The sequence below is a fragment of the Drosophila santomea genome, chromosome X (genome assembly GCF_016746245.2).
Source record: "Drosophila santomea strain STO CAGO 1482 chromosome X, Prin_Dsan_1.1, whole genome shotgun sequence".
Lineage (NCBI taxonomy): Eukaryota > Metazoa > Arthropoda > Insecta > Diptera > Drosophilidae > Drosophila > Drosophila santomea.
Window position 1 is genome coordinate 11,848,955 of NC_053021.2, and position 110,524 is coordinate 11,959,478.

A 110,524-nucleotide genomic window follows, 5' to 3' on the forward strand; every position below is an offset into this window, starting at 1 on the left:
CCAGCCAGCAGCAGCTACAACAACTACAACAACAACAAGAGCAACAGCAACAAGAGCAGGAACAACAACAACAGGATAACAAAGGAGCAGAGAATAGAATACCGAATACAAAACACACAAAAATAAGCAAGAAGGACGAAGGACGAAGTTGAAAGCAAGTGGAGACGGAATTTGTTATCATCTTGAACTCGCGCACACGCACACACACACACGAGCACACACACACACCCATACACACACACACGCATAGCCAGGAATAGAAGGAGTGCTCCTCCGCTGCTGCTCCTTCTGCTTGTGCTTCTTCTTGCGCCGTGCTCCTTGCTCCTGGGGACCAAAAGGACGAAAGCACCGCAGTTGAAAAACAAACAGCCATAGTTGCTGCAGCGGCTCCCGGCACAGCGGTACACCAACAATTGTCCAGCGGACGGAATACGCACGCCAATACGCCAATACGCTAGTACGCTAGTACGCCAATACGCCATCCCGATGATTCGCGGTACCGGTACCGCATCCTGATCTCTACCCAGATCCGATATATATATACATATATCCGATAGATATATAGATAAATACTATAGCGACTGTTGTCGGATTTTTTTGAATGTGTCGTGTTGAAGTGCTCATCCCTTTGCCGTCGGCGGGCAGTGCTCCCAAGTGCCAAACCAAGTGCTAAATTGAACAGCAGATTGAACAGCAGTTCGCAGTTTGCAGTTTGCAGTTTGCAGTTTGCAGTTTGCAGTTTTCGGATACAAAGCCACATCCTGTGCGTTATCCTCGAGGCCCCTCCGCTCGCCGAAGGCCCCGCCGCACCGCCACAAAATTCGATCAATCAAAACGGGAGCGCGTTCGCCGCGAGACAGCTTCCAGTTGGATTACTCAATCGACTTCTTCAAGACGTATATCGATACGCAGCGTTTCTACGCCGGCCACAAGTTGGATTTCAAACATCAGAGTTGCGCCGGCGGCCCTGGTTCCGGTGGTGCTGGTGGTCCTGGTCCTGGTGGTGGTGGTGGTGGTGGCGCCTCCGGAGGAGTCGTCGTCGGCGGCGGCACCAGCAACAGCAACAATCCAGCAGCAGCGCAACAGCAGCAACAGCAGCAGCAGCAACAACAGCAGCAGCAGCAACAACAGCAGCAGCAGCAGTCCGGCGGTAATAATCCCAGCAACGGCAACAACACCGCCGCCGCCCTGTCCCTCGCCCATCCGCACGCCCACGCCAGCCACGCCCACAGCAGTCACGCCCACAGCAGCCACGCCCACGCCCTAGCGATAGCCCACGGTCATCACGGCCTGCTGCCGTCGGTGGTCCCGCAGCAGCAGCAGCAACAACAGCAGCAACAGCAGCAGGCGCAACAGTTGCCGCCGGGCGTTGGAGTTGCCAGCCCGCTGCAGCAACAGCAGCAGCAGCAACAACAGCAGCAGCAGCAGCAACAGCAACAGCAGCAGCAGCAGCAGCTGATCAACAACGGAGGCGTCTCCGCCGGCACACCCACGCTGCTCATCGGCAACGGACCCAGCTCGTCCGGAGCGGGAACAGGATCGGTTTCGGCCGCAGCAGCAGCAGCAGCAGCGGCAGCCGCAGCAGCCTCCTCCTCCTCCTCGTCACTACCGCACGTGGCGCCACACAGCCTGGGGCTGAGTCCGCAGTCGAGCGCCGATTCGCAGCAGTTCAACATCTTTCCGGCGATCTTCAGCCGCCAGCTGAACTTCTCGGCCGGCGGGCAGGGCGGCAAGCTGAGCATGGACGAGCTGCGTCCGAATCTGGTCGGCGGACTGCTGGGGCTGCAGCAGGGCCTGCTGGAGGATCACGCGAGCATGCAGCACGGCGGCGTGGGGCAGGACACCAAGTTTATGTCGTTCCAGGACCAGCGGCTGATGGGCATCGGCGGCTCGCACGAGAACCGGCTGCTCAGTTTGGCCAGCTCCGTGCAGGATACGCGCTCGCCCATCACCACGCTGGAGAAGTCGTCCTCCTCCTCGCTGAACCACCAGCGCAAGTGCAGCAGCACGCCGGAGGACTTCAGCGCCCTCTACTCCGGCCTGCCCACTCCCGGCATGGACTCGTCCTCGCACCACCACACGCCGGCCCACACGCCGCCGTCGCGCCTCTCCGATCACACCATCTCGGGTGAGTGTCCCCCGATCGCATCTGGGCTCCTAATCTGGCCACAATGGCCATCAGCCACTAGCAATTTGCCATTAGCCATTAGCAGGAAATTATCCTTTGGCACCAGCAGCACCCCTTTCCCTTCACACTTGGCCATTGAGTCCTTTGTCCTTTGACCCGTGTCCTTTGTCCTCCGCTTGTTTGTTGATGCTCGTTTGCAGCTTCCTATTACCGGCTTGTCCTCGCTTCTTTGTTCATAGCTTATCGCCAGCCACAACCGACTCCTGTGTCCTGTGTCCTGCGTCCTGTTTCTGTGTCCTGTGTCCTGTATACTGTCTCTCCACCACGCGTGGCCACTCCGCCGCAAGGATTAGTCTGCGGCACAGCTGGTCAGCCTCTAATCCCAGCGATTTGCCATTGAACAGAGCGCACTTAAGTCACAATTAAGCCACTGAGCTGTCAGGATATCCGCATGTATGCATTCGAAAGTAGGAAGGCGAGTATCTCCGCTCAGGAATCAATCCACATTGGCTCCCCATTGCTTCATCGGGTGATGTTGATGGGTTAAGGATTGCTAAGGAGATACTCAATTAACCATTTGCTAAAAAGTCGCGTAGGCATATACGGCGATTTACGTAGTGACGAAGCGCATCTGGTTCATTCTTTTCTTTCTCCTGAAAATTGGCTTTCAAACTGTCAAATCGTTTTAGCGCCTTATTTAATTCGCTTTCTTTAGCATATTAGTGATTTCATATTCCAATAAGTTAAAAAATCTCATTTCGGTAATTACTCATGCAAATAGGGTTTCTTTTTTTAATTCGCATAATATTAATAACATTTCTTACAAATTCCGTTTTAAATTGGACTTTACACGTGCGTATCACTTTGATTACTACCAAAACTCAACACTTTATTTTGGAAGTCGGTCATATTGAGTCAGTTTCCCGATTTAAGCATTGCCAATTTAAAATGGTAATATAGCTATTTAAAATTCCTATAGGAAAGTTGAAAATATTTGAGGTTCAAGTGCCCTCACTTGGAATACAGTTTTCTCTTAACTAGTTAAATCTTTAGAAGAATCCACTTTAAGATAAAATAAACAAACATATATAACCATCTTACAAATATTAATTGATTACTCACATTAGATTTCATATATTTTAAATACATTTTGGAATTTTTAAAAACTACTTGTGCAGCTGCAAGTTAAATTTATAACTATGTAAACATCTAAGCAACTTTAATTTACACTTGCTTTCATAGAGTTCTATCTCAATTCACATATAGTTGGTTATGATGTCGCATTTTTCGAATTTCAACTGATTAGCTGGGAAGATTCGGGCTCTATTCAGGGTGCTATAGAAATCTCTTCTCACCGAATTCCAACCAAATTTACATAGACTTTCGGCTAGAAGAGATTTATGTAACACCCCTGTACAATCTCATCCAACCTCATCCATCTTTGTATTTGTTATTCCGCGAGAGAAATTACGATAAATTTGATTCGGATATCATTAGGTCGTGTTTTGCATTATTCGTAGTCAACTGGATATAAATTCAACAAGCTGTTTAAGAAGTTCGATCACTAATAGTTATAAAAACTTGTATGGAATTCAACAAGATCCTCAGATTAGATGCTCCATTCACTTTTATCTTAACTAACCTACGACTAAAAGTTACGCAATATTTTATTGGGAATTTGAAAAGTGGGTATTTAACAGAGCTAAGCCGTATAGTCCAAATATAAATATATGCTTAAGTATTACAATTTTAAATCATTTCAATCATTTACAATGAAGTTAGATTTCTTTGTTATATTGGGAAGTTAAATACATTTCACTGATTCAACTTCTGGATAAGAATATTATGCATGGAGAACAGATATAACAAATATCCTTGTATTCTTTACGGCCATTTTAAAGTGGCGAAACAATGTATAAATTTTTAAGTTCAAACATATTTGTTTGAAGACATAATACTTGGACTTTGTTTTCAATCATAAATATACCCAAGCAATTTTGTTCAGGAGAAAAAACGTTGGAAAGTTTAAACATAAATGTAGATATTTTGTGCTGTTGATTGTGATCGCTTTCTAAAACTTTCTCATTTGACACGCTGCAATAAAAAATGTTTTGCAGAAGCGGACCGAATAAGAACGTTTTAAAAAGTGCATTATGTTCGAATATGTTTGCACTTTGTGTTTTATTTCATTTTGGCATAGCATTTTGCTTAAGGAGACCACTAAATTACTTGATATTCATAATATACATTACCACTTTCTCTGCCTGAATTGAAACACCATGGCTTAGATAGATGAACTTGAAAATAATGCTCTTGGAGAGTTAATGTGTTTGTGTAACAAAGTGAAACATAAGGACTTCCCATGCAAAATGTGACACTGTGGAATGTTGATTTGGAGCACTCCCTTTTCAAGGATCTTTATGACTCTTAAAATGCACCGATCCCATCAAAAAGTTGAACCCAAAAATTGGTATATTAATTAGTGCTGCATTCGAACCACTTTTGTTTGACCCTCTTTGCTGGTGCAACATCGAACATTCAACATTCAACATTCAACATTCAACATTCGCCGTTCGCCGTTCACCACGAAAGAGGCAACAGCCAACGAAGCCACACCCACAACAAGGTCAATTGCATTAGACGGCGGTCGGTTTTGGAGGTTTCGAAGGACGAGAGCCCTTGCTTAGCATAAATAACGCTATTCGCATCGTTTTATTTGCGCCTGTGATTCAATTAGGACAGCCGTATCCGTCATTTTCTACATAGTTTACATTTCGTTAACGAGCTAAGCGCGTCAATTAAGCGCCCAGAGAGCCGAAAATGCCCTACTTTGACCTTTGGCCCTTGCTTATTAGGTCGACCTCAGCCGCCAGCAGCCGCCAGTTGCCTTTTTCGTCCTGGCACGCGTCCTCCGCGAGTGGTGACTGCCTGGTAGGTCCTGGCGCGTCCTGTCGCGTCCTCACGCGTCCTGGAGAGCAGCCAGCCAGCGGATAACCAGGACTACCTCGATTAATGTGCCAGAAATTTGCATAAATTATCCCATATTGCATATTCATGCGACCGACGAACGGCGACGTGCCGCTGGAGTGCTCCGTCTGTGGCAGCCAAGTCGAAACTTTTCACCTTTTCACCTTGTCACCTTGTCACCTTTTTGCGACAATGCCAGCGTCTTGTGGCCGCAGTGCGGTGCTGTCCTGGCTATCCTGGCCATCCCCTCTGTCCAGGCTGTCCATGCTATCCAGGGTGTCCATGCTGTCCTTTCTGTCCTTACTGTCCTTACTGTCCTGGCAATTATGCAGCATTTTGCGGGGGCTTGGCCACTCGGCTTAAACGCCCCACGCATATTAAGCAGGGGGATAATGTGCGCAGCCATATTTTTCGAATGGCAACGTGTGTGTGTGTGTAGCCACCAATACTCATGCATGCACACTTACGTGTTCGTATTCCAACAGCGGAAGGCGCCTTCAAGAAGCTCAAGCCGGAACCCAACAGCGGCCTGTCGACGGTTTCCGCCGGCATCACCTCGCCCGGAAGCGGATTATCATCGCTCAGCCAGCACGCCGGCCACACCCCAACCACAGCGTCCTGCCCCACGCCCGCCCGCCGGAGACACCGCACCACATTCACACAGGTCAGTACTTGAACACAGGCTCCTACTACTGAACTCCACCAACTCTTACGGCTCCTCCGACTCCTCTGGTTCCTTGAGGGTGCAAAGCCTGCATCGCTATTGCCCCATCACCTTCATCACCGCCATCATGGCCATCATGGCCACCCACCCACTCATTCCATGGGCGAAATCTTAATTGGATTCTGTGAAGGTTACTCGTAATTAAAAACTTTGAGGCCACAAGAGCACCGAGGAGCCAACAACAAAGGGGAACGAAAGCCGGCCAGGTGCTTAATCACCAGACAGGCGGATACTAAAGTTGCAGGATAGGGATTAGGATTATGGCCTGAAAGCAGATAAATTACTTAAACAGATGCAGCATAGCAGAGATACAACGATTTCAGTTTATATCTTGTCAGTTTCTAACGAGGGTTTGGCTCAAGATTTAATTTCATTTACAGATCTTTGAATCGCTGATGCAGAGAAAAACAAGCTAATTAGTTAAATAAAACACGAGATCAACGTGTGTAAAGTATCTTGAGTTATCAATAACTAATAACTTAAATAAATTATTATTTCAAGCATAATTCAGATTCGTAGAGAACTTGAATTTCGTAGAATTAGCTTGAAAGTCACAAACACACTAGCACCAATATATGTATCTATGTGATGTTGCAATCTGATGTGACGCATGATGGAATCTATATAGCTGGGTGAGCAGCACAGTATCTGAACCTATGAAGTTGAAATAGATTTACGTTACAGCTTAGCTACAATTCAAACAAAATCAAAGGGTAATGGAGTTGCCAAAAAGCTATGACTTAATGGGTGGGATATACATACATACATACATACATACTGGAAAAAAGATGAAAATAAGCGACTCCACAACGCATTCGCCTAATTAAAATCTGCTTAATTTCAGGAACAATTAGCGGAACTGGAAGCGGCGTTCGCCAAATCGCATTATCCGGATATTTACTGCCGCGAGGAGCTGGCGCGAACCACCAAGCTGAACGAGGCGCGGATTCAAGTGAGTAGAGCCACCGAGCGAGCTATCGGTTCTAGCCCCTCGCCGGATACCCCAGTGACCCCCAACCCCAATCACTCCCAGAGTGGCAGAGCCACTTGCTCTTCACGAGCGGAGCCAATTACTGCAATTTCGATTGCAATTTCAACAGTTGTTCACGCCACAGTCACAATAATCCGAGCAGAATCCTGCCGATGGACCGCTGATGATGGTGGTGATGGTGGTGATCTTGGTCACCGATTAGCGTCCGATTATTCCGGGCGACTGGCTCGCAGTGGTGTTACTCAAGTCGGAAAATGCCCAAATGCGCCGGAAAAGACCCTAGTCCGTCTGCCTGGTTCTTTCAAGTGCGCCGCGGTAATAATTAATTTATAGTTTTATCATGACTGCGCGACAAGTGAGTGCGGCGGGGGGTACGCGATTGCAGGGCTGGGATTCTGGGTGGGAGTGGCATTTCGGCAGGGTGGATATACATCACAGGTCTCTCCGAATCCTCAAAGAAGTGCTGAGCCTGCGGTATCGAGTTACAAGGCATCCGTCGACCTTGCCAAAGTGATTTTCCAGCAAGTGCTGGCTTATCGCCTCTTTTTTTACCGGTGGCAATTGAAAAAGCAGATCAACTCCTAAGATTGCCATTAAAAGCAATGAGTATCTTTCAGCTGCAACACTTTAAAGCACTACCTTTTCATCATATCATGAAGAATACATAGGTATTCAGGAAAATGTAATACAGACTGCAGTACGAGTCAACTTCAGTCAAAAGCAGCAGCATTCTTATTTGCACTGAACAGATTTGGACTAATCATATTCTGAAGAGTCTTATATAGTGTCGATCGAAACGGAATCACTCGAGATTATTGCAATCATTGCGAGGGCACTGAGGCATGCCCCCTCCAGATTTGTGGAACAACTGTTCCCGCGCAAATTGGACACTGTAAACCGGAGTAAACAGGGAGTCTATTATCGCCGCATAAACCATATTTTTCGGCAAATGTTCAAATATTTAGCCGCTAACAACCCCCTTCCGGAAAGCCCACCCCGCCCAGTATGCACCATATACCCAGATAGATGGATAGATGGATGGATGGATGGATGGATGGATGGATGGATGGATATATACCCCCTGGTAATCCGACGATTGCTGGCAACTTGACTCTGGCACTCAGCGCCTGCCAGCGAAAACATCGTGTTGCTGTTGACAAATTTGTCGTGTATACATTTGGCTGAAAAGCGGCAAATTGATGATGATGATGATGATTACGATGATGATGATGATGATGAGGTGGGCGGGTGGAAAGGGGCGTGACTGAGCACATCTGCCTGGAAAAACCATCAGCCCATCGGAATATGTCTCATGCGCAAATTTTCGACTGCGGCAGAGGGCACATTAGCACTCATTCACTTGCCAGTCTGCGTACATATGTATGTACATATAGGTTTTTAATGAGCTGGGATCTATTTTTATATAGATACAATTTAAAGTAGAAATAAAACGGGTTTTCATTTAAAGTATAAATAAAACGGGTTTTAGCTAAGCGCTGCTAACTTTCCTGCCGAAGTTCAAAAGTATCAGTTATGGCCTTCGCATTTTTGATTTAGCTAAAAGTTTATTTTCAATTTGCTATCCAATTCAATTACTTACCACTTGTAGTTCGAAATCATGTATCATATATGTAAATATGTAAATTGCATAAACATGGATCATTCCGCTCTAGATGTTTTTAGAAACTTAAAGCAAACTTCAAGCACTTTCTCTGCCAAACTTAATTATAATTAAGTTGCATGTGTAATCAGTTTTAAAGTTTAAAAGTCTGTTTATTCTGATATGAGAAAAGAACCGGATTTAGTTAAAGAAATATTTGAGGATCTTGAAGTGAGAGGAGCCACAGATAGACAATATGTTTAAAAGCAATTTCAGGAAACAAACTTTAAACGTAGCTATTCACATAATGCCCATTTAAGATTAAGGTTAGTGGGATTTAATATGATTAAGCCTGGGATTATATGTAAAATCTGAGAATTAAATGCACTTTTTGTCATGGAGTCGTAATTAGATTCGAATGAAACCTAATTCCATTAGTTTCGCTAATTTCAAGGGGAGGCAATCCGATGGATTGAAAGAGGAGCAACAGGCGAATGGATTTGCTGAAGTCTGAAATTCCGGATATATAAACAAAAGGGGTGCACTTTTTCAAGCTTTTATTTATTTGCAGTAACAAGGCGCCAGGGTTTCTTCTTTTGTTTATGAATGATAATGATAATGAGAAGGGGAGTTTGTTATGAGAAATTCAGCACTTGTCGCCGCTGTGCCGGTAAACAAAGTTAAGTTTCAAACGCAGAATTGATATATATCCAAATCCAGATGGATATGGCTTTTATGGGCAGCAATTAGCCAGCCTTCGGATTTGTAGGTCACCGGTGGCATGGGCACCAAAATGGCATGTGCCACCTGCTGGCGGACAGGAGGTCGTCCAACCCATCCGGCAGATGGAACAAAGGCGGCCAGAATGGGCAGGTTGAAAAAATGAGAATCAAAGGGAAACACGGCTCTAAACGCGGCGAAGTGAAAAAGCCAAAATGCGAGCGCAAAATGCAAAAAAAAAAAAAAACAAACGATGGCAGCGGCTAAATTTGATTAAATGCTGAAAGTAAATTCAATTTGAATACGTTTAATTTTCATATTTCCGGCGTGGCCAGTGTGTGTGAAGTGTGTGGAGTGTGTGTGTGCATGGCTATTTGTGTTCATAATTTGCCTTCACATAATTAAAGTTTAGGCTGCTCTCCCAGCGCCACATGGCCAACTTAAAGATTGGAGCACCACTATGCCACCACACTGCCATATCACAATACCACCCTAGCACCCAACCAACCATTCGACTAGAGGAGCCCATCATTGCCTCTTTGGAGGCGAGCGAAAATGTTGGCTAAAATCGAATTTCCCTTCGATTTTGTTTGTTCTTGTTTGGCCCACGGATGTATGTGCATGTACATACATATGTATGTACGGATGAGAGTGTGCCATCAAATGTATCCTTAATTGAGTTTCTCCACCCATCCAAAGCACACCCACAGCACACCCACAGCACACACACAGCACACACACACAGCTGGTGCTGGAATTGAACGACAGATAGACAGAGCTCCATCGAATCATTCAGACAACGCATTTTCCACCCTCGAACTGGAGCCATCCCATCATAGTGTGCCGTGCTATGGCATAGTATACCATCATCCTTACATGGCCGCCGCTGGTTGAGAGCATTATGTTGCAGGGTGTCCTTGCTGGCATTTTTATGCTGGCAGAGTCAGTGGCAGCCAACCAAACGAAACCGAACGACCCATCAAGTGGGCGCTGAAAACAACCCCCGAAAGGCAGTGCTTTTCGTTTAAAGGCTCCAACTTCTGGGGAAAACCCCACCCCATGCCACCCAATGCCACCCACTCGGCGCCACTCGAAAACCCAACAGATATGTACGTGTACATAGTCATGGACAAAGATAATAATAATGATAAAATAAATAAGAAAATGAAAGGAGAAAAAATCGAAGGACCGTCCTGAAGTCTGGGCGCCGCCATTACAGCTCTTCGTCCTCTGCCACCCCCAGGACACCATCGCCATCCTCCATCCTCCATCCTCCATCCTCCATCCTCCATCCTCCATCCTCCATCCTCCATCCTCCATCCTCCATCCTCCATTCTCCATCCTCCGTTCTCCGTTCTCCATCCACCATTCACCATCCACCATCCTGCCCCCGCACTCCGCTAAGTAACTCAAAGCAAGCTGAGCTGCTTCCAAAATGTCGGAAATTTCTACACACCATCCCATGCCATCCCATGCCATCCCATGCCATCCGTCCCGGCTGTCTTGTTGCCTAGTGGAGAGCCCTGCTTTCATCTTGGCAATTTCTTTTCGCCATCATGGAAAAAAAGGGAGGCAGGATGTTGGGACGGGGCAATGGGGCTCCTTCATCATCGTGGGGACGCCGACGACTGTCTTTAATAATATCTAAACAGAGCAGGCGGCCTGTCCCACACCCCATGCTCGCCCACTCACTTAGAGCAGCATCCCACATCCCAGCATCCGAGCATCCCAGCATCCAAGAAACAGGACCAAGGACCAAAGAGCCAGAACCCAGAACCCAGAACCCAAGACCAGAGACTCAGGACCAGAGACCCTCGCAGCAAACAGCGTCGTCAACTTATTTTCAATTTCAATTTAGTAGATTTTTTCACTCATAAGACGTTGGCATCATCAACGTCCTGAGCCAGAGGCAAAGAAAGCAGGAGTGGGAGGAGTAGGAGAAGCTGGCTGGGTTCTGGGCCAAAAGAGGAGCAGGGTTTTCCATTTAGCCTCGCCTTCTTATGCCATCATTACGGCTCTGCCCGCCCGAGTGTTTTTCAAAGCGAATCGAGCTTAAAGGGTCCTTTGGCTAGAGATTCACTCACACACACACACACACATGCACACCATTTTCTGGGCATTAAGTAACATCCATATCCTTTCTGGCGACTTGCAGGTCTGGTTTCAGAACCGGCGGGCCAAGTACCGCAAGCAGGAGAAGCAGCTGCAGAAGGCGCTGGCACCGTCTGTGATCCCATCCTGCAACGGGATGATGCGGAACATCCAGGGCTACAGCGTCTCGCGCGGCTATCAGCCGTATCCGCACCACAACACCATGAATCGCTATCCCCAGGTGAGTAACATGCTCCATGGTCACCTACCTACCTTATAGCCCAACTGACGACTCATGTGCATGTCTTGCAGGACCTGTTCCAAATGGGCGCCTCCTCGTATCCGGGCATGACGCAGCCGTTCTCCATGGCGCACAGCACGAACATGGGCTCCGTTGGGGTGCGTCAGGACTCGATGGGTGAGTTCCACGGTACGAATTCTTCCCTTTTCCCTATCCAAGGACACCTTGCCACTTCGAGCTGCACACTTTCACTTGCACTTGCACTTGCTTTTCCAATCGGAATTGGATTTTCACTGTGATGGTCCAACCGCTTCTGGCTGCGGTCTGAGTTGGAATGATCAGGGTGCTCTGGAGATCGGCAGATCGCACCTTGGACGATCGATACTCGCGATTCCCAATACCCAATTGCCGAAGCTTGGAGCCGGGTTCGGCCTGCTCGTGGACACGAGCTTCTTCTGTCGCGACAGAATCTCATGTTGCGTAAGAGGGAGTGCTCCCCTTGCTCCCCTCGCTGCCAGCTCCCCCAAGATTGCCCCTTCCAAATCCCTGGTGCGTAAGCAAATTTCCGCTGAAGTCCGACGTTGTTTATCGGTGTCCAGGCCAGTGGCGCCTTTGCAGATTGGGTTACTCAGCTGATTTCACGTAATCAGGCACAAGAGGCGCCTTGAAGGTGACCTGCCGGATGTGAAGAAGCAGCGCAGTGAAATGAGTTTCCGGCCAAGGAAAAGCCCGTGTCTTCGTCTCCGGGTCATGTGAAGTAGTGTAGCTCGGAGTTTCCGCACCACGGAAATGCAAGGTGTCTGCAAGATTCTGTTTCTGATTCTGTTTCTGATTCAGATTTAGATTCAGATTCTGATACTCGTACACACAAGGTAATTGAATAAATGGAATTCTCGTTTCCCCATCTTCCACGCAGGCATGTCGCCGGAGGACGAGTGGTACAACAAGAGCCTGTCCGCCCTGCGGATGAACTCGTCGCATCATCCCAACCTGTCAGCCCCCATGCTGCAGTACCAGACATAATCAAAGACCTTTGACGACTTCTTTTAAAAGATCGCGCCTTAATGGCCCTTTGGGGCGCGGTGTTTTAGGGTGGAGTGCGTCAATCGATGTCCTGCAGCAGCCACAAATCTCTCTGTCTATATCTATGCATATATATATATCGCTGTATATACATATGTACATAGTATATATACCAGTCATTAGTCTACGCCCCATCCTGGAATCGGATCAGGATCAGGATCAGATTGGAATCGGTTCGGATCGGATCGGATCGGATCGGATCGGGATAAGGATCGAAAGGAAGGGCGCCATCGTTCAGCTCTGGGCGGGATTTACTCATAAGACTTGTTGATATTATTCTGTTTAATCTTTTTGTTTTTTTTTTTTTTTTTTTGATTTGGTTTTGACAACCAGATCCAAATCGAATAATGGGGTAGAGGTAGAGGTAAAGGTAGAGATAAAGATAGAGATAGAGCTACGTACATAGAGCCAGAGTCGGAGGTAAACAAATGCGAGCGAAAGTGGATATTGTAATAGGCAACTAGTCATAGTATCTAAGCAAATTGTGTATTGAGATTTTATCGTGGCATTATAAAAAGTAACGTAACGCGCGCATCAGGCGCATATATAAATTTAAATAAATATACTAAAATATGTACTAGCGATAGCATAAGTCAGGTTGCTTAGCCCCTCCCCGTGGAAAACGTGGCAAGCGTGGAAAGTGGAGCCCAGTCTGATCTGATCCGGTCTGGTTGGATCTGCTCCTAGCTCCCAGCTCCTAGCTCCTAGCTCCGGGCTCCTAGCTCCGGGCTCCATGCATGCAACTCTTTGGTTGCTTCTACCGACTTTTCATTGCCTGCTCACTATTCATTAATATAGCTTACTCAACATACGACGTACATATAGCAGCTCCCACTCCCACTCCTAATCCCACTGCATCCCGGACCCACCACTATCACCACCACATCCACCAGCATCCAACCACACATAGACCCGAAATGCACAGGAATCCAAAGCAGGCATCCGCAAGCCAAAACCCAAACGAATTAAACTACAAACTTTCTAACTAATTCAAGGTGTGTCGAACTAATTATAAGATGATTTTTTTTAGCTAAGCAATGCATTAACGAGTTATATTTAATAATAATTATAAACAAAACCAAAACCAAAAGCGAAAGCGAAAAAAAAACACACGGAAACCAATAAAATACATCACCTATATATATTTAAATACGAGAAAAACAAGCCAAACGAAAACTACAAGACGCATGTTTAACAAATTATGCCAGACACAGCAAGAATGGAAATAATAAAAATATTTAAAAATCACACTGCAGCAGTGCATTATTAATAGTATGGTAGTATAGTGTAATAGTTGCTATTATAAACTTTTATCTTGAATGGCAAGTTTCTGGTTTCCCAGGAGGCGATGGCTGAGAACTCGAACTCAAACTGAAACTTCACATGTTTAAATTCCAAGTTGCAAGTGCCAACTGCCAAGGTGTCAAGTGAGGAGTGCCGATATCCAATTTCCGTGAGATGTTCCAAGGCCTGCGGAGGATGACCTGCCTGGGCGGCGACAGGGAGAGCAGTCACGAGGACATGCTGCACAGGGAGCCGGTGGTGCTGAACGTGTACGACCTGGTCACCACCAACGACTACACGATTGCGCTGGGCGTGGGCTTCTTCCACTCGGGCGTCCAGCTGTACGGGCGGGAGTACGGATTTGGTGGGCACGAGTTCCCCATTTCGGGCATCTTCGAGATCGAGCCCTGCAATGCCCAGGAGGAGCTGGGCGAGCACTTCCGCTACCGGGAGAGCATTCTGCTGGGCTACACGCACTTCAGCTGCGCGGACGTGAGCCGCATCGTCGACCAGCTGGGCCAGAAGTTCCCCGGGAACAGCTACCACCTGACCAGCAAGAACTGCAACCACTTCTCCAACTGCCTGGCGCACCTCGTCTGTGGCCACAAGATTCCCGGCTGGGTCAACCGACTGGCCTACCTCATCACCTGCGTGCCGTTCCTCGAGCGCTGTGTGGTCACCAGACCGCCGCATTACCCTCACTACCGTCGATTCCACGAGTCCCAGCAGCGCTAGCAACAACACGAATGTGAATTATATTTATATTATATTTATTGTTAACAACTCATTGGACAGCGACTCGTGCGAGAGGCGTCCGAGGTGTGCAAACTTCTTATTCAGACCACTTTTACTAAGAACAGGGAAATCGAGTTTCGTAGGCCAGTAGATACGATACTTAGGATACTAGTAGAGTAGATACTAGGGTTTAGTACGATTGAGTTTCGTCTGCCACAACATTCATCGCATTACATTATAGATTGTTTTCCTAAATGGATAGCGCTGCTTGTATACATACAATGGTGTGGTTGCATACCAGGGCATACACCATAATTAGCCTAACAGAAACTCGTTGCTGAAGTGGTGAGGCCGGATGGGTGATATTCCAGATTGTATTACGTGGAATTACTCGTTATATGCTAAGTAATGTCACGGAAAAAAAAAATTGGATGACGGTTAAGGTTAAGAATTTACACGTGTACAACTCATAATCATAGTTTTTTCATACATAATCTCGCATTCTTAGTTTTGTGTGGTCTACGTATCTGCGATCCGCCGTTGGAAAGTATCTGTATCTTATCCGCCCATTCAAGTGCATTCAAAATATCTCTGACCTATACAAATTCTGTGAAAGATACATCGTTACTCCTTCAGCGGTTCAGCTCCGTCAAAAAAGTCAAAGATTACGCAAGTGAGTTGAAGTGCCTATGTATATGTACGATCCCCGATTGAGAGGTGTGTAATATGCCGAATCGTCTCAATGTTACCCCAAATACAAACGAACTAACTTCTACAAGCCTAGATGCAAAGCCGTGATGCTTTTTACGATAAATGCGTCCCAAGTTTACAAGACAATTAGGAAAAAAAAAAAAAGAACTAATCCAACGATCAACCGCATGGCCGGCTGCACAGTTCTTGGACGTTGCCACCAACATCAAGCTATGTTATGTATCGGTATATATCTATGCGTGCATATATATCGCGAGTGAACACGTCCCCGGCGCCGCAGGAACCTCCTCACTTGGCCAGGAACTCTGCGCCGCCTCCGACTCCGCCGCCTCCGCCGCTGCTGCTGAGCGCGATTTTCTTGACCGGTGGCTGCTCAGCGACGGGCTGTGGAGAGAAGAGAGAAAAGAGGAATGTAAGTATAATGGAGCAACTAGAGCAGCAGTAAGATGAACCCACCAATGCGGAGCCGTCCCGCTTGCTGGCTGAATTGGCAGTGGGGCTTCCGCCCGTTGCAGCTCCTGTGGTTACGATCCCGCTCGCGGGATTGGACTTCTGAGCGGCCAACTCCTCGCCGCTGGCTTGCGACTTGGGTGCGGGCGCAGGACTTGCGATGGACAGTGAGGACGAGCCGGTGGCTGCGGCAGGTCCAGTGGTGACAACGTCGCTGCTCGAGTTCGTGGCCGTGTCAGACTCATCTGTAATGGTGATTGTAGCACTGCTGCTGGGCTTGCTGGCGGTGGTGGCGGCAACGGCGCCGCCAGTAGCTGTGCTGGAGCTACCGCTGGTTGCCACAGTGGGCGCGTTATCCGCTGCCTCGGCCACTACAGTCTTGAGCGCAGCCACGCCCAGCTCCGGCTTCTTTGGGTCCTCCTTTTTGGGCAATGATTCCGGGATGGCCTCGACCCCGTTGTTGCTGGTTTCGGTGGACTGTTTTCTGTCTGCCGTCGCACTCGTGGCGGATGCGGCATCAGCCGCACTGGGCGCAGATGCGGTTGCTGTGGCAGCTGCAGCTGCAGCTGCGTCGACAGCAGGCTCGCTCTGTTCCTCCGCGCCCGACTCCTCGGACTTGCCAGCCTCGTACTCCTTGACGATCTGGTCGAGATTGTAGCGGCGCCGATTGTTCAAGTAGAAGGTGCGCACATGCGCCTCCGTTTTGGTGGTCACCAGCTTGGCAATCATCTGCAATCATCAAAAGAGCAGATTAGTCGCCATTCGGCGGGTAAACACAAGGTAGTAATCACTTACAGGAAAGTTCTTTCCGTACTCGCGGATCGCGAGCAGAGCCACTTGGATCTCGTCTGGCAACCATCGGGCGGAGATGCGCGGTTGGGCAGGTTCGGTGTTGGCTGCCGCCGTCTTGGAAACCACATCGTCCACATTGATGGAGTCGCACTCCTTGTCCAGCTGCTCCATCATTTGCCTATTCTTCTGTATCTGAAATGGGTCAGGGTGCAGGGGGGCATTCAGTTGAAAGTTGTCAGTGGGGCAATTTGCGTTGAGTGGTTGAGTGGTTGAGATTAGGGGATGTGTGTGTGTGTGAGTGTGTGTGAATATGAAATGCAGTGTATGGGGATGTGTGTAATGCATTCTGTGGTGGCACTGCTCGCAAGGAATGCAGTTTAATACTTTACTGTGCAATATAAACTGAACAGCTTCTCCATAAGTCGATTATCTTATGTACTTTGGTTTGACAGTCTTTTCATGACCTAGTGCTCATGACATTTCTTTTGAGTTCTTAATTCTTAGGGAATATATGACTAACATAACCCTATAAAACTAATTTGATTGCATCTGTTAGATTTCAACAATACATATCAAGTATAGACCTCCAACTATTTGATTTTAAGGATATCGTCGCTGCAACCAAAGACCAACATAATCATACAATTACTTCGTCTTTGGTACAACATAGCTTGCAAACTCCAAGCTCTGATCCAGACTGGAGCACAGGATATATATTCTAATGATTGCTTGTAAGCCTTAGATATAAAGCGAATCGATCTGGATAAGAAGACATAACTCAAATAACCGATAGGGATTTCAATAAAGATGTCAGGGAGGGAGTTTGTGATTTTCATGGCAGATGGCTTGATTGCTGAGATCTCTTAGCTTATTCTACAACATCCTGTCTACATCCCCAAGTCACTCCAAGTCACTCCTATAGCTAACTTATGATATGGAACCCCAGTGCCATCGCGCTTCGGTGCTTACTTCGGCCATGAGGGCGGTGATCTTCCGATCGCGTTCCGCCAAGTAGACACTGGGAGTCTTGCAGCTGGCGAGAGCCGTGAGGTCGTCGTGGTTGATGTACATGCCCTTGGGCGGTTTGCGCTTGGATCGATCGGCAGTGGCGGCGCAGTTGTGTGTGGACCTTCGGGGAGCATTGCTCTCCGGCCCGGAAATGGGTCGCCGATTGCCCGTGCGCCTGCCGATCCCCGGATTCGCGTCGGTTTCAAGTGTGTGGTACGTGTGTGTGTGTGTGCGTGTGGGTGGGTTAATGGTCGCGACAAAGTTCAAAGTGAATGCAGCGTTTGGTTTGAATTTGATCGGGATCGTTGCGAAAGTGAGGGTGGTGGGTGGTTGGGAAGAGAGATAGAAAACTTGGCATTAGCTTGATGTCTCGGATAACTTTCGGCGTTGGCGTCATATATCTACCTCCAGTGGGTGTGACAACTCTTGCACATGCGCCCCAGCGGCGACTCGTGCAGCACATGGCAGACCACGTTGCAAATCTTGCAAAATCCGCCCACAACCAAGCGTCGCAGCAGGCCGGGATCGCCCCCCATCTCGCCGTTGTTGTTGCTGCCATTGGTGCCGATGGCAGCATCGCCGGTTAGGCCAAGTCCAAGCAACTCGTCGCCCTGCGCGTTTCCGGCGAAGAGGGACAACTGCTCGGCGTCCATATCGTTGTTGCTCGTGTTGCTGCTGTTGCTTCCGCCGCCCTGGTTGTTCTCCTCCCCGTTGTTGTTGCTGTTGCTGGTGTTGTTGCTGGTTGTGTTGATGTTGCCACCGCTGACGCTTCCGCCGCCGCTGCTGTTGTTGCTGTTGCTGTGGTTGCTGCTGATCGTGTTGGCAGTGGTGTTTGCGGGGGATGTGTTGGTGGAGTTGTTGGTGGTGGTGGTGGTGGTGGTGTTGTTGTTATTCGTTGAGGTCGTGGTGGCGTCGGTGACATTTGTGGTGCTATTGGTGCCGTGCCCCTTCTGCCCAGCCAGGATTTCATCCGCAAATGGATTCCAAATGGCGGTTGCAGATGCGGTTGCAGTTGCAGCAACGATCGCGAATGGACACCGACCAACACGCGTTTTTTTTTTTATTCGATTCGATTGGGGTTTAGGCATTTAAATTGGGTTTAACATTGGTTATTGGCAGTTCGTTTCGTTTCGTTTTGGTACGTTCGGTTTCGGACATTTTCAGATGGGGTTATTGTTTAATGGTGTGTTTTGATTGTTGGATTTGGTTTGTTCGTACCGTGAATGCAAAGAGAAGAGAAAAAACGTATGTGGTTGTTGCTTTAGTTCAGTTGGTAACACACTTAACAAGTACAAGATTGTTTTTGGGTTGTTTGTTGCTGCTCTCCGGGCTATCTCTTAATCTCGCCAACTGCACTTCAATCGATCCTTTGCCACACTCTCTCATCCCAACATCCCCACAACCCCACATAGCCGCAATACCCATTATCCCCATATACCAGTCATAGTTCCCTGACCATCCCATCCCGATCCTTCCCGGAATGAATGCCAATACAAATCGAATAGTTATAACTGTCCTAGCCCTTGAAACCCACTGCTGCCCAAAAAAATCTAAATGGGAAGTAGTGGCGTGTGGTGGGAGTGTCAGTATGTGCATATGTAACCAGACTCCAGGTTCCTCTACAAGGATGCCTGTGGAGCGAGCAGATCAAGCACTTAGCTCTTGGGTCGCTCTCTATCAAGTGTCTTATGTTTAGGTGAGATGGGAGGGTTCTTAAAAGTATATTACGAATTTGATTGGATTTAGCCGGAAATCATCGCTAACGAGAGATCAGATGCCGCAGATCAGTGGACGTGGCTGGACAAGCTTAGTTGGAGCACGGATAGAGGGATCAAGTTTTAAAGTGGTGCAGTGATAGAGGTGCAAGCAAGGAGGGCTGACAAAATAAAGGAAACTTATGGAATACATGTGTACATAGCGATAGATATAGATTTTGTGGGTTTTTTGGGGCATTGTGTGGGTTTATGTGGGTTCATGTCGTTGGATGAGTGGTGCTTGTGGATGGATGGATTGGATGGCGATTGGGAAATGGTGGAACAAAAACTCAGATGGAAATGGAAACGGAAATGGAGCAAATGCGAAACGAAACGAATCTCTATGAATAAGAAACACATATAAATTGTTGGTTTTTTGGGTTTTTGTTTAATCATTTCGCAAACAAGATATGCACTTATTAGGATTAGCATTAGGTGTGGTGATCCATCATGATTATCGTCTGTGGCAGGATGAGTTGAGAATAGAAACGAGTGCCGTTCTCCTTTCTTTCCACTCACTGTATTCAAGTATGTATGAATGTACATAATTTCGGTTTTGCTTGGTTTACTTTAATATTTAAATGCTTTAAATTAATCAATCTCGTTATATAAATTACTATTTTACGTATAATAATTTACCATTCTATTTATAATTATTTAAAAAAAATATATTTAATTTTATATACTATTTATATAGGTGTACGTGTATGAACAAAGAACAATTCTTGTTGTTGCTTTGCCTTAGTCTAGTGCCAGTCAACCTGATTTCCTGATTTGCCGATTCAACGCGATGCAAAAATGCAAAGATGCTAACTTCTGCAGCAAACCAATCAAATCAGGCCAACCTTCGCGGAATACATAATAATTCTCAAGTGTGTGTGGCGCAATCTCTGCTGTGTGCGAACGAAATCGTATCATTACTGCTTTTAAGTCTTATGGATGCTGGTCAATTATTGTTTTTGGTATTCGTTTGTGTGTGGATAATGATTGAAAATGTTATGAGATGTATGCAGGCACGGCGATTATCTGAAAAATAACGAACCAGACTTTCAAAACGACATACATCGCTGGCTGAAAATGGAGAGGATCGATCCCTGGGGGTACAGTCCACACTACCAACCGTTGGCAAGTCGGAGTTTATACCCGATACTCTGCCAACCGCGGATATCTTCAGGAATTTTTGGTTCATTAAGCGGACGGCTACTGATCACAGCTATTAGCTATTAGCAAAGTGTTCAAATGGAGGGGCAGCCTTTGAAAAACAAGGCTGATTGAAAGGATTTCAGATGCATTGTTGCGGGTCCCCACTTTCCTCGCGCCTGGATACACTCAAGAGTTTGCACTTAAGGGGTTACATGGGTTACCCAAGAATTCATTGCATTTCTATAGAATACAAGGCCAAATCGATACTTGCGTAGATAACGAAACTAAATCGAAAAGTTATAACCAGATGTTATACTCATTTTACACATACTCTAGATATGCTGATTGAACTTAGTGGCGTTAATTTGTTTAATTTTATTCGGCTAGATTATGCAAGTATTTCTTGTTTCCATAGGTGTTCAACTGCAGTGAATGTTTTTAAAGTCTTGAAAATATCCTTTAAATATTGAAGTCATTTTAAAAACGCCTGATTTCGGCTTGTGCAACACACTTAACCCCTTCGCGAAGTTAATAATACATTTTAAAATACACTTACATAGCCTATTCACAATCCTTTGTCGTGGACTATCTTACACAATTATGTTGGGGCACAATGATAACAAATTTCAGTCGCCTTAGCCTAGATTTACATACGATATCCTAGCCCTAATGCGGTAGTCTACAATCTCTTTGTGATGCGATTCTTTGTGATAAAAGCTGCCTACTTGGGCGGTTCCAGGAGGCGTCAGGGAACAGGGAGCCTACAGGGAGAGGCGAAGGAGCCGTCTCTATTTGGATGTGGTTTGTGTTTTCGAAGTTCAAAGTTCGAAGCAATTGTGTGTGGGTGAGCGAAGTGTATGCATGTGTGTGCGTGTTTATGGGCGGGATTGGGGAAGGATCTCTTGGCTTTTCGCTTAACTAGTTCTAACAGATAATTACCTTGTCATCGTTATCAGACTCCTCGTTGCTGCCCACCTCGCTGCCGTTCTCGGAGCCATCCTTGACCACCGCCTTGATGGTCTTCTCCTGGCGATCCATGGCGCTGCTGCGGTGACGCGTCTTTTTCCACGAGTAGTAGTACTTGACCAAACTGGCTATGGATTTGTCTGGCAGCTGTGGTCGAAGTTGCAGTTGCGATTAGGGGGGTTCAAAACACTATGCGCGGTTTACTCACCATCTGGCGGATCCGGTGGAAGCTCTTCCCATGGAACTGGAAGGCCTGCTCGAACAGCACCTTGTCCTCGATGGTCCACTCGTCCGGGAAGGGCGTAAAGTTGGCCAGGTCCATTACGGCCCGCTCCAGGTCGTGTTTGTGCCAAAAGAGCATGCCCAAAGCCTGTTCGCCGTTGTAGCCGTACTTTTCCTTGGCCACCGAGATGTACTCCTCCACTGAAAGGTGACAAGATGTGTCTTAGTATTCTATTCGCTTGCACAACGCATATATCAAAGTGAAACTAAGCCCCTAATACGTACATTTCAGATCGGGAATCTCCTTGGTGGGCGACCAGACGAGAAGGGCGCGTTCGTTCATCTGTTCCGGTCGCCGTTCCACCTCCGGAACGAGCGGCGGACAAACCGCCTGGTAGTCGCGTCCAACGCGGATTTTCTCTGTGAGAAGGGTATTGGTTAAATGACCACATCGTTGAGACAAAGATTTCTGCTACTCACCTTCGTACTCAGACTGCTTGGCCTTGCTCTTGCCATTCCGCTTGGTGGCTGGAAAAGAGAGAAGATACAAATAAGTGGGCTGAAGTGGAAGGAAGGCAATCCCGGGGCGTTTTACTTACAGTTGTCGTCGTCCGAGCTCTCCGGCGTGCCCGCTCCTGGCACAGCTGTGGTGGTCTTCTCGTTGGCATTGGCGTTCCCGGAGTTGCCGCTGTTGTTACCACTGCCCACGAGACTGGCGCTGTTGGTGACGCCGCCCGTGGTGTGCGTATTGGGACTGGGGCCGCGAGACCGACGCCCGTTGCGCACCACGTCCGTGGTGTTGCGCTCCGCCAACACCATCTTGTCCCGGATGAGCTGGGCGCGCTTGTTTTGCTTCTCCAGGGTGCTAGCTGTGGCCAAACACGAGCACTAGCGAACACGAGCACTGCGGAGCTGCAAGGATAGTTGGGACATGTGTTAGCGACTGATTCGGACACGGATGACAGCCGTACACTGCTCTCCGGCTGAAAAATCCAGCAAATAGAAACTCATCAGCGCGTTTGGCGAGAGTGTGCGCTTGGCGAGAGGCACTTTGCCCGCAACGAGCGCAGAAGTGCGCTGTCAAACAGATACATTCATAAGTGTGCGTGCGTCCGTGTGAGTGTGTGCGCGTGTGTGTGCGTGTGCGAGCGACGCGTGTTTAGGTGTATAGGTGAGGGCCAAGCCAGCTGAGTTTGGAAACAGCAATGCATTTGGATTTTGACTCGGGAATCCGAATCTGGCTAAACGGAGGGACTCGGAAGACGCCTACCTGGTACTCTGGTGCCCCAGAAGCACACAACCAAAGACGCTGCCACACGGATCTCACTGCACGGGCCGCTTTCGCCCGGACGCGGAACTGGAATCACTGGATGGTGATATTCTTGGCCAGAAACTCAAGTTACGGGCCGCTGCGAACGGCTGAACAGCGGAGTTGTTGCGCGCAGGTAAATGAAATCCAAACTGAAACGCGAAAAAAAAACTCGCTCGCGTACCGATTCTCTCTGGTCGTCCGTGGGCACAGCGCACTTTGTCGCCGACGACCGCAGTTCAGCTTTGTCTGTCGGTTGATCCGATTTTTTGCCCTCGCCTGGCTCCTCGACAGACGGCCCCTTGGATTATCCTATCCCCGTTTTTGCTGGAGATCGAGAAAAGGCTTTGCTTGCCTCTTTTTTAAGCACACTCTCAACACTTTTACGAAAATATACGGCAGAAAACTGAGCAAATGCCCAAAGTTAATTTAAACTGTGGCTGTAGCAGCCACGGTTGCAAGGGATACACAAACTATCGATTATGCCGCTTCGATACTTCGTTTCTGCGCTGATCAGGGATGCCATCCCGCAGGCTGTACTGAAATTCGAGCAAGCCGATTTATCGACATTCGACATCAGCCTATCCTCAGCCGACCTTCGTGTAGATTTCACACTATAAGTGTCATGTAAGCTTAGTATGCTTACATGCAAGTTTGCCTGATGCAATCCAGTAGATACAAATATGTAGTTTTGGGTGATTTGTAATTCCACCCCCACTTAAGCGCAGTCTAGGTGGCAACGCCGCTGCCCCCGCATGCCTATCGACCGATAGGCCGCAGATTCGCCAGTTTTCCGCAAGGTGGCGACTACGGCGGGCGCAGACTAAAAAGACAGACTTTTTTCTATATAATATACGGCAGGAATCAGTGCAAAAACCGATCCAACGCAATGGCTGCTAGATTCATACAGAAAATTGTAAGACCCGTGTAGACTTAAGCGACTTGACCCGCCCCCGCGTCGCGCCCCCCTCTCTATACAGCGACCAAACCAATTCCGCAGGACAGCAGTTGATTACGTGCTGGCCAAAAAGTACTGGCCAACAACCACTAACATTGCGATTTTGTTTCTCGTCCGACGCTCCTGTCCTCCAACTCCATCGCTAACCAACCCACCAATCTACTGATCTGCGATTCCCAACGACAACAACACATTACGCAAAACACTTGCAGCTCAATCAACTGGGTTTGATTGCAGCGCGTGATGCTCCGGGGGCGACTGCGACGCCAGCAGTGAGCCAGGTTGGTTCCATAACAGCAGCGGCAGCGACGGAACCATTCGGGATCCGTAATGGGTTACACCCCCTGCGCCGCCAGGACATCAACTGTCCGTCCGGCGAAAACGAAACGAGCACAGCATTAGAATTCGCATTCACTTTACATAACACTCTCTCTCTCGCTCCCTCGTTGCGTGGCCGAGATATCGATAACGGTGGGCAGGGCGGGTGGTTCAGCCCCTCGAGAATCCCACCCCCTACTCGGGAGGCGGAAAAAAAGCAGTTACCGAGATTGGGCCCTGATTTGTGGCCTTATCAGCGCCGTGGGAATCATTTATGCACTCTAACCTCAACGCGACGAACTGTTTGGCGCGGGGGGAAGCGGACGGAATTGTTGTTTGGCATGGGCACTTATGTAATCCCGCTAGATGCTGCTGGCCATCTATGCGTTTTCTCGCCACCATTTCTGTAACCCACTCAACCCGCCTATGGTTTCGCTATTTTCCAGGTCAACGCGACTCCCGCCGCCAGCCGGTCCTACTCCTCTGGCACCAAGAAAGTCACCCTCATCCCAGGCGATGGCATCGGACCCGAGATCTCCGCGGCCGTGCAGAAGATCTTCACCGCCGCCAATGTGCCCATCGAGTGGGAGGCCGTGGACGTGACCCCCGTTCGGGTAAGTGTCGTAATCCCGCCAAGCGGTATTACAAGTTCAACCTGCCATTTCAAATCCAAGTTGAGCGCCATCGGCTTCGGAGCGCATGGCCGTTTGACAACAGGTGGCAACTACGGTAGTCTGTGGCGGTAAATTTGAACTGCAATCAGCATTTGCCAGCATTCCATTTCCATAAATTCGATGTAAATGCAATTGAGTTTCGTTTCTATGCAAAATCAATCGATTCGAATGCATACACTATTTTTGAAAATGTTATTACCCAAATATTGATTTGCTTTGTGGTAGGCCTTAAAAATTACGAATATACCCATTAATTGTACCTCTCCTGCTCATTTGTGTGACATGTAAATAGGGTCCCGACGGAAAGTTCGGCATCCCACAGGCCGCCATTGACTCCGTGAACACGAACAAGATCGGCCTGAAGGGTCCTCTGATGACGCCCGTGGGCAAGGGCCATCGGTCGCTGAATCTGGCCCTGCGCAAGGAGTTCAACCTGTACGCCAACGTGCGTCCCTGCCGCAGTCTCGAGGGCTACAAGACGCTGTACGACGATGTGGACGTGGTCACCATCCGCGAGAACACCGAGGGCGAGTACTCTGGCATCGAGCACGAGATCGTCGACGGTGTCGTTCAGAGCATCAAGCTGATCACCGAGGAGGCCTCCAAGCGTGTGGCCGAGTACGCCTTCCAGTATGCCAAGAACAACAACCGCAAGAAGGTTACCGTGGTGCACAAGGCGAACATTATGTAAGTGGGCCACTACTAACACTAATTTTCAGAAACTCAACTCATCTTCCCTTCCCACAGGCGCATGTCTGACGGTCTCTTCCTGCGCTGTGTCCGCGACATGGCCCAGAAGTTCCCCGAAATTCAGTTCGAGGAGAAGTATCTGGATACGGTGTGCCTGAACATGGTCCAGAACCCCGGAAAATACGACGTGCTGGTGAGTGGAATTACCCAGTCGCCATAGTATAGTATCGGCGCTTAGCTAATGCCGTCTCCTACGCCAGGTCATGCCCAATCTGTATGGTGATATTTTGTCTGACATGTGCGCCGGTTTGGTGGGCGGCCTCGGTCTGACGCCCTCCGGCAACATGGGCCTGAACGGTGCCCTGTTCGAGTCCGTGCACGGAACCGCCCCCGATATTGCCGGCAAGGACCTGGCCAATCCCACTGCCCTGCTGCTGTCGGCAGTGATGATGCTGCGCCACATGGAGCTCAACACGTACGCCGATAAAATCGAGCGTGCCGCCTTCGAGACCATCAAGGAGGGCAAGTACCTCACCGGCGATCTGGGCGGCCGCGCCAAGTGCTCCGAGTTCACGAACGAGATCTGCGCCAAGCTGTAGACGACGGATCACGGATCACCCGCATAAACTGTAGCAAGTATCGCCAACAATAACAACAACCGATGAGAACAAGCAGAGAACTACGCCAGGAATATTGCGCAGAGGGAGGATGATGCAGTATGAACAACAGCAATTAAACACTCGCCCAAACCAAAAATATATAGCAGCAACAACCACAACAGCAACAACACTCACTAAACTTTGCCGAACATTTCCTACGTTTAACCTTTTACAAATTGTGCAAGCACCCCTCGCCCCGAAAACAACAACAAAATTTCTATAGAGCTAACACTACCTAAAGTATTTTTATGTTCGAATACCTAGGTATATTATTTAATTTGCTTAGGCCAAACTTGCAAGCGTTAAAATTCGTTAAATTGCCAATTTTACTTGCGGTAGTAAAGTATTTTTGTCGCCATCCAGCCAAACCTTGAGTTATTATTGTTTATATGATTCGCATGCAAAAGGATAATCTTAATTATTTATTGATTACTAATTCCCTAATTTGTTTAGACCCTTGAGTTAAGTGAGCTCCTCGTGCAGCGTGCTGCCGACCCACTTAAAGAAATCAACAATTTTGTCAAATTCGAGGCAAAACGTGTGAAATAGAAGCCAGACTAGTGGAAAGTTGAGTGGAGTGTAAACGGTTACAATAATTTTATTCTAAACAGAATGCAAGTAAAACTTATTCAAACCAAGAGAGAAAAAACACAAATGCTATGAAATGAAAGCAATTGTTATTAATAATTATTAAGCGAATTGTAATGCAAAATCATCATGCAATTGTTAAAACTCAATAAAGGAAACCAAATTAAAAACCGAAATCGCATTTTAATTGCAGTTTCCAATCCAAAAGGAATGCAAAATATATTTAACAAAAAAATTTTGAAGCTTTCGGTTTACAAAAATAAAAATATGAAGTGTTCACATATTCATTCAGGCGTTTACAAGTCATCCGATTCTTGTAAGCTATGGTTAATACTTGTTACACGTGTGAATTATTTGTTGACAAAAGTATAATTGTGTGGATGTGGTTTAGTTATTTTGATTAAAGGGTATCCGTTTTGATAGGTTTTTAGTAAACATGGAATATTTCAATAAAGTAAAATCGTTGTGGAAAATCGTTAGATTCTTTATGTGTAGTTTTGAAAATAAAATGAAATTGTTTTGGTTCGCTTGGTTAAAATATAAATATGAAATATGTTGCATGCTTCCATTTCCTGCCTCAATACGTATATCCCTCTTCATAAATTCTTAATTTGAGTGTTTCTGAGAATGGCAATTATACGGATGATCGACATCATCGGCATTAATTTGAGTGAGTGTGCTGCTGAAGTGGCTCCGTCGGAATTAATCAAAGTCCTCTGTTGCACATGTTGCATTTATTCAAATAGCTGCCCCAGCTGGGCAGCTCGGTCTGCCCGCCTCCTCCGCGGATCTCTTTAGACATTCATTAGCTTAGAGACTGGCGTATCTTACACACGTGGTATGGTCATCTACGGTCATCTACGCTTAATATAAGTGTGCTTCCTGCCCACAGGAGTGTACTGTGTGGTACGCTGTGTGGCCTATTCTGTTGGGTGTCGTATGTTGTTGCTTTGGTGCCGGGCATCGATTCGCGATCGAGCTTATCCTGGTCTGTTCCGTTCTGTTCGGGTGTATGCTATGGTTATTACATCTCTTACGTGCCACTATCGCTATCGTACATTTGCAATGCAAGGGATAGGTGAAGTTAAGAATCTAACTTAGGTTAATTAAGCAACTTAATATTTACATTGGCCGTGGCGCAATGTCGTCGTCCATTTTCGTGTCAATTGAACTAACAAAGAGGCAGGGGCATCCGTGCCAGCCGCTCAAAATAAAATGCATGCGCTGCATCTTCTAAACCCTAATAGAAACTCCTTAGGTACAAAAAAAAAAAAATAAAGCGAATTGAACTGCTCTTGGACTGGGCTCCTCTCCTCCTCCTACTACTGGAAAGGAGCGAACTGCAGCATGTCGGCGACGGGCGCGCCCATTCGCGATGCGATGGCCGGATTGGTCACGGTGATGGGCAGTTCTAGAGAGGTGGGCACGCCACTGCCGTTCGTCACCCCGATCACGGCCAGGCTGTCTTCCAGGTTGCCCTCGACCAGCGGCGACACGCGGCGCAGCTGCATGCCGCTGGGATTCTCCAGCGTGGACATGATGGGCGTCTGGTCGAGCAGCGCGTTGGTCTCGTTGGTGCGCGCTGTGATTGGCGGCGTAAGGTGGACGGTCTGCGGTGGCATGGGATGCGAAATGAACACCACGCTGCCTGGCTCATCGTTGCCCACATGCAGAAGGCCAGCGCCGGTGCGAGTGTCGATGTGAAGCAGACCAACGCCAGCGTTGGCTGCGTTCACGAAGTCAGAGTCGTCCACGACCTGGCTGCCGGCCAACGCCTGGGAGAGGAGATCCGCGGCGGGCACAGCAAGGTCGGCGGATGACGCATCGGCCTCCGCGTCGTCCAGCGTCATATCCTCCACGTTGACCAGCTGCAGGTCGCGCTCTTGCAGGTATACCTCGGCCGCCTGTAGAATGTCGCGAGCGTGAAGCACGGCTCTCATGCTGCCACCGACAGCAGAAGTGCTGGACCCCGCATCCGAGACATTCACCTCGATGCAAGCGTCCGGCTGTTCGGCCATGCTGAAAAGCAGCGAAGTATCCAGCTGTAAGTGGTACCCGTTGACGTTCAGCTGCAGTATATTGGTCTGCAGTTGTTCCTCGTGCAGAGACAGTTCCTCCTCCTCGTTCACGTAGCTACCGGCAGGCATTGCTCCTCCCTCGGCCACCTGGCTGAGTGGTGTCATGATGCCCATCGCGTCCACTGCCTCAACATCGTTCTCGTTATCGTTATCATTATGGGCCTCGCTTAGCAGCATTTGCGGCGACAGTTGGCGCGACGACACCTCATCCTGGTCGAGTTCCAGCTCAGTCTCCATCTCCGTCTCCGATGGCTCCACTACCTGGGCCACCGCCTCTCCGCCCAGAAAGTCAATGTCCGCAAATACGGCGGACAGCGGATGGCCGTCTGCCAGGCGCGGCGGCTCAAGCAGTGCCTCCCGCGGCACCGGCACCAGGTGGTTCTTTTCGTTGTCCAGGTACAGCGCCACGTTGTTCAGCGGCGTAAAGTTGTTGTTATTCAGTGAGCACAGCATGAAGGTGTGGCTGTAGCCCGGGATCGGTCGAGTCATCACCGCGCAGATGCGTCCAGCGCACAGTTGTGGCGGCTGCAAGTGGGAAGAGGAATTGGTTGGTTTAATTTGGTAGACAATTTGGGTGGTTATGAACAGATGGATTAACTTACGTTCTCGGGACTTTCCTGGCCATCCTTGGCGTCACTTGACGATTCCTCGCCCCCTTCGCTGCGGGAACTGCTCTCCACGTGGTCACTAGGAGCGTTCTTCGAGCGGCGACGCTGCCTCCTCTGGCCACCGGCCTGCAGCAGTGTTGCAGGAGGAGTCAGGACCACGGGCGGCGATGGCGGGGTGAAGCGAAGGCGCTGCTGCTCGCGAAGATCCACCAGCTGCTGGTGGGCCTTTTCCACGTCCGCATCGCTAAGTTCTCGGGCGCAGCTTAGGTGCCTGGTGGGAAGATTTAAGCCAATTGCGGACTGGGTGGACGCCAGTGGAGTGAGTTGCGGGTGGCTGGCAGGACGGCGCGAGGTCAGGAACAATGAAGCCGGCATCACCAACTCCACAGCTTCCAGTTCAATATCCATGTCCATTGCCATCTGGAAGCCCGTTTCGTCTACTGCTTCTTCTTCGTCTGCAGCCAGTGATGGCTGTTCGCCTTCGGAACCGGCCTCATGCTCCTCCTGTCCACCGTCCTGTTGTTGCTCCTCAAATGGCGACGCGGCCAGCGGCGTGCCTTCAAAATCTGACTCGTTCGCGTCTGCCTCTTCGGGGGATGGCATTGTTCGGCTCCAGCGCGCGCGTGCCTGGCGACACTTCTCTGCACTACGACCACTGACCAGGTCGGCCTCGTACTGGCGCAACAGCTCCTGTTCGCGCTTTTTGAGCAGCACCTCGCGGGACTGCGGCAGGAAGCGGACATCGCGGATCTGAGACCAGGGGTCCAAGTCGTTCTCTGCCTCGGACTCTGGCTTTTCCTCCGACTTTTGATCCGGTTCCTGCTCCTCCTCCTCCTCCTCCTCCTCCTGCTGCACGTCCTCTTCCGCCTCCTGATCCATTGGTTCTGCGTCATCAAGCATAGGCTCCACATCCTGGCTCTCCTCCTGATCTTCATCGTTTGTTTCCGGCTGATCTGCCGTGTCCTGCGACTGTTCGTCGTCCTCATCAGGCGGGCGTGTGTTCGTTTGGCGGCTGCCGTTGCTGTCCGATGACTGCTGGCTAGAGGGTTCATACAAATTCGGCAGCCTAATGTCCTCCAGGATGAGCACGCCACCACGCTGCACCGGCTGCGTGGCGTCCACAATGGCAGCGTGGATGAGTCCGGCGCCCGAGGCCGACCGCTGCAGCTCGCGCGCCTCTTCGGCCGAGATCACTGCAATGTTGGAGGCTATGGAGCAGCTGTTGCTGGAGCTCGGCTCCGGGGACAGTGTTCCGATGCCGTGTGAGTCCGAACTGGAGCTGGACATGAGGTGGCTATTGTTGCTCGAGTTGCTGCTGCTACTGTTGCTGTGGTTGCTGAGCTCCTCGTGCTCGGGCGAGGGAGTCTGCCGACTCATAAGCGGCATGGAGCGTTGTGACGGGCGACGGGATGATTCAGTCTTGGATTTGTAGCGGCGCTTCTTCCTTATGCTGTCACCCAGCACTCCTTCGCTGCTATTTGTGTTGCTGTTGTTGGCGCTGAGCCTCCTGCTCTTTTCCCCGTTGGAAAGCAGCGTGCCGACGCAATTCGCCTCCTGGGGAGGACTATAAGACCTGGGTGCAGTAACCTCCTCTTCGTGGGCACTTGGCAACGTGGATGTCATGGAGGCCGGCAGCAGATCTTCGTCTTGAGAACATGCCATTGTAGATTTGTTTCGCGACTTAAAGATGCGCTTTTGACGCTCCTTAATGGGCAGGCCGATGTGATCTCCGGCCTCGCCCTCTGCTCCGTCCTCGGCTATTGCTTCCTCGGGCTCAACTGCATCCGCTGCCGCCTGCTGCAAAGGTTCGGGCTCCACTTCTGGCTCACGGGGCGCCTCCTCCAGGGTCCGAATGCCTTCCTCGGCTGTCGGTTCCGGGACGTCTTCAAAGCCCTTAAAGAGGTACTCGTAGGAGACGTTGTCATCAAGTTCGCCCTCAGCCACAGGTTCCTCATTCCTCTCTAATACGTCCTCCTCAGCGTGTCCTTTGCCATTAATATCAGGACGATTGGTATTTGTTCGGCGCCTATAGCTCAAACCATTCTGACCCTCCTGCTGCTGCACATCGTCCTCCTCTTCAAAGTCAAAGCAGGACGGGATGATGCTGGTTTTCAACGACGACGTGGCCTTATCATTGACATTGCCATTGGATTGCGGATAAACTCCCCGGCCGCGCTGACGCGGCTCGTCTTCCACAAATACGACGCTGCCGTTGGAGCTGGCATCGCTATCCTGAATTATAATCGGCTCGTCCACCTCCGGTTCATCGGCATCTGGCTGGCTGTCCTGCACGTGGAATTCCTGCACGACCACTTCGCGCCGATCCTTCTTTGGTATGTTGCGTATGCGCTTCTTGGCAGCAACGCCGTCAGTCTTCTCGTGCTCGTGCTCCTGCTCATGCTCCTCCTCACCTGCATGTTGCTCGGCCGCAAGCGGCGATTCCACGATTCTGGTATCTTTCTCAACCGGCTGCGGTGGCTCCTCCATCGACTCGTCCGTCTCGTCGTCGCCCCACTCCGCCATCAGACTTAGCTGCAGCTGTTTGGAGGCGTCCATGCTGCTCTGCGAATGCTGGAGATTCTTATTAGGCTTCGCGTTTTCAGCCATTGATGGCATCGGCTCTGGCGATGCACTGATGGGCAGATTGGGCTCCGCCACCTGTTTTTTGATTGAAGGCGATATAAGGAGCGCTGGAAAAATGTGCGCATCACCAGTTACGGTCGTCCTAGTCCTAGAGAGCGGTTGCTTGCGCCGACCTGCGCTCCGAGGCGATTTCTCGACGGTGGTTGGCGGTGGCGCTGTCGTCATCGTTTTCCGCAAGAGATTGCCCCTTCTGGGCGGATTAACTGGCTCACTAGTGGCGGCAGCCAGTGTGCAGCGTCTGCCTGCACCACGACGCGAGTTCACCTGCACAGGTGGCGGAAGAATCTCCGGAGACACGGCAACTGGAGAGGCATCTCGCTGGCGCCGGCTCATGGAGCGTGTGAGTCGGCGTTGCTTCGCCGGTGGCGACTGGGGAGCGGGCATAGTGGCTCGCAGTTGATTGGAGCGCTGGCTACGCGGATCCCGCGAGTTCGCATTGCTGCGTCGCGTGCTCTCCGCAGCAGGCACCTGCGACGACGAGGAGGAGCTCTTTCGGTTGGAGGCAGACGCTGAAACTGAGCCAGCAGAGCTGCCAGCTTTGGGGCCCACCACGAGCTCGATGCTGGCCAGCGTTTGGTCAACGATGCTCTTGACTTTCTCCTGCTCCTCGCTTGTCAGCGGAGCATCGATCACGATGGACACGTGGCGCGAGCTGCAGCGCACTCCGTTGTCCCGGCTCCTGCGGCCGTTCACATCGTGCACGCTGGTGGTGTGGGCACGACGCGACGCTCGCGTTTTGGGCACAGGGTCGTATAGTGAAACGTATTTCTGGTTGCCTGTACTGGTGGCCGAGTTGGTGGTGGTGGTGCTGCTGCTGAAGCTGCTAAAACTGCTGCTCGACTCCAGGTGGTTGCGACGGTGGATAAGCAGGACGCTCATGCTGTTTGTGCGAAAGCTGCACATGTTGCACTCGAAGGCACGGTCACGGGGCGGAGGAGTGGCGCCGCCCCCGATGTCCATGATGCGGAACGTGGGCTCCTGCTGTCGGAATACGGCTTTATCATTGGCATGGAGCGATGCCGAGCTACTTACTCGACCCACTGCCGAAGGCACTGCGCTGCTGCGGGCATTGCTGTTTTGCACGCCGCCGCCGCTGCTGCTGCTGCTGTTGCTCGAAAGGCAGGCCTTGATCAGGCTGTCCGGGCGGGCGGCAGGCGCGATGGTGGCCTCCGCCACGGACGAGGTCGAGGAGTGATGGGCGCGAGCGAAGCGCGATTCGGCAATCAACACGTCGTCTGAGAACTTGTCGGCCATGTGCATTCCTTCGGCCTTCTCTGCAAGGAAACAACATTTGGATGACAGCGGATTAGCGGCAGGTATCAGTGGTTGACTACAAGTTGTATACCAAGGGGTTGACCCATGATTATAAACCATTACCCCTTGTTTCAATTAATTTATTTTGAGGTTAAGTTTTGCTTTTTAGGTTATGTTTGTAAGTAGCCAGTATTTTATGTAAAGCATGAATATGCAAGTTCCAAGTGATTATTCCAACAGAAGTCGACTTATTTATGGTGATATGTTTGTTAAAACTTCAATAGTAGTTCTAAATCAAAATAATATATAAGACACTGCTATACCAGAACAATGATACACCTGTAAAGCATTACTTTACTCGTGCAGTAAACGGGTATACTACATTCATTGAAAAGTATGTAACAGAATAAATCCGTGTGAATGTCGAGACTTCGAAAACTATAAAAGCTACAAACTTTCTAGTAGAAAGTTCAGACGAGGCATGCAGATTGTAGGGCCGCCTACACTGCGCAAGTTTTTTTCAGAATGAGCTGCTCTATCGCCAAAAAAAAAAAAAAAAAGAAAAAAAAAAGAAGGCTGTACTTACTTTTTCCGCGCTTGATAAACTCCTCCTTGTGGTCGCATTGGAAGGGGTATATCAGTTTCGGGGACCTAACGTGCTCGCTGTGGACAATGATGCAAAACGAAGATGGTTGGATTAGAACCAGCAGATTTCCCATTCGGAATGGGCACACTTACAAGGTTTTCTCGTTGAAGAACGCCACAACTGCGAACGGTGGCCGCGTGGAGTTCACGAACCGAAAGTCCTGAGTCGAGGTCACTTCGCCGGGCCACCAGATCTCGGTGTTGTGGATCTTCACCCAGACCACGTCGCCATCGCTGTATTGCGACTGCTCGGGCGCCTCGTTGCGAAAACGCGGCATGGTGGCCAGTTCAAGGTTGTTCTGGACCTGCGGTGTCTACTGGAATTGCCGGTGCGTAGTCACTCCGTGATATAGGTAATCCTAGCAGACGAGGATGAGGACACACCACAAAACACTTCCCGGCAGCTGAAAGCCAATTGAATGGAGAGTAAGAAAAATGCTTGACACTTCAGGAAATACTCTATCTAACGTAAACGTCTAACTTCCGGCAGCATGTGACTAAATCTAAGTTTCAGCCGATATATCCTTTGACAGCTAATACAGTCAGATTTTTTATCGGAGTTTCTGGTTCCATTTAGTATTTTAAATGAATTTACCAATAACATGGGCATAACAGAAAACTTTGGATGGCGACTCAAGTCATTAAATCTTATAGTGCAAGGAGCCCGATTTCGATAAATTGCACCGTGCAGTACAGTAGTGTACAAAGCTCATATTTCATATAAATCGGGCCCTATGCACTAAGTTTTTTTTTCATTTGAGTTGTAATGGTATGCAAGTTATTGGCTAAGATATCCTCATTTGCATTCTAATTAATTAGGTACAAACGACACAGTTAGAAACATTTGTCCAATTGTAAATTAGTATTAAATTAGAATTTTAGCATTATAGTTTAATTATTTAAAATAATAATTTAACGACTAGATGTAAAGGAAATTTATTTATTTATTTAACAATTAATAGTTTACCCCCTTATTACTTTCCTTCTATCAATATGAAACTTTTCTTCTGACAGCAATGAAACAGTTTGCATTTGAGCATGGGTTCTTTTGATAAATTGTATTTATTGTTGATTATTTGATATAGTATTTACGTAGTTACAATATTTCATCCACACATACATTTACGAGCAACATATACATAGGCTAAAAAGTGTTTTGGGCAAGTGGTTTCAGTTAAACAGAGTTGGCAAATGGAATCCGTGAGTTTATCCTCTCGCTTAGCTACAAAATTCGCTCAAAACTGGTATAAAAAATAGACAACGCATTAGATTAGAGCACATTTAAGTATACAGAGTTAGAATTAATTAATTTTTTAGTGGCTAGAGCACTCAGCATGTAGGATGCCAACCGCCTGCATGTGAGGCCAGGAGTAACTAATCACACTGAATCAAGCAGGACTTCTTCATTCGCAGGAGAAAATGTGTAATATGTAAGTCTAGGTAGGTATATTTAAGTCTGTATTTTGCTTTTATCAAAGTAGATGTTCTAGAAAATTTTAAAAATATTTAATCGTTCATTAAAGTACATAATAAAACAGCACAATGGATCAATCACAATTTCATGCGCAGACCTCCGGCGCCACGTTAAGTAGAGATGCCACCACATCCTTGGAGCAGGAGCAGTTGTCAGTGTTGCCCTCGCATGACCACGTCCATGTCTTTGTTCGTCGCGGTTGGGCTGTCCGGGTTGCGCTGGGGGAAGAATTAGAGCGGGATCTGTTCTGGGAATAGGGGCGGGCAAGTGTCTTGGAGGGTGGGGCAGCTGTAGCCGTTCCAGCAGCCGTGCTTAGATTGTCTTGGATTTCGGAGGTGGATGTGGATGCACGGGGTGCAGGCATCGCCGTCATTGGTGCGCCTGGACATCGACGCGCCCGCCATTGCCGTTCGTGGCCGTCGCCACATCGTCGCCCACAATGAGCACCTTGCCGACGCCATCGGGTGCCACCAGCTCGCCGCTGAGGCCATCCAGTCCTGGCTCGCTGACGTCGCCGGGGATCTTGGGCTTGGGACGGTGCGTGTCCACCGCGTCGATGGGCAACTTGATGTGCTCCACCTTACAGCCGTAGGCCACCGGCGTCAGCTTGATGACTGTGTGCAGCGGCACGTACAGGTAGGGCAGCTCGTCGGCGGACTTGTCCAGGAAGTAGGCAAAGAGGCAGCGCAGCACCGCCTGGTGCGACACAACCAGCACATTGCCCTGTCGCTCCAGCTCCATGATGACCGGCTCCAGTCGAGCCACAAGGTCCTCGTAGCTCTCGCCGCGCGGATAGCGATAAGCGAACTTGTTCACATCGCGCGCCTTGAACTCCTCGGGGAACTTCTCCTTGATTTGCTCGTAAGTCATTTCCTCGCAATGGCCGGCATCGATCTCGTTTAACGCCTTCCAGCGCTCCTGCGGCGCCTTCACGTCGGCCACCGTCTGAATGGCCCGCTTCATCCACGACGTCCACACGCGCAGACCGTCGATCTGCTGCTGGGCGATGAACGTGGACAATGCATTGGCGTACTGGTGGCCACGGGCGCTCAGGTTCGAATCGCCGCCGATGAGGCCGCTCAGGTTGTACTCGCTCTCGCCGTGCCGCGTCAGGTAGATGGTGCGCGGCGTGATGTGGATGTTCATAAGGTAGTAGACAATGCGCGACTCCACGTGGCCCTCGTTGTTGTAAACGACCACCTTCTTGCCGGCGTTGTATACCTTCATGAAGCTGAGGTGAGACTCCGTGACCTCGTCAATGGGCTGGTAGCGCTCCTCGTAGTGCTCAATGCGCTGCAGGAAGTCCCGCACCACCAGCTCCGTGTTCATGTTAAGATAATCTGGGGAACTGACCTTGACTTCCAGAATGTTTTGCTCGATAATCTGCGGATCGTCGCAAATGGACTCCACAAAGAACAGCCGGAAGCCATGCTGCTTCACCACAATGTCGTGGATCAGCTGACGACGGTCGCGCGTGGAGTTCGTCGCATCGAACACGGCGATGCTGCCCTGGCCGCTCAGCAGCCAATCGCAGGAGTCGTGCAGCGCCTGATTGGCGCACCGGTTGCGGATGGCCATCGCCTCCTCGTTGTCGGCGCGGAAAAACTCGTGCGACTTGTACGCGGTGGTCGCATGACGCCTGTACTCGCCCAGATTGAATACACGCGTGGCGATACCGATCCAGTTGAGGTAGCGCGCCAGCTTCTTGGAGATGAAGGTCTTGCCGCGCGCCGGAAGGCCAACCATGGCGATCACATGTGGCGTGGTGCAGTCGGCGATGGTGCGTTCGCCGCGGATGGGGAAGGGTTTGGTCATCACGGTCTCTGAGGTGGGCGGCAGCAGCTTGCGCAGCTCCTCGGACATAACCGACGGGCAGACGTGCAGCTCATTCTCGATGGCCAGGTCGGCGGTCTTCTTCAGCTGATTCAGCGAGGTGGTGCGCACGCGTAGCGACGGCGAGGTGTTGTACGGCATGTCCATGATGCTGGTGGCGGTCACGGAGCGTGCTAGCTTCTTGGCAACGGCGGATGCGGCTGCTGATGCTAATGCTGTACCTGCTGCTGTTGCGCTCGAGGATGACGAGGATGTGGACGAGGCGGAGGAGGAGGAGGATGAGAAACTGGAGTACGCGCAGTTGCTGCACGTGCACAGGTCGTCGTTGTAGGATGATTTGAATCGGGTCGATGGTGGTGGAACGGGGCGGGGGAGCAGGGTGGGTGTCCTTCTATTGATGGACAGCAGGGGCAATGGCAATGTTCCTACTTGATCCTCGTCGTGGTCGTCGATTGAGCTGCTGGTGCTGGCTGAAAGTATCTGGTTAGGGTTTGTTTTTATCCGTTGGGCTTCTGATAATGCTCCTTTCGCTTCTCCTTCTCTCTGCGATTTTTGGAGCTGATCAGCTGTTCCTTCTGCTGCTGCTGTGTATTGTTGTTGTTGTAGCGTGGCAAGACATGAAATTAGTGGAGTATTTGAACATAAATGTGCTGCTTTACTGGGGTGTTACATTGTCGAATGGAATGATGATGTGATTTACGCAGATGCGAGGTGCGGCTCTCAGATGCAAACCAAAAATATTTGGGATTCGGTAGGATCTGGATTAGAGATCGAAAAACTCAAGGATGTGTCGAAAATGGAGCAGGTACCTACGAAGTAGCGACAATCCGCACAAAAACTAAATGTGGGTAGATACAAATATGAATGTATGCATGTGCACACATGTGCTTGTGTTTGTGTTGTGGCGGATGGGACGGCTAATATTTGACTTCTTTGCACTTGACGATCGAAGACGAATGAAAGTGAAACTAAAGCGAAACAGAAACAGAAACACACACGAAAGGAGAAGGAGGAGGAACACAAAACGTGCGTGCTGCGTGGGCGACGCTCTTTCTCAGTGTGAGAAATTGAGAGCGAGGGAGAGAGCGGAATTAGCACAAATAATAAACGAACGAAGGAAGCACACACAAAAAACAAAACGAAACGGAAAGAAACCAGTGAAAACAGCTGACGAATCGTATCGAGTCCAATCGAATTGAATCGACTACTTCTCACACAGTTCGTTATCGATAGTTTGGTGCTCGGTGCAGTTCGATGGCATCAGGGTTGCCAGCTCAGCCGATTATAGCGGTTCTACCTGGAATTATTGCCAAATTCCCAGTTACTTTCAAATATAAAGTATCTTTGATCTGGATGATCTACAAAAAACGGGGGGAGAAAAATCGAAAACCACGCACACACAAGCTACAAATGGAATTCAAATGCGCTCATTAGCAAGGTGATTATTTATGGGTCTACTTATCGCCGTATAGAGTATTTTTATTTGGACCCGCGGTTAATTATTGCCCCAGACTATCAGCAATACTATGGCAAAAATTACAACCAGGGGTTCGGTAAAATCGGCTTGCAAACCAGGGGACCTCCGATGGAAATTTACCACTGGGGCCGTGAAGATGATAAAGATGAGACAGAAATTACAGCCACCGTTGACGCTTTATTGCGACCCAACATTCTAACCACAATACCTCACAAGCCGCCAATCTTTTGGGATGGAAAGCCACACACGGATCTGCGTCACTATCTCCCAAAAATCTCTCTCTCGCACATTCACCACGTTCGCGTAGTGTGATCGGTTCATTTGTACAGATATGAGCGAAAGAATAGCAAAGCAATGCTAATTTGTAAACATTTGTTTTTAACCACCGTTTTTTAACGATAATCATAAAATTAGCCACAAGTTATGTTAAGTTACTTTACTTGCCACACTCTTAGTGGTAAATTGTAAATTTTGTAAATCTTATTTTTGGATAACAAAATAATTATACCCTCCTTCGAAACTCTGACCTAAATGTTTTAAGGAGGTCATCACTATATTATACTATATTATATAGTCTTATAGGATTCGAATCAATCTCTCAATCCGGTTTTTATCATGTTCGTACTGATAATTGTTGGCATGTATTTTTAAAAACGTTTAAGGAAAAACGTAGTCTACAGAATTTTAAAATTTCCTAAAAGGCGCCTGTTCTTGCACTTGAACGCGTCTTTGTTGACTTTCGGATATACAACACTTGCTGATAGCCGAGAGGTGTCACTGGTTCGATGTTTATTAGTGCCGAATTGGCCAAGATCAATGGGACACAAGCAAAAACGAGTTCCACTGAAATCTCACTGGCAATGGATATCATAGGCTAGTATTACTGACAGGGGACGCAAGCCTCATGGCTTTGTGGGAACTGGACGAGTTGATAGCGTTTATGGTGGCCAATAATTTGAGGAATGTGTGGCGATTATGCGTCGAATTGTTACCTGGATCGACTGGCGAGGACAGAGGAATCTTGGATCCGTCGAGGAGCCGGCGAGAACACAACGAATCGCAAAAAAAGTTGAAGCAGACACTGCGCTGAACGCTCAAACACTGAAAAACTAGTGCCGATTTCCGAGAACGCCGATCGTCGGCGGGCAGAGAAAAGCGTCGTCGACGCCGGCGCTAATGGCAAATAGCTAATAGCATATGGCATATAGCATATAGCTAATAGAGCTAAAAGCACGGAATGTAACTGTAACAACGACGACGACTGGGTTTCCAATTCACAAAGAAGAAGTGATTCGATGATCTTTGCCTAACTGCGCAGCTACAGTCAGATTCCTCTAACTGAACCCGTTTTAGAAAACGTGGATTTTTATTAACCAAAATACTTAATTTTTGTGTTTACGTTGAGCACGGCTCAATGTGGTTTACTATTCAAAAAAACAAAACAAAGAAATCCCGAATTTACATAATACATATAAACTTTGTTTACTATGGAGAGCAAGTAATTCCCTATCTAGATTAATACTAGAAAACTTAGAAAAGTTGTGATTTAAAAACTACCACTACATCTTGCATTTCATTGGCACAATTTCTGTTCGACGGTCTACGTTATCGATGTTCTACTGCATCTGAGAATCAGCAGTGACAGTTGCGCACATTCGTATTGGCTAATTGTTTGCACACAGTGTTGTTGCGCTTCCTGGCGGAATTGACATTGCCAGGCGGAATGCAAAGTTCACCCCACAAGTCTTACCCTTAACTCGGACCTCACGTGTTCCGTGCACAAGGTTTCCCGGCGCAATTGCTGGTTGGCTGGCAGGCTGGCTAGCTGGACTGACATCCCCCGTCTATCCGACTGGACAGATCGATCGCTCAGCTGAGATGTGCGTCATTGGCTCACGGAGGCAATCGATCCGATCTGTTCTGAAGCCATCGGAGAGCCGCTTCCCAAACTGGACCACATGGCCAGGCCAGCCCAAGGTCGAGAATAGCAAAAACAGATCCGATTGGGTTAGCTAGATGATCACGCATTCGGGACGTGGATCAGCAGGTGCAGCTCATCTGCACTGCACTCCCTTATCAACGAGGCAAATAGCCGAAGCAAAAACATGTTCCCGTTTTTAGTTCCAGTCTAGTTTTTTTCGGAATTTAGCCGACATAAGAATTTCATTTCTAGTTAAGAGCCACGCCTATTAGTTCGCAGTGTAATCGTAAAGAATACTGCGTCATTTCAATTTTTTCTAAACCTTTCTTAGAAATTTGTCTTTTGGTAATTGGCATAAGATGGTCTAACAAGCAGTGGGTTTACTATTAATCTTAAATATCCGATATTCAATACACAGATGGATTGTAATTTTGAAATACACTTTTGCAGAGAACATTTATACCATTTGAAAATAGAGTGGGAAAATTGATAATTTCACAGAAAGATAGAAAACGTCTCCCTGTTTATCGCACTCCTAATCGCCTATAGGGTTTGAAATCCATTTTTTCTCTACTTGTTATTTTTATAATTAAAGCACTGCACAAACCTGAATGAGTTTAGTTAGATTATAAATTGATATAAGATGGTGATGATACACATGGTCGGCATCTGGCACCTACTAGCCTACATCCGACTCCACAGATAAGTTTAAAATAATGCCACGAAGTGCTATTAAACTAAGTTAACAGGCGCCTAATCTCTCTCATACACACTTGCACTTAAAGTGCTAAGCACGTATGTATAATCTATTGGGTAAATTGGATGCAATCATCTCTATCTGCTACCAACTATTTTAAGCACAAGCCACAAACAAATCGCTATCAAAATGGAAGTAATTCATCTGATTAAATTTCAAAGAAGGATGCTTGCAATCAGAAAGTGTCAAGACTAACATGTAGTTCCCTGTTTGGGAACGGGGAATCTAAGATTCGTCATTAGTTCATTTTTATGACTGTAGAATAGATAAAAGGCTAAGAACGTCAAGCTGTTATCGGAGCTGTTTCGCTTTTATCTATATTAGACCTATACGTAATGTATCATTGTTCAACAAAAACATTGTTATTACATTTTAGGTGCAAACCATCTTAGGTGTAAGTAAAACCCCCGCATGGGGACTCTGCCTCATGGATTCCAACAAGTGGAGCGTCATAGGTTGACTGACTCATCCGCAAGATCAGCGACGCAATCGGAGAAATGGAGCAATGCAGAATTGGCAAATACGACCATGCGGACACAAGCGGTACAATCTCCCACCGACTGGCTGATAATCTCGCCCAGCTGTCGCCCTATCGGAACCACCGAAAATAACGCTCAACAGCAATAACAACATTGTCAGCGGCATGAAAGTCCGGCCGGACAGGGCCTGATAAGACTGATAATGGCACATTGCAGAATGGAACGGCGACTGAATTAAATGGAGGAGCTAAGGGCGCAGAGTCCATCGGCAAATGATGGCAGTGTTTAATGCCGATTATCGTCGCCTGGTCGGTTATCAGTGGGCTGGAGCCATAGATCACTGCCATATTTGGATAGCGACGGAGTTCATAAACGCCTCCACCATCGCACACAACAACGCACCTCCCCAAACAAGCGCCTTTTATCGCTCCTCCAGGTGGCAATTTACGATGCACGGCATGTGTTCACGTGAGTTGCGAGTGCTGGTGGCGGTGCCAATGCTGATGCTGCGTGGGTGGATGCTAAATTGGGTCCGTCGAACGGCAACTGCAAAACTTTCCACCTCACTGACGAAAAGAAACCACTGTTGCCACTCGATTTCTAGCCTCTGACTCAGCCAGCATTGAGCCATTACATCCCCTTTTACGGAATCACTTTGATATCATTGTGTGACGTCAGAGCCTTACGTTTCGTATCATAAGTTGCAAGATTGCGGAGTCTTTAAGCCCTTATCCCTAGTCCCAATCAGTCGTTTGCAATATGTGATAATTAGGTACGTTTCTACGTATTTAACAATTATAAAAATCGGAAGACGATATATTCTGTAGTTAAGAGACATACATAGTTGGCAAATTTCGCACTTTGCTCAACGGCAATTTGCGCACTGAAGTTTTCATCAATTATAACCTGCCCAAAGACGTTTGACTTGATCGCAAAAGGGTTATAAGTGGGCGCAACCCCATAATACCGATCAGACCACCTGACCCGGCTTCTAATTGCGTTTCGCGATTCGCTCCAGTGGGACTCGTGACCACTTCGCTTTCATTTTTACTACGAGTATAGTAGGGTGGAGCAATGTACTAGACTATAGCTATGTCTAATTTCGATTTTAAAACTTTACGACCCTCATTCAGTTAGCCAAAATTCTTGAAAGCAAAAAAACAATAGCATAATAGATTTGACAATCATTGACCATAACTAATATAAATTAAGCATTGTTTATGACATTCTTGTTACGTTGTTTTGGGCTTAAAACATTTGATTGCAGTGCAATTCGTACCGATTATGTGCACCCATCATGTAAATTCCCAATTCGGGTAGGAGTATTCTATAGTTAGCTATTTAGTATAGAGGCACCCTGATGTGTGGGGTTCACTTTCCAGCGCCGTAGGCACAGATAAGCCCCAACTTTCGGTTTCAGTGCCATGTGCTGCATTGGGCTCACCAGGGATTGGGTCCTAAGCACCCGAGCCTAGGCTCCATCGCCGTGGAACACAATGTCATGTGGCTGGAAGTGGCGTAAAGTGACTCCCGATATCCGAAGTTCGGTAGGGCACTGAACTGAAACTGAAGCCGTAGACAGCTTCCGATCCGCAAGGTGCTATTCGCTGGGCCCCACCAAACAAACAAACAGGAATTATAAATAACGGACCCTCAAGGCCGCCGGAGGGACGGTGAGAGGGGGTGAAAAACGGGTGGGTATGGGGTGGCTTGTGCAAAGCGGTCAGGTGATACGGTTAGCAAGTGAAAAAATGACCAAATCACAGCGCTTCCTCGGTGCCGTTGTCGTGTGTGCTGTGTTCTGGGGTATTTTTCCGGTTCCCCAAAGAAAAACGAGAAAAATTAAATGATAGAAAATGAAGGCGACCGACGGACGACGACTACGTGGTGTTGCATATAGCAAAAGCCAGAAAACTTGAAAACTAGCAGACAGTCGTAAGAACAATAACAATGTGCCGCAAGGCGGCGGGAAGGAAATTCACAAAAATAGCAAAAATAGCAAAATGCCAGAATACACTTGAAAATAAAAACAAACAAAGCGTTTCACTGCTTCAGATTCTTATTCTTCATAGGATGCCGATACGAACGCCGATGACGATGATGACGAGTAGTGGATGGCGATAATGACGCCAAGATGAGCGGGGAACGAAGCGCCGCGTAAACAAACGACGTAAATGGCAATGCTGCGTGTAATCCCCAAGAGAAAACGCAGAAATAGGGAGAGAGTGGATGCCCAAGAATAGGAACTATACTCCCCACACTGCCCACTCTGTACTATCGTAACTGTGTTAATGAGCCAAAGAATAACTGCTAATCAAGCGATTGCATGGCGCAGGAGGAAATGGTGGAGCACATAGCCCAGACTGACCAGAAAACTAAGACACCCCAAACAACCCAGTCAGCACAAATGGAGCACATTGCAACGTGGGTGAAATGGAGAGAAACTGGCGGGGATCTGCACTAAATACCATACGTACGCAGGGAAGGGGCCAAGTCCAGATCCGGATCCGTATCCGTGGTTACCGAGCTGATCAGGGGTTTGTAGCCGGCGTAGAGCGGCGCCGTGGCCGTGGACTGAGCCATTGCTCCGGAATGCAAGCAGTGCAGGCGCCGCGCTGTGTGCAAGCAGTGTGCAGAGCGCCCGACCACCGATTTCTGGCGACTTTATCACGCGATTTACTACTTGTAATTTTTTATTTGTTATGGATCGTTATAAGCCAAAGGTAAACAGAACAGAACAGAACAAAAAATCACAGATTGCTTTTGCTAGAACGCTAATTTCTTAGTACGCAAATAACAAACAGAGAAAAAAAAAACACACGAATTCGTATTTTGACTTGACTTGATTTTGACTCGGAGCGCACGGCACACAGAACAGCACAAGAAACGAAAGTACAAAGCGAATCCGCCGAACCGCCTATCAATTCAGTTCGGTTCAGTTCAGTTCCGCACACGTCGCTTGGCAAAATCGAAATGAGCAAAAAGCGCAAAGCGGAGCGAGTCAAGTGCACGGAGCCCCGGACCGCCGACTTACGAAAGCGAGGCGAGTCGAAACGATACGATACGAAACGGCACGCGAGCGATCCGATCCCACACGATCCCCCACGATATGATACGATCCGATCGGATCGCCGAGCGAGTATCAAACATCGAACACAACAGCAACGCTGCAAGGCGGGCACGGTACGGGGTCCGGTCAGCGTCGCGATGCTACCGATGTCGCCGTCGCCTTCTCCATCTCCGTCTCCCGGCGGTGCCAATCACATTCGGAATCCGGGAATCCGAGTCCGCATCGTTTGCCTATGCAGGGATTACGATTACGAAAAGCAGGCGGAGGTAAATAGCGCAACAGCTAAGCCCAAGAAAACAGCACCCCTTCCAAGCTGATGTACTGATACCACTAGATAGCCCATCTAAAGTGGAAGGCCTGTTGGGAAAATTGCAGGAATGCACTTTTGACAACAAATAATTTGTAGCTTATGCAAACGAAACAGATTTTTCAAAACTCCGTTATATTTATGGCAAGCTTATTGGAAAATAAATGATTTGAAGTTTCACGGCATTCCAAAAGTGTATAAAAAATACAATATAAAAAAATGTTCAAAATTGCCCCATCTAGCCGTTACCAAGTTGGTTCGCTTGGCAAATGGCACGATTTGTAACATTGTTTTAATCTTTAAGCACGTGTCATTACACGATAAGCTTTTATTGCACTTCCGTCCCTTACACCTTGAGAAACTTATGACGATCTCTTTTAATAGAGATGACTTGGCAGCGAAACTTTGACATATGATATGTATGTATTAAATTAATAATATATTTAAATACATAATTCACATAAAGTAAAATGAAAAGGCGGCCTTTTAGATGGAATGATCAAATTTTAAAAATAATTCAATTAATTGCATGATAGATACAACTTCATTAAATAAAAGGAAAGGGTATATAAACGTTGGCAATGCAGGATATACTTTTAATTAAAACTAGCTTACTAAGCTATTAATGGTATGATTTGGTTTTAAAAGATTTCGCCAATAATGTAAAATTAAATAATTTTGAAAGATGTAAGTGTTGCTTTGTTTTGACATTGGTTTTTTCCTGATTTCCATTACATAGTTTTTCTGCCGGTCAAGAAATGATATAAACAAGCAACCGATGGTACCAATAGGAAAACCTAAAACCGATAGTCTAAGTATCGCATAGAGCGTATGGCGATAACAGAATAGCAGAAACATCTGTACAAAACGAACGAGGGGCACAAAACAAGGAACGAAAAAGCTTCCACAGCAGCAACAACACTGCTCGGCAGAATGCAACACTGTAAAAGCTGCGCAGCAGAGCAATGGCGGCCAACTGTTAATGTGTATGTGTGCGCGCAGTGATGTGTGTGTGTGAGTGGCTGTGTGGTGGGCCACCGGTCAGCGAAAAAGAGCGAGGGAGATGGCAAAACCACAAAGAGAACCTTTCAGTGTACAGCGGAAAAATCACAAAACAATTGCGTAAATGCTCCCTCATTCATTAACGAACACAAGAATCAGCATGAAATACAATATATTGGTTGTTTACCGTTTTCAAATCGAGGCACACGCAGCGATTACCGACTTTGCTGGAAGAGAAACCGATAACAATAAATGCACCCGATGAATACAGAAGGCAGAATGGAGCGAAACTAAAAACAAAAATAAAGAGCGCACACTAGAGCGAGACTTTTTTGCATTGCATTGGTGTTGTATCGGTGTGGGTGTCTGCTCTGCGCATGTGCGTGGTGTTTTGGTGTTCGCGGTTGTAGGTCCGTGGGTGAATGTGTCATGAAAAGCACTGGAAGAGGGTATAAAAATGCAACTCACCTTCGACGCGGAGCACTTTAATATACACTTATTGGGGGCTAAGAGAGCATCTACGGTATTTTACACTTTTCACTCACGATTTACGGCCCCCGAGTGGGGCACTCCGATAACTTTGGCGCGGACCTATGCAAATGGCTGTCACTGTGCTGTTAGCAGCTAACAGCGCTGTAATCGCCGACGTCAGCGATACACACAAGTGCGTGTGTTGGAGGGCGCGTGCGGGTGTGTGTGTGTACTTACATAAATACACATGCAAGGAACCGAATCGCGAATCATAGCTTAGTCTAATATTGCAGTCGGAAACTTACCGCTTTGCCAGTGCAGCGACTGGAAGTCATCGCTGCTGCTGTTGCCACAGAATGTTTTTGTTTTTCTTGCTGCAGTTCCTGTTTGCCTCTCTGTTGCTCCAGCTGCTGTCTCGCTCGCGCTCCCTCTCTCTCTCGCACTCAACAACAAAACTCAGCGCGCTAGTCACACGCACACTGTATTACTGATTTAAATACACACGCACACACCGACAGGGGGGGCAATGAGAAAACGTATCCGATTATTATATATACATGTATATCTAAATATACTTTTGATTTTTATGAGCGCGCTCAGTTACAATTGCATTGGCAGCACCACCGCACTCACACACACACACACATGGGGGATGCACTCGGTCGGGAGTCTCCGCTCCTGCTCCCCTCCTTCATCCCCTCGCGATTCCAAGTGGAAAACGAAACGAAAACGGACCAAAAAAAATTAAGAAAAGATCCAAGGAAAACGCGAAAGCACTGGCGGACTGAAGCAAAATCGAACGATTTACTGACGCTCGCCGAGAATTGGCTAAAGCTCACCAATCGGAACAGTAAGACACTGATTTGCCAAGCGGGCGATCGAAGTTGATCGGATTATATGTAACAACAAACACAAAAAAAATACCCGCAGCGAATTAGAAGTTGCAGACAAATTGCTAGAGCTGGCTCACCGAGTCGATGTTTATGCGATACTATCGATGTGACTGAAATGTGGCCACATCGATTGCTGTCCGGCACCAATCGATTGAAATCACTTGACCTAATAGCCCGATTCCATTGGCACATATTTCAATTGAGAGTAGCTTCACTGCCAACGTTAATTAAAACTAACTCAAACTAACTTTGCCGCGAATAAATTCGTGTCCAATGTTTTTAATAAGCCCTTACAATAAGTTGTAGGACATTTTAATTTAGACCTGTGGGAACTTGGTTAACTGTTCTTTATTATTCATTGCAAAAAATGTATCCGATTTCAAGGACATGGAGTACAAGAAGATATATCAAACTTCTCCATAGCAGTTTGGTCAGACTACATTTTAACAGTCGATTATCCTGCTATCGAACCAGTCGAACCGTGGATGTCCAATATCGGAACCAATTCGCCTGGGCCGAGATGATGGCACGTCACTAGTTTGCCGCTTGTTGTTATTTTATCGCCAAACACGGAATTCGATTTGCTAAATCATGGTTTGAACCGCTCACTTGACCGATATTCTTGCGGCAGACACTAACCCACGTCTCCCTCCACAGAGCGCCCTGTTCAACTTCCAAAGCCTGCTGTCGGTCATCCTGCTGCTGATCTGCACCTGTGCCTATCTGCGCTCGCTGTTTCCTAGCATCATAGACCGCAACAAGACCGGGTGGGTGCTCTCAATCTGGCCCTGACCAATCCATTGATTGTCATCGCACTCAACTGTCGTCTGTTGTCTGTTTCCAGATTCCTTGGCACCTTCTGGAAGCTAGCGAGGATCGGGGAGCGCAAGTCGCCGTGGGTGGGTGCCGCCTGCCTGATCATGGCCTTCACCGTTCTCTTCTGGAGCTGAGCTCCTGCATCCCTCATCACCTCCAGGAGGCGCTGAATGGCACCATAGATTAGATTATTCCAAACTTTCTAGGACTGTAAATACACGCTGCGTTCTGCAGCACTGGCCGCACATTTCGGGCTTTCCCAACACTTCTGTTTTTCGCGCTGGTTAAAAAATGTCTGGCGACGATGTGGATAAAAAGCAAGAGCAGCTGCGCCTCTTTGTGGCCTCCAGCAGGAAGCGTCTGCACGCCATCCTTAAGCGCTTCGGCTGGAGCGAGCGGGGGGTGATGGCGGCGAGTGACCACAGCCCGCATGACATGGACGGCGCAACGGCATCGAAAGTGATGGAGCCACTGCCATTGCCGGCCTCCTGCAGCACCGATCCCGCCTTTTGCATTCAGCTTGATGACTTGAGCATTCAGGGTATTGTGGGAGCACGACGCCTCCTGCTCCCTGCTGCCTCCTTTGATGATCTGCAGGCTGGACTCGACGCGCGTCAGCGGCTGCTCATCTACGAGCACGTTCTGCAGCACACCAAGAAGCACCCGCAGTTCCAGGACAACGCCGCCTTCGCCGAGGTGGTGGGCGAAACCCGGCGGGAGCGAAAGAAGCAGCGGCGCCACCGCAAGAGCAAGCCCACGCTCAACGAGGAGCTGCACCAGCTGGTCGGCCTGCAGATGCAGGCGCTGGAGAGGCAGTGGCAGCAGGAGCACGGCGGCCGTCTTCCTCAGCAAGTGGACCGACTGCAGGAGCACCGCGGACGGCACAATGAGCAAACACACCACAGATCGCAAACTGAGCGGCACCAGGAGCACAAGGGGCGACACGATAGGCCAGTGGAGCGCTCTCAGGAGCACCGGAGGTGGCACAACGACCAAGCGGAGCGGCTCAACGAGCGCAAGGACCGAGGCCAGCGGCAGGAGCACCGAGACTGGCACCCCGAGCAACGGGACAAGCATCACAAACAGCACAAGCATCGTGGTGAAAGCCGGAGAAGAAGCCGCAGTCGCAGCCGAAGCAGGGATCACGGTCAAGAGAGGCAGCGCCATAGAGACAGGCGTCGCGAAGAGCGAGAGCACAGCGGGCAGCACCACAAGAAGCATCGCTCCCACACCTCTCGTCATTAGCGGGGCATGTGATTCACTCGCCTTCCACTGGCATCGAAACTGGCGGCCATTACATGGTGCTGTGGTCATTAGAGTCCAGCCGACTGTTTATTTGGGTACTCAGATGATGAACAAAGCAAAAAAAAATAAGATAATTGTGGTCTATGTAATCCTGGCTAGCTGCGGGGGGCATCTACTTGGTGGAGACGCGCGTGCGCTTGTTCCAGGCAAAGTTGATGCCGTAGTTCTTGACGCGCTCCTTTTTGGGCTTCTCGGCGCCGTCGACGTACCAACGCCATCCGTTCCGCTCGCAGAACGTGATGGCCTCCTCCTGAGATCCGAACTGCACGTTCATGTTGGACAGTGGATCGCCGCTGGAACACGAGACGTTGGTTGATTAATGGATTGGTCTCAAGGTGGCCACGGCGGCGGACGGCTGCTACTCACCTGGAGGCCCAACCCATAAGCGGGTTCTCCCAGCGTTCGCGGTTGTCGAACTCGATCTGCCAGGTGTTCACGTTGTCCGTGCCGCTCTGCATGGCGTTCTTGGGCGGAATATGGATGCGCACACGCCGCTCCCGCAGGTGCTCCTCCGGAACGCCGCTGATCGGGCTGAGATTGACGGCCGTGGGCACGGTGATCTTGCCACTCAGCTTGTTCCGCTGCTCCAGCTCGTCGGGTCGGGCGAGGGCCGTCTTGGGGTCCAGCGGACCGCCGTCCACTGAGGCGGTGGATGCCCAGCGGGCAGCGGCTGCTCTGTTGGCCTGGTACCTGCGGTGTCGAGATGCGAGAATGGATTATTACTATTACACAGATGTATTATTATGGGGGATGTGTCGAATGCACACGGATGCACTTGCTCCGGCAAGGCGGAGGCACCTACAGCTGCAGGGAGGCGGTGCTTCTGCACATCACTTGGCGGAGGGCCGACATTTCGCTAGGCGGTTGCGGCTAAACGGCACAAATCTGCTGAAATCGGCTTCAAAATACGAATTACGTAAAATTTGGAACACAAGCGCTTTTCGGTTGGGAAAACAGCTGTTCGCCAGAGCCAGTGTGACCAGGCGAGTCGTGTGTGCGCGCGTTTTCATTCCAATTGGAAACAGTGTAGCCCCTTTTGTTGTTACAGTCTTGGGTTCGAGTCTCAGCTAGTAACGGTGGAACTAGTTCCGTGGCCAGGGATGGCAGAATATTTCAAATATTTTGGTTTCCTTTTAATTCGAGTTTCCAAAATCAGTCAAAATAAAGCTCCCTCTTAGCGAAGAAAATGTTTAGCAGAAGATCCCTTTATAACCTATATATATATATATATAACCTATATACCAACCAACGATTTGAAGGCTTTCAGCCTTTGTTCTTTCCGCGATTCATTAAAAGTCGCCGTACCTGCCACACGGTGACTGCGAAACGGTGTGGCAACACCGCGCCTACTAATTGCAAATAAGGTGTTAATCAATACATGTTGATACGAATAAAACTTCAAATTTTCGGCCCAAACACAAATCGGTTCATCTAAATTCGCACTGACAAAGGTGAAGCAGCACGGCCACCGAACATCCACAGCAGCGTCATGGGTGTCCCCAAGTTCTTTCGCTACATCAGCGAGCGATATCCTTGCCTCAGCGAGTTGGCGCGGGAGCATAGCGTAAGTAAAGCTGGAGAGGATGTGCCAGTTGCTGTGGCCGCCATGTCATGCCATGTACTACTGTATGCGCCCTTTGCAGATACCCGAGTTCGACAACCTGTACCTGGACATGAACGGCATCGTGCACAACTGCTCGCATCCGGATGACAACAATATTCACTTTCACCTGGAGGAGCACCAGATATTCCAGGACATCTTCAACTACGTGGACAAGCTGTTCTACCTGATCAAGCCGCAGCGACTCTTCTTCCTGGCCGTCGACGGAGTGGCGCCCCGCGCCAAGATGAACCAACAGCGCAGCCGGCGATTCCGGTCGGCGCGCGAGGCGGAGCAGCTGGAGGCGAAGGCGGCGCAGCGTGGCGAGCGGCGGGAGCACGAGCGCTTCGACAGCAACTGCATCACACCGGGCACCGAGTTCATGGTGCGGCTGCAGGAGGGACTGCGCGCCTTCCTCAAGACGAAGATATCCACGGATCCGCTGTGGCAGCGGTGCAGCGTGATCCTGAGTGGCCAGGAGACGCCCGGCGAGGGCGAGCACAAGATCATGGACTACATTCGGTACATGAAGGCGCAGCCGGACTTTGATCCCAATACGCGACACTGCCTGTACGGCCTGGACGCCGATCTGATCATCCTGGGCCTCTGCACCCACGAGCTGCACTTCGTGGTGCTGCGCGAGGAGGTCAAGTTCGGGCGCAACGTGAAGCGCACATCGGTGGAGGAGACGCGCTTCTTTCTGCTGCACCTGGGCCTGCTGCGCGAGTACCTGGAGCTGGAGTTCGACGCCCTGAGCACCGCCGAGCGCAAGTTGGACGTTGCGCAGCTCATCGACGACTGGGTGCTGATGGGCTTCATGATCGGCAACGACTTCATTCCCCACCTGCCGTGCCTGCACATCTCCTCCAACGCACTGCCGCTGCTCTACCGCACCTACATCCGCATTTACCCGACCCTCGGCGGCAACATCAACGAGAACGGCAAGCTCAACCTGCACCGCCTGCAGATCTTCATGTCGGCCCTCACCGAGGTGGAGCTGGAGCAGTTCAAGGAGCACGCCGACGACCTCAAGTACATGAACGCCAAGACGGAGGCGTTCGACATCGACGTCGCGGAGATCACCGAGTCGCAGGAAATCGACTCCGACCTAGGAGCCCTCATCAACGAAAGCATGAAGGTATACACTTGTGGCATCCTCCGCGTCTGCCATCCTCCGCTCTCGCCCATTGAATGCTTGAATCTTGAATGCGGTTTTGCATCCACAGCTCTACGAGGACGACAGCGAGGAGGACTGGAGCGACGAGGAAGCGGTCCTGATGAACGAGTTCAAGAACTACAAGCGCAACTTCTACCGCAACAAGTTCAAGCGGGACCCGCAGGGCGAACTGATAGAGGAACTGGGCCACCACTACGTCAACGCGCTGCAGTGGGTGCTCGACTACTACTACCGCGGCGTGCAGTCCTGGGACTGGTACTACCCCTTCCACTACGCGCCGTTCATCAGCGACCTCAGGAACATCGAGCAGGTGCAGATCGACTTCCAGATGGGAACGCCCTTTCTTCCATTCCAGCAGGTGAGCTCCTTTAAGATCCCTATCAAAGATCACCTAGAACATGGTGATGTCATGGTGATCTTATCCCGCCAGGCTTATCACTTCGCAAAGATAAACCATAGCTACACAACTTATATATTATATCTGTCTCCCTCTAATCCGATGCTACTGCTAGAGCATTTGGTTAAAAGTAGATTCTTCCAAGGAGTGGATCATTCTTGAAGCAGTCTTCTTAACCAATAAAATGCATAATGCATTTAGCTTGCGTTCAACAACTTCGATTGAGTCACACTTTCCCCATATATCTACATACATATGTACTTAGCACACACTTAAGCTCTCCGTGTAATCTTCCACATGCAGCTCCTGGCGGTGCTACCGGCGGCCAGCTCCAAACTGCTCCCCGTCGCCTACCACGACCTCATGCTGCTGCCGAGCAGCCCGCTGGCCGAGTTCTATCCACTGGAGTTCGAGAGCGACCTCAATGGCAAGAAGCACGACTGGGAGGCGGTGGTGCTGATACCCTTCATTGACGAGCGGCGTCTGCTGGCCGCCATGCTGCCATGCGAGGCGCAGCTGTCGCTGGCGGAGCGGGAACGCAACCGACACGGTCCCATGTACCTGTACAACTACAGTGCCGAGGCGCAGGGTCCCATGCCAGCGCATCCGCCGCTGAGGGCCCTCCCTGAGCTCTACTGCACGGAGGTGGCCAAGTGGTCGCGCGAAATCGCGCTCAATCTGCCGCACAGCGTGTGCGTTGAGCTGCCAAATGCGGCGAGGCACGTCTTCTTCCCGGGATTCCCCACCATGCAGCATCTGCCCTTCGACGTGAGTGACGCCTGAACGCATCTCCCTGCCCGCCTCTAATATGCTTCCTATTTTCCAGTTCGAGCTGCGCCACGACCGCGTCAAGGTGTTCGAACAGGTCAGTCGCAACCAGAACATGGTGCTGAAGCCGCGCAAGCGTCAGCTGGAGGACACCCTGGAGGCGGTAGCCGGCCAGTACCTGGAGCAAGTGGTGCACATCGGCTGGCCGCATCTCGTCAAGGCGAAGGTGGTGCGCGTGGCCACGCGGGATCAGCGCGTCGACGAGGAGGGAATCGCGCAGAACGATTCGCGGCGTTTCGATTCGGAGTGCAAGACGCTGCAGGAACAGTTGAGTTTGAAGCCGCCGCCTGCGCCTGCAGTCCCGCTGCTAATGCTCCATCTTCTTTCTCCACCTTTCTCCTGGTAGCTTTACCACCCGCATGGGAATACAGTTTGCCAACTATGACGTGCTCGTCTATGTGCGCACCTTCGCCGGCAGCTCGACGGAGTTCGGCGCCAAGGGGGCACTGAAGGTGCGCGACTCGTGGAGCAGCTCCGTCACCGGCTACCCCGCCCAGGGCGTGGTGGCCGAACTGGCGGTGCGGGAGAACATGCGCAAGCAGTTCCGCAACGTGGAGGACTTCTTTCCCGTCGGCAGCACGATCTTCTTGATCACCGATCCGTATTACGGCAGCGAGGGCACAGTGCAGGACCCACTGCTGGCCTACACCAACGGCCGCATTCAGGGTAAGTCCGTCCCGCCAAGCCAAGCCAAGACATCCCATCATCCCATCCCTTTATCTCCGCAGTCAACATCAGGGTCCGACCGGAACCGGAGGTAAAGGCGGCACGTCTGCTGCAGGAGGAGCGCGACCGGGACTACCTGAGCACCTACCAGGTCTGCCACTTGCTGAGGGTCAGTGGGCGCGCCCTGGGACGCCTAACTGGCACCGTGTGGGTGGTGCTCGGTCCGCGGCGGCAGAAGATGGAGAACGTGACCAAGCACAACATTGGCCTGCAGCTCAAGTATCCACGCCAGAACGAGGAGCGCGCGGGCTACTGTTGCCGCACGAACAACCAGTGGTTCTACTCCAGCCTGGCCCTCGATCTGATGCGCGACTATTGCGAGCGTTACCCAGACGTGATCACCTTCTTCGGCGACTCCAACGATCGCGCCGAGTACGTCTTCGAAGAGGACGTGTTCCCCGATGAGGTGGGCCAGCATCGCGTCGAGGAACTGGCCAACTGGGTGCGCCAGCAGCCGCACATGAAAGTGGAGCGCATCGCCTGCGGCTCCAAGACGGTCTGCCGCGAGACCGTCGAGCTCCTGATGGCCGCCGTCGAAGAGCTGCGCTCACTGCCAGTCAAGGACGTTAAGCTGCAGGTGAAGCCGCATCTGCTCATCAAGCCCAATGTCACACTGGCAGAAGCCTACCGACCACGGCGACCAGTGCGTCTATTTGACCGCGTCGTCATCGTACGCACCATTTACATGGTACCTGTGGGCATTAAGGGCACCGTGATTGGCATCCACCCCGTTACGGATCCCAACCCGGTCCGCTTGGAGTGCGTCCATGCCGTCGACACCTTCTGCGAGGTGCTGTTCGACAAGCCCGTTCCGAACTGCAATGACATCCACGGCATCGCCCAAGACCGAGTCTACAAGGTTCCCGAGAACGCCCTGGTGATCATCAACACGGACGGTAAGTGAGATTGAGATTACGTATATACATGACAATGCTCCAACTTCTTCCCCGATGCAGAGCAAGCAGAGAAGCAGAACGACAGCGCACAGTCGGCGAGGGATCCTCAGCAGAGCAGGACACGGAACGAGCCAGTCCGCGCGAGCAGCAGTCGCTATGTGACCGCAGCAGGGTCGACCTGGGTTCCGATCACGATGAAGACCCAAATTTGTGACGAGTTCGTGAAAACGCGTGGCGACTCAAAGGCCAGGACGGATTCGTACAAGCCAGAGCCGGAGCCACAACCGGTGCCGCCGCCCCAGGCTGCCAACTGGCGGAAACGGGTCAGTGCCCCAACAGCCAAACCGCAGCCGACGCCAGATAATTGGCGCCAGAATCGGTCACGTCAACAAGGCGGAAGTTCCTTTGTTGTTCCGCCCACAGAAGCTGCCACTTCTTCCACTACATCCACTGCCATCCCGTCCGCCACGGTGACGCCGCAGGCTCAAACTTTGGCGCTCATGTCGTTGTTAGGCTTAAAGAAGGACCAGGACTCGCAGCCACCACAGGAGCCGGCGCAGCAGCAACATCAAGCTCCACTGCCGGGACAAATGCCCGTAACTGCTCCCTGCTCAGATGTGCCTCTTCCCCATTCAGCTAACCACGTTTCATTGCAGAATCTGCCCAAGCCACCGCTCTTTTGGCAGCAGGAGGCGCAGAAGCAACAGCAACAGCAGGCGCACGCACTGGTGGAGACTGAGCGTATTAAGAGCCAGCAGTGGTTCAGAAGCGGCCCGACTGGAGCGGATTTGGATCAGCCACCGTTGGGTGGTCCGGCAAAGAGGCAGTCGCAACAGCGGATGCGCCCGCAGATGCAGCACGCCAACGCATTCCACTCTGGCTTCAACAACGGAAATCAGCCGCGTCCCAACAAGAACATGGCTGCGCAGAGCGCCTTCAACAACAACGTGCGCATGCACCACCAGCACCAGCACCAGCACCAGCAGAAGCAGCAGCACCCATATCACCCGTACCAGCAACAGCAGCCGTACCAACAGCCGTACCAGCAGCTGACGGAGGTCAACAATACGGCACCGCGATACTCATCGATACAAGATTTTGTGCCCATACAGGCGTACCGTCCCAAGAAATCAAGTCGCGTCCAACCAACCGGTAACCAGGACATCGATGTCGTAAGAAAACTAACGCGGTTGGAGTAGGGCTGTCAATTCAAGAATCTTTGTTTTACGCCTGTGTTGCAGCAATCGACGCACGAACCCACAGACGCGAAGCCCAGTTCTAGTCTTCCGGAACAATCAGCAGGCGAACAGGCGATTGGACTGATGCAAACGCTGAAGATTCAGGTGAGCATTGCTGCAAGTCAAAGCCGTGATACCCGTAATGACACGATACCGTCCAGCAGCCGCCGACGTCGCAGTCCGAATGTGATGCGGTCTCATCAGGCAGTGCGAATGCGCCCACAGCATCGTCATCATCCCAGGTGATAGGAGAGAGAGTTATAGTTATCACTGCATCATTTACTCATCAAATTTGATTCTGTTGCAGGCGACGAAGCTAAGGAAACAGCGAGTGCCTCGCATTGGCGCCAAATTCGATTTGGAATACATAATGCATTGAGACGATATTACGCAGCTTGGGGCCCACTCAATGAATTAATCTATTATGAATCCCAACACCCAACGCCCAACGTCCAACGCCCAACGCCCAACGTCCAACGCCCAACGTCCCACGCCCAAACTTAGAAAGTTGACAAACGCGTATTCTTAAGACCCACCTAACTGTAGGAATGCAAAGTTACTGGAACCTATACCTTATATTACCTTATTTCTATATCCTAGTCTGTGCGAGGCACTCGAATTGCCGCATACGATAGACTGCTTTTCTTAGAGTTGTGGGTTATGTGAATACCGAAATGAGACTGACTCATCATTTTATTTTCTTGTAATAAATTCAACTTTTCCCCACATTTTCTTTTGGTACGGAATGCCAAAATGCCTATGTACACCATTGGGTGTTGCAAAGGAACTGTGTTAGTGGACGTGTTTTTTCTGAATAAACGTGGAATTATCAACACAGCTGGTTGCTGATGTGATTTCCTCACATTTTTTGAATGGTTTGCTTTTCCGGAAAACTGAAAGCCTTTCTAAGGAGTTCATCAAGTTGGGCTGTCAGTTAAAGTTCAAATGCATTCTTTTGACAATCCATTCAAATCAAACATCGGAACTAGGATGCTTCTTCTAGGAAATTGCTAGATCAGGGTGGCTAGGAGATAGGCCTGGCAGAAGTAAGGCAATCCTGCATGCCTGCGTGCGATATTTTTTGACAGGCTAACGTTGAAATGACAACCAATGTGTCACTTTGATTGCGAAATCTTGGCGAGCAGGTTGTCCCCAAAGCGTTTAACAGGAAAATGGCAGGTATGGAACGAATCTTCTGCTCCTAGTGTGGTCACTACCCCTCTTGTGGTTCTTTCCCCAGAACAAGCACAAGAACCAAAAACCAAAAAGCTAAAGTTCAGCGCCAGCGAGCTGCCCCCCGAGGAGGTCATGCTGGCGATCGAGAAGAAGCTTTCCAAGCCAGGATGGAAGAACCCCGAGCGGTACATCACTGCAGCGGGGTCAGTGGGGGTGCCAATCACCATGAAGAAGCGGATACCCGAGAGTTTCGTCAAGGTCTGCCGTCATGAGCACGCCCTTGCGGAGCAGTCGACCCCAGTGCAGACTCGAACGAAGCTTTGTCGCTTTTTCAAACTCAACTACAAGCCACGTGTCCTCAATCTGACGGACCCACCCGAGGAGTAAGAGCACCTGCTTGACTTTGTTGTTCCTAATAAAATATGGCGTCGTTACACACATGCTTGCATGCTTAGTTCTTAGTTGAATGCAGTCAACCGACTTGTATAGGGAATGGTCATGGGTATACATATGCTGCTTAGCCAGGGCAAATCGCTCGGCTCAGCAAATCAAACATTTAGACTGCGAATAGCTGGGACACAAGAGTCAAGGATGCACAACGCATCCAGTGGAGTTCTGTCACTACTTGCCATAATTTGCTCAGAATTAGAAGACTTGTCGTTGCTCACGAATTAAGGTTTTGATTTGCGTATAATTAATTACGACTTCATATGTACATACAATGCATTCGTTAAAAATAATAAAAAATAAGGTGTTGTTAAGAAAGCCAGCGGGTGTTGTCAACAAAGGTTCCATTCGATTCAGTTTTAGAAATCCCACAACAGTGGATACAACAACTTGGATAACTACATGGTTCGCGGTGCCGGACGTTCGACTTGCCACTCCCACATATCACCTTCGCACCATGTCGCACCGGATTCCTCATCGACTCGTCTTCGGCCGAAACCATTGTAGGATGCCTTGTAGGATGCTGTGTGGATCTGCCTTGCGGACGGGTGACGGGAAGGGCACACCGCCAAGCCAACCGCCGCCACAGATCAGATCCGATCCGATCCGATCCGATCAGATAAACTCGGCCATGCCTAGAGCGGCGTGGCCTCCTCATCATAGCACTTGGTTTGTTGTTGTTGTTAATAGTGAATTTTATTGTGGTTGCCGTTGTTTATAGAGCTAAGCTTATTCCTGTTCATATGGTTGGTTGTTAGTTAGGTTCGCTTCACTTCTCGTTATTGTTGCTTTTGTTGTGTTTGTTGGTGTGGTGGCCGCAGATCTGTGGTTGCTGTTACTAACTTTGCAGGCCCGGGTATCAGTTAGCAGTCTTGTTTGGTCCTAAGACGCTGCCGCTGCCGTTGCCAAAACAGACACCGGTTCACTAGAATCAACGTGAATCAACTGCTGCTGCTCCTCCTCGGCGCGCAGCTTGGCGGCCTCCTTCTCCTGCAGCTGAGCCTCCAGCTCCTCGACGTTGCGAAAGATTCGGGCGTACTGGAAACGTTCGTGGCACGCCTGCTGATAGGAAGCGGCCTCTGCCTCGCACTCGCCAAACACATCGCCGTCCCGCAACGCTGTGTAGATTTTGGTGGCCTCCTGCGGAACACAATTCAAATTGCATGGGTGAACAACAGGGGTCAATCAATGGGTGGGCCAATGGGTTTGGCAATCACTTACCTCCAGCCGGAGCTTGGTCAGGTTGAAGCTAGTGACCAGCTTGATGGCGGCGGCCTTTTTACTATTGTCCAGCTCGTACAGACTGCGGGCGCCCTCGTATAAATGCAGTATGGAAGCGTTGTGTTTGGCAATGAACTCGTCGTTGAGCTGCTGGGGCGTCTTGCTGCCTATCAGTTCTTTGGTGGCCTTGTCCAGCACCTGTTGTACGTGCTCATTGAACGGCTGCTCCTTGGCGGCGATGGTTAACGACTTAACGAAGCGAATAATGCAGCTGTGGACTTCGGGGTGCGCGGGATCGACGGCGCGAGCGCGCCGGATGCACTGCAGCATTAGGAGCAGTTTGTTCTTGCGGTAGTACACCTCGAAGGCCAGCAGGTGCGTCTCGATGCGCTCCTTAGCCAGCTGCTGCAGCGGCTTCAAGAAGTCAATGGCCTTCTCCAGCGGATCGTCCGTGCGCTCCAGCTTCTCGGCCACCAGCTCGTCCAACTGCGGAGCATCGGGGTCGGTCTCCTGGTTCGCCTGCTGCTTCGACTTCTGGTGCTGCTCGCGCTTCACCTGCGCCTGTGCGGCCTGCGCACTCTCCAGCTCGGCTTTCTTCTTGGCCTTGCGCTGTTTGCTGCGCAGCTTCTTCAGTTCCGAGGGGGGCAGGTTCTCTGTAACGAAGAATAACAAAGTCATCCAGCTGAGTTAACGGGCAAGAGAGCAAAGGAACTAATAGGGAACTGCCAGGGTACAGCGTACATACCAATGTCAATCTCCTCAATGGTTGTCTCTGACTTAAGCGGCTTGTCGTACAGACGAATGTACACCTCGATAGCGCACTTGGCCGCCTTGAAATAGAATGGATGCTGGCGCAGCACGTCCTCCAGTCGCAGCAAGCCAACGTAGGCACGCAGCGTCATTTTACGCATGCAGTAGGTGTGAAAATCGAACTGGTCTTCGACAATCTCGGCAAAGTGGCGCTCCACCTCGTGGCACTTCTTCAACGACTCGCCCCAGCGACCCATGCGCTGATAGGCCAGGGCACACTCCGTCTGGAACCACATGCACTGCATCTCGTTCAAGTTATCCATGGCGGAGACACCCTCTCGGGTGAACTTCGCGCAGATCTCCTCTGCCTCCTGCACCATGTTGGCGCGCAGCATGTACTTGGCGCACTTCGAATTGATGTAGCTGAGGGGAAACACATTGAAGGTTACCATCAGAAAGTCTATGCAAGGGACTCGCACACTCACCGATCAGCCGTGTCCATGCTCTGGGCTTCCTCCAGCCAGACGTACGCCTCCACGGGATCGCCGGCATGCTTGAAGATACGACCCTTGGTGATGAGCAGCTCAATGAGTGTTGGCGTATGGTCGATCGCCACATTGATGTACTCCAGAGCGCGGTCCGTATCACGCATGTAGTCGTAGTGCTGCGCCAGAAACAGTGCCGTCCACACCAGCGCCGAGGCCGGCTCGACGGGAACCCCGGCGTCGGCATCTTCGCGAGAAAAGTGGCCGGAACGGGTAAGGTTCTCGAAATACTGCAGCGCCAGCTCCTCGATGACGGCCGCCTTCTCCGGAATCTGGTGCAGAGTGCGCACGTTGACAAATAGCGGCGGAATGCCCTTACGCAGACCGCGGCGCAGGTACTCGTCGGTCACGACGCGGAACTCGGCGCCGTTGGCGATGTTCAAAGGCAGGCGGCGAGGGCAAAGGGCGCGCGGATACTGCTCCTGGAACACGCGATAAATCGACACGACGGCACTTGAGTCGGTCACCTGGCGGGCGGCAATGTACTGCTCGTAGTAGAGCACGTTCTCTGGATTGCGGCGGATCAGAGACTCAAAGATGGGCACAGCCTTCTCCTGCTGCTGCAGCTTAATGTACAGATCGCCCATGGTCTCGCGAACGGCCAGCTTGTCGACGATCTGGGCCTGGTACTTGGTCAGGTGGTCCACGGCCTGCTGCAGACGATCCGACTCGATGAGTATCTGGTTCTGGTAGAGCAGCAGCTCCGAGTGGCGGTAATCGTGCGCCTCCTGCCCGTGGAGCAGAAACATGGAACGAGAGAGACGAAAGTTTAGATGTATTGGAATACACGATGGGATCGGCAGGCAACAAGGTACATACAATCGACGTCTGCGACTGGCTGAACGTCTCCAGGATGCTGTTGGCCATGTCGTAGTCACGCAGCAGATGGTAGCTCATGGCGAATCCGATCCAGGAGGCGTGCTGCGAGGGACGCAGCGTGAACAGGTGGTGGCGCGTCTCCTTGTAGCCCTCGAGGTCGCGCATTTGGATCTGGAGGAGCGACAGGTCCTTCAGGATCTGCAGGTTGTCCTTCTCCCACTTGAGCGCGTTGCGGTAGCACTTGATGGCCTCGTCGTACTTCTTGTCGCTACGCTGAAGCAGTCCGTAGACGTGCCAGCAGACGTGGGAGCGCAGGTCGTTGCGCAGACCCAGACGCACATACTTGTAGGCCTCCTCGCGGCGACCCAGTCCGTTCAGGGTGAGCCCCTTCATGGCCAGCGTCTCGCCGTGCTCCGTGTACTTGGGGTTGGACAGGATCTGCTTGGCCAGTTTAAGGCCATTTTTGTACTGCTTCAGTTCGTAGCATTTCTGTTTGGTACGGAGGACACAGAGGGGAAAAAGGTTTTAGTCAAAGTTTCTCGCATCCCGCGCACTGCGGATTTTGAGGTTATGCGACCAGCGGGCCGAGCACAAACGTCGGCGATTGAGCAGGGCCCGCGATGGCCCGCCGTAGTCGCACATCTCGAGCAGCGGAGGCATCGCCTCCGGATTGCTTCTGCCAAAAATAGGCACTCTCCAACCTGACTTGGGCAAAAAAGCACATGGATGCCGAAGCCGGCCAAAGGCAGGAATGGAGGGAGGGGGCTGCACAGCGGAGTTATTGTGGGTAGGGGGAGGGCTGGGACAGCAGGGGCACCTGCACCGGCTTACAAGTAGCTTGCGGAAGAGCGCACCCTCCTTGGGCGGCAGGGGATCGCTGGAAGGCATCTCTGCAAGGCTGCGGCTGCTCCTCTCTTCGGCCTGCTGCTTCTTCTTCTGCTTGGTCGTTCTTGTTCTTCCTCAGCTGCTGACTGGGACTGGGTTTTCGCCTGGCCGTGAATTGCACCGGACTGCGGGATCTGTGGATCAGCGAGCTGAGCGGAGCTGAGCTGAGATGCGATGCCTCTTCTGCTGCTGCTCGGAAGCGGAGCTGGACTCGATTGGCAGACTATACGGAGTAGACACACCACACACAAGGCGAAAACGGCGAACGGCGAACGGCAAACTGCGAGCACGGGCACGAGCAAATTTCTAAATCGACGTGAGACGGCCACACACACGCACACTGGCAAGCTTGACTGTGCACATGCACGCACTGGCGCACGCACACTGACACACGCGTGCACGCGCGTCGCGGTGAATGGCAATGGTAATCGCACGCCGTTGCGAATGGGTGTGAACGCGCTTGTTTTGAATCGCGCTGCTTGATGGTTATGTAAAGCAAGTGATTTGTTAATTAAAACTTGTTCTGAAAGGCCAAAGGCCAGCTAGCTTTTCATTTATATTCGTAATAGATTCCACCCAGCATGCTCCGCCATCGTATTTGCATTTACATTGCCCAGCTTTCGTGTTCGAAAATAATAAGCAATGAATTTGCAATTCACCAGAAGGCACAACAGCTGTTGCCTATCGAAAGTTCCGTCCAATACTAACCCAACACGATAGTGAACAAAGTAAATTGGCAAGAAGAAGAGCACCGGCGGAAGCAACAACATGAATTCTCTGGCCAGGATCGGGGGTTTTGTGTGCCAGTCCGTGCAGATAGCCGGCTGCGGGGTAAGTAAACAACGTATTCCCAAGGAGGCGAAAGTAATACCCAGCCCATTGTCCCAACAGCTGCAGCAGGTGCGCACAAAGTACGCCGATTGGAAGATGATTCGCGATGTAAAGCGGCGCAAGTGCGTCAAGGAGAACGCCGTGGAGCGGCTGCGGATCAACTCGCTGCGCAAGAACGACATCCTGCCGCCGGAGCTGCGCGAGGTGGCCGACGCCGAGATCGCTGCCTTTCCTCGGGACTCATCGCTGGTCCGGGTGAGGGAACGCTGTGCGCTTACGTCACGGCCGCGCGGAGTCGTCCACAAGTACAGGCTTAGTCGAATCGTGTGGCGCCACCTCGCCGACTACAACAAGCTGTCCGGCGTGCAGCGTGCCATGTGGTAGCGCCTCCTCCTGTTAGCAATCTAGGGAAATAAACCATGTTAGTAGTCATCCACTTTCCAGAATTTTTTTTATCGGTTTGGGTTCCTGCACAGCTGACCGTCTATCGATAACAGTGATATCGGACGCTGCCGGGAGACGTAAATACAAGTTTTGGAAGTTATTTTGCTCCGGCGAAAATGTCCCGGAAATCAAAGACGACAGATGGGCATGCCTTCACCGGCCGCAGGACACAACTCAACCTGATCGAGTTCAGTTTCTTGGACCGCAAGGCGGAGCTGTCGGGCCTGCTGCAGGCCAAGAGCCGCCAGGCAGGCAGGAGTCTGGTGGAGAACGAGGCAGACTTCTGGAAGTTCGTGGCCAAGTACGAGGCCATGATGCTCTCCACGGGCCAACCCATGCTGCCGCCCCGGCTCGCGGAGTCGGAGCTGACCAGTGTGCAGCCGTATCACCGCAGCAAGCATTTGGCATTGCGATTGGACGCTGACGAGCTGCTACAGGAGGCGTGCAACGAAATGCAGGCTCAGTTCCGGCATCTCCTGCTGGTGTACCTAGACTTCCGGCAGGCGGAGAAGTTCCAGCGCATCCGAAAGCTGCGGCAGTCACAACGCAATCTCCCCATTGCCCGTTTTCGGCAGGACTTGCGCGAGGCTCTGGACACGTCCCGCGTGGTCATAGTGGCCGGTGACACGGGCTGCGGCAAGTCCACACAGGTGCCCCAGTTTCTCTACGACTTTGGCTACCGCAGCATTGGTGAGCTCGCCTCTTTCCCCCCAAGGTTTCCTTATTGATGACCCGATCCTTTAATGCCGTAGCTTGCACCCAACCGCGCCGGTTGGCCTGCGTCTCCCTGTGCAAGCGGGTGGCGCACGAGCTGCTGGACGACTACGGCAGTCGGGTGGCCTTCCAGATCCGCTTTGAACGCAGCCGGACGCAGCTCACCAACATCATTTTTATCACGGAGGGCCTGCTGCTGCGGCAACTGGCGGTGGCCGCCAACCTCGACCAGTACGACGCCCTCATTTTGGACGAAATCCACGAGCGCAACTTGTTCGGTGACTTCCTACTGGGTGTGACCAAGTGCCTGCTAAGGGCGCGGCCGCAACTGAAGCTAATACTCATGTCTGCCACCATCAACGTGGAGCTCTTCCACGGCTACTTCCGCGAGGAGGGCGCACGGCTGGTGCAGGTGCCGGGACGCCTCTTCCCCATCAAGCTGCGCTACCTGCCGCCTCCTGCACTGGAACTAAAGGCGGGCCAAGCGACGGCGGCATCCAAACGTTTTAAGGGCACCCGGATCGACCCGGCGCCATTTGTCCAGGTGCTTAGCCTTATTGACCAGCAGTATCCAAGTGAGTTTAGCTATCATGTTCCTGTAGGACTCCACTGATAAACATCTTACCCAGCCACCGAGCGCGGCGACGTGCTTATCTTCGTCAGCGGCGTGAACGAAATCGAATCAGTTGTGGAGGCTGTCCAAGAGTACGCCACCGAACAGACTCACTGGCTTGTCCTGCCGCTGCACAGTGGCCAAGCGATGGCGGAGCAAGGCAAGGTGTTTGACTACGCGCCCGAGGGCATGCGCAAGTGTATTGTGTCTACCAACATAGCCGAAACGTCGCTCACCGTGGACGGCGTGCGGTTCGTGGTCGATTCGGGCAAGGTCAAGGAGATGAGCTATGACGCCATATGCAAGGGCCAGCGCCTGAAGGAGTTCTGGGTGTCCAAGTCGTCTGCGGATCAGCGCAAAGGTCGTGCTGGGCGCACGGGACCAGGTGTAAGCTAGTACCTAACCCACGCTCGCGCCATTTCTCATATATCCATATTCCGGCCGCAGGTCTGTTTCCGGCTCTACACCGCGGAGCAATTCAACGCTTTCGAAGCCTATCCCACGCCGGAAATCTACCGTGTGCCGCTCGACACGATGCTGCTGCAGATGGTGTCCATGGGGCTGCCCGACGTCAGGGCCTTTCCCTTCATAGAGGCGCCGGAAACGGAGCGCATAGAGCAGACCATTCTGGCACTTAAGCAACACGTGAGCATTTCCCCGATACTCAATTATGTAAACCCCAATTCAACCTGGTCTTTAATCTCTAATGGCAGAGCGCTCTCAGCGTGGAGGAGAAGATCACACCATTGGGCAGCTCGCTGGCCAACTTGCCCGTGGAGCTGTCCATCGGCAAGATGCTGCTCATGGGCTGTGTGTTTCCCGAGGTGGAGCAGCTGCTGACCCTGGCCGCCATGCTGAGTGTACAGAATCCGCTGACGAATCGTGCCCATACAGACCAGCGCTGCGTGCGCGAGCGGGAGTCGCTGGAGTCCGATCAGGGCGACATCTTCACCCTGGTGCGCCTCTACCGCGAGTGGGTGCAGCTCAAGATGCGGCGCGATGGCACTCGGCAGTGGTGCCGCCGCTTGGGCATCGAGGAGCAGCGATTCTATGAGGTGACCAAGCTGCGTCAGCAGTTCCAGCGCATCCTCGAGGGCTGCGGTATGGTGGTGGCCAGTGGTTCAGACGCCCAGCTGACGAGTGCCGAGCGCGCCACGCGGCATGGTGAGCTGCGCCATCTGAAAGCCATGAAACGCCGCCAGCGATTTGAGCAACCCCGTCAGCGCAAGTTGCTTAAGCACAGCGCTGGAAGGGCAGCGGAGGACGATGAGGAGCGGGATGAGCCACAGGGCGACGACATTCGGGACGTGGACTTCCGCCTGCGATTCGATCCTCGCCAGCTGTCGCTGCTGGAGCGTTCGGCGCGGCTCGACCGACACCGCGACGTTGTGCTAATGAAGCTGCTGCTCGGCTGCGGTTTCTATCCACAGCTGGCCATCAGCGACGAGTTCAACTACTGCAAGGGCGGTGGCCAGCAGTTCTTCCACACGCGGCTCAAGCCCTTCCTGCTGCAGCACCCCAACTCACACTTCGCCAAGCACTTCGAGCTGCTCAAGCTGGCCGACAGCGATCTGCTGCCCAAGCCGGACTTCTACACGCTCAAGCATCCGCTCAGCGAGCGCCACCAGCTGCTCTGCTACCAGTAAGTGCGGCAGTAGGGAATTGTAGCCCCATACCAAACCCCCAAAACTACTCCACAGATCGCTGCTGGAGACCGCGAAGCCCTATCTGATCAACTGCATCCGCCTGCCGGCTGCACAGACGCTATTGCTCTTTAGTTTCGCCATCGACACGAACGCGGGCATCACCCAGATCGTCTGCGACGGTTGGCTGGAACTGGATCTGCCCACGCCCGGCAGCGGTATGGAGCTTCTTAGTCGGGCCATCGAGTTGCGCCGACGCTGGAGCAGGCTGCTTTACGCCAAGCTAGACGGTAAGTGCTCCTCGGGAATATTTAAACTACTAGGCGGATGAATATATATAGGTAGATGAAAGTAGTTTTATATCATTATAGTCTTAGAATTCCTAAAAAAGGTCGGTAAAGTAATCGAAGTGACTAAAGGCGATACGATCTCCTCCGCGTTGGGCGGGAATCCATATTCGCGTCTGGGCAGAAGCTATTGGAAGGCTTATCCGACTGGGTTTGGTCCGAAGTGCTGACAGATGTGTTCCAGGCTTCCTTGAACTCCGGCGTATGCGATCTTTCGCCCGCGCTGTTCCGTCGCCTTTTCTGCGCATCCTCGTGGTAAGCGATGTAGGTGCGTATTTCGGCAATCCGCTTCTTTTCCTCCACGACCTTCTGGTTCAGCTGCGCCTCCATCTTGCAAAAGCCCTCCAGCTGGCGCTTATTCTGCTCCAGCTGCTGCAACTGGCGGTAGAAACCCAGGTTGTCCGACGCCCGCTGGTCTGCCTGGAACTTGCTGATCTTGCGGTACATCTGCTGGAAGCGCAGCGGATCCTCGAAGTAGTTGGCCACGCAGGTGGGCATTTCCCGGTTGATCTGGATCGTTTTGAGCGCCCGGCCGCACAGTGGGCACTTCCTTTCTTGCGAGGATTGGCCCAAACAGGGGGCGCAGATCACGTGCCGGCACTGGGTCAAGTGGAAGGGCACGGCCGGATCAGTTTTGCGATGACGAAAGCACTTGTTGCAATGCACTCGAAACATATTGAATAATAATTTTTTTCCTTCGCTTTGGACGTTTGCTCCTTCAAAAATGGTTACTTCGATATTCAGTTAAGTTCCTACTTCAGCGGTCTGGCTACTCCGCCAACAGACCTTTTCACCATACTATTGGGTGTGGTGTATTCAAATTTAAAGATTTTTCACCATGATATTTTAAAGCATATATTAAACTATAAAATGATGGAAACGCGATTTTTGCATTAATACTTTCCAATTTGCAGACCTCAACAGCAAACAGGAAGCCCCTTCCCCTTCAAGTGAAGACAGGAGCAGCACTCTGTGGCACGATCTTGTGGACTATATGGCGCTGGACGTGGCCTATTCGATTCGCCGGCTGCTTCCCGCCGATATCAAGAGGCTCTACTCTCACCAGGCCCCCTCGACACGACTCACGGAGCTCAAGGAAAACCCCTTTGCCGTCGACTATCCCATGACTCCGAATGAAGAAAAGGGCGGCCTCAACGTATCGGAGCACGTGGTGTACAGCTGCTTGGCGGAGCAGCAGTGGACGTTGGCCATGGACGCGGCTCTACGGGCAGAGCCATGGAAGTGCACGCGCTGCGATCTCGAACTCGAGGAGTTCGATGTGCTGGAGCAGCTGGTGCACCGACCCAAATGCAAGGGACGCAAGGCGCAGGGCCAAAAATCGAAACCAACTAGCGCAGAGACCTCAACGGAGGCACCCACGAGCTCCCGCTCCCACTCCTCCGGCGGCTATTACTGCGACACCTGCAACAGGGAGTTGAAGCTGTCAAAGATCGACATCCTGCGGCACAAAAAGCAGTGCCGAAATAACAAGTAATCGACTGAATAAAATCAATTAACTATACAAAAACAGACAACAATGTATATTTTAAATGCGCCTATTTGACGCACTAGAAACTTTTAACAAAACAAATTAACTTTTGGGTCAGGAAACAGTCAACGAAAACGAAAGGGCTTTGATATTAAAAACCGTGATACTCGTATTACGCCTGAAAACAAAATGTTTAAATTTGCCGAAATTGTTTTTAAAATTATTTTTGAAAATAAACTGAAAAGTAATGGGAAACGTTAGCTTGCTTTAATTCAAGAACCCTTCAGCCACGTTATGATGAAAAAAACACCGTTAAATGTTAGCCAGAAGTTATTATTCTGTTTTTCCAACCAAAAATGTTCCGGTTTTGGGCCAAAACAATGGCATTTTTAATTAAAATCAATTATAACCCATTCAATTGCCATTGAAGCCGACGGGAAATTTCCATTTTAATCAAATTGGTCAAAGAATGAATTTATAGAATAAATTATCCGACACGAAATATGTGATTTGATAGCTATGCCTGTTAGCTATACAATAGGTTGATGCTTAAGTGGCGCTGCTTATTTAACCAAATTGTAATTTGTGAAGTTGTCAGGAGTCAAGACTTGAATTTTCGGCTGACAACAGAGCTTGCAGAATTCTTCACCCTTTTGCTATGGGATTGCGATTGGGATTGTCTTTTTGCACAATTTTGTAGCTCACAAAATAGTTGTTAGCTTAGGACGATGACAAAACGGATTTAGAGATTTGTATTGGATCTGCACCTTAATGCGACGCTCCTTTCGCCCGTGCTGTTGTTGTCCTAATCTCAGGACACAGAAGCTGCGCTTGTTTATGAAAAGGTCTTTGGCTGTCAAGCTGTCCAATTTTCAGATATAGTTGTGCGCTTCCTCGGCAGGGCAGCTCGCTCCCTCTGCTTCGCCCGGCTGTCTACTTCCTTGGAACTACATTGTTGTTACTGTCGAGCTCTGTGCCTTGCTTCCCTCAGCTTGCTTGTCCGCTTTTTCCCAAGAAAGAAGGATGGAACTGAGTTACACGACTGTGGGATACCCACTGCTAGATTGTTACAAAATGCATTGCCTACTTAAGTGCGCCAAGACAATGTTCTGAAATGCGTTGTGTGTTGCAAACAAATATCCATTAAATCCATTAAAAAGTAGACAGTACGCCATTTCGCGTGGTGTGCCAGAAGTCCTGGTTCATTTGGCGGAGGATCCTTGTACCGGAGACCTAGATTTTTCGTGTTACATGACTACAACGACATTTTTGTTAATGCTGGTCAATTATATACATTCGTGCTGCACATTTCTGCTGAAAAACAGCATGCTCTTTGCCGATACAAGTAAATGGAATAACAAGAAACTTTTGGGCAACATTCTGCGATGTCTTACAAAAAAGTGTTGCATGCTTTCGGGCGTGTGCAGCATGCTGTCCTTTACGCACACACACACAGACACTGGCTTGCACTATGGGAAATTTGACCACTTTTTCTGGCCTAAATTAATAACTCCAGAACGGGGAGAGATATTCAATTGGTGTTTTTTGTATGGGGTTACACTAGTCCATATCTCTTATGGTACCAAAAATTGTGGGCGTGGCACCGCCCTTTCTATTTTTTGTAATTAATAACTCCAGAACGAATAAAGATATTTAATTTTTTTTTTTGCATTAATTTGCACTAGACCATATCTAAACTTACCCCAAAAACTGGGGGCGTGGCACAGTCCCTTATATTTTTATTATTAATTTTCGTAAAGGCTTTCTCTCATTTTTCATGCTTTTTCTTATCTCAGCCAAAACAACTGATTTCGTGATAGAGTTTATATACTTTATTATTTTACAGAAGTTAACAAAAATAGTACCAATAAAAATAACGAAACAATTCAGCAACTCCCGTTTAGCATGAGATTACTCTGAATTTGGAAAAGTAGGGTTAAGTCTAAAATCTATAAATTCTCCCAAAATCGGTAAAAGTGGTTCTTAAAATTACAATAATCTGAACAAGAATTAAATAAGCTACAACATGAGGTATATTTCATTGATGCAATCTGCTGCAATCACTTTAAATCTCTATTCAAAACAGCTGATTTCTTTGTTGTGGCGCCATCTATTAAAATTTCTGGTATGCAGCACTAAAGATTGGTCAATTATGAATGCGTACACTAAATATTAGTGTTTGGTTACCCCTAGAATATTTCTCCCCTGTGATGTTAAGATACAATATATGATGTACAGATTCTTCACTTAATAAATAAAACAAAAAAACTAAATATTATTGTAATATTCCGACTTTCAGAAAATGGGTTTTGGCCAGAAAAAGGGGTCAAATTTCCCATAGTGGCTTGTTTAAAAGTTGATTTCAATATAAGTTTTATGTTCCCTAACAGAGAACTGCAAAAGTGGCATTTTTTCCACCCTACTCACACTCAACACATTTGAGTGCCGGGTGCCACTCACACTGGGCACCGCGGGTACTTTCAAACACCCGCTCAAAATATTCGGGTGTCTGCAAGCACCCTGGTGTGCGTGCACCCGAATTAATGCACTCGGCACTCATAACAAAAGATATAGAATGCAAACTGACAGAAAAAAGCAAGTGCCCAAAAAGTTATGTGTGGCTAAAACACTTATTTATTTCTCGTAAACACTCGGGTGTCTCGCAGACACCAGGTACTCACCCCTTTCCTCAAGCTCTTTCCACGTCAGAGCTCACAGCTGGTTGTAGCTCCTGGAAAATGGCTAGCTCAGGCTCTTCCTCCAGTAGGTCGAGATCACATTGTAGTATCCTCTGCTGCCACTTAAAATCACTGCACCACACACTCACAACTAGTATTTTTAAAAATTTCATCGAAAAAGGGGTTTGCTTATGTATAACTTTTGAGAAGCGCAGAGGAGGGCACCTATATTTTGGTATTATTTAGTATTTTTAGTATTAAGTATTTAGTATTATTTAGTATTTAGTATTTGCTGTTATTTAGTATTTTTAGTATTATTTAGTATTTATTACTAAGTGTTATTTAGTATTTTTAGTATTATTTAGTATTTAGTATTTGGTACTAAGTGTTATTTAGTATTATTCATTATTTCCTTTTAATGTAACGTAATACTTTTAGCTATCTTACTTATAATTGACATAAGCTGTCGACATACAGTGCAGAAAATAGTCGAGCAACCTGTGAATATGTGGTGGCTGAAAGGAAGTCGCGTTCGAGTAAGAAAACACCTGGTTGGTTGGATTCCTTTTATTCATATTTTATTTCAATATTTTATATGTTAGGCAAATTATGCAAAATGATAAAAAAAACGTATATATAAGAACCCTTCTAGCAATTACAGTTAGATTACAATTTATAATTATAATTGTTTTGATTTTGAGCTAATTTGAACAAATTGTTCGCAACGTTACAATATTTTTTTGTATTTCTTTCTGTTTCTGTATCTGTTTGTGGTTTTACAAAATGCCTGTATAGAGCTTTGAATTTCTGAGATATTTATTACAATCATGTTGCGTTTGTCCAAATTCGAAAGCAAACTTTATAAATAATTACTCTGTAAATAACTGCGAATACAAAAAAAAACGAGCACAATAAAAATGGTAAGGTAACTTATGATTTACGTAATACTTTTGCTTATTTAAAACCAAGTATGGGTTGGGGGTGTACACTCGTAGTTTCGTTGATTCTCCTAGTAAACCCACATCAAGTAACGATTTTCTAGGGGCAAGTTTGGGGCGGTTCTTTACACGTCTATATCTATTGAAAGCACTGGCTCTTAACTCTCCTCAACTCTCTTTTTTTTCAGGCCTGCCTGGGGCAACAAGCCACATTTCCTTTAGAGTGTCCTCGTCAATTTTCCCCACACGCTCGAAATGAAGTAGTTTGGCAGTGCCCGAGAGTGCATTTTTATTAAATAAAAACGCATCTGCATGCCAGTGGATTGCCAGTGCGCTGCAGGAAACTAGGCGTATAATTGGTATAAATAATAGGAAAATGCAGGTTGATTGGCAAATATCGTACAGCATGGCAAAGAATGGTGGGCGTTGTCTGGACTCAACTGCAACTTTACCACCAGCGTAGTAAAGTAGTCGTTTCTGTGCCGTCCAATGTTACCCATTGGACTTCACATTACTTTGCGGGTATATTCGTACTGATGATGAATGCCTTGCATATGCGTTCGTTTGCATACTAAATGAGTCGGGTGAAGGTAATTTGACGGTTTTGGAGTGTTTTCGCGGAAATGGTACATGGAAATAAGCCAACGCCTTGCCTATAACTTTTCGTTTCTTCGCAGTGGTTGTGGTAATGGGAGATTGGGTGTATATTTAATGCCTAGAATGTCATACGTGAGTCCATGTACATACAAATTTATTTAATATGTCTTTATAACTAGTACAATCGTAATTATAGCTGCGCGCCCTCCCTCTAGACTATATGTATACATAGAAGTTTCAATTCATTGTTTTAATTGCGAATGCAAACTCTTTATCCTACCGCTAAACGCACTTAACAAACTTACCCGCTATAAATATACTTTCATGTAGTTTAATTCCCGAATCGCGTGGTGGCTTTCGTAAAACTAAAAAAAAAATTAAGGATGCAAGTGGTTCCTTACACTAATATAAGTATATATCATTAATATATATATATATATATATATGTATCTATATATGGTAGCCTAATGCGATTAACTGTATGCCTTTACATTTACAATTTTAAAAAATTTGGAAAAAATTAAGTGTTTTATTCCTCTTCATTGCGCTTAAACAAACTGTCGTTGATTTGAAAGTTCTTTATGTATACTTGTTCATAATAGGATATTTCTTGTTCTAGGGTTCATATAAGTTTAAAATTGTGTGTGGTGTGTATATATATGTATGTCTCTTTATATACGAATAATGCATTTTGTACCGAACTAGCTATAGTCTACACAAAAAAAGGTGGTTTTAAAATTGGGTTTTACGTATAATCCGCCTATACGAATTTGGGATTTGATGCTTCTAAGTGCGACTTCATCGCCCTAACGGATTTGAGTCTCTGTCTATTTGCTTTTCAACCATGTAACCATCATCTAGCTCGCTGACGATTACATATTGCTCGTCGCATTTGCCTTTCTTGCCTGTTGTGTTGCATGTTCATCGATTTAATTACTAAAACCTACATCAGTCGTTTGGCACACAAGTCACGCAGTGGCGTGAACCACGGAACAGAATCCTTCCGCCGGCTATTTTTACAAGCCGCAACAGCGGATGTTGATGTTCATGTTGATGTTGATGTTGATGTTGATGTTGTATTTTGTTGTCTACTGGGGGCTGCAACGCTTCCCTCTACGCAATAAAGTTATCAGCTCCAGCTTTTAGCCCGCCATGGATTCCCCATGCCTCGATCCGCATCTACTGCTGCTCGCTGTCAGCAGCGACATTCCATTCCATCGCATCTCGATTCAATTGGTTATTGTGCATCACATCGCCAGCTGGGTGCGACGATGGGGATCGCCGTGGGTGCCAAACTAGACCTCGGTGCCATCCTCGCCCTCGTCGTCGAAGAGCTGGCTGGTGCTGCCCTGGCCGCTGCGCGTCGTCGTCACGGACATCTTCTTCTTGGGCTTCGGTGGTGGGCGTGGTGGGATCTTGGCGGCCTTCGGGGAGTCGCCGCTGCTGCTGGCGTGACTCGGCGAGACGGCAGCACCCGAGCCGGGTGAAAGGTAGGCGGCGTGGCCCAGTCCGGCCCCACTAATGCTGGAGCCGGGCAGTATCGTGATCCCCTGTTGCCGAACTCCGTACAGGGGTTCCGTGTCCATGGAGCCCAGTCGCTGCTGCTGCTGCTGCTGCTGCTGATGCTGTTGCAACTGCTGTTGCTGCTGAATCAGCTCGTGTATGGGCTCGTAAATCTTGCTGGCATTGGTCGCCGAGGACACCGATGTGAGGCTGGGCGTAGCCGGAAGTGGCCGGTCCCGCATCGAGTACTGCTGACCAGCGGCCTGCGAGCCGGCGATCTTGGTCAGATTGAGGGTGGAGTTGCCGCCGGCGGTGGTGCGCAGTCCCAAGTTATCGTACACGGGCTCCGCCTGCAGTTCCGCTGTGGTGGCTGTGCCCGTCTCGCTGGGATTCGGCGATGTGGGGCTCTGGAACTCACTTAGCTGAATGGTTCCGTGGCCAGCGGCGCCGGACGTACTGGGCGCCCAGCTGGGGGCGCGCGGCTTGCGCGGAATGGTCATGTATCCCTGCTTCATGACCACGCCCGTGGCCGGCGAGTAGACGACCGGTGCGGGCAGGAAGGGCGATGTGCTGGCCAGCGGATGTTGCTGCTGCTGCTGCTGTTGCTGCTGCTGCTGCTGATGCTGCTGCAGTTGGTGGTGATGCTGATGCTGGTGCTGGCGACTGCTGTTGGCGGTGGCGATGAGCGCCAGGTTGCGCGACTTGGGATGCTGCAGCGTCATGAAGCCGTTGTGCGGTGCCGTCATCGTCTTGGTGCCGTAGATGCCGTGCGGCGTCATGTGCGTGTAGACCGGACTGGTCAGCGACGGCGGCGAGCGGATGCCGTAGATCACCTGGTCGGGGATGTTCGACTGCGAGGACTGCATCGAGGGCGAGGTGGGCGGCACGCGGGCGGGAAAGGCCAGCAGATCCGGTGGCAAGCTGTTTGCGTACGCATCATCCACGTAGGTGTGTCGAGATCGGGGCGTGGTCGTCGTATCCGACATGGCCACTGAGACGGCCTCCTCATCGCGCGAGTGATTGGCCACTGGAATGGAGAAATGGAGAGTTGGTTTACATTATTAACTGCCAGTATCTATTAACTACATCTAGATGCGAGATATGATCTTAAATCCTACGCTAATCAACTGCCAGTGGTCAAGCATTAAAGGCAGCAGCACCAACCCATTGAAAAATACATTTTTTCTTTACCATAATCCCAGTCCTTTGTGCAGTTCCTATGCAATTCATTTCGAACGAATTCGAATTCGAATATATTGCCAGGAGGAGCTTGTGTTGCGTGGACAAAAAGGAGGGATTAATTCCGTTTGATTTTCCTACAATGCTTTATGTATTTGGGGGGATATTCAATAGTTATGTGAATCGCAAAGCCCTCTGTGGCATAATCCGGCATTCGGCATTTCCGCGTCCGTGCGAAATAGTTTTGACAGCCATTTCTTTTGAAAAATATTATGATTCTTGGGTAATCCCTCGCCGTGGATACGGAGCACACTTGGCACATGTCACTGCTCGTTTGCCCCATCGGACAGGGAACACTGGGCGGCTTAAGTGACACGAGCTCGCTTCAGTTCAGTTCAGTTCAGTTCATCCCAGTCCAGTGCAGTGTGGTCCAGGTCCATCAATTGCATTCAATTGTCTTTGCCATTGTCAGTGCACTCGAGTGTCAACAGCAATTGGCTTCTTTCTTGTTTGTTTTAGTTTATTTTATTATTTTATTGCATATCCCCGTGCCACGGGAAGAGATTTGAAGAAAATGCGAAGGTGATGGATTATAATATAAACCATGATACTTATGCACAGTGTGCTATAGCTCTAATATACAAACTGCTAAAGCGAAACGTGGCGTAACTAAAGTTCTTCTGCCTACATAGCGTATATAGTACTACTGTGACTTTGACCTACTTATCTCATCATTAAGATATCAAGCCTCCTGTTCAGACATCCACAGACATCCATTCATGTGATGACTAATGGGTAGTGACTGGCCATCGAATGTGGCAACATCAAGTGCTAGATTAGCTAATAGATTCATCGCGAATCCCCGTGATTTACGCGGCTAATTTAGTTTGACAGAATCGTTTAATATTGCCATGGCAATGCTTCTGCGACTATGTAATGCTGTTGTGTTTGCCAAACATTGTTGGTTCTGTGGCCTCTGCGCTTTCCCAAATAGTTGATGGGCAATGGGAAATTTTAAGCAAACAAGCGACCGCCTGGCCCCAGGAGATCCAGGAGGCCAGGTTAACCATTTGGGGGAACCCGGGGCAAATGAAATTTCGGTGTTTTGCCTTTTCCGCGAAAATACAAGTGTGTTTGCATTGGCACACGAATTGGCATTGGCATTGGCATTGGCATTGGCATGGTCATTCCGCTGACAAACGTCCTGGAGTGCCATGGAATGCCAGATGGAAACTCTGAAACTCTGTCCCAATAGAGACGAACATGCCGTGTTGACAAGCGTCTCGCATCATTTGCTGCTCAACCGCCATGATGACACATAAAATAGCTCGTTATTAAATCGCACAACTTTTGCACTACTCGTAAATTCCGTGTGAAAAGTAGGCTGGCATGTTAACTAATATCTTCAAGGAGCATGAGATCTCCCGCTTTTTTTTTTTTTTTCAAACTTTGTCATGTCATTTATTAACATTACACGGCAATTTGCCTGCTTTTTCTGACCCCGCAACAATGGCAATTTATGATTTTTATTGAAAAAGCCAGGCCATAATCACAACTGCTGATTGAAACAGCAGCAACAACTGGCGAGTGGCAATTGCATTAGGTGTGGAAAAAGTATATGGATATGGATATGGAAATGGAGCCACACTTTGGATTTAGTTGGCCACTAAATACGCAGTTTTTACAAATAATAAACAGTAATGACGGAATAAAATATGCAATCATGGCCAGCATGTGTGGTTACAATTTAGTCTGGCAATAAAAACTTAAATCCTTAACATTTTCGCGCTTAAATGGAAGGCATTTGTGCAAATGCATTTCAATATTAAAATAGTTCTGATTGCGAGAGTTGGTTTACGTAGCCATAATTAAAATATAGCCTTTTATAGTTTTGTTTTTTTATTATTATTATTGCATTAAAAACTTGTTTTTTTTCCCACCCAATTATGTCTATTTTAATTAGAACATTCTGGCTCATTTTGCATGCAAAACTATAAAAATTATTTGTGAAATATTCTACTCACCATAAACGGTGTCGTCGAGCAGCGTCTTCTTGATCTCGAGCACGTCGTCGCCACCATCCACGCTCTCGATGTCGGTGCGGCGCGGTGGCTTCTCGACGGGATTGACCTCGTTGAGGAGGCTCTTCTGCATCTCCATGATGACGGAGCCCTCGAGCATGGAGCCGTTGTGCGTCTTGTCCATCTTGGAGGAGATCAGGCCGTCGCCGCTCATCATGGTGGTGTCCTTCTGGTAGGTCTTGATGCGACGGCAGTACCAGAAGAGCGTCAGCACCGCCACGAGCACCAGCAGCAGCAGCGTGGTGATGATCAGGCAGATGATGAGGAACATGTTCGTCTGCGGATCCAGGGTTGGTGCTCCAATGGCGCCCATGCCCATGCCATCGGAGGCGGAAACGGCGCCGGCATAGTCGCCGCTCACAAGCAGCTGGAACTCGGCCTCCGCACGTCCGCCACGGTTATCTGCCACACAGGTGTAGGCGCCCTTGTCGGAGGCCCTCAGGCCGACAATGCGCAGCTCCGAGGTGAGCACCTGGGTGGTCTGCTCCGGCAGCTGCTCCACAGAGGTGAGGACGCGCACCCGGGGATCGTATTGCTGCAATGGCCGCTTGTTGTACACCCAGGTGACATTGGGACGCGGACTGCCGACGATGCGGCAGGGCAGCGAGATGTTGTCGTGATTCGCCTCGATGAAGGAGCGCACGGAGCCGAGGATGCGCGGCCGGCAGGCGAAGTTCTCCGATGGCACCTCGCTCCACAGTTTGCCGCGCAGCTGGGGCGGCTCCTGGCAGTCGGTGGGCGGCGTATATAGTCGCTTGCTGATCGCAAAGTCGCGAAAGTCCTGCAGCTCGCAGCTGCAGTTCCAAGCGTTGCCCTGCAGCGACAGATGCATCAGCTTCTGCAGATCCTTGAAAGTCTCCTTGTGCAGATGCGAGAGGCGATTCTGCTCCAGCGAAATGGCGCTCAGCGCCATCGTTCCGGCGAAGACGTGCAGCTGCACCTGTCGCAAGCGATTGTTGCGGAACTCGATGCGCGACAGGTAGCTCAGGTTGACGAACAGATGGTTGGGCAGCACCTCGATCTCGTTGTTGTTGATGATCACGTTGCGCAGCTTCTCCAGGCCGGCGAACGTGCCCGGATGCAGTTCCCGTATGCGATTGCCCGACATGTCCAGCTCGATGAGGATGTGCAGTCCCTTGAACGCCTCGCGATGCACCTCCTGGATGGTGCAGTTGCGCAGAAAGATCTTGTGCACATTGGGCAGCCCGGCCAGTAGGAACTCCTCGCGCCGCAGCTCGGGTATTTGGTTGTGGGCAAAGTCCAGCACCTGCATCTCGTTGCTCATGTCCTGCGGTATCTTGGTGAGCGCCTTGTTCTTGCAGTCGGCGCTCTTCTTGCCCGAGTTCCACTGGCAGTGGCAGGTGCCGCAGCTCTGCATCCAGTCGGTGGTGCCCGCGGTGGGTGGTGGCAGTGCCATGAGCACCACCAGCACTCCCAGCAGCAGGAGGATGCCCAGTCGTCCGTTCCCCTCCGCTCGGTTGCCCATCATCGCTGCTTGTGGCTCCAAGTCTGCGTCGATGTCTGTGTCTGTGGGTCTGAATCTGAATCTGAATCTGAATCTGGCTGTGGTTGTGGATGTGGATGTGGTTGTGGATGTGGTTGTGAATCTGGCTGTGATTTGTCGTTCGTTGTGGTGCGGCTGTATCGGGATTTATCGCTAATCCGCGACGACGAGCCGCCGAACACGTGCCAAAGGAGGCAGCTTCGCAACTACGCTGCAAACTAAGCTCCAAACTGCGTAACCCGCTGACCCTGGAATGTGGATCCCGGTTCGGTCGGTTGGTTTACTCGTGCTACGTGCTACGTGCTTCGTGTTCCGTGCTCCAACTCCAACTCCAACTCCAAACCCTGCTTCTGCCCTTGGCTGCCTTGGCTGCACGGGGTTAATCCTTTTGACGCACTGTTAATTTGATTTCTGCACCCTTCTCCTGTACTCCTGTACTCCAGTACTCCTCTACTCCTGTTTGTTTGGCCGCTTTGGCCACTCCTCGATCCTTGCGAATGACAAGGCCGTGATTAATTAATGTCCCGGCGGACAGTGGTGGGCTCTAAGCTCGCGAATAGCCGTGCTTCTCCTGCTCTTGTCGCTGCTCTTTTCACCTGAAGGAAATGCGAAAAAAAAAGAATGCAGAGAGTTTGTCAATTAATAAAGTGTTCCGAAAAGTGTGGGCTTAACTCCGACTTTCTGCCTGTCCAAAGGGACGAGGAGGACATGGACAAGGATACCGATGCGGATGCGGTTGGGGATGGGGATGGGGATGGGGATGGGGGGATAACCGGACCCAGGGGTTGCTAACGAGGCAAAAGGTGAGACATTAGCGGCAAGGCCAGAAATCCCTCTGCCTTATTGGCAAAAGTTTGTTGTGTGCCATCAATGGGATTGGGTAATTAGCGCGGTATTCGCAGCTACCGCATAACACAACATATGTATATATGATGTCTACTTGGTGTATACTACATACTATATATGGCTTGGTGTGGTCCCGATATAAGAGGATTATGTTCTCCATGTCTCGCAGGAGCAGCAAGTTTTATTACAAATTGATCGCATGCCTGCTATTTGCATATACATATGTACATATGTGCGAGTAAATGCGATGGCTTCAAAGAACCATTAATTAAAGAAACATTTTCTGAGTATTTAAATGCTAATTAAACTTATTTTGCTTATGATTTATATGCAAGGAAACATTCAAGTTGCATTCAAGCCAGTAACTTTCTTGTGCAAATTCAAGTTAACAAACACATTAAAATATATGTATACATATATGTAATATACAGGAATGTTAAATAGCATAATTAATTGTACTTAGCTGAAATGACTGCCACTAATGACTCGTCCTTTATATGGAAACCCACCTAAATATATCTGATTATATTGCCATTGTTGTCTATCAAGATATTTAATCCCTCTCATCATCATGCAGTTTTTGTCACTTTCGAGCAAATGCGAGTGAATAAATCAAATGAAGGAATTCGCGCCATAATTAAAAAGGGTTTTCGGGGTGGAGAAAGTGCCGGGGAAAGTGGAATCTCCCAGCCACACGACAAAGTCCACCGACTCGGAGCCGGAGGAATCTGCAGAAGAGATTGACACAGCGGGACGACAAAGGCAGAAACAAGGATTCCGATGCGGATTCGTCCTCGTCTCCGTCCCCTTAATCTGCTGTTTAGTCCTTTTTCTTTTTGGCCAGCTCTTCAGGTGGCAGAAAAGCAGGAAAAGCTGGGAAATGCAGGGAAAAGCAGGGAAAAGCAGGGAAAAGCTGAGATGAACAGAGAACAGCGGCGGCGGCTTGATTAATGAAAATGTTGTTAAACTGTGACAGTTTGCGGCTTCTAACTGACTTGCGGCATCGCTGCCAAGCTGGCCCCCCGCCTCCCTTCATTTTTCACCATCATATTGGGATGGAGATTGGGAAGTGGGGATTGGGAAGTGGGAACTGGGTGGCTTTGCTCTTAAGCAAGTGCAAACAAGACACAAAAAATGGTGAGTTTGTGCGGCTGAAGGACGAAGGACCGCCTCTTTAGCATTGAGCCGGGTATTCCGCTTTAATTAAGCGCTATTCGTGACGTCAACACTTCCCAAAGCCCCAAAAAAAAAAGCGCCACGTGCTCCTTGGCTCCTTGGCTCCTTGGCTCCCCAGTCGATCCATTTTCCGGCCATGGCGGCTATGGGACAAATATTGGTTCAACGTGGCTGCACCGCTAAGAAAAACTTTATTTAATGCCAAAAGCCCCTCTCCCTCTCTCCACAGAACTTATTAAATATTTAAGAACTTGTAGTTATTTCGAGCAAAGAATCTGCAAATACTCCGGGCACTAAAAGCCGATTGCATACAACTCCTTGTTGATTTAATGGAGAGTAATTTAATTGAAGCGTTTTCAAATGCATACTTTCCCAACACCATTTCTATTTCCAACTCGTGAATCTCCTGAATATCCTGCATTTCCCACTACCCTTTACTTGCGTTGCCTTTATTGCCGGCTTATAATTACAAATATTGGTAAATAAACAGAAAGAAATCCATATATTTGATGTGAGTTTGATACATTTTTGGATGGCCCAGATAGCTTTGCATTGTGGGGCTTGGGTTTTCAAGTTTGAGCCTTCGGGAAAATCAAGAGGCGGAGCTGAGTGGGCTTTTCATTCGTGGATACGTACATTCGAGTATTTGAGTATTTGAGTATTCGTGTATTCAGTTCAGTTGGTTGAATATACTTTGAGTGTATGCCCGTGTGTGCTGTTTGCTTTCCTTTTGTTTGTGCACAATTTTTGTCCATTTGTTGTTTTTTTTTGTTTTTTTTTGTTTTTTCTTTCGGTTTTTGCCGCTGCCTGTGTCAGCGGTTTTTTTGCTCGGATAGAAAAAACCTCAAAACAAATTAAATATGCAAATAAAAGAAAAGCGGTGCAATTTTTCGCTTTGTTAAATATTTTCTCAATGGGTTTTCGTTCGTTGTTTTGCCACTGAGTTTTGCGTTCTGGGTGTTCTCGGTGTTCTCGGTGTTCTGGGTACTGGGTGATTGGCATGGGTTTGGGTTTTAGAAAGCTCCTTCAGTTTTGTGAGGATGGAATTTCGTGCGGAGAGAGTTGCCGGCGAAAAACCGCCAAACTTGGATTAATACCTCAAACTTTTGGAATTGAAATCGCAGCCATTTACAACGAACGCCCCACAAAACTTTTCAGCTCCGCTCTCTGTGTAATATGTGTGTGAAATTTGTGGGTTGCTGTAAATCCTTGCTTTTGTCCCCGTCGGCCAATTACCATATTTACTTGGTCATATGCGCTGCTCAGCGAGATTAGAAGCAACTACATGGTATAGTATACTGCACCCTGTATTAGCATAAATCAACCCACGTAGTGACGAAGCGCACTAAGCGTCGTCCACAAGCATAAATGTATGTATATTCAGAAGTTATGACGTATTCTTCAATTTTACATTGAGAACTTTGTCGATTGGCAAAACTTTAAGTATCGAGAACAGCACAGCAGTCCATTAAGCCGAAAAATGTGAATGCATCGGCATGCCAAATGTAAGCCACTGCCTTAAAATATTCCATTTGGTTTATGAACAAACCAGTTGGCAGCCAAATAAAATCAGAGCTTCTAAATCTAGCTCAATCCCCCGGCAACGTGCTCGAAATGCAAAAATATGATTTCAATTTCATCTTTTCATCACATTTTTATAAATCAGGCAATACAAATTGATTGTTTTATAAATAACTTAAGTCCGCTTCGTCCCATCCCATTCCATCCCATGCCATGTCATTGGTTTCGCGTTCCGGACTGCAAACTGCCATAGAATTTAACGTGGTCATTTTATTGGCAATTGCGGTTGTAATTGCTATATGGCGGGCAGGCCCCATATTCAAATGATGCCAACTGAAGTGAACCCGAACTGCTCCAACTGAAAGTCCAGAGGTCTGGACTTTGTGTCCGCGGACAGAAAATCCACGGACAGACGGACAAACGGACGGACAGACAGACGGGCGGTGGGCCCATTGTCTATTGTCAGATTAAATCGATTTAAACAAATTTAATTGCTTTGGTTTCGGTTTTCGTTCATTTTATGGCGCCCAATTCACTTTTCCCTGGCTCTATTCCATTTTTTTTTTGTGTATTCTACTCGTTTCTGCTTTGTTCTCTCGTTTTCCACTGTTTTCAGTGCTTTCGGTACTTTTCCTGCTTTCGATGCTTTCGATGCTTTCTGTGCTTCTCCTTTTGTCGTCTGCCAATTGGCAATGGCATTTTAAGTGTGTCTATGCAACAAAAGTTGTTGAACCGTTGAAAGCGGACAAGAATTCAATTTTTTGTTATTCTGTCGTCACAACAATTTGTTGCTAAATGAAGCGCATTTATTTCCCTTTTATGATTTGCCCTATTTTTCCGATCCATTCGCGTTAAAGTAACAGTAGCAATAGCAATAGCAATAGCAATGTCTACATCAAGGGTTTTCACCACCACTCAGCCCCAAAAAGCTTTGCTCCTTTGCGTATTTCTACATCAACATCAAGGCTATTATAATTTTGATCCGAATGTTGGCATCACAGTTAGGACCCAGTGTTTTTCGTCTCTGTATCTGTATCTGTATCTACAGATAGACTGGCAGTTTCCACAGAAAAGAAAGGGAAAATGACACATATTTAAATGGATAATACAGTTTTATATAGCATTATGTTGGCATTATGAAATAGCAAAGGTGTTAGGTTCACTTTAAATTTGTTGAATAGTTGAGACAAAATGTTACTTGTTTTCTTTAAAGTGAATATGTTAGGAGACTTGTTCAATTCGAAAAAGTTTCAGTTAAGTCAAGGTAATTTGATGTTAGGGCATTCACACTTCGGCTGTTCGCAGCCCACGTGGCACTCTAGTTTGTAATTGCTCTCTGAATGCGATTGTTAATCTAGCTGCTATTCAAAGAGCCAGCCATAAAAGCATGTGCTCGCTGCTTTGCCGCTAAAGGGGGGGCAAAGAAAAACATTTTTATATACATATTAGCTTTTCGTCGCTTTTCGCCACTGATGGCGACAAACGATGCAAGAACACTTCTTCACATGTGTTTTTGTTTCGCAAAGTTCTATGGGTGTTTGCTCTTTCGCCAGCAAACTTCTGCGCACTCCTGCCAAATATGGTTATTTGTCCTTCTACACGGCGAACTTTTGCGGTCACGTTGATTGTTTGCAATGCGACTGCATTTAAATACAAGTTGTATTAAAGTTTTATTCAAATATATACTTCATCTCCGGATAATGCTTTAAATCAGCATTGCAGCGAATGTCACAATGAATGCCATTCCATTGAGTAGCCAAGTCAGCCTTCGAACTATGTATCTGTTTTCTGTGTGTTTGGGGCAAAAGTCAGGGCTATTTGGCCACAGTGCACTTTAAGCCTATTTGCAAATTACTCTGTGTCGAATTGGCGCCCAAGTGTTGCTCGGTTAGCCGCGCTTCAACGGTCATTGCAATCATTTAGCTGAATGGAAATGGAATCACAAGTGGAAATGGAAATGGGTGTGGGAGTGGAAATGGAAGTGGAAGTGGTGGACACGACCGAAATTGCTATCTTCCCGTCGCTCGGTCTGCCATTTCTTTTAGTTGGATGCTTTATTAAAAAGCGTATATGCCACTAAATGGAAAATGGGGGAATTGCGGGGAATTGAGGGAAATGGGGGGTTATAGAAAGCGGCAGATATTTGTAAGATGGGAGTTGCTTTACCATGAAAGGGCTGGAATTCATGGAATTTCATAAACTTTCTGTTTATTATTTGTTGATTTAAGGGGATTTATTGCAGTAGCTAACCGAGAACTCGAAAAACCAATAACCGCAAGTGAGATACCCTTTACTTATTAAACACCTTCGATTCGAACAGTTGTTGCTTAAGTGTATAGATATTTGCCGCCTGAATAAAATCCCATTTATCTTGTAATTCGAGAAAGAAAAACAATGAAAGAGAGAGTATACCCCTTATTCATTTAATTTAGTTTTAATACGGCTGCGAGCCTTACATCTCTAGTAGATGTATACATTATTATATATGTATATTTTGCTGGCAGAAAACTGCTTCTAAGTTTCGTAGCAGCGGTGAAATGATGATGAAATGAGCCCACTTTATATGCACTTAATGGCTTCGTGGATGGCTTCTTGACTGCGCCATAAACATAAACGTGTGGCCGCAATTAAGGCATACAATGTTGGCAAATTCGTGGGTATAATGTATTTATTTCTTCTTTTCTTTTGCAGGTTTTTTTTCATTTTTTTTTTTTTTTTTTTGCCAGCTGCGTTGGCCAATCTGCGTGGATTTAAATCGCTGACAGGTGTTTGGCGGCCAGGTGCATTTCCATATCGAAAATTGGCAAGCTGCACGCGACGGCTCAATAAGTCGCGGTGAGTCGCGCCTGTCAACGTGTCGCCTGCCAATCAAGTGCCGTGTGTAGTAGTGGGGGCATATATAGTGAGCTGTGGCATCCTGGGGCATTTTGATGCATTCTGTTGCATCATCGTGCATCCTTGCTCATCCTGGTGCATCCTTGTGCATTTCGTTGCATCCTGGTGCATCCTTGTGCATCCTTGCTCATCCTGGTGCATCCTTGTGCATTCTGTTGCATCCTGGTGCGTTCTGTGAGTACTCCCAGGCCAGCTCATCGTGGCGCAATCAATGCCACATTACATGGGGCATGTTGCACCATCATCATCATCAGTGCGAACATCATCCCCATCATGACCATCATCATCATCTCTCGCTTGTTGCCACGGACACAGCGACATTTTAAGGATTCATTTGCTTCGCAAGTAGTGGGGGCGGTCCAGTTCGAGTTCTGGTTCTGGTTTGGGTTCAAGTCCAGCTGACATTTGCCTGAGGCTGAATACCAGAGCAATAGTTGCTGGCGAGGATGGAGGATGGAGGATGTAGGATGGACTCAACTGTCATCTGGCTGCTCGCCTAATCAAATATTCAATTTCTTGCTCCTGCCGGCCGCAACTTCATGGCTCCTCCTTTGGCTCCTTGGCTCCTTGGCCCCCAGCTTGTCCAGCTGCAGTTTGTTTTTCAATTTCAGTCGAAGCTGCGACGACGACTTTCGCCTTGCCTGTGGACGCAGCAAGTCCACCACCTGCCACGTGGCCACGCCCCTTTTCAATTTGCTCCACTTCGGGCGCTGCCAAGTGGGAAGTGGGAAGTGGGCAAGTGGAAACTGGAAAGTGGGGAGCTGGGAGCTGGGAAGTTGCAAAGTTGGTGAGTGGGGAATCCCCTTCATCAGCGCTTCAGCATGCATAGTGGCAGTGGCAACAGGCGACAAAACTTTCGCTATCGAGAACGCCGCAAAGAAATGGCAAAAAAAAAGCGCAGAGGAGGAAAGAAAAAAAAAATTGAACTTTCTTGATTAAAGTCTCTCCGCTACACAAATCAGTTGGCGAAGACGGGTGTGAAGGCAAATGTTTGAGGTGGCGAAACTTTTTGCACAGCCTTCGGTTGCGAAAGTTAAACTTCAGCTTCAGCTCCAGCTCCAGCTTTAGTCTAGACAAGATTGCCCTATGGATGTTCTTCATCTCTTAACACCGCACACTTGCCAAAAACCTAGGCCATCATTTTGCGAAATGCATCATAAAAGTGTTTGTTTCTCAAGCGGAATTCTTTTTTTTGAATGTAAATAATTTTAATACAGGCGATAATCTTTGGAAGTTTGCGCACAAATATAATGGCTTTATTTGAAAATGACTTCTACCTAATGCAGTTAATTTTATTTAAGTGTAGTAAAGTGATGAAAAGTACGGCCAGACACGAAGGCTGGAAAAGTGTTGCACTTGATTGCCGCGATTTGGATAATTTGGGCCCAAAGCCATCAGGAAACTAGCGAAGTAAATAACATTTCAATTCTTTTAATTCACCAAAAGACTTGTGAGGATTAGAAGTATTTCGACGCAGTAGGTACCGTGTACCAATTGCTGTCGCCCCACTCGTAAAGCACTTTGCGCATTATTTAAGCTTTTTATTTTCCATTTGAAATAATATCAGCATAATTTAGCATCTGAGCTCTATATTCCGCCCCGCAGATCGTCGCTTGAATAATTGATGCTTGGGGAGTCCTGCCATCCTGTTATCCTGCCATCCTGCCATCGTGGCCATCATGCCATCCTGACCATCCTGGCATCCATCGCTCCATCCCCCCATCCCCCCATCCTGCCATCCTGCCATCCTTGTATCCTCTCGTCCTGCTGTCATGCCACGCAAATGGCCATGACGTTATGAATTTCTATGCTTAAATCGTTAACGGGCGGGGCGTTGAGCTCAATATTGTGCCACTCATTTACGATGCACTTACTCACTCGCCCGCCGGGTGGGGCACACACACTCTCACACACCACACACTCACACACACTGAAGCGGGACATTACACGCAACTGCGTTGCCATTTTGCGTAGAGCCCCGCCATTCGCCATTCGCCATTCGCCATTATTCGCCATTCACCGTGCGCCATTTTTGTAATACAATTTAATTTGTTTTGGGCCGAGACACGGCGTGTACTGAGTACACCGAGTATCGCGGGCTACAGCTTACGTCATGTGGCCTGACCACACACACACACATGCACACCACACATACACACCACACGGACACAGACACAGATACCGCGACCTGCGACCTCCGACCTCTGAGCTCCACAGCTCGATGAGCTTACCAAGCAACACGCATTATGCCATGTGCTCAGTGTGCATAATAATAAAACACGTACATGCAAACGTGGCCAAATGTATGCGAGTGTGTGTGTGTGTGTGTGTGTGTGTGTGTGTGTGTGTGGAAGACCCAACGAAATTTGCATCAATCATATCGTATTGGATATGGACAGTCGGTGTAATTTCCAACGAACCACGTCCTCACTTTGTCCCCCCGCCGCAACGTATTTCTTATTTATGAATTCATCGTCAGGAACAACGCCTATTAATGGGTGATTCCAGTAGATCCAGCCATCACTGCCACACCAATACCAATACCAATACCAATAGCTACATATCCACATATCCACACATATCCCTACATATGTATACCCACACCCATATATCCATATATATCCATTTTCAGGACCCAAATTACCACCGACCGCCGAGATGCCCAATTGTCTGTCCTGTCCGATAAGTCCGTGGCATTATGTGGACTAGTAATGGCAATGAGTGTGCCTGTGTGTGCGTGTGTGTGTGTGTGGGGGCACCCATTTGTCGACAGTTGTGTTTCGTGCATATGGCCAAGTGATCGGAGGGGCGTGGAAGTACAAAAAAAGTGCACTTACCAACTACTCTGGCCCAAAAACGCCCACCAGCTCATTATGCTGTCCGCATTTGTTGTGTGTTTAGTGTTTACCTTACAAATGTGTCGACTCAAATCGACTCAAATCGCCTCGAATCGAAACGAAACAAAACAAAACGAATCGAAACGAATAGCCCCATTATAATGGGCAATTTTCATTTGAATCTATCATAATCGATTGTCAAGTGTTTTCTCATTATGACAATTACGCTGGCGTATATCTATCTGTATGTACATATGTGTACAAATTGATACGAGTACAGTGAACACGTATATTTCTAGCGGATGAACTGATAAAAGCTGTTCCATGCATATCGCATTATATCATAAGCAGGCGAGCTGCAAAACTAAGTACTCAAATCGAATCGATACTGGGATACAATGCATAACTTTCATTTGAAGCGATCACAATCGATGGCAGACTTTTGCTTGGAGTGCATGAACTGATGTTCTGTGGTAACTGGGGCATGTGGCACGGTTGCTGCACTCGAACTGTGCCAAAATAAAGACCGGGCTTTAAAACTACTGGCTGTGCAGCAATCCAAGAAATTAGAGGGCCTGCTGAGCAATGGCCACTCTGCAATTGCAATCTCAACAGCAGCCACAGCAGCAGCAGCTGCAGTCATGGCCAACATTTTTGCCAGAAACTGGCGAATTGTTAATAGGCCAGGAGCAGGCCGGGCACCATTTATCTGTGTATCTGCTAATTTCCGCACTACGGCTTAGTTTGCACTGCCACGGCAAGATGGTCGCTTGGTTTCGAGGAAAGAAGGAGGCATCCAAAAAGTGCCCTTTATTTTCATTAGCCACCAGGAAGCAGCAGGAAGTAGCAGGAAGTAGTAGTTGCTGCCAGATGAAGGTAAATGCTGAATGGGGAAATGCGAGCCAAAAGTGGGATTTCCATTGCAGCTGATTATAAAATAAATCCCTACAAATTTGCAATTAAAAGAGATCAAAAGCGACAGATACATAGGAATTCATGAAAATGCTTGCTTTTCATATAACTTTCCATAAGTAGACTTAAAGGGAATATAGGTGCTCTTAAGATTATTGCCCATGATCGACAATTTGCTTCTATTTCGTCGTAGTATTAGCATTATAAATTACCCAGCTTTGCCAGCAGTACCTTTATGCCACATCATACTTGATCCTTTATTGGGGCAAATACAACATACATAACATACATGGAACGCCAGTCGAACAGAAGAAATGCAATTGAGCAGGCCCGTATTAAAATGGTGATTGAGTGTGTGGAGGATGAGAGAGAGGATGTCGCCTAGTTAACTCTTCAGGAAGAACAGATTTGCGGCTCCAACTGCCAACACATCCAACTTTCAAGTTGAGGTGGGCCATTTTTAACGAGGGTGTTGGCCCCATTTTGGCCAGACGATGGCTTTTTCTTATGGACCTCGCACTGAGCCATTCAATTCAATTGAGCCACCCTCTTACAGTCGTTTGCGCAAAATTAGGAGAACATTTAACGCTCCGTTGCAGGCATTTGGATGGATGAAATGGGCATGGGGAATGGGGAATGGGGAATGGGGAACAGGAGTCGGGGTGTAGGAGGCACTGGTCCTTGTGGACCTGTGGGCGTGGCAGCTTCAGCTCTTTGTCCACAAAGCCGAAGCTGAATACTGCATAAGAAGCCCAACTACGCACAGCTTATTACTTAGTGTCGTCTGGCATGCCGCTTCTGACCATTGTTGTTTGTCTTAGCGCGGTAACACTGGTACCCTCCTCCATCTTCCGAGGTGCCCTCCATCCTCCGAGTTGCCCTGCTTCCTGACCCACTCCCGGTTTTATTTGCTCGTCCTTTTCCCTTTCCGCTGCGAATATCAAAGGAGCGCCGTCTAGACGCGACAAATGGCTGTCGCAGCTCTCGAAGCTCTCCGAACTTCAAAGCTCTGTGGCAACAGCGAAACTTCTTACTCGTCGCCAGCACTGAGTAAGTATGCACTGAGCAAAACGGGGTGCTATGTTTGGTTCAGCATTGGCAAGCGAAGGAAAGCAATTCGAGAGGCAAGTACTACAATCACAATATTCTTTTAATATATAATAAAATATTAAACATTTCTGGGGATATTCCAAAAAACGACATTGAAATGGTTTTTAGAGCTTTGAAGCGACGTTAAAATTACCAACTCAAAGTCACAGTTGATGTATTTATTTTCCTCTGTGTATCATAGTCCCTATGTGGATTCTTGCGATTCGTGCGAATGTTTTTCTCTCAGTGCACGGCCAGCCAGTTAGGCGGGCCAAAACTGTGAAGCTAAGCTCTAAGCCCCTGACGCAAGCCACTTGTGTCACTTTCCTGCCTTCCCCCGGACCAAACCAGCCTCCGGCTCAGTCCCAGCTTCAGACCCAGCCCCAGCCCCAGCCTCATCCTCATCCTCATCCCCAGTTTCATTCTCATCCTCAAAGCAGTAAAAAATAAGTGCTTAGAAAAAATGGCAATTTACTTTGGTTTTACATGGCGACAAGGCACGATTGTCCTCTTCTTGCCACACATCCACCTTCAACTCGCCCCGCGTCGTCGCAGCAAGGAAAAGAGGAAAAAAAAAGTTGGAGCAGAACTAAAATTTTATGCCATAAAAATTATTGTCTCGAGATTTGAGCACACAAAAGGTGGAGGCAGTGGTGGAGCGGTGAAGCGGTGGAGCTGTGGAGCGGCGATGGAGTCGAGAGCCAGGGAGTCGGCCAAAAGGGTTAGGTTAGCTACGCCCTTTTATGTACGCTCCTCAGAGCCGAGTGAAGTCTAACAAATGCGAGGGGGTCGCTGCTCCTAACAACTATAAAATGACTTTCAAGAAAATTAAGACGTTCTGTCTCAGAGGCGGCGGCAAAGAGGGGGGGGGGGGGGGGGGGGGGGGGGCACTCGCAGCTACAGGAAGTGTGTGCGAGTTCGCCAAGGGAGCCAGGCGAATGGTACTACGCTGGGTAATAACGTAAATATCTCAAGGGTTGTCAAGGGGCGATGCTTAGCCATTAAAAGAGCGGTCCAGTGCGCTGTCCTGACCAAACTGAAGCTTGCTTGCCACTTCTCATCGAAATAATCGACCCCTTACACATATCGAAATGTTTGTTATCGGCCAACTTCAACCATGAACAGTTTTATTTCTCTGTTCTTACCACGAAAAGTAAACCAATCGATATATGATCTATAGCTATATATATCTGTTTTACGATAGATGTCATCTGCAAACCTGCACATAGTTTTGCCAACTTCTGTCGCCCAGCCCCGTCTATTTAATCAATTTCTCAAACAAATAATGAACTTGCTCCCCTCTTTCATGAAAATGCCATGTTTGGAGCGAGCAAACTGACAGTTTCTTGCTACAAGTGAAAATCGGTAGATGGGCGGCGCCAGGACATTGGCCGACATCTCTGCTTTTTGCCCAGTCCTCCTCCCAATCCTCCCAGTTGCATCTATTGCTCTTTCTGGCATCAGGGACAAGTTTGATGGCGAACTGCAAACTGCAAACTTCGAACTGCAAACTGCGAAACCACCCACATCCGGTCTCCAGTGTAATCCGGACCAGGGGTGCCAAAAACTTGCTTATTGAACAGAAAACACCGAAACACATGTGCAAGAGTGTTGCTATTGGTGGCAAAAAGCAACGGAAGGCTGTTGGGACACATGCTCTTTAGGAGCAGTAGCTCTGTGAATGGGAACTAGAAGGCTGGGATGCTAGGATGCTGGGATGCTAGGATGCTGGGATGCTGGGATTCTGGGATGCACAAACGTACACCGAGAGCAATTATAAGAACAAGGGCGAAATGAGACCAAAGTGGACCAATTCAATCGATTTAACATCCTGTTGCAAAGGCACGCGAACGGACATGCTCAATTCACCACCTCCAGCTCCAGCTCCAGCTCCAGCTCCAACTTTAGCATCCCTGGAAGCTCCAGAGTGCCGCCTCCATCCTCGTCGGTGTCCTTCTGGCTGCTTCCGTGCGCTTTGACGCTTCCTGCAGTTTTAATTTATTTTCGCCCAAACAAAGTTTGATTGTATCAGGTGCTGCTGCTCACTGCCCCACTGGCGCAGCTCGCTCATTGTTCTCTGCTCCAGTGTATAATTATACCCTCGCAAAGAGGGTGTCTCAATTTGTTCCACATGTTTGGAACTCCTCCTTGACCCCACATACATTCCATTCTTCTTAGCATGTAAGCCATACACCTAGATGGCTTTAAAATTCCAGTTCTCTAAGGCGAGGCAACACTGTATGTTAAAATGCCATTGTGGATGCCATGGGTATTTCGTAGTCGGGTTGTGCAAATACGAGGGCTTGCTTGTATTTTCAATTGCTGTCGTGCTGCTCGCTCTTGTCGCCACACACTCGACTGGGCAGCAGCCCCGTCGCGTTTTTTATCGAATTTCAAATTTATTTTATGGGATTTTTCGATTAAAACTTGCCAGCACAACAACAGCGTAAGGCGACATTCCTGGCCAAAAAATTACTATGCCGTCTAACAACATTAGCACAATGTCGACGTTGTCTGCTGCTTGTCCTGCTAAAAAGTAGACTTTTTGTGTAGTCTCCTGACCTAAAAGGGGATATATGTCGTATATGTCGTATGTATGCCATAAAGGCATTAAGGGCATATGGTGAGTGTTTATCAATTCCGAATGCCACTCATGCCATTGAGAACCTGTCGACACATGGTGACTTGGCCCAGTTAATAGAAACAGTCAAATAGAAACTAGCCCCCAAAATCCTGCAACATAATAGAGATAGTGACATAGAATCCTCAATTATGTTATTTGCAACTAAGCCAACTAGACTGACTGACTATCCCCCCACCACCGAAGCATCCTTTCTGGAGCGTCTGCGTTTTGGTCTTGGTCTTCATCTGACAAACTTGAACTCCAGCCCCGGTGGAATATGTTATCCTACTCCGCTCCACCGCTCCATCGCTCCATCGCTCCATCGTTCGATTTATATATTGCTGCACGCTGCGGGGAAGCGGAATTGGGCTCGGATGCAATTGTAATGGACAAATTCGGTTGGTTTACGTGCACGACAAGCTGCTAGACAAACCCACTAAAATGTAGCCCAACGCAAGTCACTTTCCAGGGCACATGCAGTCAAGTGATGTGTACGTACGCCATGCCGGCTCTGTTTGCCATCCTTTGAGTGGTTGCTCCTGCTCCTCCTGCTCCTCCTGCTCCTACTTTTGGCCTCCTTACTGAGCCAGTATAGCATTCTCGTTGTGGTGGCTGGAGTGGTGGTACTGGTGGTAGTGATGGTACTGCCGCCTTGTACAAGTAGTATTAGTCCCCGAGCTCTGCGCTGGTGTGCAATACTTGAAATGCAACAAAATTTATGTGCATATGCATACGGCGTATGGCGTATGGTGTATGGTGTACGGTGTATGGCGTATGGCATATGGCATATGGCATATTGTAGGCAGGAAGCCCGGCCCAAGAACGTAGCCTTTGTCTGCCATGCCCCTTCTTTATCCGGAACCCCACACCCCCCCTTCTTTTACTGGGGCGAGCCTGATACAACAGGCACCACCGCATATTCTCGACTTGGGCTGCCAGCAAACTTAACAAATGAGCGCTTGAGAGTCCTGCCAAAAAGGGAAAAGCTGAAAGTTGAGCGCCGCTAAGCTGGCGCCAAAAGTTTCTCCGTTTCACCATTTCTCCAGTTATCCAGTTCTACAGTCTGCATTTCTCAATTTCCACGGAGCAGAACAAATGTTGGAAACAACTTGGAGCAAACTTAGCTGCGCGAGGCCAGTCAAGGAAGCAGCCAGTTTGAATGGGAGCACAGTTTGCGAAAGTTCACTAGCACTAGCACTTCTACTCCACTCAGTACTCACTATACTCACTACTCACTACTTGGTACTCAGTACTCGGTACTCGGTGCTGGGTACTGGGTACTCGGTAGTGTGGCCAGGGCAAACAAAGTGAGTGCAGTTTGTTGTCCTCGCCTCGTCAGGACCGCCGGAAAGTTTGAAGGCACTCGCGAGGGCTGAGCTGATGTATTGTGCGAATCATGGAATAGTTATAAAAAGCAGAGAGAAACTTTTCAGCCATGCCCACTGCCACTTTCACGCAAGGGGGGTAAAAGCCCTATTTGTAACCGTTTCTCATTCGGCAAATGGGGTATGAGTATGCCAAAGGTAGATGGCATCATCCTAGATCAGCACTTAAAAGTCTATCCAACATCAAGTTGTACCGCAAAAGCCATTTAACATTCTTTCTAACTATGATGCGCAGTGTGGCCAAAGGCCAATGTCAATCAATAGTTAATGTCTTTGGTGTGACCATATCACCGGAAACTGTGTTATGCAAGTAGATCTCAACCAGAACAAGAATATGCATAAGTTTATTCGCACACCAATTAGCAGCCGTATATTTGATGGCAGAGATAAGTTTTCAGGCAATTCAAGTTTGTATTGTCAATATCTACCTTTGTTCTGACTCCGGATTTAATTTGGTTAGCAGATAAGCGCTTACACCTGGCAGAAAACTGTAGTCAGAGTTGAACCGTACGCTTCTGCGAGTGTGAGAAGGTGGAGAAGGTGGAGCCTCTTTATAAAACACACCAGGGGTTTAGACACCCACACTCATGCACTTGCACTCGCACTCGCACTCAGACAATGCAGTATAAGTGCCTGGCTACACATAATGTGCGAAAAATATACATTCTTATATATACACAACGAAAAACTGTGCCGCATTAAATACAAGCTCCTGAACTGAAGCGCATACGAGTAGAACCAGCGCTTTTATTTGATTTCCCGACATTTTGGTGTGGAATACAAGTGTGTGTTGTACTTATGTATATTTTTGATGTAATTTGCCAAGCAAACAGAAAAATGTAAATATCTATTTGACTTGCGAATATTAAATGGATACGAAGCAGGCGCGCACTTTTTTTTTCTCCGTGCACGGCTGTCTGCACGGCGTACATGCATATGCAACCCAGTGCTGCAAAAAGTATGCAAATAGAACACAATTTGCATGCAAAGTGCCATCAAGAGAGCGACAGAGTGCGAGCGTGCGAGTGAGCGAGACGGAGAGAGGACAAGAGGGCGGAAAAGCTGGCGCTGGAAAAGTGGAGTGAATCTTATTAGCCGCGCCAAGAAAAACCCGGTAGGTAGGGCTAAGGACTAAGGACCAAGGACTAAGAAAAGGACGACGGCTCCACCTGGAAGCCGGTGTTCATCACGTAGGATTTAAGTCGCGTTTGAAGACCTCGTCGACCTCAGCAAGTTGTAACCTCTTCTTTCGCACATTTCGCTAAAAAATTGGCGGAGTAGTCGTGCCAAATAAACACATATTCGCTCGTACTACTATATATACTATATACGAAGGCACAATGAGGTACATGGGGTTTATGAAGTATGTATATGAGGTGGATGTACATGAAACGTATGTATACGTTATAATACGTATAATCCAGCAAACTATCTAAAATATGTCCAGTTCCGGGAATTGCACTGCATGTGGAGATGGTAATATTCCAGTATATGTGTCATTCAAAGTGGAAATTGTTAAACAATTAATATACGACAATGTTCGTGTTAAAAAACAATCTTGTATAAATAAACATCTTTGTAATTGGGAAAAATTCGAATGAATACATATGAACAAATTGAAAATGCACTTTATTCAGCTGCAAAATAATGCACTTTTAAACATGGTATTCATTTTCCCCAAGTCTTATTCATTTTCCATCAGAGTTTGCGATTTGTGTACGTCATTTGCGGTTTTTGGTCAAATAGATAAAAATAGAAACAGTGGTTTAGAGTGATGAATAGTTAGTTGTCTATGCAGAATCGAGATTCATAAAATTTAAAAAGTTTTCATTTCTACTAAGAAAGGACATTGTTTGGCAGCCATAGAAAACTGCTATCACAAATTGAGCGAATTAAATTTCGCATTTAATTACACAACAATGCGCCGCACTTCATGGCATTCATTCCGTTTCATTCAAGTTTTGCCAATTTTTGCACTTCCCTGTTGGCCATTTGTATACGTCATCTGCGGTTCTTGTTCTTGTTCTTGTTCTTGTTCGAATGGATGCAAGAATGACCTCGGAACAAATTGTTCTTGTTGTTTTGGCCTGTTTGGGCCGCCTTCTAGTGCCTTCTAGTGCCTGGCTTGTAGCTTGTATCGCATGTTTTGATTTCTTGCGCATTTTAGCCATTAAAATGCAGTGCATTTTCTTTAAAACGAACATTTCTGCCGGAATTTCGCTCGGCTCTTTCTCTTAAACTCTCGCAAGCGGAACACAACGCGACAAAACACTACCCTTTTTTTAATTTTTTTTTACATTTTCATTTCCACTTTTATTTTTACATTTTTGTTGTTCTTGTTTTGGCTATGTGTGCTGTTTGTGTGTGGGCGGAAGTTCGCGTGCCATTGTGTGTGTGTGTGTGTGTGTGTGTGCGGGTGTGTGCGTGGGTGTGTGCAAAAGTTTTACGAGCAAACCGAACTGACATGTTAATTATTTTCCGTGGAACTCCAAAGACGAATAATACGCCGACAAAGTAAGTGTGGCGCAGGAAGTGGGCGGTAATGAGCTAAAAAAATTGCTGCCAATGTGGGCCACTTGCCACTGGAAAAAGGGTATGCGGCATGCGGCATGTGGTTGGAAGGGGGAGAGGGGGAAGGGGGGGGAAAAGTGCAGAATGCCATGGCAAATTGGCCCAGAAACATTAATCAAATCGACTGGGCAAAGTGGCATCTAACGATCCGCAAAAGTTTTATGACTTCGTTGGTTGGTTTTTGCAGATAATTGCATTTGACTGCAATTGTGGTTGCTTTATTACAGCCAAACTACAAAAGAGTTTCCGTGCAATGTTTGTTTCGGTTTCAAGTTAACTTTAACTTTCGTATAACTTACCCATTTAATAAAAAACCCGGCAATCTGCAAGAGAAGAGACAACGAATTAGCTATATTGTGTGCACAAGATGAAAAGCCTTTAGGATTTTTTGGTATTTGTTTGGTTTTTTTTTTTTTGCTTTGAACAGTATACCTGTTACATACATGCATATACATTTATAGAATATTTTTAAAACGAGACAGCTCCTAATGGCGAAGGAAATTCCCTGGAGTTTCGTGGCCGGGAAATTCTATATCTGTTTGGAAAATCTGCCGCGCCCTGGGGAGTGTAAAAAACTGCTATTTAGTTGGGGCTGCACGATATCTAAATATATAGTTTCCGATGGTTGGAGGGTGAAATCGAAATCGAAACTCCCCAAATTGCTCTATTAGTTCGAAACTTTATTGTGCGGATGAATCATTTCACACTGCGGGCTGTTTGGTTTTCTTTTACCAATTTCGTTGGCACGAAAACTGGTGAATTGTTTTCCTTTCCTTTTTTTTGTGTTTTTGTGTTTTTTTGTGGTTTTGTTTTGAATATAAATACTTAAAAATAAGCACAGTACATTTTGGTGCAGTATCGAAAATCTGGCCAAATCGGATTAGTTTTTTAGTTGATCAATGCATTTGGTGTGTACCACCTTTAATACTATTTCAGCAATAATTTAGCACTGGTTACCCCCCAACCCCCCTCGAGATTATCGCCCAGAGCAATCCTCCGCTTTCCCGCTCCATCCCGATTGCCATTTAGGGAGGAGGAGAGGAGCAGAGGATGTCAATCCAACTACATGGCGAAATCCATAAAGATTTCGTTCGCCCAATGCCCGGAGGCCTAACTCGAATATAGGTGCAAAAATGATTGGGCGGAGGTGAAAGCGTGGAAAGTGGGGGAGTTTGGGAGATTGGTAGATTGGGAGATTCGGGGGCGTGGATGCTGCAGAATCAAACAATAAATCTCTTTTTGCCAGCGACGTTACACACACTAAGCTCATTTAGATTTATGTACCCCAAAACTGTTTCGGGAAATCCATTTGTGCGCTGCAAACTTTTCTGCTTACGCATTTTCCCGCCTCCTGCGCCACGCCTCCACCACCGCAGCTCTTTAGGCGTTTTGGCTGGTACACTGAACACACACCAAACACATCGAGTACCCGAGTACCAGAATACCAGAGAACCAGATACTAGACTTGCCCACGCGGAAAATTCTGACAACGCCTCGCCCGCTTTTCCCCACTTTTTTCCCATTTTCCACGTCTCAAAAATCGCGAAAATCGGTTACCTCCTTTTTTTACCTCCTTTTTCAAGGTAGAAAAGTTCGCATTGTCAGTATCAATATAACTTTTTATAAAATTACCATAAATGTTTGATTTGAACCAAAGTTGCGCAAATGTATTTCAGTGATGCAACATAAGTTGTTGTATCCATCAAATCAGCCAGCCAGTAATGCCTATTTTATTATTTAAAATAAAATAAAAAGTTTCAAACGTCAAGTGAATTGCCTGTGGTCTTAGCTTAACCTTCTGCAAAGGCATGCAAATAATTGAATGCGGATTTCATCGGGTTTCCTTTAAAAATACATATGTACATATGTATATACAAGCAGCTCTTCTATTTTTGAGTTTTTCAATGCCGATCGAGTATTGCTTTTAGCCATCGCGTAACGCGTACAATAATATATTTATTTTTATTGCGAATTGCGAATTGCTTATAAAGTATTTAGAAGCCCGGAGGAGCTGATTCGATTGCATATTTATGGTGGAGTTTGGTCGAGCAAGCAGAGGAGCCAAAGGAGCCAAAGGAGCCAGAGGAGCCAGAGGAGCAAAAGGAGTCAAAGGAGCACGGATTCCCTGACTGAGTCGAGGAGGAGTCGCGATGTAGTTTTCTAGCTGACAGCACAGCAGTTGCATTTGCAGCTGCATTCGCCGCACAGGAAGCACGCTTCTTGTCCACGCAGCAAAGTCAACGTCGTCAGTGGATGTGGATGAGGAAGTGGATGTGGATGAGGATGTGGGTGTGGGTGTGGGTGTGCACTCAACCAGGACACCTGTCTCCAGTTCTGCGCCAGATAGATGCAGTCTACGCTCGTGTAGCACACAAGTGCACATGGGCTGCTGGAGGAGCGGCAACCTAGAGATTCACTCGATTTAATTCAGTTTGTTTCCCCAGATCGGGCGCCCATTTTGGCTGCTGGTGCAGAAGAAGCTGTGAAGCTTTTGCCGCTTACATTCCCGATAATATGTTGGAATAAGAGGTAAGTACATCACCTAAATAACGACATGCCAAAGTGAGTTAGCGAGCATTCTGAGCTGATGATTCTCGATTGCTTCCATGTGAATCAGGCATGTGCATCTACACAAAAATTGACTCTTTTTTTTTCCGAATACACATCTACATGCGTTGCCTGTGAATCTAAGCCGCTGCTTGACCATCAAGTTGGCCAAAGTTTTCACTAAATAACAACAGGGAATACATTTCAAATTATTCAAAAGCAGCTGTGGAAATCTGTGACAGGTTGAATACGTTAAAGAGCCTCTCCAACCCACCCAAAAAAAAAGAAGAAAATGTATATCAAACAATGGAAACTAAAATAGGTTCCAAGAAAAAAAAAACAGAACACAAAACGAGGGGACAGTAATGTGAATCGACGTTTGACTTGCGAAACCTTTATGTCACTCCCAACCAAATACTAGTATCTGTATCTGTATCTGTATCTGTATCTGTTGAATGCCCAATGCGATGTCAGAACCAATTTGATTCTTTTGTATCGCGCCCCAAAAATCTTTGGGGCTCATGCAGCAGTATTAGTTGTAGCCGTAGTAGTCAATAAAGAAATACTTTAAAAAGTCGAACGTAGCCGAGAATCGCACTCTTTATGACTCCGGAGACTTAGATTTGGGTATAAATGAAGCATTTTAGGCCCGTTTGGTTCGCTGTTGTGCCACATCCGCTCCCTAATCTCCCCGTGATTCCCACTTGCACTCCCAATCCCAGTCCCAGTCCCAGTCCCACTCTCGCTCCACTTCTACTCCTACTTTCGGTGTCCCCAAAATACAGGCGGCACAATCAGTTGTAACATTTGCAGGCTTATCGGTTCAACCCGAGAGCCGACCAGCCCAGCAGCCCACCAGCCGAAAAAGAGGCCCACGCTGACATGAGCTCTGGGGACCAGGACGTGGTGGCCATGTGGCCATGTGGGAAGTGGTCTCTAGGATGTAGGGTGTAGCATGCTGGACGTGGCCTATGGGCTGTGGGCTGTGTGCTGTGGGCCGTTGAATGTCGGAGGTAGAAGTGAACGGTCAAGACCGCCGGCCTGGGCAACCGTTTTTCAATGGCTTTTGAGGCTTTTGTTATTTTTGGTCCCCGAGCCTCAGTGTTTTTCCCCACTTCCCCATTTCCCATTCTATTTTTTCCCCAAGCCCCATCTGTGCTGGATTTGTCAGCCCTGCGACGATGCAGAAGGCAAACGAAGAAGGCGAAAGCAGACGAGTCGGGGGAAGCTTTTCACCCTGTCATATTCTCGTATTCTATACAAGGCCGCCTTGCACCCCTTCGTTGTACTTTTTAATCGCCGTTTCGGAATTTAATAATTTTAGGCCGCAGGTTGCAGGTCGGAGGTTGCAGGTTGGAGGTTGGAGGTCGGTGGTCGCAGGTCGGAGGACTTGGCCCTTGGGTCACTCGCCTGCTACTTCTGCCTTGTCGAAACACATTTTCCCCATTTACTTTTCTCTTAACCATTTTTACACCTGTTTGCCATTTGTTTTGGGGCGAGTAAGTGGCAAAAGATGATCTGGTCCTCGTGCTCATGCTAGTGTTCTTGTTTTTTCCAGCTTGACCTGATGGCCTTCATTGCGGTTGTTGCCAGCATCCTTTTTGTTTTTAGTCCTGTGCTCCAGTCCTGAGGATAAAGCTCAATGGCATAGATGCGCCAGAGAGCTTCACGTTGCCATGGCTGAATTGAAAAATGCGCAATTCGAACATATGCTAACCAATATGGATTATTCTAATGATTCCACTTTTAATATGTGGTCCTTTACCAAAAAAGTAAAAAGAATGCCACAGAAAGTTACGCCTCTGAAGAACAGCAATGGTAACTGGTGTCGCTCCTTAGAAGAGCAAGTACAAACATTTGCGGAACACCTTGGCGACAGATTCACTGCGTTTAATTTCGCATCCGAGGGGGATATCAACAGTATAAACGAAGTACTACAGCGCCCATTCCAGATGTCACCTCCAATAAGACCTATCCGTCTGGAAGAAGTCTCAAACATGATACGTACCCTCAAAAGACGAAAGGCGCCAGGTCACGACCTAATAAGCAACGCAGTACTTAAAATCCTTCCCAAGAGAGCACTATTACTTATCACATTGATATTCAATGCGATACTTAGAGTGCAATACTTTCCCAAAAAATGGAAGAGTGCTAGAATCAGTATGATTCTAAAGCCAGGGAAGCCGGAACAGGATCCAAGCTCCTACCGGCCTATCAGTCTCCTGCCCTCCTTATCGAAGGTAATGGAAAGGCTGATAGCTTCCCGACTTATAATACATCTAGAAGACAATGATACTATCCCAATGCACCAATTCGGATTCAGAGCTGGCCACAGTACGATTGAGCAACTGCACCGTGTAGTCAATCATATCCTGAAGGCCTATGACCATAAAGAATACTGCAACGGAATCTTCCTCGACATTCAACAGGCATTTGATAGAGTTTGGATCCCGGGACTACTAGCCAAAGTCAAAACAGCGCTGCCAGCCAACCTGTTTGAGCTCATCAGATCGTTTCTCACAAACAGAGAGTTTTGCGTCCAGTCCAGAGACGCAACCTCTGTAAATGTTGCCATTGCAGCTGGCGTACCTCAAGGAAGCGTCTTAGGACCGATACTTTACTCCATCTATACAGCAGACATCCCCAAGCCAAGCTATTATGAAATGACCAATGACAACAGCAAAATGCTGCTGGCCAGCTTCGCTGACGACGTCTGCTTTCTCAGCTCCTCGAACAGTGAGACCGAGTCGTCACAAATGCTGCAAACTTATCTCAACGAATTCGAGAAATGGGCCATGGCGAACAACATCAAAATTAACGAAAGCAAATGCGTAAACGTTTGCTTTACGTTACGCCGTAAAACAACTCCTGCGGTACACATTAATAATGTGGACATAGAGCAAGCAACTAAGGCGAAATACCTAGGCCTCACACTGGACAAACGCCTAACCTTCCGAGATCATATTGCCAGAGTCGTCAAAATGTGCAACCTAAAGCGTAACCAACTATTCTGGATGCTAAATAAGAAAAGCAAACTACCTTTAAGATGCAAGCGTCAGATTTATCAGCAAATTATCGCACCTACTTGGAGATACGGCATCCAAATTTGGGGAGTGGCGGCTGCGTCCCACCGAAAACGATTCCAAACCGTCCAGAACAAAACATTAAGACAAATCACTGGCTGTGACTGGTTCGTTAGCGGCCAAACGCTTCACAATGATTTAAACCTGAGCCTTGTTGAAGACCAAATCTCGTTCTTCTCAAGCAGATACAACGATCGACTAACTGCCCACCGTAATCGTCTCGCCCGGAGATTACAGGGGGCTATCCCAATTCGCAGGCTCAAAAGAAGACATTTTGGGCTGCTTCTAAGATGATAGTATGAATATATTATTTACCTGAAACCTCACTACTCGAAATTTGACCTATTCCTATATATTAAGATGAAAACAAATTATATTTTATAATTAAGAGATTATTTACTTAAGACAACATTTAGGTTAAAGGCTTTAATTGACCTGTTCCTGAATAATATTAAATAAAGATGTTAATTAATTTAAAATAAAGTCCTGTGCTCCCAATTTCACTGCGAAAAAGGCCGTGCAGTTGCTTTTCATTTACTTTTGTTGCGCATAAATTCATTATTGCTTACTTGGACTTGGCAACAAAGTTGCAAACGGGTTGACCCAATGGCGCAAGGCGTCGCTTCGGTTTGTGTGCGCAAAGAGCAACAAAATTGTTGTGAAAAACATAATTAAATGCTGTTTTGACATCTTTACAAGCATTTTAATTATTTGTTTTTGCTGTTTTTGTGCAGTTTACACTTTTCTGCTTTCAAGAGCTACAAGCTTAGGCATTGGGCAGTACTGGAAAATTAATAATTATATCTTTTGCACCGTCTCTCTCCTTTTACCTCCTTTTTGTCAAAACAAAAACTCTTTAGCACCGAGTTGAATGTGTTGTACATATATTTATACCCGTTACTTTTAGTTTAAAGTGGAATATTAGCTAGGTGGAAACTTTTCCGACCTTATAAGGTATATATTAAGATCAGAATCAATAGCCAAGTTGATATCTTCCTACGTCTGTAAGTACTTTTGTCCGCCCGTTTGTCCGTCCGTATGAATGTATGCATGTGAGCTTTAAAATTGCAATAATAGCTATCACTTTCTCCGTGTTCTTTCGCTTCTTCTAAATATATTTTATTTTCCATAATCCCCGATACATACGTATGTATATGCAACATTATGCCGCAGTTGCATTGCCACTATTGTTGCCACAGCCACCGGAAGAGGCGGACATCATTGCATTTGTATGCCACCACAAATGGGATCGAGATTCCGTGGGATAGAGGACGCATCCGGGCCGTGGGGCATGTACGCGGTGCACAGTTATGTATACTTTTGCATTTACAGATACACACATACATAGTCATAGTCGGAGCCATAGTCATTAAGATAAGTTAGTCTCTTGGACAATGGGAGCGGCACGTGCGTGACAAGTAAATTAACAACCAATCCCAATGGCCGCCCACCCCTCCCCCCTGGGCCACAATTATCTGTCAAGCGACCATAAAAATGCTCAATTACACCAACGCGCTGCGTTTTCCAATAACCCAATATCGCTACATTCAATGTGGCACACGTGCAACGCCACACATCCCACACATGCCACACATGCCACACATGCTACACATGCATCAAATAAATTATGAACTCACTATCGCCAAAGCGGATTTATCATGAGTTCGAAAACTCGATTGTGCGATAAGCGAAACGAAAGCGAAAACGCAATAGGATTCGGCACACGCAAGTAGTAAATCCATTATCTCGCCAATTGCAAACTATTTGAAAGTTTCGAAATAAACAAGTCCTGCCAACAACTTCGGCAACATCTTGGGGGAGCTATATAAATTTCAAACTTATTGCCGGCGCCATAACTATAATGAATGATTGCTAATTTAAGGAGCCTCTTAATGGCTGTACCGTATGAATACAATTCCTTTCCATTCTATTATCTGATTTAATATCCATTATTGTAAAGTGCCAAATCGTGACAACTCACATCCACTTTGGGGCCAAACACACATGGTTCAACTTGCAATAAAAGTGATTGAAAATTATTTGAAAAGTTCGGCGAAATTGTGTGTAACAGGTGGTCATTTTTTGCGTTTTAAATATTGCGTTGAATATGTTTTTGCCCAGCGGGAAATACAAATATTTAGATTGGATTTACCCCTGAAGTGAAATATTTTCCACCCACAACTAACTTAATTGAATGTTAATTAGCACACTTAGTTATAAATTCACTGAAACTTACCAGGTTTGTTGTGCAATTATAGCTCCTTCGTCCCTTTCCAATTCACGTGTGTTGTTTGCTCCTGTTTGTGTCAGTTTTTATGCATTTGACTTGAAGGACCATGACGATTGCCAAACGTGATTACCCTGCAAGATGATGCAGAACAAAAAGTTAAAGTCAGTGAGTTTCAACCTGTTTTCACCCATAGATACTTAAATTTAATTCTAATTAGCCTCGTTCACGGTGGAGCCAAGTGACTGACGCTCGCACGTGCAGTGAAAACAAGCCGCTGAATTGGGCACAGTACAAAGGGCGCCCTGAAATGGAAAGCTCATGGCGCTGGAATGTGTTGGCGGCGATCAACTGTTAGTGGTCGCCCATTAGGCGCCTAATCGAGCGTGCCTCCCATCCGTAACCCATCATATCCCGATATCCCTGAATCCCGATATCCCTGAATCCCCATATCCCCGAATCCCCAATATCCCCATTTACCCATATCCCTGAATCCCCATATCACTGAACTTCCATTCACCCGAATCCCCTATATTTAACCGCTCCCCTCGTCGAATCGAACCCATCCATTCCATCCGTAACCGAATGCACACTAGTCTTACAGCACGCGAGCACGTGAGGCGATGCTGATTGACAGGTGCAGCCAATTAAGTGGTGCTCCTGGGTAACTGGGCTAGCCCACCAGTAGTTGGGCTCCATGCTGATTAGGGGGGTTACCCGCTTGATACCCGTGTGATACCCCGTGATACCTTTCGTACCTGGTGCGCTCGCTAGCTGCTGCTGCTGCTGCTGTGTAGTTCTGTTCGGCCAGCGATTCCGGTTGTCCGACGTGTGCGAGTGTCAGTGTTTCTCCCGCTGGACTGACGATGGATTTATTTCAGCGCAAAAATGGCAAACAGGAAGCGAGCGAGCAAGCATGCAAGGACGAAGGACGAGGGTGCTGCGACAGCTGCAGCTGCAAATGCAACAGCAACAGCAACAGCAACAGCTAGAGCTAGAGCTGGAATAGAAACCCAATGCATTGTCACGACGACAGCTGTCCTGGCAACGTGCAACGCGAACGGGGACAGAAACAGAAACAGGAACAGGAACATCAATAGCCATAGAGCAATAGAAACAGCAACAGGGGTTCGCGATTGCGGTAGGAGCGGCGGATGGTATCGCAAATATAAAGCAACCCCCATCATCCGGCTCACATCACATCCCAACCATCCCATTCCATTGGCATCCGCATCCTACCCTCTTGCACGCTTGCACATTCCATTCCATTCCATTCGCCCGATGCGATATTAATTCAATGGAACTCGGTTATCGAATAAACATTCTGTTCATTATAGGTTATAAGGCGAGGGTTCGGCTTATCGACGCGCGGAGGGAGGAAAGGTCGGAGCAGCTGGAGGATCATCAGCCACAATGGCTTGTCCACACCATAGAGCATACTCGTCGAAGGTTCGAGTGACTTGAAACTATAGGTGTAACTTGTATGAAAACGCAATACATATGGAGTTATATGAGTAAAATGGTAGCATAAGATTGCCTCTTCGATATCAACGTGCCAGCAGGGAAGCGAAAAGTGTTCGTGCATTTATAAACATGGCCAAACCACTTTAATATTGATATGAAAACGTTCGCTTCACTTTAAGACCATCATATTTGCGGGCTACAATCTCGGGCCAAAGATTGCTCCATCTGCGTGCTGAACTGCGGTTGCTTTGCCAGCCACACAATTTGCAAACCGCGTTAAAGTGCCTTCTGGCAGGAGGAGTCAGGGAATCAGATGCAGCCGTTGCTATCCAGGCCATCCCATCCTGGCCATCCCATCCTCGCTATCGCTGGGAGGGTGAACTTCATTGGGGTTTGGCATCGAAGGGGACGAAGGTCTCCTGGCACATCGAGCGAGCTGCACTTTGCTTCCACCTTTTCCGTGGGGCTTCGACTTTGGCTTTGGATTCGAGTTTGGCTTTGGGTTTGGGTTTGGGTTTGGGTTCGGGTTTGAGTATGAGTTTGGCTTTGGCTTTGGGTCTGGGCTGCGAATTAAAGGTACATGGCTGCGTTGAAAACTGCAGCGAAAATTTGCATAAGCAATTACGGGCGCTTTTTGTGCGGGGAGGCAGTTGGGTAGAGGAAAGTGGCACTGATGGGTGGTTAGCACAAATATTGTCCTTCGCCGTCTATCCGTCTACTTTTCCACCGGGCCGCTCGACAACCTGAGTTCAAGATGACAGGGAGGAGGAGGTAGGGGAAATTCAGCGGGGATGAATACGGAATGCAATTGGCTTGGCTGGGTGTCGCCATCGAAGTAACGACATCATCGTCGCGAGTCGCGAGTCGTCGCCAAGTGCCTGCCACGAAATTTGTAATGCATCAAAACAAAAATAACAGGTGTTGGCAAAAAATGCAACATTGCACTTAGGCGCAAGGTGTGCCACAGGGGAAAGCTGAGGTTTTACGTAGCGCAAACAGAATGAGTGATTCCAAGGACCCTCTAATAGGGATCCCCACCCACGCGAAAATGTTATCAAAGAGCCGTCATGATGGGCAATTCAGTTGCCAAAGCATCATTAAATTCGCATTTTTTTGAGCTTGCAAGTAAGTAAGTATTTAAGTAAATACATTGCATAACAAACAGTGTGTAAACATGTTCGAAATTAAATCGGAGAACTTTTCAAGTATTTTCAAGTGTTTTGATCATTTACAAGTTGCGATTCTTATTTTTGTAAATATGCCACGCTGCAAGAAAAGAGCACGTTTAAAACTAAAAATTAATAAACTACTACGAGCGTTGGGATTAAAAATAAGTACTTTAAATTGCACTGTTTGCATGGGGGAATGCTGCAAAAACCGGGGAGATGCGCCAGAAAAACCCGAGTATAATAAACTGCATCATGTCGGAAAAGTGCCCCCACTTTCACAACGGTGCGGCGAAATGCTGTAGGGTTTCTTTCCGGACTGAACTTTTGAGGAAATCGGCTCACAGTTTGAGAGCTGTGCAAATTTCACGGCTGCTAACAAAATGTATTTGTGTGCCCTTTTTCGGCGGAATTGCAGGCAATTAAAGTTGCAACTTAAAGGCACTGCCACCTCAACGAGCTGTTTGTTAAACACAAAGTAAGTGGCCATTTAAATTGTTGTGAAACCTTCAAAGGTAGTGAAATTCTGCAGGTCATGTTGATTTATGGCCAGCGGTTTTCGTTTTCGTTTTCGTTTTTTTTTGCTGTCAGTTATGTGTATCAATCAATTTCGCATTATTACAGGTTTCACATGCACATCATGCACTTAACACATAAGCTTTTAACCCTATAATATAATGTGTGCACAAACTTGAGGATCCGAACTCAAGCTTTCAAAACAAAACATGGTATACTCTTCTTATCCAGAAGAGTGTTATGAATAAATTCGTCTTTGGAATGCTAAATTAACATAATCACTTTTCGATGTAACCCAATATATTTGGCCACTTTTGACCTCCTCGTCGCTGCTCCTTGTCTGGGGGTCAGTAAAACCATTTTCGAGGGTTCCACTTCTACAAACGCGGAAGCCCCGAGCATTAGCCACTCTATAATATCGGCATTATTCGCGTTACACTTGGGTAGAGCGAGCACCCTGATAATTTAGCCCGCCTCAAAACCGAAAACCCTCCAGATCCGACGGGGCAAAACCGCTAACGGGTTCGTTAGACGCCGGCCACTGCAATCAGTTAAACAATGTTGCATATTAACGCGTAGCCCAGCGAAATGTGGCCCTGACTCGCCCCACCCGAACAAATATAGTACTGAACTTCACTTCACATTTCACATCTGCCAGTGTCGAGGAGCGCGGAACGGAAGTAAACAGGACAGGACAGGACAGGGCAGGACAGGAACGGAACGGAACGGACCGGACCGTGCCGGACCGCAATATCTTTGCATAAATAAAACATAAATTACCGACAGGCGGTGTCGGTCTTCGCTGGGCATGGCACAGAGGCACAGAGGCAAAGAGGCAGAGTGGCAAAGAGGCATAGAAACTGAAGCAGAAACAGGAACAGGAACAGAAACAGAAACGGGGGCACGGAAAGGCATCTGGTCTGTGGAGTGGATAGTATGGTGTGTGGCGGGGGGATAGTATGAGGTGGTATGAGATGGTATGAGATGGTAAGAGATGGTATGGGATGGTCTATGGTCTATGGTGTATGGTCTGGGTGGGCTAATTAAAACACTTGATGGCCTCTTCTCGCGTGCGACGTGCCGCCCCTCTTCATCGCCACTCGACTGGGCGTCTGGCGTCTGGTGTCAAAACCTCCTAGCTGGCGGCCTTGTTAATGGAGAATTTCGAATGGCCCCCGCGGCTGGAGAGGCTGAGAATGAGATGTAGCTGGTGGTGGAGCAGATGGAGGAGGAGAAAGAGGCTAAGGCTGAGAGGATGATGTTGTTATTACACATTTTTCCTACGCCCCGCGATGAAGGGGGTGTTCTAGGTAATGGTAAGCCTTATCCTGGGGGCGTGTCGGCTTTATTACGCGGAAGGGACAGCTGTCGATGCCAAGTTTTTCGCTTTTCGGCCTGCCAGCAAAAGCAAAGCAAATGTAAAGCAAGAGCAAAAGCATAGCAAAAGCAAATGCCAGCACTCTCACCTGTCACGCATTGCAAATAATTTATTGATATTAAGTGCTATTAATTATGATGCCATTTAAGAAGGTATTCATTGGAGACTTGGGTCGGTTTTTGAGGCTTTGCCTTTGGTTTGTATATGATTTCTCTGGTCTGGCATAAATTGATTTCGTGAGCGTAGCCGCGGAATTTTAATGTATTTTGAAGAGGCGGAGAAATGCTGTGGTGAACTGATTTATTTCGTACACTTCAAGCAAAAATAGCAGAACGAGTGCGCTGAGTTTACACATTCGACAACAAAGGGACGTTTTCTGAGAACTTTAGAGGGAACTTTGTGATATTTGGTATTGTTCTGGAAGTAGTAAAAATACGCATTTAAGGTGTAAAGAAGTTCCACCACATTGGTAAATAAAAAAAAGAAGGAAAGTTCTTGGAAAACATGCGCGATTTTGCAAACAACTACACTACGTTTGAGAACCTACACTTGAAAGTATTTTCAACTGCATATCTAAGCTACTTCGACTTGTATCAAGACATTGGCTTAGTAATACAATTATTACAAATCCATTGTTGTAAGTGGAAAATAAATATTATTTGTATGGACATTGATTTTATTTTAAAGATAAAGGACAGCAATGGTATTAAATGATATTAAATAAATATCTTGCCTTGTAAGCTATGTATTCCTACTTCACAGCTGCTATTTGTATTTGAAATAGCCAAAAAGTCGTTATGGATGAAAAAGCCAATTGAAAATTGAAATACAATTAGGTACTAAAATCGATGTTGGTTTTCTGGAAGTGTTCATTCCACGACGGTTAGAATGGGCAAACTTGGTAAATGTTGTAAGTTGGCATCTCACCCGTCCGTTTGGGTTTATAGAGGGTCACGTGCTAACTTGGTTCATTTTATGGATATTTCGCCAGTGCCTTCGACACGTTTACTTTTAGTGTAAAGCGTCATCCGAAAGCAAAAGAATCGACGGACACGGGATCTTGTGGGCTAGTTGTGGAAGGATAGGAAAGGAAAGGGAAGTGTTGGTCACCAAATTCGTTGTCACAGTTACGCCAACTTATTTTAGTTGTCGGACACTTGCGATTGGGAAGAGCATGACAAAA

At 48.2% G+C, this 110,524-nt stretch overlaps 16 protein-coding genes and 1 long non-coding RNA gene across 29 annotated transcripts; 9 read left to right on the forward strand and 8 right to left on the reverse strand.

Moving 5' to 3' along the window:
- The first annotated feature begins 486 nt into the window (after window positions 1-486).
- On the forward strand, window positions 487-12,572 carry LOC120455082 (homeobox protein unc-42). 2 transcript variants are annotated; one of them, XM_039640946.1, is made up of 7 exons: window positions 487-496; window positions 755-2,128; window positions 5,581-5,759; window positions 6,664-6,771; window positions 11,286-11,462; window positions 11,534-11,651; window positions 12,379-12,572. In XM_039640946.1, the coding sequence occupies exons 1-7, from the start codon at window positions 487-489 to the stop codon at window positions 12,483-12,485; spliced, it is 2,073 nt and encodes a 690-aa protein (XP_039496880.1). In that variant the 3' UTR covers window positions 12,486-12,572. The 2 variants fall into 2 exon arrangements, with proteins under 2 accessions (XP_039496880.1, XP_039496881.1); XM_039640947.1 differs by lacking the exon at window positions 487-496 and having other exon boundaries at window positions 1,723-2,128; window positions 11,534-11,639.
- A 1,309-nt stretch (window positions 12,573-13,881) lies between these two features.
- LOC120455095 (deubiquitinase DESI2) lies at window positions 13,882-14,616 on the forward strand. Its single transcript, XM_039640972.2, has one exon. The coding sequence runs from the start codon at window positions 14,004-14,006 to the stop codon at window positions 14,562-14,564; it is 561 nt and encodes a 186-aa protein (XP_039496906.1). The 5' UTR covers window positions 13,882-14,003; the 3' UTR covers window positions 14,565-14,616.
- Window positions 14,583-23,401, reverse strand: LOC120455078 (REST corepressor). Of its 5 annotated transcripts, none has more exons than XM_039640938.2 (11): window positions 23,104-23,401; window positions 22,210-22,522; window positions 22,091-22,138; window positions 21,896-22,030; window positions 21,597-21,811; window positions 21,362-21,535; window positions 17,931-18,475; window positions 17,487-17,700; window positions 16,521-16,709; window positions 15,732-16,454; window positions 14,583-15,659 (listed from the first exon to the last, which is right to left on the reverse strand). In XM_039640938.2, the coding sequence occupies exons 2-11, from the start codon at window positions 22,427-22,429 to the stop codon at window positions 15,564-15,566; spliced, it is 2,559 nt and encodes an 852-aa protein (XP_039496872.1). In that variant the 5' UTR covers window positions 22,430-22,522; window positions 23,104-23,401; the 3' UTR covers window positions 14,583-15,563. The 5 variants fall into 5 exon arrangements, with proteins under 5 accessions (XP_039496872.1, XP_039496871.1, XP_039496873.1 ...); XM_039640937.2 differs by having other exon boundaries at window positions 22,881-23,401; XM_039640939.1 differs by lacking the exons at window positions 17,487-17,700; window positions 17,931-18,475 and having other exon boundaries at window positions 22,881-23,398.
- Window positions 23,402-23,685: 284 nt separating this feature from the next.
- On the forward strand, window positions 23,686-26,982 carry LOC120455359 (probable isocitrate dehydrogenase [NAD] subunit alpha, mitochondrial). 2 transcript variants are annotated; one of them, XM_039641465.1, is made up of 6 exons: window positions 23,711-23,835; window positions 24,090-24,158; window positions 24,642-24,809; window positions 25,162-25,556; window positions 25,617-25,752; window positions 25,820-26,982. In XM_039641465.1, exons 1-6 carry the CDS (start codon window positions 23,809-23,811, stop codon window positions 26,156-26,158), a joined length of 1,134 nt encoding a protein of 377 aa, XP_039497399.1. In that variant the 5' UTR covers window positions 23,711-23,808; the 3' UTR covers window positions 26,159-26,982. The 2 variants fall into 2 exon arrangements, with proteins under 2 accessions (XP_039497400.1, XP_039497399.1); XM_039641466.1 differs by lacking the exon at window positions 24,090-24,158 and having other exon boundaries at window positions 23,686-23,835.
- On the reverse strand, window positions 26,597-47,903 carry LOC120455355. 3 transcript variants are annotated; one of them, XM_039641459.2, is made up of 6 exons: window positions 47,131-47,903; window positions 34,128-34,438; window positions 33,976-34,052; window positions 33,168-33,409; window positions 29,487-33,113; window positions 26,597-29,409 (listed from the first exon to the last, which is right to left on the reverse strand). In XM_039641459.2, the coding sequence occupies exons 2-6, from the start codon at window positions 34,310-34,312 to the stop codon at window positions 28,129-28,131; spliced, it is 5,412 nt and encodes a 1,803-aa protein (XP_039497393.1). In that variant the 5' UTR covers window positions 34,313-34,438; window positions 47,131-47,903; the 3' UTR covers window positions 26,597-28,128. The 3 variants fall into 3 exon arrangements, with proteins under 3 accessions (XP_039497393.1, XP_039497392.1, XP_039497391.1); XM_039641458.2 differs by having other exon boundaries at window positions 29,487-33,116; XM_039641457.2 differs by having other exon boundaries at window positions 29,487-33,409.
- On the reverse strand, window positions 35,078-44,940 carry LOC120455357 (6-phosphofructo-2-kinase/fructose-2,6-bisphosphatase 1). 4 transcript variants are annotated; one of them, XM_039641461.2, is made up of 2 exons: window positions 44,453-44,940; window positions 35,078-37,922 (listed from the first exon to the last, which is right to left on the reverse strand). In XM_039641461.2, exons 1-2 carry the CDS (start codon window positions 44,556-44,558, stop codon window positions 35,878-35,880), a joined length of 2,151 nt encoding a protein of 716 aa, XP_039497395.1. In that variant the 5' UTR covers window positions 44,559-44,940; the 3' UTR covers window positions 35,078-35,877. The 4 variants fall into 4 exon arrangements, with proteins under 4 accessions (XP_039497395.1, XP_039497394.1, XP_039497396.1 ...); XM_039641460.2 differs by having other exon boundaries at window positions 35,078-37,925; XM_039641462.2 differs by lacking the exon at window positions 44,453-44,940 and adding an exon at window positions 39,811-39,930 and having other exon boundaries at window positions 35,078-37,925.
- A 257-nt stretch (window positions 47,904-48,160) lies between the features above and the next one.
- Window positions 48,161-48,797, forward strand: LOC120455362 (protein kish). Its single transcript, XM_039641469.2, has 3 exons — window positions 48,161-48,312; window positions 48,376-48,485; window positions 48,563-48,797. The coding sequence occupies exons 1-3, from the start codon at window positions 48,310-48,312 to the stop codon at window positions 48,666-48,668; spliced, it is 219 nt and encodes a 72-aa protein (XP_039497403.1). The 5' UTR covers window positions 48,161-48,309; the 3' UTR covers window positions 48,669-48,797.
- Window position 48,798: 1 nt separating this feature from the next.
- On the forward strand, window positions 48,799-49,913 carry LOC120455360 (pre-mRNA-splicing factor 38B). Its single transcript, XM_039641467.2, has one exon. It carries the CDS (start codon window positions 48,826-48,828, stop codon window positions 49,777-49,779), a length of 954 nt encoding a protein of 317 aa, XP_039497401.1. The 5' UTR covers window positions 48,799-48,825; the 3' UTR covers window positions 49,780-49,913.
- LOC120455361 (NADH dehydrogenase [ubiquinone] iron-sulfur protein 4, mitochondrial) lies at window positions 49,829-50,829 on the reverse strand. Its single transcript, XM_039641468.2, has 3 exons — window positions 50,642-50,829; window positions 50,206-50,529; window positions 49,829-50,132 (listed from the first exon to the last, which is right to left on the reverse strand). The coding sequence occupies exons 1-3, from the start codon at window positions 50,689-50,691 to the stop codon at window positions 49,952-49,954; spliced, it is 555 nt and encodes a 184-aa protein (XP_039497402.1). The 5' UTR covers window positions 50,692-50,829; the 3' UTR covers window positions 49,829-49,951.
- A 328-nt stretch (window positions 50,830-51,157) lies between these two features.
- LOC120455617 (5'-3' exoribonuclease 1) lies at window positions 51,158-57,574 on the forward strand. Of its 2 annotated transcripts, none has more exons than XM_039641998.2 (12): window positions 51,158-51,403; window positions 51,483-52,577; window positions 52,666-52,974; window positions 53,317-53,781; window positions 53,840-54,108; window positions 54,188-54,507; window positions 54,570-55,463; window positions 55,524-56,059; window positions 56,120-56,635; window positions 56,705-56,806; window positions 56,863-56,943; window positions 57,009-57,574. In XM_039641998.2, exons 1-12 carry the CDS (start codon window positions 51,329-51,331, stop codon window positions 57,078-57,080), a joined length of 4,734 nt encoding a protein of 1,577 aa, XP_039497932.1. In that variant the 5' UTR covers window positions 51,158-51,328; the 3' UTR covers window positions 57,081-57,574. The 2 variants fall into 2 exon arrangements, with proteins under 2 accessions (XP_039497932.1, XP_039497933.1); XM_039641999.2 differs by having other exon boundaries at window positions 51,159-51,403; window positions 56,866-56,943.
- Window positions 57,575-57,662: 88 nt separating this feature from the next.
- Window positions 57,663-58,315, forward strand: LOC120455619. Its single transcript, XM_039642000.2, has 2 exons — window positions 57,663-57,880; window positions 57,942-58,315. The coding sequence occupies exons 1-2, from the start codon at window positions 57,874-57,876 to the stop codon at window positions 58,262-58,264; spliced, it is 330 nt and encodes a 109-aa protein (XP_039497934.1). The 5' UTR covers window positions 57,663-57,873; the 3' UTR covers window positions 58,265-58,315.
- Window positions 58,316-58,548: 233 nt separating this feature from the next.
- LOC120455068 (N-alpha-acetyltransferase 16, NatA auxiliary subunit) lies at window positions 58,549-62,908 on the reverse strand. The gene is made up of 6 exons (XM_039640920.2): window positions 62,491-62,908; window positions 61,660-62,148; window positions 60,781-61,568; window positions 60,291-60,718; window positions 59,546-60,198; window positions 58,549-59,464 (listed from the first exon to the last, which is right to left on the reverse strand). The coding sequence occupies exons 1-6, from the start codon at window positions 62,545-62,547 to the stop codon at window positions 59,207-59,209; spliced, it is 2,673 nt and encodes an 890-aa protein (XP_039496854.1). The 5' UTR covers window positions 62,548-62,908; the 3' UTR covers window positions 58,549-59,206.
- Window positions 62,909-63,215: 307 nt separating this feature from the next.
- On the forward strand, window positions 63,216-63,811 carry LOC120455070 (28S ribosomal protein S14, mitochondrial). The gene is made up of 2 exons (XM_039640922.1): window positions 63,216-63,375; window positions 63,436-63,811. Exons 1-2 carry the CDS (start codon window positions 63,313-63,315, stop codon window positions 63,757-63,759), a joined length of 387 nt encoding a protein of 128 aa, XP_039496856.1. The 5' UTR covers window positions 63,216-63,312; the 3' UTR covers window positions 63,760-63,811.
- A 39-nt stretch (window positions 63,812-63,850) lies between these two features.
- On the forward strand, window positions 63,851-68,668 carry LOC120455067 (probable ATP-dependent RNA helicase DHX34). The gene is made up of 7 exons (XM_039640919.2): window positions 63,851-64,509; window positions 64,572-65,108; window positions 65,163-65,533; window positions 65,594-65,791; window positions 65,860-66,788; window positions 66,847-67,079; window positions 68,051-68,668. The coding sequence occupies exons 1-7, from the start codon at window positions 63,936-63,938 to the stop codon at window positions 68,629-68,631; spliced, it is 3,423 nt and encodes a 1,140-aa protein (XP_039496853.1). The 5' UTR covers window positions 63,851-63,935; the 3' UTR covers window positions 68,632-68,668.
- Window positions 67,149-68,021, reverse strand: LOC120455069 (RING finger protein narya). The gene has a single exon (XM_039640921.2). It carries the CDS (start codon window positions 67,809-67,811, stop codon window positions 67,203-67,205), a length of 609 nt encoding a protein of 202 aa, XP_039496855.1. The 5' UTR covers window positions 67,812-68,021; the 3' UTR covers window positions 67,149-67,202.
- Window positions 68,669-69,067: 399 nt separating the features above from the next.
- On the reverse strand, window positions 69,068-71,446 carry LOC120455071. The gene is made up of 3 exons (XR_005616711.2): window positions 71,307-71,446; window positions 69,713-69,880; window positions 69,068-69,654 (listed from the first exon to the last, which is right to left on the reverse strand). It is a non-coding gene; the product is annotated as an uncharacterized LOC120455071 (long non-coding RNA).
- Window positions 71,447-72,975: 1,529 nt separating this feature from the next.
- On the reverse strand, window positions 72,976-79,238 carry LOC120455283. Its single transcript, XM_039641316.2, has 2 exons — window positions 77,545-79,238; window positions 72,976-75,368 (listed from the first exon to the last, which is right to left on the reverse strand). The coding sequence occupies exons 1-2, from the start codon at window positions 79,088-79,090 to the stop codon at window positions 74,134-74,136; spliced, it is 2,781 nt and encodes a 926-aa protein (XP_039497250.1). The 5' UTR covers window positions 79,091-79,238; the 3' UTR covers window positions 72,976-74,133.
- Window positions 79,239-110,524: the final 31,286 nt, after the last annotated feature.

Bases quoted from the DNA above. Each gene is read 5' to 3' on its own strand.
- LOC120455095 (XM_039640972.2), top strand. From the start codon at position 14,004: ATGTTCCAAGGCCTGCGGAGGATGACCTGCCTGGGCGGCGACAGGGAG.
- LOC120455355 (XM_039641457.2), bottom strand. From the start codon at position 34,312: ATGCCGCGTTTTCGCAACGAGGCGCCCGAGCAGTCGCAATACAGCGAT. The intron at 34,053-34,127 runs GTAAGTGTGCCC...CATTGTCCACAG, and splicing joins TTCTTCAACGAGAAAACCTT to CGAGCACGTTAGGTCCCCGA. The intron at 33,410-33,975 runs GTAAGTACAGCC...GTTTCCTTGCAG, and splicing joins GTTTATCAAGCGCGGAAAAA to AGAAGGCCGAAGGAATGCAC.
- LOC120455070 (XM_039640922.1), top strand. From the start codon at position 63,313: ATGAATTCTCTGGCCAGGATCGGGGGTTTTGTGTGCCAGTCCGTGCAG. The intron at 63,376-63,435 runs GTAAGTAAACAA...TTGTCCCAACAG, and splicing joins TGCAGATAGCCGGCTGCGGG to CTGCAGCAGGTGCGCACAAA.
- LOC120455357 (XM_039641460.2), bottom strand. From the start codon at position 44,558: ATGGCTCAGTCCACGGCCACGGCGCCGCTCTACGCCGGCTACAAACCC. The intron at 37,926-44,452 runs GTACGTATGGTA...AACAATACACAG, and splicing joins GGACTTGGCCCCTTCCCTGC to CAGCAGCAGAAGGAACAGCT.
- LOC120455283 (XM_039641316.2), bottom strand. From the start codon at position 79,090: ATGATGGGCAACCGAGCGGAGGGGAACGGACGACTGGGCATCCTCCTG. The intron at 75,369-77,544 runs GTGAGTAGAATA...TCTCCATTCCAG, and splicing joins GCTCGACGACACCGTTTATG to TGGCCAATCACTCGCGCGAT.
- LOC120455067 (XM_039640919.2), top strand. From the start codon at position 63,936: ATGTCCCGGAAATCAAAGACGACAGATGGGCATGCCTTCACCGGCCGC. The intron at 65,534-65,593 runs GTAAGCTAGTAC...TTCCGGCCGCAG, and splicing joins CTGGGCGCACGGGACCAGGT to GTCTGTTTCCGGCTCTACAC. The intron at 65,792-65,859 runs GTGAGCATTTCC...CTCTAATGGCAG, and splicing joins TTCTGGCACTTAAGCAACAC to AGCGCTCTCAGCGTGGAGGA.
- LOC120455359 (XM_039641465.1), top strand. From the start codon at position 23,809: ATGGCTGCTAGATTCATACAGAAAATT. The intron at 23,836-24,089 runs GTAAGACCCGTG...AAACACTTGCAG, and splicing joins CTAGATTCATACAGAAAATT to CTCAATCAACTGGGTTTGAT. The intron at 25,753-25,819 runs GTGAGTGGAATT...CTCCTACGCCAG, and splicing joins CCGGAAAATACGACGTGCTG to GTCATGCCCAATCTGTATGG.
- LOC120455078 (XM_039640938.2), bottom strand. From the start codon at position 22,429: ATGGTGTTGGCGGAGCGCAACACCACGGACGTGGTGCGCAACGGGCGT. The intron at 16,455-16,520 runs GTAAGTGATTAC...TGATGATTGCAG, and splicing joins AGTACGGAAAGAACTTTCCT to ATGATTGCCAAGCTGGTGAC. The intron at 15,660-15,731 runs GTGGGTTCATCT...TTCTCTCCACAG, and splicing joins AGCGGGACGGCTCCGCATTG to CCCGTCGCTGAGCAGCCACC.
- LOC120455362 (XM_039641469.2), top strand. The intron at 48,486-48,562 runs GTGGGTGCTCTC...GTCTGTTTCCAG, and splicing joins ATAGACCGCAACAAGACCGG to ATTCCTTGGCACCTTCTGGA.
- LOC120455069 (XM_039640921.2), bottom strand. From the start codon at position 67,811: ATGTTTCGAGTGCATTGCAACAAGTGCTTTCGTCATCGCAAAACTGAT.
- LOC120455360 (XM_039641467.2), top strand. From the start codon at position 48,826: ATGTCTGGCGACGATGTGGATAAAAAGCAAGAGCAGCTGCGCCTCTTT.
- LOC120455068 (XM_039640920.2), bottom strand. From the start codon at position 62,547: ATGCCTTCCAGCGATCCCCTGCCGCCCAAGGAGGGTGCGCTCTTCCGC. The intron at 61,569-61,659 runs GTATGTACCTTG...CTCCACGGGCAG, and splicing joins GCCAGTCGCAGACGTCGATT to GAGGCGCACGATTACCGCCA. The intron at 59,465-59,545 runs GTAAGTGATTGC...TGTGTTCCGCAG, and splicing joins TGACCAAGCTCCGGCTGGAG to GAGGCCACCAAAATCTACAC.
- LOC120455082 (XM_039640946.1), top strand. The intron at 5,760-6,663 runs GTCAGTACTTGA...GCTTAATTTCAG, and splicing joins ACCGCACCACATTCACACAG to GAACAATTAGCGGAACTGGA. The intron at 11,463-11,533 runs GTGAGTAACATG...CATGTCTTGCAG, and splicing joins CCATGAATCGCTATCCCCAG to GACCTGTTCCAAATGGGCGC.
- LOC120455361 (XM_039641468.2), bottom strand. From the start codon at position 50,691: ATGTCGGCCCTCCGCCAAGTGATGTGCAGAAGCACCGCCTCCCTGCAG. The intron at 50,530-50,641 runs GTAGGTGCCTCC...TCGACACCGCAG, and splicing joins AGCACCGCCTCCCTGCAGCT to GTACCAGGCCAACAGAGCAG. The intron at 50,133-50,205 runs GTGAGTAGCAGC...CTCGTGTTCCAG, and splicing joins CTTATGGGTTGGGCCTCCAG to CGGCGATCCACTGTCCAACA.
- LOC120455617 (XM_039641998.2), top strand. From the start codon at position 51,329: ATGGGTGTCCCCAAGTTCTTTCGCTACATCAGCGAGCGATATCCTTGC. The intron at 56,060-56,119 runs GTAACTGCTCCC...GTTTCATTGCAG, and splicing joins CACTGCCGGGACAAATGCCC to AATCTGCCCAAGCCACCGCT. The intron at 56,636-56,704 runs GTAAGAAAACTA...CCTGTGTTGCAG, and splicing joins GTAACCAGGACATCGATGTC to CAATCGACGCACGAACCCAC.